We start from the raw sequence: 140224 nt of genomic DNA, 5'->3' as shown, positions 1-140224 counted from the left end.
AAAGGTGTGAAAAATGCGAGGAGCAAAAAAAAAAAATGAAAGACCAGAAGCATGAAAAGGTGTGAAAAATGCGAGGAGCAAAAAAAAAAAAAAAAAAAGAAAGACCAGGAGCATGAAAAGGTGTGAAAAATGCGAGGAGCAAAAAAAAAAAAAAAAAAAAAGACCAGGAACATGACAAGGTGTGAAAAATGCGAGGAGCAAAAAAAAAAAAAGAAAGACCAGGAGCATGAAAAGGTGTGAAAAATGCGACGAGCATGAAAAGTTGTGAAAAATGCGAGGAGCATGAAGAGGTGTGAAAAATGCGAGGATCATGAAAAGGTGTGAAAAATGCGAGGAGCATGAAGAGGTGTGAAAAATGCGAGGAGCAAAAGAAAAAAAAAAGACCAGGAGCATGAAAAGGTGTGAAAAATGCAAGGAGCAAAAAAAAAAAATGAAAGACCAGGAGCATGAAAAGGTGGGAAAAATGCGACGAGCATGAAAAGTTGTGAAAAATGCGAGGAGCATGAAGAGTTATGAAAAATGCGAGGAGGATGAAAAGGTGTGAAAAATTTGAGGAGCAAAAAAAAAAAAAAAAAAAGAAAGACCAGGAGCATGAAAAGGTGTGAAAAATGCGAGGAGCATGAAGAGGTGTGAAAAATGCGAGGAGCAAAAAAAAAAAAAAAAAGAGACCAGGAGCATGAAAAGGTGTGAAAAATGCGAGGAGCAAAAAAAAAAAAAAAGACCAGGAGCATGAAAAGGTGTGAAAAATGCGAGGAGCAAAAAAAAAAAAAAAAGACCAGGAGCATGAAAAGGTGTGAAAAAGGCGAGGAGCAAAAAAAAAAAAAAAAAATCAGGAGCATGAAAAGGAGTGAAAAATGCGAGGAGCATGAAAAGGTTTGATAAATGCAAGGAGCATGAAAATGTGTGAAAAATGCGAGGAGCAAAAAAAAAAAATACAAGGAGCATGAAAAGGTGTAAAAATGCATGGTACATGAAAAGGTCTGAAAAATGCGAGGAGCATGAAAAGGTGTGAAAAATGCGAGGAGCATGAAAAGGTGTGAAAAATGCGAGGAGCATGAAAAGGTGTGAAAAATGTGAGGAGCATGAAAAGGTTTGAAAAATGCGAGGAGCATGAAAAGGTGTGTAAAATGAAAGGAGCATGAAAAGGTGTGAAAAATGCGAGAAGAAAAAAAAAAAGAAAAAGACGAGGAGCATGAAAAGGTGTGAAAAATGCGAGGAGCATGAAAAGGTGTGAAAAATGCGAGGAGCATGAAAAGGTGTGAAAAATGTGAGGATCAAAAAAAAAAAGACGAGGAGCATGAAAAGGTGTGAATAATGCAAGGAGAAAAAAAGACGAGGAGCATGAAAAGGTGTGTAAAATGCAAGGAGCATGAAAAGGTGTGAAAAAAGAGAGGAGAAAAAAAAAAGACGACGAGCATGAAAAGGTGTGAAACAATGCGAGGAGCATGAAAAGGTGTGAAGAATGCTAGGAGCAAAAAAAAAAAAATGAGGAGCATGAAAAGGTGTGAAAAATGCGAGGAGCATGAAAAGGTGTGAAAAATGCGAGGAGCATGAAAAGTTGTGAAAAATGCGAGGAGCATGAAAAGGTGTGAAAAATGCAAGGAGCATGAAAAGTTGTGAAAAATGCGAGGAGCAAAAAAAAAAAAGTAAAAGACGAGGAGCATGAAAATGTCTGAAAAATGCGAGGAGCATGAAAAGGTGTGAAAAATGCGAGGAGCATGAAAAGGTGTGAAAAATGCGAGGAGCAAAAAAAAAAAGACGAGGAGCATGAAAAGGTGTGAAAAATGCGAGCAGCATGAAAAGGTTTGAAAAATGCAAGGAGCATGAAAAGGTTTGAAAAGTGCAAGCAGCAAAAAAAAAATACAAGGAGCATGAAAAGTTGTGAAAAATGCGAGGATCATGAAAAGGTGTGAAAAATGCGAGGAGCATGAAGAGGTGTGAAAAATGCGAGGAGCAAAAGAAAAAAAAAAGACCAGGAGCATGAAAAGGTGTGAAAAAAGCAAGGAGCAAAAAAAAAAAAAGAAAGACCAGGAGCATGAAAAGGTGGGAAAAATGCGACGAGCATGAAAAGTTGTGAAAAATGCGAGGAGCATGAAGAGTTATGAAAAATGCGAGGAGGATGAAAAGGTGTGAAAAATTTGAGGAGCAAAAAAAAAAAAAAAAAAGAAAGACCAGGAGCATGAAAAGGTGTGAAAAATGCGAGGAGCATGAAGAGGTGTGAAAAATGCGAGGAGCAAAAAAAAAAAAAAAAGAGACCAGGAGCATGAAAAGGTGTGAAAAATGCGAGGAGCAAAAAAAAAAAAAAGACCAGGAGCATGAAAAGGTGTGAAAAATGCGAGGAGCAAAAAAAAAAAAAAAAGACCAGGAGCATGAAAAGGTGTGAAAAATGCGAGGAGCAAAAAAAAAAAAAAATCAGGAGCATGAAAAGGAGGGAAAAATGCGAGGAGCATGAAAAGGTTTGATAAATGCAAGGAGCATGAAAATGTGTGAAAAATGCGAGGAGCAAAAAAAAAAATACAAGGAGCATGAAAAGGTGTAAAAATGCATGGTACATGAAAAGGTCTGAAAAATGCGAGGAGCATGAAAAGGTGTGAAAAATGCGAGGTGCATGAAAAGGTGTGAAAAATGCGAGGAGCATGAAAAGGTGTGAAAAATGCGAGGTGCATGAAAAGGTGTGAAAAATACGAGGAGCAAAAAAAAAAAGTCGAGGAGCATGAAAAGGTGTGTAAAATGCAAGGAGCATGAAAATGTGTGAAAAATGCGAGGAGAAAAAAAAAGAAAGAAAAAGACGAGGAGCATGAAAAGGTGTGAAAAATGCGAGGAGCATGAAAAGGTGTGAAAAATGCGAGGAGCATGAAAAGGTGTGAAAAATGCGAGGAGCATGAAAAGGTGTGAAAAATGCGAGGTGCATGAAAAGGTGTGAAAAATGCGAGGAGCATGAAAAGGTGTGAAAATTGCGAGGAGCATGAAAACGTGTGAAAAATGCAAGGATCAGGAAAAGGTGTGAAAAATATGAAGAGCATGAAAATGTGTGAAAATTTCGAGGAGCATGAAAAGTTGTCAAAAATACGAGGAGCATGAAAAGGTGTGAAAAATGCGAGGAGCATGAAAAGGTGTGAAAAATGCGAGGAGCATGAAAAGGTGTGAAAAATGTGAGGAGCATGAAAAGGTTTGAAAAATGCGAGGAGCATGAAAAGGTGTGTAAAATGAAAGGAGCATGAAAAGGTGTGAAAAATGCGAGAAGAAAAAAAAAAGAAAAAGACGAGGAGCATGAAAAGGTGTGAAAAATGCAAGGAGCATGAAAAGGTGTGAAAAATGCAAGGAGCAAAAAAAAAAACAAAGACGAGGACCATGAGAAGGTGTGAAAAATGCGAGGAGGAAGAAAAAAAATAAGACGAGGAGCATATGAAGGTGTGAAAAATGCGAGGAGCATGAAAACGTGTGAAAAATGCGAGGAGCAAAAAAAAAGAAAAGAAAAAGATGTGGAGCATGAAAAGGTGTGAAAAATGCGAGGAGCATGAAAATGTGTGAAAAATACGAGGAACAGGAAAAGGTGTGAACAATATGAGGAGCATGAAAAGGTGTGAAAAATGTGAGGAGCAAAAAAACAAAAAAGTAAAAGACGAGGAGCATGAAAAGGTGTGAAAAATGCGACGAGCATGAAAAGTTGTGAAAAATGCGAGGAGCATGAAGAGGTGTGAAAAATGCGAGGAGCATGAAAATGTGTGAAAAATGCGAGGAGCATGAAGAGGTGTGAAAAATGCGAGGAGCAAGAAAAGGTGTGAAAAATTTGAGGAGCAAAAAAAAAAAAAAAGGCCAGGAGCATGAAAGGTGTGAAAAATGCGAGGAGAAAAAAAAAAAAAAAAAGACCAGGAACATGAAAAGGTGTGAAAAATGCGAGGAGCAAAAAAAAAAAAAAAAGAAAGAAAGACCAGGAGCATGAAAATGTGTGAAAAATGCGAGGAGAAAAAAAAAAAAAGAAAGACCAGGAGCATGAAAAGGTGTGAAAAATGCGAGGAGCAAAAAAAAAAAAAGAAAGACCATTAGCATGAAAAGGTGTGAAAAATGCGAGGAGCAAAAAAAAAAAAAAAAAAAAAAAAGACCAGGAACATGAAAAGGTGTGAAAAATGCGAGGAGCAAAAAAAAAAAAAGAAAGACCAGGAGCATGAAAAGGTGTGAAAAATGCGACGAGCATGAAAAGTTGTGAAAAATGCGAGGAGCATGAAGAGGTGTGAAAAATGCGAGGAGCATGAAAAGGTGTGAAAAATTCGAGGAGCAAAAAAAAAAAAAAAGACCAGGAGCATGAAAAGGTGTGAAAAATGCGAGGAAAAAAAAAAAAAAAAGAAAGACCAGGAGCATGAAAAGGTGTGAAAAATGCGAGGAGAAAAAAAAAAAAAAAAAGACCAGGAGCATGAAAAGGTGTGAAAAATGCGAGGAGCAAAAAAAAAAAAAAAAGAAAGAAAGAAAGACCAGGAGCATGAAAAGGTGTGAAAAATGCGAGGAGAAAAAACAAAAAAAGAAAGAAAGACGAGGAGTTGAAAAGGTGTGAAAAATGCGAGGAGCAAAAAAAAAAAAAGAAAGACCATTAGCATGAAAAGGTGTGAAAAATGCGAGGAGCAAAAAAAAAAAAAAAAAAAAAGACCAGGAAAATGAAAAGGTGTGAAAAATGCGAGGAGCAAAAAAAAAAAAAGAAACACCAGGAGCATGAAAAGGTGTGAAAAATGCGACGAGCATGAAAAGTTGTGAAAAATGCGAGGAGCATGAAAAGGTGTGAAAAATGCGAGGAGCAAAAAAAAAAAAAAAAGAAAGAGCAAGAGCATGAAAAGGTGTGATAAATGCGAGGAGCAAAAAAAAAAAAAAAAAAAAGAAAGACCAGGAGCATGAAAAGGTGTGAAAAATGCGAGGAGCATGAAGAGGTGTGAAAAATGCGAGGAGCAAAAAAAAAAAAAAAAGAGACCAGGAGCATGAAAAGGTGTGAAAAATGCGAGGAGCAAAAAAAAAAAAAAGACCAGGAGCATGAAAAGGGGGGAAAAAAGCGAGGAGCAAAAAAAAAAAAAAAAGACCAGGAGCATGAAAAGGTGTGAAAAATGCGAGGAGCATGAAGAGGTGTGAAAAATGCGAGGAGCATGAAAAGGTGTGAAAAATTCGAGGAGCAAAAAAAAAAAAAAAAAAAAAAAGACCAGGAGCATGAAAGGTGTGAAAAATGCGAGGAGAAAAAAAAAAAAAAAAAGACCAGGAACACGAAAAGGTGTGAAAAATGCGAGGAGCAAAAAAAAAAAAAAAAAAGAAAGAAAGACCAGGAGCATGAAAATGTGTGAAAAGTGCGAGGAGAAAAAAAAAAAAAAAAAAAAGAAAGACCAGGAGCATGAAAAGGTGTGAAAAATGCGAGGAGCAAAAAAAAAAAAAAGACCAGGAGCATGAAAAGGTGTGAAAAATGCGAGGAGCAAAAAAAAAAAAAAAAGACCAGGAGCATGAAAAGGTGTGAAAAATGCGAGGAGCAAAAAAAAAAAAAAATCAGGAGCATGAAAAGGAGTGAAAAATGCGAGGAGCATGAAAAGGTTTGAAAAATGCAAGGAGCATGAAAATGTGTGAAAAATGCGAGGAGCAAAAAAAAAAAATACAAGGAGCATGAAAAGGTGTAAAAATGCGTGGTGCATGAAAAGGTCTGAAAAATGCGAGGAGCATGAAAAGGTGTGAAAAATGCGAGGTGCATGAAAAGGTGTGAAAAATGCGAGGAGCATGAAAAGGTGTGAAAAATGCGAGGTGCATGAAAAGGTGTGAAAAATACGAGGAGCATGAAAAAGTTTGAAAAGTGCGAGGAGCATGAAAAGGTGTGAAAAATGCAAGGAGTATGAAAAGGTGTGAAAAATGCGAGGTGCATGAAAAGGTGTGAAAAATGCGAGGAGCAAAAAAAAAAAGTCGAGGAGCATGAAAAGGTGTGTAAAATGCAAGGAGCATGAAAATGTGTGAAAAATGCGAGGAGAAAAAAAAAGAAAGAAAAAGACGAGGAGCATGAAAAGGTGTGAAAAATGCGAGGAGCATGAAAAGGTGTGAAAAATGCGAGGAGCATGAAAAGGTGTGAAAAGTGCGAGGTGCATGAAAAGGTGTGAAAAATACGAAGAGCATGAAAAGGTGTGAAAATTGCGAGGAGCATGAAAACGTGTGAAAAATGCAAGGATCAGGAAAAGGTGTGAAAAATATGAAGAGCATGAAAATGTGTGAAAATTTCGAGGAGCATGAAAAGTTGTCAAAAATACGAGGAGCATGAAAAGGTGTGAAAAATGCGAGGAGCATGAAAAGGTGTGAAAAATGCGAGGAGCATGAAAAGCTGTGAAAAATGTGAGGAGCATGAAAAGGTTTGAAAAATGCGAGGAGCATGAAAAGGTGTGTAAAATGAAAGGAGCATGAAAAGGTGTGAAAAATGCGAGAAGAAAAAAAAAAGAAAAAGACGAGGAGCATGAAAAGGTGTGAAAAATGCAAGGAGCATGAAAAGGTGTGAAAAATGCAAGGAGCAAAAAAAAAAAACAAAGACGAGGACCATGAGAAGGTGTGAAAAATGCGAGGAGGAAAAAAAAAAAATAAGACGAGGAGCATATGAAGGTGTGAAAAATGCGAGGAGCATGAAAACGTGTGAAAAATGCGAGGAGCAAAAAAAAAGAAAAGAAAAAGATGTGGAGCATGAAAAGGTGTGAAAAATGCGAGGAGCATGAAAATGTGTGAAAAATACGAGGAACAGGAAAAGGTGTGAACAATATGAGGAGCATGAAAAGGTGTGAAAAATGTGAGGAGCCAAAAAAAAAAAAAGTAAAAGACGAGGAGCATGAAAAGGTGTGAAAAATGCGAGGAGCATGAAAAGGTGTGAAAAATGCGAGGAGAATGAAAAGGTGTGAAAAATGCAAGGAGCATGAAAAGTTGTGAAAAATGAGAGGAGCAAAAAAAAACAAAAGACGAGGACCACGAAAAGGTGTGAAAAATGTGAGGAGCATGAAAAGGTGTGAAAAATGCGAGGAGCATGAAAAGGTGTGAAAAATGCTAGGAGCAGAAAAACAAAAAGAGGAGGAGCATGAAAAGGTGTGAAAAATGCGAGGAGCATGAAAAGTTGTGAAAAATGCAAGGAGCATGAAAAGTTGTGAAAAATGAGAGGAGCAAAAAAAAAAAAGACGAGGACCACGAAAAGGTGTGAAAAATGCGAGGAGCATGAAAAGGTGTGAAAAATGCGAGGAGCATGAAAAGGTGTGAAAAATGCGAGGAGCATGAAAAGGTGTGAAAAATGCGAGGAGCATGAAAAGGTGTGAAAAATGCGAGGAGCATGAAAAGCTGTGAAAAATGTGAGGAGCATGAAAAGGTTTGAAAAATGCGAGGAGCATGAAAAGGTGTGTAAAATGCAAGGAGCATGAAAAGGTGTGAAAAATGCGAGAAGAAAAAAAAAAGAAAAAGACGAGGAGCATGAAAAGTTGTGAAAAATGCGAGGAGAATGAAAAGGTGTGAAAAATGCAAGGAGCATGAAAAGTTGTGAAAAATGAGAGGAGGAAAAAAAAACAAAAGACGAGGACCACGAAAAGGTGTGAAAAATGTGAGGAGCATGAAAAGGTGTGAAAAATGCGAGGAGCATGAAAAGGTGTGAAAAATGCGAGGAGCATGAAAAGTTGTGAAAATGCAAGGAGCATGAAAAGTTGTGAAAAATGAGAGGAGCAAAAAAAAAAAAAAAGACGAGGACCACGAAAAGGTGTGAAAAATGCGAGGAGCATGAAAAGGTGTGAAAAATGCCAGGAGCATGAAAAGGTGTGATAAATGCGAGGAGCATGAAAAAGTGTGAAAAATGCGAGGATCATGAAAAGGTGTGAAAAATGCGAGGAGCATGAAAAGGTGTGAAGAATGCTAGGACAAAAAAAAAAGATGAGGAGCATGAAAAGGTGTGAAAAATGCGAGGAGCATGAAAAGGTGTGAAAAATGCGAGGAGCATGAAAAGGTGTGAAAAATGCGAGGAGCATGAAAAGGTGTGAAAAATGTGAGGATCAAAAAAAAAAAGACGAGGAGCATGAAAAGGTGTGAAAAATGCGAGGAGCATGAAAAGGTGTGAAAAATGCGAGGAGCATGAAAAGGTGTGAAAAATGTGAGGATCAAAAAAAAAAAAGACGAGGAGCATGAAAAGGTGTGAATAATTCAAGGAGAAAAAAAGACGAGGAGCATGAAAAGGTGTGTAAAATGCAAGGAGCATGAAAAGGTGTGAAAAAAGAGAGGAGAAAAAAAAAGACGACGAGCATGAAAAGGTGTGAAACAATGCGAGGAGCATGAAAAGGTGTGAAGAATGCTAGGAGCAAAAAAAAAAAAAATGAGGAGCATGAAAAGGTGTGAAAAATGCGAGGAGCATGAAAAGTTGTGAAAAATGCGAGGAGCATGAAAAGGTGTGAAAAATGCGAGGAGCATGAAAAGGTGTGAAAAATGTGAGGATCAAAAAAAAAAAGACGAGGAGCATGAAAAGGTGTGAATAATGCAAGGAGAAAAAAAGACGAGGAGCATGAAAAGGTGTGTAAAATGCAAGGAGCATGAAAAGGTGTGAAAAAAGAGAGGAGAAAAAAAAAAGACGACGAGCATGAAAAGGTGTGAAACAATGCGAGGAGCATGAAAAGGTGTGAAGAATGCTAGGAGCAAAAAAAAAAAAATGAGGAGCATGAAAAGGTGTGAAAAATGCGAGGAGCAAAAAAAAAAAAAGAAAGACCAGGAGCATGAAAAGGTGGGAAAAAGGCGACGAGCATGAAAAGTTGTGAAAAATGCGAGGAGCATGAAGAGTTATGAAAAATGCGAGGAGGATGAAAAGGTGTGAAAAATTTGAGGAGCAAAAAAAAAAAAAACCAGGAGCATGAAAAGGTGTGAAAAATGCGAGGAGCAAAAAAAAAAAAAAGACCAGGAGCATGAAAAGGTGTGAAAAATGCGAGGAGCAAAAAAAAAAAAAAGACCAGGAGCATGAAAAGGTGTGAAAAATGCGAGGAGCAAAAAAAAAAAAAAAGACCAGGAGCATGAAAAGGTGTGAAAAATGCGACGAGCATGAAAAGTTGTGAAAAATGCGAGGAGCATGAAGAGGTGTGAAAAATGCGAGGAGCATGAAAAGGTGTGAAAAATTCGAGAAGCAAAAAAAAAAAAAAAAAAAAAAAGACCAGGAGCATGAAAAGGGGTGAAAAATGCGAGGAGCAAAAAAAAAAAAAAGAAAGACCAGGAGCATGAAAAGGTGTGAAAAATGCGACGAGCATGAAAAGTTGTGAAAAATGCGAGGAGCATGAAGAGGTGTGAAAAATGCGAGGAGGATGAAAAGGTGTGAAAAATTTGAGGAGCAAAAAAAAAAAAAACCAGGAGCATGAAAAGGTGTGAGAAATGCGAGGAGCAAAAAAAAAAAAAAAAAAAGAAAGACCAGGAGCATGAAAAGGTGTGAAAAATGCGAGGAGCAAAAAAAAAAAAAAAAGAAAGAAAGAAAGACCAGGAGCATGAAAAGGTGTGAAAAATGCGAGGAGCAAAAAAAAAAAAAAAGAAAGAAAGAAAGACCAGGAGCAAGAAAAGGAGAGAAAAAAGCGAGGAGCAAAAAAAAAAAAAAAAAAAAGAAAGACCAGGAGCATGAAAAGGTGTGAAAAATGCGAGGAGCAAAAAAAAAAAAAGAAAGACCAGGAGCATGACAAGGTGTGAAAAATGCGAGGAAAAAAAAAAAAAAAAAAAAAAGACCAGGAACATGAAAAGGTGTGAAAAATGCGAGAAGCAAAAAAAAAAAAAGAAAGACCAGGAGCATGAAAAGGTGTGAAAAATGCGAGGAGCAAAAAAAAAAAAAAAAAAGAAAGACCAGGAGCATGAAAAGGTGTGAAAAATGCGAGGAGCATGAAAAGTTGTGAAAAATGCAAGGAGCATGAAAAGGTGTGAAAAATGCGAGGAGCAAAAAAAAAAAAAAAGAAAGAAAGAAAGACCAGGAGCATGAAAAGGTGTGAAAAATGCGAGGAGAAAAAAAAAAAAAAAGACCAGGAGCATGAAAAGGTGTGAAAAATGCGAGGAGCAAAAAAAAAAAAAAAAAAAACAAAGAAAGACAGGAGCATGAAAAGGTGTGAAAAATTTGAGGAGCAAAAAAAAAAAAAAAAAAAAGAAAGACCAGGAGCATGAAGAGGTGTGAAAAATGCGAGGAGCATGAAAAGGTGTGAAAAATGCAAGGAGCATGAAAAGGTGTGAAAAATGCGAGGAGCAAAAAAAAAAAAAAAGAAAGAAAGAAAGACCAGGAGCATGAAAAGGTGTGAAAAATGCGAGGAGCAAAAAAAAAAAAAAAGAAAGACCAGGAGCATGAAAAGGTGTGAAAAATGCGAGGAGCAAAAGAAAAAAAAAAGACCAGGAGCATGAAAAGGTGTGAAAAACGCGAGGAGCAAAAAAAAAAAAAAGAAAGACCAGGAGCATGAAAAGGTGTGAAAAATGCGACGAGCATGAAAAGTTGTGAAAAATGCGAGGAGCATGAAGAGGTGTGAAAAATGCGAGGAGCATGAAAAGATGTGAAAAATTCGAGGAGCAAAAAAAAAAAAAAAAAAAGAAAGACCAGGAGCATGAAAAGGGGTGAAAAATGCGGGGAGCAAAAAAAAAAAAAAGAAAGACCAGGAGCATGAAAAGGTGTGAAAAATGCGACGAGCATGAAAAGTTGTGAAAAATGCGAGGAGCATGAAGAGGTGTGAAAAGTGCGAGGAGCATGAAAAGGTGTGAAAAATTCGAGGAGCAAAAAAAAAAAAAAAAAGACCAGGAGCATGAAAAGGTGTGAAAAATGCGAGGAGCAAAAAAAAAAAAAAAAAAAAAACACCAGGAGCATGAAAAGGTGTGAAAAAGGCGAGGAGCAAAAAAAAAAAAAGAAAGACCAGGAGCATGAAAAGGTGTGAAAAATGCAAGGAGCATGAAAAGGTGTGAAAAATGCGAGGAGAATGAAAAGCTGTGAAAAATGTGAGGAGCATGAAAAGGTTTGAAAAATGCGAGAAGCATGAAAAGGTGTGTAAATTGCAAGGAGCATGAAAAGGTGCGAAAAATGCGAGAAGAAAAAAAAAAAGAAAAAGACGAGGAGCATGAAAAGGTGTGAAAAATGCAAGGAGCCTGAAAAGGTGTGAAAAATGCGAGGAGCAAAAAAACAAGAAAGACGAGGAGCATGAAAAGGTGTGAAAAATGCGAGGAGAAAAAAAAAAAGAAAAAGACGAGGAGCATGAAAAGGTGTGAAAAATGCAAGGAGCATGAAAAGGTGTGAAAAATGCGAGGAGCAAAAAAAAAAAAAAAAGAAAAATACGAGGAGCATGAAAAGTTGTGAAAAATGCGAGGAGCATGAAAAGGTGTAAAAAATGCGAGGAGCATGAAAAGGTGTAAAAAATGCGAGGAGCAAAAAAAAAAAAAGAAAAATGCGAGGAGCATGAAAAGGTGTGAAAAATTCGAGGAACATGAAACGGTGTGAAAAATACGAGGAGCATGAAAACGTGTGAAAATTTCGAGGAGCATGAAAAGGTGTGAAAAATGCGAGGAGCATGAAAAGGTGTGAAAAATGTGAAGGCTCTTGGTCTCGGGTGGTGATTGCATTACTATCCTTTCAGGCAATCCCCAGGTCCGAGCCTCCCTCCCTGGGGTCCACTGTGAGCAGACACCATGACCATCTTCTTGGGGGTGGCGGTGGGGGATTCAAGGCCCAGAGAGGCCACCCCAGCTCCACCTCCACTGCACTCTGACATGTAAACATGGATGGGCTCCTGCAGGAAAAATCAGATGTGACCATGGAATTCTTTGAGTCTAGAGAGTGCTGTGGGCTGTGGAGATCATGGCAGCATGCTGGGCCCCTGGAACTTATTTCTGATTTTGCCAAGTGCTGGTGAGAAATGAAGAGACCAGCTCCTGCCCACTACTGCCGGTGGGCAAGTATATGTGGGGGACATACCCCAGCCTCTGCCCCTGAAACCTGAGTAGGCCAGATGGGTGCAAGGGTCCAGTGAAGCCGGACATTAACATGAATCAGCCATGGATTTACATGTATTCCGCATCCCGATCCCCCCTCCCACCTCCCTCTCTACCTGTCCCACTCCTTGTGTTCCCATGGACTGAAGCTCACCAAGCTCCTCTGCCCGTGGGATTCTCCAGGCAAGAATATTGGAGTGGGTTGAGATTGTTTTTATTTTTTCTTACTGATTTTTTAAGTTGCTAGTTCTCAGTTTGCTGTATGTTGGTTGCTTCTTATTGAAGCAACATCTTTTCTCTGTTGGTTACTTTTCTTATTGAATTGTTTTTGAAGCATAACACCACATAGTGACAGCATAGCTCAAATGTGTAGCTCCATGAATTCTCCAGAGTGCCTACGTCGGTGTCACCCACCCAGGTCAGAGCACTGCTGGGTCCTAAAGTCCCTTTGCACCCCTCCAAACACTGTCCACCATCTGACCAATTAAAGAGTGGACTCTGTTAATACCCTTTCTACCAGTGTATTGCCTTGCTTACCAGAGGGATGGGCCTCCTGGTTGTGGCATATTATTTTATTTGCTAATAATTTAAGGTTTTTTGCATCTGTCTTCATAGAGGAGAGTGGTCTATGGTCTGGTGATCTCCATTGTTTTTTTTGCTGTTTATTGAGTTATGGTATTCATGTTGGGCTGGCTCTGTAACTACCTTTCAAATATGACTTTGTATTGATAATTAATCCCAGAAGCTGTGTTAGGGATAAGAAAAAGCAGCAAAGAAATGCCCGTTTAACTCTGGGCATCGAGTGAAGGATCCATCCCATAAGCAGAAGCCTGCAGCCTAGGGCAGGTCAGGCTAGGAGCTCAGGGACTAGGGATGTCCGAGAACAGAGTGACAGATGCATCCTGCCCATTGGCTCATGCACTGACTCGTCCCCAGGCAGAGGCCCAGAGCTTGGCCCATGGGATGGAGCCTGTGATTCTGACTTCATCACTACGTCTGTGGTCCACTGGTCCAGCTGGGTAGGGCTCTGGAGGGATGGTGACCTGGTTACTGGACCCTTTTTCATCCCACCTCCCAGCAGGGCCTAGGGGAGGGGCAGGTAATGCATAGCCCCTCCCTGGAGCAGAATAGCCTAGAGACTCAGAGAGGCAGGGGACTGGCCCTGTCCCCAGCCCTGCCATCACAGGAGGTGTCACAGAGGAGGCTCACCTGGGGACATAGAAGGGACAGTGCTGATGGTGCCTAGGGCCTGAGTACATGTGAGGCTCAGAGAATGGGGTGCCCCGGAATTGCAATGGGAGGGGCCAGGGTCATGGGTTGGCCAGTGGGTAGGGACTTTGTGTGGCATGATGGGGTGGCCTCCCCAGGGTCTTCATCCTGCCTGTGTGATGACAGTCCTTCTGTGCAGGAGCACTGGGCCTCAGAGGTGGTGGGAAGCACAAGGCCTCTGTCCAATGCTCTGTGGTGCAAGAGGAGGAGGATTCAGAGGCTGGTGCTAGTCTATGGCCCAGGCTTTCCCTCAAGGAGTCCCACCAAGCAGAAGGCATGGCCAGGCAGCCTCAGTTTGGCAGCTGGGTTGTCTCATGCTCTGAGGGGATATGCCCAGGTCATGGGAAACATGGGGTACTAGGTGCAGTGTTCTCCAGCTTCCATCCCCTTAGATGGCATATGCACGTGAAGAGCTAGAACAATCCATGACACAGGAAAAACCCAGCCCAACTCCGGAGGAGGAGAGCACAGAGGTAACCCCGTGCTGGCACCGCGAATCAGAGGGGAAACTGAGTTAGAGGGCAAGGCTCCGGGGCTGCCCACTGGGCACAGATTGCAGTGCTGCAGGCTGAATTTCTGGTTGGCTACACACAAAGGAATAAACTGTTCATCATCTCATTACAGGGAGGCATTCAGCTCAGCCCAGAGCCAGGGGAGTTAGCAGAACTAAGACATGGAGGGTAAAATAACAACCTGTGCTGGCTTGTGTTCATTATTTTTATTACTTCCATCCTTTCACACAGCACTGTCACTTGGACTTCAGGTGGCCCTGGAGCAGGCAGGGCAGACCAGCTCCCATGACATGGCTGAGGCCTGGGAGGTACAGGGGGCTTCCCCCACCCAAAGGTCCCCACCCTGGGTGGCTGGAGAGCGTTTTCTGACACTGCTCTTGTTTTTTGTTTGTTTAATAGAGTGTAATTGATTTACAATGTTTTGTTAGTTTTGGGTATACAGCAAAGTTATATAAACAATCAGTTATATGTATCTTTGTTTTAGACTTTTTTTCCCACGTAGATCATTACAGAGTGTTGAGTGGACTTCCCTGTGTTATATAGGAGTTCCTTATTAGTTATCTATGTTATATATAGTTGATTGGGATTGGTCTTCCCTGGTGGCTCAGATGGTAAAGAAACCGCTTACAATGCAGGAGACCTGGATTCGATCCCTGGGTTGGGAAGGTCCCCTGAAGGAGGGAATGGCAACCCACTCCAATATTCTTGGAGAATTCTATGGACAGAGGAGCCTGGCAAGCTATAGTCCGTGGGGCAGCAAAGAATTGGACATGACTGAATGATTAACACAAAGATGCAGATTGGGATTAACTGCTCTTGTTTTTAATCCTCTCCACATCCCAAATCTGGCTGCTGAAGGAGAGCACCTTGGAGAGCAACATGGACCCTGAACCTCCAGAGGACTTGCCCTGGAGGCCTGAGACAAGAGGTGACAGGAGGTGAATCCTACGAGAAGGAGGGTGTGTGGCCTCAGCTACCCCATCTCTGCCCCAACAGCCCCAGAAAACCCACAAACCTGGCTGGAGGAGTGGGTGCACCCTCCCTGTGTGGTAGAGCACAGGTGCTGAAGCTTCTTGCCCCTTGCCAGCTTCCACGGAACCCCTGGGAATCCCCAAGGGCTGGCACTCTTCATCTTCCCAGGCTGGAAGATCTTAGGAGGCTCCAGAGGAAAAAGCAGAGTCCCCAAATAGGCCCACACCCAGCAGTGGAGGCCTGAACAGAGCTCAGATTTCAGTCATGAGCGTGACGGTCTCTCTAGCTCCTGTCACCCGGGCCGGCTTTCTTGGGCCTATATCCTCTCATGGACCTTCCCAGCTACCTCCTGAGTAGTCAGGAACAAGGTCGCCTTTGAGGTTCCCGGCTTCCCCAAGGTCCTGCCACTAAGTGTGCTGGACCCCAAGGTCTCCCTCCCGCCCCACCCCAGTCCTCTCCATGACACTTCCCAGCACCTACTCGGGGTGGGACGGGCCTTCAGCACTTGTCCTGCATTTTCATCCTCATGGTGAGTCTGAGGGTGAGGTAGAACTGTTGCCCTGTTTTATAGATAAGTATACTGAGACCCTTGAGAGGTTGAAAGGGGTGGAGCATCAGGAAGTGTGGCCTCTGAGATTCCAAAGCCTTTAGACATCCCATGACACTATCTCTTTAAAAAGCAGACCCAACTGTGCTACCTCTCCACCCCAGACCTCTCAGTCCCCGAGGAGCGACTCTACACACTCACATACACATGCATACATGCATGCACACACACACACACACACACACACACACACACATACACACAGGCGCACGTGCCCACACACACGTACCTGCAGGGAAGCCCACCTTCTGCCCACCTGCAGCCGACCACTCCCCAGGCTCTGGGGAGCTAATTACGTCACAGGGAATTGCAGTGTGAGTCTCATATCACCAGGGGTGTCCCCAGTGCAGGGTCTGAGACAGAACACATGTGGCAGAGCTGCAGGCCAGGCCCAGCTGCAGCAGATGTCCGCTGCAGCTGGAGGGCCACCAGGCGTTGGGCCATGTGTGGCTGGTCAGGGTCAGGGCCTCGCCTGAGGGTCAGCACAGGCCTTCCAGCCAGTGCTGGCCCAGCTGCCGCTCTGCTCACTGGGGAGCGCCCCTCCAGGGCACGGGGTATGGGAGGCAGTGTTTCCTCGTCTGTACAGAGGGAAGAAGATCAGCACCATGACCCAGTGAACGGAGCCCATGCAGGTCAGGGCATCACACCGTGTACCCGGCTTGGAGGCAGAAGGAGTACTGCCCTCAGTAAGCTGACAGCCTGCGGGGCAGAGGGGGGCACTCTTGTGCCTGAAGCAGCAACCATTCAGAGCATGGGCCAGAGAGGTGAGTCCCCTACTTCTGTTAGCAGAGAGAAGGCCAACAGGTCAATAAGGAACATGCTTGCCAACTCTGACCAGCAGGTCCGTGAAGGGGGCAGATGGGCCAAGGGGACAGGGTTTGCTGGGAGGTGATTCACGCAGGATGGCTGGGAGTGCTCAGGAAGGACCTCTCCTGAGAAACGACAGTTGAGCTTGAGAGAGACAAAAAGCCAGACAGGTGAGGAGACAGGGAGCCCAACAGAAATATAAATGCAGGGACCTGAGGCTGGAAGGATGGATAGGTGGCAGCGTGGTCCCAGGGAAGTAAGTGGCTGAAGAAGGAGAGGAGTCAAGAGGCCATGAAGGGCCCTGAGGGCCATCAGAAAGGATGTGGAATTTATTCTGCTGGCAACAGGAAGCTGCTGGGAGGTTTGCATGAAGGAGTTTCAGGGTCTGACTGTCATTTGGAAAGCTCACTCTGGCTAATGCTTGTGTGAAGGAGGGTGTTGGGGGACCCGAGGGGAGCAGGGAGGCCAGTGAGAGGCGTCTGCTCTGGTCTAGGACCCAGATGCTGCTGCTATCCCCTCCCCCCTTTCCCCTGCCCTCTTCCCTCTGTGTCCCCTCCCTTTCCCTTTCTTCCCCCTCCCAACCCACCCCTCCCCGCAACTCACCACCCCCTGTGAGGAGGCCCAGGCCTGACCCCTCAGATAGGCTCTCAGCATCCGGGACTCTGCTCACCCCTATATGCTGACAAGACTAATACTTGACCCACAGGGGCTTCCTGGCAGGTGGGATCATCCACACCTCCAGTAAGTAGAATCTGGGCTCCCCCACCCCCACTCCCACCTGCTCAGCCCCACCCACTGGGCCACTCTAGGCCTGGCGGCTCAGTCTCCTCTCAGGAGGAAGGCAGTTGTACTCTCCTAATCCACAGATGTGCAGCCCTTTCATGATGAATTAGGCCAAGGATCCCTAATTGTCGGTAGTTGATTTTGGTTAAAATGGAAACACCTCCTGTGGTTTGCAGGCGGGAGCTGAAGTGGAGGTTGTGGGGTTGTTTGCATAGACATGGAAGGTTGATGCTTGAAATGGGTCCATGGGCGTGATAGCAATTTATAACTATGAGCTGGGCTGAGGGTGATTTAATTAAGGCCAAACCAGCCCCGTGTCACTGGAAGACAGTGCCGAGCCTGTCCTTCTTCTCTTTTCTCCAGGACAGGTAAGAACACAGTGTTGGAGTGCACCAGTGTTCCATCTGCTTGCAAAGCCAGGTTCCAGGACCTCATACCTAGACTGCATTCCAGCCATGGTGAGGGAGACGGGGACCCCCAGGGTGCTGCCCTGGGGAAGGTCCAGCATGCACAGCAAGCACCCAAGGGCCCCCCACGGGGCTGCTCAGCAGGCCCTCATTGGCAGCTGTGCAGGGCTGGGACTCACACCCCAGTCAGTGTGACTGTGACACCTTTGTCTGGTGCTGGGGGAGAGGCAACACCCTAGTGCGGCCACCTCAGAAGTGCTTGGGTGATGGCTGATGGGGAAGGAGATTCCTCTGGCCACAGGTGCCCCTGGCACCTTGAGACAGATCCCACAGAATAACTAGGATTGTTAGCTCAGAATGAAGGCTGCCAGCAGTTAACTCAGCCCTTTGACTGCGGGGGAACCCCTAGCAGATGCTGATAACAAAGACACAAAGGAGAGCAAAGGGCACAGTACACAAGATCCAGAAACAGACTAATACAGGGCACAACTGATGGAGCTGGCCGGGAGTCCCCAGTGGGGTCATTGACCACAGTCCCACCGAGAAGGAAGCCATGGTCTTGCCTGGTCTCTTTCTGTCCTGCCCCTCAGAGCATGGGGCCAAGCAGAGATTGGAAGGATCCCTGCACCTGTGTGTGGCTGCCTACCACCCCTCCTTTCTCAGGGAAGAAGGGTGGGGGAGAGGCTGGCCGCCTTACCCGCTCCTGGGCGCTGGGGACCAGAGGCGGAGGGTATAAGCTGTGTGCAAACATCCCGCCTTCTCCCCAGGATATTTTCTTTAATAAAATACCATGGAAATGTCAGCTAGTCTAAACAAATAGCCAGGCTTTACAGAGGACGAACAGCCTGCATAAAGCACCCCCAGGGCCCGCTTTCCGGGGTGGCTTTGCAAAACTGTGTGCCAGGAAGGAAGCTCAGAAGCCTTCGTGGTGGGGCAAGCCTTTAGGGCCCAGACAGGTGAGGTTTACAGGGTTCCCGGGGAGGAAGGGGCAGCCGGACTGGGGCCTGGTGTGGGGGTGACTGTCCCAGGTGGTCCTGAGGACCTGGGCTCCCATCAGACCAGGGATCCCTCCTGAGGACCCTCAGGCAAGGCTGCACCCTGTGGGCAAGGAGGTGGAGGAAGGGACTGACGGCAGAAGACCCTCAGGTTCAGTTCCTCCTCTCCCCCTACAGGAAGCCCCATCTTCCTGGCCCATTACACAGATCTCTTAGATGTTAGGGGAGGCACCCATGGAGTCTGATCCTGAGGGGCCTCCCAGGATGAGGTGAGCCTCCCTGCATCCACTGGACTAGGGGACCAGGAGGCCCAGAATGGAGGAGAGAACTTACAACAGAGCAGTTAAGTGATGGAGCCACCAGATCCCCACTCCTCATCTGTGGAGCAGGGCAGTGATTTCCACTGCATGTGCCATGAAGAGGAGGCAGACACAGGGCAGGGCACTCAGTCAGTGGAGGTTTGTTCCCCCCTCATGATCCCTCCACAGTGGGCACCAAGATGGGTGCTTCTCAAGGCCGAGGACACCATCCTCAGGCCTCCAGGAAGGGATCCAATGTAGCAGGTGATATTTTCCAAAACTGGCCACAAAAGTGCTCTTGTTCCACATGCTCTCTCAGAAATCTGCCACTCCCCTGCCAACAGGGAGTCCATTTCCTCTCCCTTTGAACTTGAGTTGGGTGCTGAGCATAGGAGGCTGGGCACCCACATTACCTGATCCACCTCTGGTCAGACAAAACCCGGCAGAGCCCTTGCCTGTTGGCGAGGCCTGACTCAGAAGACCAGGCCCCCTGACCGTTCTGTCCCTCCTACCCTTGGCCCCAGGACAAGACTGAACTTGAATTCCTTGGCCTAGAATTCCTTGACAGTCAGGAATACAGCCCCACCTGTCATGAACCCTTAGAGCCATGCCACTCACCATCCAAGTTCTGCTTCATTTAGTCCACGAAAGAATACCATGTTATCAGCCCTGTTGTTTTTCACATGAGAAAATGGAGGCTCCAAGATCGACTGACTCCCTTGTCTAATATGTCCCAGTTTGACCTTGGGAGAGGCACACTGGGGAGTGATTCAAAAGTCCCCACTTAGGATCACTTCCCGGTGCCCCCATGCCAGCCACCGCCCCACACTGCTGGGGAGAAGCAGCCACTTTCGGCCCCTGGTGCCCCCATCAATCAATATTTTTAATTACTTACATGATTGACTAATAAAATTCTCCACCAACTAATTGATTTTGTGGTCAAGCAAGAGCCTCTGTTTTTATTAAAAAGCTACTTAGATGAATTTTTTCCCCCACTGAAATGGGAGGCTGTATTTCTTTTGGTCATTTTGGAAGAAGAAAAATGGGAGGGGACAGCGACAGGAGGAGACCCAGAGGCCAGGAAGACTCCAGGCCCAAACCAAGAGGCCTTGGGATCCATGAATCGGCAACTGGCTCACTTCTGTGTCCTGCCAAACACCCAGAGGCTCCGCAGTGGGTCAGGTGCTGGCCAGAAGACCCCTCAGGCGCCTACTTTACCCAACTCAACTTGGCCAGAGCCATTTCTATTGTTTTTATAAGTAAACTATAAACTTTCCTCTGAATCTTAATGGAAGCATTGGCTTTTCAGTTATAAAGGTAACTCACGCTTGGTGCACAGATCAGAAAAGACAGGCTAATCTAGCAAAACAACAAAGTGATGAGAAGGCTCTCACCCTGGAGACTCAGCTGAAAAGGAAGTTGATGGAGATGCTGTGAGAAGAACTGAAGCACTGATCCCCACATTTCCAGGGGTCCAAAGCCCCAAGGAACCATCACCATAGAAACCACCCAGAGCCCAGGGTCCAGAGAAAGCTGCTTATGGTTACTGCATTAGCAGACTTCTGGTTTTTGATTTTTTGTTTTACTGCATTGATTTTCGACTGGCTTGGAGTTGTCCTGTGATGTGTTTATAAATGACTCCAGTGTGGCCTGTCCTGTAGAGGAGCCACTGCCTGTGACCTGTCCCTGTGGTACAGGCCAAGGTCACCATTCCTGGGCAGCATGCCAGGTGGGGCCAGGGGCTCAGCATGGGCAGCTAGGGTGAGTGAGCATGGAATGTTTTGTGAAGGAGTGGCAGTGAGTGGGCTGAGGCTGGGAGAAGGGCACTCACTCACGACGCTGGGCAGCACTTTCTGCCCCAGTCCTCAGACTCCTCGCCTGGTGTGGGGCTGCTTCTGCAAAGGGCTCCCAGGCCTGGCCACTGTCAGTTCTCCACTAGGAGAGGCACTGCAGACTGGGCTGTAGCAGCAGCTCAGCTCAGGCCCTTGGGCCTGCCTCTGCTCATTGCATCCACAGTCACAGTCATCCTCCTGTTCCTGACCTTTGTTGTTTTTGTTCAGTCACTCAGTCATGTCCCACTCTTTGCAACCCCATAGACTGCAGCATGCCAGGCCTCTCTGTCCTTCACTTTCTCCTGAGTTTGCTCAGACTCATGTCCATTGAGTCAATGATGCCATACAACAAGAGGATGAGATGGTTAGATGGTCCCTGACCTTACTCTGACTGCATCTTCCCTTAACTGCTACATACCTAGCAACCAGAATGGTGGATGGCACAGAGTGGGTGCTCAGTTACCACGTAACAGGTGAATGCTGAATAAATCTATTTTAACCATGGATACTTGTGATGGCAGTCAGATGGCCCTGCTGAGCTGGCCTTGGAGCCAGGAGACAATGACCTCCATGCCTGCCCTCTGAGGAAGGTCATGGCAGACAAACAGCATGGCAGGCAGTGTTGCCCCTCTGCCCCTTGCCAACCCAGTGTGCAGAGGCCACTTTTCCGTCCTCATGGACAGAAGCAGCAGCACCACAGAGGGGACAAGAGACTCTACACAGGCTGTCTGAAATGGGAGTCTGGTTCTCTCCAGGGGAAGCTGCTCGGGATCACCTAGAAGTCCAGCCCCACTGAACCAAAACCCAGGTGAACTGTTCTCCCCTGGGTGTAAAGTCCCGAGACGCACTTGGTAGCCATGAGGTTATCACTAGCCCACCACTGTGCCTAAAGGATCTAGATTATGTCTGGAACCTAACTTACTTTTTTTTGGCTATGGACATTGAATTTGAAAAAATAAAAAGCAGTATTTGTGATACACAGTACAGCAAAGGATGCTGAAAGGAGGTATGTCTGTATTTAGGTCCTTTGCCCATTTTAAATCAAATTTCTTTCATTTTTTCTTTTTTTTTTTTTGCTTTTGAGTTGTAAAAGTTTGTTGTATATTTTGGTTATTAACCCTGTAGCTGATACATAATTTACAAATATCCTAACTTACCTTTAAATTAAATAAGATACACTGGTTTTTCTTACACAAAAAAATAACATCTGCTCAAAGTAGAAAACAGATTTTTAAAAAGTCATAAAGGAGAAAAGCTCAGTTGTCCTCCTCCAGAGTGCTAATGACATATCAGAGATGCAGCAGCTCCAGAGGCAGCTGACCCCTCCTTCCTGAATCTCGGGATGTCTGAGGGATGCGCTCGCATCCAAGCTGTCATGCCCTCCACACTGCTGTCTGCCCTTGACGGGGTGAGTCACTCCCTCCTGGCAGCACTCCTCTCCCTGGCTGGGACCCGCAGAGCAGCAGCAGAATCCCGGCTCACACAGCTGGCTTGGAGTCTCACCTCACCTGCCACCCACCCTCCTTGGTTCCCTGGCTGGCCTCACCCTCTTGTCCTGATGTGTGGATTTTGGAATGTCCCAGGAGCCTCCATTCTTGGTAGCCTCCTCTCTTCCCCACTCCTTCCATGGTGAGCTCATTCAGGCAATGGCTTCATGCATCTGTGCACTGATGTCACCCACAAAGGTCACTCTGACGCTCTGGAAGGCACCTCCAGGGTAACTAGCAGCACTTGCACAGCTCTGCCTGGAACTCTCCCGCATAGCAGCAGGTGGCAACCTCGTCCTTCCAGTGCTCCATTCCAAAGCCTGGGAGCAGAGCCACCATGACTGTGCTGTTGTCCCCCATGGTCTATCAGCAAACCCGCCAGTCCCAGCCACAGTGGCCCTCAACTCAACCGTGGCAGATGCTCCTGACTGGTCTCCCCAAGCTGCATGGACACCCTGGGGCTCAGCAGCCCACCAAGCAGGTTGCCTTGGTCCCCACCAAAGCAGGGCCTGAGATAGGACTTGGGGTGGGAGTTGGTTGGGGAGGTGATGGCAGGAGGCAGGAGTAAGAGAGGAGAAAGTCCAATAGAAGGGTGGTCATCATGGGGACCGGGGGCTGCTGGGCCCCCCGAGAAGCTTTCAGAATCATCCACTAGGAGGATGTAAAGTTGGAACTCTGTCTATCCTCCCCTCCCCTGTAAGGACTACTATAACTTTATCTCCCAGACCCCCACTCTGCCTTGGGAAGGCCCCAAGTTACTACTTTTCCTTTTGTAATCAACAAGTTCATCTGCTGCTGATCCTCGTCTGTATCAGTTATCATTACAATTGTTGCCAAATGATAATTTTTCTAAGTTCTATCTATACTTCTTAGCTGACATTCTACTGTGAAGGCTAGCCTTTCCTTTTTTCTTTACTAGGCTTCTCAGGTGGCTCAGATGGTAAAGAATCTGCATGTCATTGCAGGAGATGCAGGTTCAATCTCTGGATTGGAAAGCTCCCCTGAAAAAGGAAATGGCAATCCACTTCAGTATTTTTGCCTGGAGAATCCCATGGACAGAGGAGCCTAGCAAGCTACATAGGGTTGCAAAGAGTGGAACATGACTGAGCAAGCATGCAATCTCATAGGATGCATGGAGTTTTTTAATTCTAGTGGTTATAATTCATTTTTGTAATTACTTATTTTGATGCTCAAAATATCCCAGTTGGGTCAATGGGAGCCTTCAAGTTGGCTCCTGTGTCCCTTTGACACACCCCATCATAGTTTGATTACTTTCTTACCTTCTGTCACAGCAAGCTATTCTAAGCCCATTTAAAAAATTATGTATTTATCTGGCCATGCTGGGTCTTAGTTGTGGCATATGGGATCTAGTTCCCTGATCAGGGCTCAAACCCTGGCCCCCTGCATTGAGAGCACAGAGTCTTAGCCACTGGACCACCAGGGAAGTCCATCTAAGCCCATTTTTAAGTTCCCTGCCCCAACCCTGGAATCAATCATTTCTCCAAGGAGCCTTGGTTCCTGGTTCCTTTTAGTGGGGGCTGTATTTAGAAACCAAGATCAGGGAACTGCATGTTGTGATGGGGTGTTTGCAACATTTTTAAGTATTGAAAGTATCTACGATTAGCAAGGCATGGATGAGGAGCACTCTTGTCCTCAGTCAGTGGAAGAGGGCCTGGGACAGGGGTGAGAAAGGGCACTTGGCCATGCCTGTCATACCTGTTTGATGGTGATAGGTGTGCACATGCACACAAGTGTGCCATTTATAGGAACCCCTTTAACCCAAACTAGCACACAAGTACACGAAAGCAACACATTGGAAACAATCAGTGTCCATGGACACAAAGTTAACTAAGGAAATTGTAGTACTTCCTTCCTAAAATGAACCAAATTTAAGTCCATGAATTATTTTTGGAGAAGCAGAAATTTACAAAATGCCATGTATAGTCTGATTTTTTTAAAATTTAAGATAAGAGATGTGCATCTTACAAAGGTGACTGTGTTTCTGTAGAGAAAACTAAAAGGACACACTCCAATCTCATAGGCAACATTATCCTTCTGAGTTATGGGGAAAGACCCTGGAGGTTGAAAACATAGGAGCAGAAAATCATACTTTGCATTTCACACACTTCTGAACTATGTTAAGGGTTTATAGCAGCCATGTATTTCCTTCACAATTGAAAAAAAAGCTGTAAGGACTTCCCTTCCCTGGTGGTACAGTGGATAAGGCAGGTAGATACCTGCCAATGCAGGAGTTCAATCCCTAGCCCAGGAAGATTCTGTATGCCTAGGAGCAACTAAGTCCATGCACCACAACTGTTGAACCAGTGTGCCTAGAGCCTGTGCTCAGCAACAAGAGAAGCCACCGAACTGAGAAGCCTTCACACCTCAACAAAGAGTAGCCTTGGTTTACTGAGACTAGAGAAAGCCCACACAGCAACAAAGCACATTAAAATAAGTAAATGAATAAAGAGAAAAATGCTCTAAGTGATAATAGGTGAAGAAGAGACAGCCAGCTCCCCATCCTATAAGACTCACCAGTATTACTGAATACTGCTGCTGCTGCTGCTGCTGCTGCTGCTAAGTCGCTTCAGTCATGTCCGACTCTGTGTGACCCCATAGACATCATCCCACCAGGCTTCTCTGTCCCTGGTATTCTCCAGGCAAGAACACTGGAATGGGTTGCCATTTCCTTCTCCAATGCTTGAAAGTGAAAAGTGAAAGTGAAGTCACTCAGTCCTGTCCAACTCTTAGCGACCCCATGGACTGCAGCCCACCAGGCTCCTCTGTCCATAGGATTTTCCAGGCAAGAGTACTGGACTGGGGTGCCATTGCCTTCACCATTACTGAATACTAAAGTAGCTTTAAAAATAAATGAAAAAGATGTTCATCAGAAGTGGGGTTAATCAACTTGGGAAATGGGAGAAGGAAGAGAAAAAATATTGACAGTGTTCACTCATACATGCCCTGGAGCAGAGGAGGGGTCTTGGCTGTCTGTGAAGTAGCCCCAAAGGCTGCCCCAGCCCGAGGCTGTCAAACATTTCAGATCGCAGTTCCTCCAGCTCTGATCCTGGCTCTCCACCCTCCTTTAGCAGGTAGCTGGCTTCCCCGGAGAAGTGCATGAAAGGAAGGAATGAGGCAGCCATGAAGCTCAGGACAAGAAGCCTCGATCAGGGCTATGCTGGTCTCCCCTGACTCTTAATTGTAGAGAGAGAGAGGGTGAGTATCACATGTGACTGTGAGGATGGATCCTGGAGCCAGACTTTCTGAATTCACATCTTGGCTCACTGCTTACTAACTTGAGCAAGTTCCCTCAACCTCTCTGTGCCTTAGTTTTGACACCTGTAAAACGTTCCCCACGGGATTGTTGGAAGATCAGATGAGCCAATATGCTAACTGCTTAGGATAGTTGTTGGCATGTAATGAATACTCAGAAATGTTATTTGTATTGTTATCATTCTTGGTGGTTACAGCGAACACACCCCTATCTCAAAATGTAGTGGGAATGCAGGTAGGGTTTCACTGTCACCTGTGATGCTGGCTGATACTTTGTCATAGTGGTGTGCATTAGCCAGCAGTGCTTTCAGCTGCAGAAATTCCAAACACAACAGCTTAGACAAATAAAGCTTGGTTTTACCTCAGATTACAAGAGGCCTGTGAGTTGACAGCTGCTGGCCTAGGTTCAACAGCTCAGCCATGTCAAGCCCTGTCTCCATAAGGACTTTGCCTCTTTTTCATGTGTTCTGCCTCAGTGTTACAACATGACTGCCACAACTCCTGGTGTCATATCCACCTGCAAGGCAGGAAAAAGGGAAATGGAGAGAAAATTAGAAATACCAGCCACCTATGGCTCTTTAATCAAGAAAACAAGTCTGCCCAGAACCCCCCAGCTGACTGCCAATTATATCTCATTTACTAGAACTGTATTATTTGACCACACTTAGTTCAAGACAGGCTGGGAATTTAATTAGCTTTCCAGCCGCAATTAGTGCAGATCATAAGGGAAAGGAAGGTAAGAATGACCTTGCCGAGTCTGCCACTATTTTCTTTATCCCATGAAAGGAATATCCGTGACCATGTTCAGTGAATCAGGAGTGGGTAGTGAAGTTCACCAAACGTTTTCTCAGCAGCAGAACCCTCTTCCGCTCTTGGGTTCCATCTAAATAGAGGCCCACCTGTTGTGAAACAAGAGGCAAATATTGAGCCATGGGGACCACCTGGGAGCCCACATTTTCTTGAGACAGCAAAGCTGAGAACCATGCAGACCAGGATCCGAGGCTTCCAAAGAACTCCTTTCCAACTTTCAAACCCAGACATCCTTCTGCCAGAAATGGCCATCACTACCAGCCTCAGGCCGGTGAGGAAGCCAGAAGCAATCGGGTTGCTGAACCAAGCCCTTGGCAGCAAAGGCATCTCTGCTCATTTCCTCCCGGACTTGTTAACCTGTTTTCCATCTTCCGGGCTCTCAGGAGCACTGGGCAGGCCAGCTGGAGAGTAGGCGACTCCCATGTGTGACTGCCCTAGTTTTCCTTCATGTCCTCTGAGCAGGCCAGGCTGATGCTATCTAGTTCCTGAGACCCTGCAGTGAACTCAGCCCTCAGATACCGCCTCTTGATAACAGTTTCACCTTTTCCATCTCTTTTAACAAATACCAACTCCTGGCCAAAGCCCAAACTCCTGGCTGAAGACCAACTGCTGGCTGACAGCTCCTTGCTCCTTCCCAGAAGCAAACCTGGTCTGAGACGGCCTGGAGGGTGGGGCAGGGAGAAGCAGGCCAGGTGCCCAGGACTCCCTGCCTGCCCCAGGCAGCTCAGTGCCTTCTCTGGGCCCTGGTTCCCCACAGCAAAAGGAGTATATTAGATGCTTCCTGGGGTTGCTGCTCTCTGCATGCCTTCTGCAGGCTCCCCTGGCTCACCCATCATGGCACCTGGACTCTGCCGCTGTGCCAGCCACAGATTCTGTGACCAGCCACGGGCCACCTTCAGCAAAAGGGTCCTTGCCATGGTCCCAGGCCTCAGCGGAAAGGCAGCTCGTTATTTCTGAGTCTGTGGAAAGTGCACTTTGAACACATTTGCATCAATGCAGGACACAATATCTCCCCCAGGAGGCCAGAAAAGAAGGAAAATTCAATTTGTCAAGACATCCAGCCCTCGCATCCTGCTCTTCCTACCTGCTTTCTTGGCCCCTGAGAGGCAGCAAATCCTCTTGGGCCCAGACAAAGAGGAAGGGAAGCAGATGCTGTTTCAGACGGCATTTTTCCTCAGTTCAGTGGTAGGTTTATACTTTCACAGATACGATTTTGCACCACCCTCCCACCCATCACACAGAGCAACACTTCGACTTTCCAGGGCACTCTCCCCACCCCCCACCACTGGTGCCACCTGAGTCCCTCTCCCAGAAGGACACAAGGTCCCTCCCTGCCCACCTCCTGCTCCTGCTCTACAGCCTGTGAGGTGGTGTTCCCAGGCACGCCATTTGTCTGATGGAGAAACAGGCTTGGGAAGTCCAGCCCCACAGCGGGTGTCTGACCGGGGCTGGTCTTGCAGCCTGGCACACTCGGCATCCCCTGGCTGCACCCTCAGCTCAGACCCATGCCCCCTGAGTCTCTGTCCTTCCCCTCACTGGCACCTTGGAGCTCACTCAAAACGTCTTGGGTTGGCCTCTCCTCCCCTCTGTGAAGCTTATCAGCCCTTTTCTTTTTTTTCCCCAGCTTCTCACAAACCACATGAGACAAGGCTATAGATACAACATGAGATTAAAGGCTGAACCTCATCCAGGTCAGGAAATTCCGAAGGCAGTTGCCCAGTTTATCTCCAGCCCTGCTGATACCCCCAGGGTAACTAGTCTGCTAGTGAGGTGGGGGGCCGGGGGCAGGCATGAACTGCAGGGGCACCCGGGTCCTTGGAATTTCCCGAGGACCAGATGCCCTGACTCCCCACCAGCTCCCAGGGCTGTTGCCCTCTCCCTGTCTTGGGCCTGGTTCCCACTCCCTCCCTTGATGTTGTGTCCTGAGTGTGTCCCTCTGCAGACACACTGTGTCTGTTCCCACCAGATCCAAATATGCTTACTTCCTCGTCCTTCAGACAGGCCTCTGTTGGACTCACTCTACACTGACCGTCCCAGTTGCTAAGTCAGTGCTCAGCCTCAACTCTCGGTAACCCAGCACTTTGGTCCCATGCTGTCCTTGGCTGGACTACAAACTCCCTGCCTCACTCCCACCCCTTGGTCCTCTCCTCACCTACCCCCACGCTCACTCCTGTCCTGTGGCCTTAAATACTGTACACACTGCCTGACCCAACTGCCTGCTCAGCCCTCCGCCTCAAGGTCGGACAGGCATCTTGGGCCTGTGAACCCCAACCGCCAGGTTTCCCCAAACCTGCCCCCTACACCCCACCTCTTAGATGTAGGAACTCTTCCCTCACACCCTACGTCTATTATTATGTTCACCTTTCATGTAAACTGGGGACCTGACACCTCTGGCCATCTCCCTGCTACCCTCCACCTTCCCTTAAACCTATCACCCACCTGGACCCTGTTGAAATGTGCATTTGCTCAAAGTCTTAAAATCCCCCTTTGCCCAAGTTCAGGGTCAAAAAAAAAATGCTAGCGTGACATCCTTCCATCCATCTTTTTCCTGCCCCTGCCTCTTGCCCCTCTCACTCTATTCCAGCCACCCTTGTAACTGCCATCCAAAATCCAACTCTGCCCCTGGAATCCCAAGGCTCAGTCTCCCCCTTCTTCAAGTCTTCTCAAATAATTCCTTCCCTCCTATCCTATTTTAAACTGCATCACCTCCCTGGCACTCTCTATTCCCCTTTGTGTGAGTTAGCTATTGCTGAGTAACAAGTTAGCCCAAAACGTAGAAGCTTAAAGACAGTATTTGCATGTTTATCTTACAGTTTCTATGGGTCAGGAATATGGGTGTGGTCTTGTTATTCCTCTGGGTCTCTCATAACTTCAGGCAAGCTAGGTTGGGGTCCTTTCAGGGCTGGGTCTGCATAAGGCTGTCTTATGAGGCTGTGGGCAGTAATTGTCTCTTCCCAGGCTGCCCTCAGTCCCTGGCACATGGGCCCTCCTGTGCTGCTCAAAACATCAATGTGAGCAAGGGGAAAGGGAGGGCGTGCCAGTGAGACAGACTCACAGACGTTTGTTTTGTTTTTTAATTAAGTAATTTGGCTGTGCCAAATCTTTAGTTGCAGCATGTGGGATCTAGTTCCAAAATCAGGGATTGAACCTGAGCCCCTTGCATTGGGAGTGCAGAGTCTTGGCCACTGGACTGCCAGGGAAGTCCCCTCACAGGCATTTGTAACCTAGTCTTGGTAGTGCCAGCCCATCACTCTGCCTTTCCTAGTCATTAAAAGAAAGTCCCAGGTCCAGTTCAAACTTGGAGGGAGGGAGCTGCACAAGAGTGTGAGAACTCAGAGGTGTGAAGACCTGAAGCCCTGTCTGAAACTGGCAGTCATATGGTTTCTGCTGGTTTGGCTTTCTCATATCCTTCCTTCCCATCTGACGTACTCTCCTGTTCATTATCTGTCTCCTTGAATGCCCTGCAAGCTCTTTGAAGGCCAAGCTTTTCTGGGTTGTTGAAGGCTGTGTCCACACTGTTGCAGCACATAGCCAGCATTGAATAGATCCTTATTGGGTTGGTGCTTCAGGAAGTTCCTGACAATACAGAATAATAACAGCCCTCCACTCTCAGTGACTGTCCTTAAATTTTCCCAAAGTCAGCCAGTGACAGGCACTGAAGGCTGATTTCTGTAAGGGTGAAAGAGGCTAGGGTGTGGGACCCCAGGGCTGGAGTGTGTTGACTACCATGGCCATGGCCAAGGAATGACAGTCCCTATGCCCTCCCTGAGACTCAGTCTCACCCTTGTGAAATGACACTCAGTCGCAGAGCCTGATCTCAGTTTCAAGAGCTCTTTAAAGGAGTGAGGCTAATTCATTCTTTGACATATGGATTTTCAAATATTTTAAAAATTCAAAAATCATAATTTGGTAAAAAATATTTTTGGGTGACAATTTAGGATTATCTACCAAAGCTTTAAATGCACACACTCCTTGATCCAGCAAGTGCAGAGCCTGTAATTGTTGATTTTTCACTATATTCACACATAAATGCAAAGATGGGTGTACAAAGATGTGCAATGAAACTTTGTTTATTGTAGCAAAAGAATAAGAATGATAAATGTCCTCAAGTGAGGGGCCAGATAATTAAACCTGAGCATGTCCACCTGTGGAATAGCACACAGCTATTGGGAAGGCCCAGGAACCCACATGTCCTGATGTGGATGCAACATCATCTCATTTACTGAGTTAATCAACAGCTATTTGAGCATCTACTATGTTCCAAGTATTATTCTAGGCACTAGGGACACAAAAGAGCAAACTCCCTGTTCTTGGAAGCTTACATTCATGTAAACCCATACATGCACGTGCAAAGCACACCAACAAATATAACCATGCAAACATAACAGGATTCTAAAGAAAGCCCAGTGGAGCAGGGAGAGCATGGGAGACTGCTTCTTAGAGCATGGCCACTGAGGAACATCTGAGCCAACATCTGGGCAAAGTGAAGGAGAGGTCAAGGGCAAGCATCTCCCAGATAGAAGGGACAGCCAGTGCAGAGTCCCCAGTACCAACAGGCTTGCTATATTTAAAGAAGAGCAGTCGTGGGGTGGGCGGGGCACTTCCCAAGTGGCTCAGTGGTAAAGACTCCGTCTGCCAATGCAGGAAACAAGGGATACAAGGGCTCTATCCCTAAGAGGCGACGAGCCCCTGGAGGAGGAAATGGCAACCAACTCAAGAATTCTGGCCTGAAGAATCCCCATGAACAAAGGAGCCTGGTGGGCTGCAGTCCATGGGGTCGCAAAGAGTTGGACACGACTGAGCAATTGAGCACACACCTACAACAGGCTGGAGAAGCCCAAGTGGAGTGAGAAGGAGGAGAAGAGGGAGGGGAGGAGGAGGCAGGGGGAGGCTGAGGTCAGGGAGGTGGGGTGAGCAGAGGTTGGTGGGTGAGCATCAGATGGGTGACAGCCACCCATCTGAGCTGGCTGTGGACTACTTACCCTTCAGGATGCAGGCTCAGGGGCAGGTGATCTGGTGCAGCTGCTGAGATTCCACCCTGGTGGGGTTGGGACCTCAGCTGCCTGCTCCATGCAACGGGCTGAGTTTTTCCCCAGCACCCCTCTGGGACTGTGGGAAGGGGATGAAACAATGGTGGGAGCCTGAGAAGGAGGCCACTGTGACAGCCTGGAGAGGACAGCAGCTTGGACCAACGCAGACGGATGAGATTCTGAGTATGTTCTGGAGACCCAGCAGAACATGCCGTTGGGTCAGATTCAAGGTATGAAAGAGAGAAGGGAATCACTTGTAACTCTTTGGTCTTTGTCCTGAGAAACTGAGTGAATATGAACCCTTTTACTAAGATGGGAATAAGTGAAGGACAAGCAAGATTTGGGGATGGGAAAAGTGGAAATTAAGAGTTTGTTTTTGGGAATTCCCTGGTAGTCTAGTGGTTAAGACACCATACTTTCAATGCTGAGGTCACTGGTTCAATCCCAGTTTGGGGAACTAAGATCCTGCAAACCACATGACACAGCCACAAAAAAAAAAAAAAAAAGTTTACTTTTGATGCATTAAACCTGAGATGCCCTCTGGGGGCCATGCAGAGAGTCCATGGAGGGCAGGCAGCTTAGTGAGTGGACTTTAGTGGGGAGGAGAGGCTGGGAATAGATGGGGGATGGAGGAGAGTGTTGGGGGTGGGGTGGACTGGGTTTCAAGCTGGGTCTGGATGCGGTCACTGAGGAGTCAGTGTGGGCTAAACTGACGGCCCAGGTTGGGGATCTTTTGTGAACACATCCATGTTTAGTAATGGAGACAAGGAAGGCACACAGATGAAGAAGAGGAGGAGGTGTATCCAGGAAGCCAAGTGAGGAGAGGCCTGGGGATGGGGGCGGAGGAGGGGGTGCGGGTGTGCAGGCAGGTGGAGGAGCAGTCCAGTGCTGCCAGGAGCTGAGTGTACGTGGACAGCAGAGGGTCACTTCTGGCCCATTGGGTGGAGGTCCTTCAGCTTTCAGGCTTAGACAAAGCCAGAGTCAGGGCAGGGCGGGGCCCACAGGGGTTGCAGGGGGCTGCAGGGACCACAGGGGCCAGAAAAGGAGGTGGTTACAAAGATAACACCTGTCAAGAGAGCCGAGGGAATTCCCTGGCAGTCCAGTGGTTCAAACTCCATGCTTCTACTGCAGGAGATACAGGTTCGATCTCTGGTTGGAGAACAAAGATCCTGCGAGCAATGAGGCCCCTCCTCCCCCCAGAAAAAGAGCCAAGGAATAAGGGATAGGCACAAGGTCTTGGAGTTTGGGTTTGAAGATGAGGAGCATTCCAGCATGTTCTGACAGGGAGTGATCCAGGAAGCCTGAGAAGTGGGTTCAAGCTGCAGCAAGACGATGCACAAGGCTCAGGAGCTGTGACTGAGTGGGTGGTGCAGACGGACTGGAAAAGGCTGAGTAGGTCCTTCTAAGAGATCTGGAGGCCCAGGGAGGTGGCTGTGAGGGCTGCGGAGGCACAGAAGACAGGGAGCGAGCAACCAGGGTGGCTGAGACCACTGTTGTGGAGAGAGGGTCCTGAACACAGACAGCTTCCCTCACCTCCTCCAGCCAGGCGAGGACTCGGGGGAGGCAGAAAACTGGGCCACCCAAGGTCGAGCTTTGCCGGGTGAATAGGAACATTTGGGGGGCAGTGTTGGGAAGAGGAAGAGAGATGTCCGTGGATTGTCCTTATCACACTCAGTTCCCAGAGCCCTCGCCCATACCCTGCTCTGTTTCACCCCCACCCTGGGGCAGGCACCACTTTGAACCCTTTCTGCACTGATGACAGGGGGTTTGCAGCTGAGGAAGGGCTCAGTAATTGGACAGAATCTCTGGGAGGGGCCATGGGGATTAGTGACAAGGAGAGAAATGCGGGGGTCAGACCAGGAGTGGAAGAGGCTCCAAGGAGCCCAGGACCCTCACTTTCTGAGGACTCAAGTGCTCCCTTTTCTTCCATTGACCTTGGAGATGGCTGCAGTCCCTTCTGAGTCTCAGATCCAATAGTTTGATCCAGAATTTGGAGGGAACTCCAACCAGGGGTAGGAACACACCCACCCCAGCCCTCTGGGGTCCTCATAGCAGCCCTGCCTAGCATCACAGCCACAGCCCACTCTGCCCCGTCTCAGAGACCCTGAGGTCCATGTCTTCCTTGACCTGTTCTGAGAATGAGCAGGAGGCCACAGGACCCTGTGTGTGCCCAGCACTGTGCTAGGCCTCATGGGGAAAGCAAGGGAAGGAGGAGAGGGTGTGCCCCTGGCATCCAGCACTCCTGAAGCTGAGCCCTTTGCTGCCTGTCGCTGCCAGGTGAGTGTCACCTGTGAACAGGTGCACAGGCCTCAGGTGGTGGTGCACACTCACCCATACCAGGCAGTGGAAGACCAGGGCATGGGCCTGGGTGCTGGGTGCAGACAGCTGTCTTTGCAGCCTGGCCAGCTCCTCCCTTGTGTTGGGGTCCAGGGGAGCCCAGCTCAGGGTTGTTTTGTCTCACACAGGTGTCACAAATGTAGAGTGCAAGCTTGAGCCTGCAACCTCCACTCTATGATTTGGCTGGGAGGAGCTGAGCACCCAGGGTCCCCCTCAGGTAGGTGGGAGGAAGCAGCCATGGTACAGGCCACCAGTCCCCCCCATGTGCCCTCGATCCAAGCATCTGCCCTGGCAGCATCATCTCATGCCGGCTGTTTTTCCTAATGGAATCACAGCTTGCCAGACAAAGCAACAACATTCATAAAATGCCCCAGGCATAACAAATCTTCCCTTTGAATGGGTCATTTGCTGAAGGAGATGCCACTGATGACTCATTCCATAGATCAGAGAGTCCTGGCATTACAGACAGCTGAAGCTGAGGAGTCTTGAGAGAGGATTATTGCTGGTCTTTGTGCCGATGGGCCTACGGAGCCAAAGGGGACACAGGTGTGGCCTGTTCAGTGTTAGCTCAGACTCACTTCAGGAGCAGTAGGGAGGCATTTTTGGACTCTGTCCCTAACTCCTGATGGTGGACCACATTGGGAACCTGCCCCCTTGACCCAGACTCCCCAGTGTGACCTCTGGACCAGGATGTCGCAGGCTGCAAATGACCACAGCAATATTTCTGTCCTGCCGGCTCTTCCAGAATCCTGCCACCACCACCCCCATCCAGAGATGGATTCTGTTTCCCCTCTCCTAGAAATTGGGCTGGACTTTGTGACTGCTATGATAAATAGAATGTGACGGAGGGATGCAGGGGGACTTTGGAGACAAGGATACAGAAGGTGATACGACTTTGACCGCCGTATTCTAAGGAAGCCCAGCTCCTACAGGGCTGTATGTCTGTGCCCTGGTGGACAGTTCCAGTGAAGGCAGAGGGTCTGGGCTAGCAACCAGCACCACACACAGTCATGTGAGGAAGTCCATGTGATTCTACATGACACAAGTCATGTGATTCCAGTCCTGCTGTGAGCCACCCTAAGCTAAGCGGAGTGCAGCAGAGACAAGATATGCCTGCTGAGGACTGCCCATGTTATAGACTCGTGAGCAAAAGAAATAACGGTGTTGTTTTAAGACAGTTTGGGGATGGCTTGTTATTGAGTAATAGACAGTGAGAATGCTGCCCTTGATGATCTCTTGGACTTCCCTGAATTTCTCTGACCCAGGGATGCAGCACCTGCTCTGTGGATGACCGACTGAGAATATGGGTGGACACAGAGTTCCTTGTCCTGGGGGAGCTCTAGTACATTTGGGTCAGTGAGAGCTACTCCAGAGGGTCTGCCATATGTGGGAGAGGAAGTGTCTCATTCCTGGAAGTGGTTTCTATTTATATTTTTTTAAGATTTTTTGATGTGGACCATTTAAAAAGTCTTTACTGAATTTGTTACAGCATTGAAAGTGGAAGTGTTAATCACTCAGTTGTGTCTGACTCTTTGCGACCCCATGGTGTAGCCTGCCAGGCTCCTCTGTCCATGGAATTCTCCAGGCAAGAATACTGGGGTGGGTTGCCGTTTCCTTCTACAGGGGATCTTCCCAACCCAGGGATCAAACCCAGGTCTCCTGCACTGCAGGCAAGTCCTTTACTGTCTGGAGCCACCAGGAAAGTTCATATTTACAACATTGCTTCTGTTTTATTTACTTATTTTGCTTCAAGGCATGTGGGAATCTTAACTCCCCGACCAGGGAGCAAACCCACACTCCTTACATTGGAAGGTGAATTTGTAACCACTGGACAACCAGGGAAGTCCCTGGGGGTTTCTGTTTAATGGGAAATGTCTTCTTGGTAGCAAAATGTTTGGTATTAGTTTTGATATTTGGTCATTTTCCCAAAGGTTGTGAGGTCTGTGAATCCCTCCTGTGATCTTAGAGCTGTGGCCTGCAGAGAAATTGCTTTTTTTAAGCCTCCACTGAAACCCAGTAGTGACAGAGCTGCTGTGAGAGCAAAAATGCACTAAGCAGTGTGAGTCAACAGGGTGTCAAACAATACACTGAAATTCCCTGGAATAAGTTTCACCAAATGGGGGTCTGTGATTTTGTTTAGAATTCATATTGTGTGATTACGCCTACAGCAGTAATGCCCACAAAGTCCTTTTCACTAGAACAACACTGACCTGTTTTTATGTGAAGGGACAAGCAAGCACTCAGTAGCCCATTGCTTCCATCTCTTTGGCTGGATGGAGGTGCCCTGTATGGGTCACCATGGGGTTCCTGATCAAGGTCACTGCCATCAGTGTGGACAGAAAACATCACTAAGACAGCGGGAAATGTGGGCTATAGTGTCCTCATCCATTTCACACTTCAGTGGCCCACACACATATCCAGCAATTCTCTGCCCTCTATCCCAGCAACCTGGGAACCCACATCCCAGGAGGGCCTCAGCTCCTGGAATGCACTGAGCAGACTTCCCCATCAGCATCCTCTCCTGAGTCTCTGACCGTTGATAAATACACCCCAGTTTGTGAATTCATAATGAAAACTAAAAGCATACAAATAATTGGAACTGGAGAAGGAAATGGCAACCCACTCCGGTATGATTGCCTGGAAAATCCCATGGACAGAACAGCCTGCAAGCTACTGTCCATGGGGTCACAAAGGGTCAGACACGACTAGTGACTAAACAACAGCAAAATCTGAAACACCAAAAGCACCCCCCCAAAAAAAGTAAAATTAATAGTGCTCTATGTTCATTACCAGGACCTTCTTTCCAGTCTGCATCAGTTTCCGGTGACTGCATGGCTTGTTATTATCTCACGGTTCTGGAGTCGGAAGTCTGAAATCATGGCTGGTTCCTTTGAGGGCTGTGATGGGAGGATCTTTCGACGGGCTCTCTCCTCAGCTTATGTCTCTTCACCTCACCTTCCCTCTGGGCCTGACTCTGTCCAAATTCCTTCTTTTTATAAGGACACCAGTGATATTGGATTGGGGCCCACCCCAGTGACCTCATTTTAACCTGATTACATCTGTAAAGACCCTGTTTCTGAATCAGATCACATTCTAAGCTAACAGAGTCAGGACTCTAATATATGGATCTGGGGGGACACCATTCAACTCCTGATACAATGAAAATCGTATTTGAGTTTATGTTTCTCCCTTTAGTAGGACTGAGGATGACTGCACAGTAGCCTAGACCAGCATCAGGGTGATTTGGCAGGCAGAGGGCAGAGGGCACTGCCCTCAGGCCAGGAGGCCAGCTTTACCCTGTGGCCTTGGCCAGTCTCAGTGGAACCTCAGTCTTTCTGTGATAAGGCTTAGACCGAGTGGTCCCTTTGGGCCTTTCTGTCCCTGAGATTGCTCAGGGTCACTTGTCCCTGGCTTTAGTTCACATGAGGCATGGAGGCCTGTGCTGGGCCCACTCAGTGTGGGTGTGAACAGAAGTGTGGCGGACACCGGGGCACTCAGCCAGGCTGCTCAGGGTGGATGTGCTAAGGAGACACCAGTAGGCCTCCCGGGGAAGGGCCAGGTTCTTGTGGGATCAAGAACAAGGAACCCTAGTTTCTCTTTCCCGCAGACTTTCCTCACTGCCAGCCCTACAGGAATTTCCCTTGAGGGCTGGATGGTCAGAGAAGAAGATGACACTCCTGAAGGGCAATGACTAGGCTTAATGCTAGAGCAGAGGGCTGGGCAGTGCATGATGAGAGGCTGGTGCCCCTTCCCCCAACAGCTGCTGCAACTCCAGAGTAGAGAGTGTGGCTGAGGGACCATGGGAGGCTTGGCAGGGAGGGGCTGAGGAGTAAGTAAACACTTTGTCTTCCTTGCTTTCGCCTCTTCCGGGGCCTCAACATCAAGGGCCAGATGACAGGATATTCCTCTGCCCCCCGCTCCACCCCCCAGGGGCAGCCTGGCTGGCCCTGACACCGGCTGGTCCAACCCACTGCCCAGCCCCCGCCAAGTGTGGCTGGTGCACACTGGGGCAAAACTGAGCAGGCATAGCCCTCACCATGGAGGAGTGGGGATGATGCACATCTCACCTAGCACAGCAGGGAAGCCAGCCCTGTAGCTGCAGTGAGGCCCATCTGTTTCCGGGCACGAGCCCCAGCCTGGAGCTCCCTCAGGGAAGCACCCCAGGAATGCCCAACAAGGGCTTAAATCCAACAGCAGATCCTAAGTCTGGGACAGTGGGAATAAATAGTTGCTTAGGCAAGTTTCACCCTAAACCAAGACTTGGGGACAGTAATTCTTGCAGAGCAAAGATGGCTGTGTGATTGCTTACTGTCAGGAGGTTTGCCCAGGCTTCCAGGGTTGGGGTGCGGGTCCCACTGCTCTGGTCTTGGCAGCACCTGGCTCAGCCTGCCCTGCCCTCCTCTCCCTAGGCCGCCTCCTGTAGGCCTGGAGGAGCTGGGCATAGGGGTGAGGACCAGTGGGACCATGGCCCAGGCTTCCAGAAACACATGGGCCACGGGTCTGGAGCTCACCAGTGAGGCAGAGGAAGGGGAAGAAAGGACAGACAGCTCAAGTGGGTTGTTGCTCCTAGCAGCCTGCAGGGCTGCCCTGTGCCCCCTCAGTTCCCCTCCCCAGCCCTGCAGGCAAGCATGGCCGGGTGGCCCCATTTCTCACCCCTATCGATTATGCTGGCAGAGCCCTGCAGCACAGGATGTAAATCATCATCCTCGGGGTATTTAACCCAGGGAGGGTTAGCTGGAGGTGGCATCCCTTATAAATCCTGCATCTGATATTTTTATATTAATTCCTAGAGTAGCCAGATTACTTTTTATTCCACTGACTATTTATTCCACTGACTTCTTCATTGACTAGGAGACATTTCTGAACAGTGCGTATCTTGTGGAGCATCAGTCATTTAGTGGGGTGCTTCCTCTGGTTGCAAGTTTTTTCATTAATGTAAAAGGAATGAAAATTCCTTTGCTTCAAAGACTCGGTCTTTGGAAATAACAATGCACAGGCCAGCCAGAGTCACTGCTGCCAGCACCACCACTGCCATGTATATGCGCTGTCTGGAGGGGCCTGTGAGCCTCTGACTAAGGGGCAGAGTCCCCTGGCATCCTCTCTTTCCTCTTTTTCCCCAGTCCCCCTTGGCCATGCACAGGACCTGAATTAGCCTCTGTCAAGGGACCATGGCTTGGCAGAGACCAGGTCCCCGAGAGCCAAACACGTGGTCATCAGGATGATGGCAATAACCGTCTTGCTCTGAGGACCCAGTTGAAGACATGGGTGTTAGGGGAAGAAAGCTGTCTGCAAATACAGGTGTGTCCCTGCAGAGGAATGGAGCAGGCATGTTCTGGGTGATGGTGACAGCCCACTTGCTTTGCAGATGAGAGAATCATGTTTGCTGGAGACTCTCTGAAGCTCCACCCCATGCAAGAGTTGGATGGCAGTAGAATCCAGCCAAAACAAAGAGATGACCACCCTTTACCTGCACAGTGAGTGTGCTGGATCACCCAGTGGACTCAGTCGGGTCTGAGTCTCCCATGAGGGACCCAGCTGAAAAAAACGGGTGTTAGGAGGAGACAGCTGTCTGCAAACACAGGTGGGTCCCTGAAGAGGAGCAGAGAAGGTGAGTTCTGGGTGGGCTCCCAGCAAAGCCAGGGCCATGGGCATCAGCCAGGGGCAGATGGAGGCTGCAGAAAGGGAGGAGACACAGAGGAGGGGAGGCTCACTGGGAACAGGGCGTGCGAGCAGCAGAGTGAAGCAGGCACCTTCCATTTTGAGATCCTCACCTGTGTCTCTCCCATTGCACCATGCTCTGGGCAGCTGATCCCCACCCAGTGGGCCGGGTACCAGCGGCATCAGCAGCCCCAGGGATCTAGTCCCGAGGACAATGTGTCACCCTACCCCCACACCCAGAGTTAGAACCTGGGGGGCAGGCTCACAGTGTGTTTGACCAGCCTTGCACTAGAATTTGGAAACCAACAGTGAAGTGAGGGCAAGAAGCCCAGAGAAGGAACAGCTGGGTTTGCACCTCAGCAATCTGCCTGGAAAATGGGGCACTGCTCCCACCCAGGCGGGTGTTGTGACCCTGAATGAGTTAGAAGCTCCAGTCCAGGGCTGCCCCCATGTAGGTTCTCCACAGCCATGAGCCATTCCCACTGTGCTCACTCAAGGCCGGCCTCCTCTTCTAGGAGAGATGATTCAGGCCTCAGAGCTTTGCCTCCCAGGGAAACCTCACTCAGCTTTTCTTCCAGGGGTCAGACATGCATAATTCAACCTTTAGGATTTTGAGATTGCTGATAAATTACAGATACAAATGGGTAACCAGGCAAAGCCCCTCTGCAGCCTGGGTATCCACCTGGGAAATAAAACAGAGGTCACTCCCTCCTGCCCCCCACCATAGGCAAGGTCGCAGGAGCCCCCAAAGACGAAGGCTGCTTGCATTTGTGGGCAGCTGCTTCCAAGACAACCGTGAAGAAAACAAAAAAAGGTTGTGAATGGTGTTAGAGAATCAGCTGTATCCAAGCGTCTGGATCCTGTAAGGAAACAATTATGAGGCAGGAGCGAAGCTTTAGAAGATCATAGGTGCTTCATCCAAACTCTTCTCTTCCATCCCTGAGGTGGACTCCTGATGAGGGTCTGGGCAAGTCCCAGGAGCGAAGGAGGTAAGCTCGGGGCCCCGGGGCGGGGGTAGGGAGGAGAGCAGGCACCCAGGTGCCTGCTCAGTCCCGGCCTCTCTGCATCAGTCTCCCTGTTCATTCATTGCCTGACACAGCCATGAATGAAATGACTAGGACAGGGAGTGATCTGGCCATTTAGATAAATACATCTTGTAGACCAGCCATCAGGTTCCTGTGGGTAGGAGGGGGGGGGGGTTGGGGAGGGGAAGGAGAGTTGCTGTGAGTGAGGAGGATGCTTCTAAGCTTCTGAATCAGCTTTCCACGAGACCCCAGGGATCTGGGGCAAAGAGAGGGTCTGAGACAGGCCTCTGAGGGCCATTGCTAGGGGGTGGGAGATGGAGGGGCGGAGTGGGAGGGCAGAATTATCCACAGACGTGGAAAAGCCGAGGTTCAGTTTCTCAGTTACAGCAGTTTCTCAGTTATAGGAGTGGTTGAAAATGTGGTTCCGGGTGTCCTCAGAAGTCACCTAAGGGAAACGAGGGGCCCTCCCTGAAATCAGTGTGGAGTCTTGGTGTATTGATTGATTAGAACCTTTCTCCTGCCCCCGGGAGATGTCCTGTGTGGAGAACAGCACAGACACAGTGGTCCCTTCTCTCCCATCCCCCACCACCTGAGTGCTCATCTCACAGCTGTACTAGGAGGTGGACTGCTGTGCCCACAAAGTTCACATGGGCTTCCTTTCAGTTCCATCCATGTGGTTTCCGTGAGCCAGGTCCTAGGCCTTCCTGTGTGCCCCCAGCCCACCCACACCCACGTGTGGTGGAAAGACAAGCCCAAGTTCTGCCTGGCTCAGCCAGGGGGCCTCCCTGTGTGGCTGAGTCACAGCACAGACAATCTGTGGTGAGTTCTTCCATGGTAGCCTCATTCAAGGACAGGTTACAATTCGCAGAGGTTGCAACTGCATCCACCCCTCACAATGCAGCCCCTGTCTTGGGGGGCAGGGCAAGGGCTGAGCAGCACACACAGGGTAGTAGAAGCAGCCCCACCAGTGGCTACTTGGTGTCCGGGCTGGAGCTGGGCAGAGAGCAGCCGCAGGGCTCCCTGGAGGTCCTGGGACAGAGCCCGGGATGGGCAGGTAGGGGCCTGTCTCTAAGCCAGAAGGGAGAAGCTTCCAGACATGATTGCATCTGACCTTCTCCTCATGTCTCCTTTCTCTGGCGTAGGGCCTGCAGTGAGCCCAGCTCCTTCGTATTCCTGGGCTTCAGCGTGGGGGAACTTTGTAAAGTTTCCAACCCACAGAAAATTGCCAACCTCTGTAGGCTTGAGGGGGACCCACGATCTCCACACAGAGCCCTTCTCATTCCTGTGGACCTCTGTGGAGAGAGGAATTGGGGGTGGGGAGTGGGAGAGCTGCTCTGAGTGAGGAGGGTGCTTCTATGCTTCTAAATCAGCTTCCTGAGAGACCCTCACCCCCAACCCTGCTGGCCTGGAGCACTGAGGTCTTCAGAACCTTCCAGAACCTTCCTCAGTTGAGCAATCCCAGCCCAGGGCCAATCCCCAGGGAACCTGGAGAAAGAGAAGCTCCCCTTGTTGAGGATCCCTGTATCCTTCTGTTTAAAGGGCCAGAGGGAGGAGAAGGATTCTGAGCTTTTAAGAGAAGGTCTCTCAACAAAACACTTCCTGATGCTCATCTGACACTAAAAACCTATTCAAGTCATAAACTTCTCCTGTGGAACACGTCTCAAGAATGTATTTATCTAAAGGGCATCTGTGTTTGGTCTCAAACTCAAATGCTCCAAATGTCAGGCCCTGAATGATTTATTTGGGGCCTCCTGTTCCCTCCCTGTGAATTGTCTTCCGGCTCCAGCCCTGCTCCTGTCACCCTTTCCACTGATGTTTACAGACTCAACAGGCTTCTGTTCACACCAAGGAGGCAGCCCAGAGGGAGTTGGGGGCAGAGGGGTGTGAGTGTGCACCGGTAAGGACTGATGCTGTCACAGCAGATGGCCCTGCCCTACCTCCTGCCTCCTGAATGCACCTTGTGCCTCTGCCCAGGCTGTCTTCTTAGCTTCCAGGGCCATTCCTCACAGCAGGTCATCCAACTAGCACCCTGAGTCCTCATCATGTCCCCATGGAGAGGGCCGGGAGATAAATCCAGCACAGTTAAACCAGGAAGCAGGACTTCCCTGGCTGTGCAGTGGTTAAGACTCCATGCTCCCGATGTAGGGGATATGGGTTTGATCCCTAGTTGGGGAACTAAGCTCGCACATGCTGCAGGGCATGGCCAAAACAACAACAAAAACAAAAACAAAACAGGAAGCACACTGCGTGTGTGTGTGTGTGTGTGCTCAGTTGCTTCAGTCGGGTACAACTCTTTGCGACCCCATGGACTGTAGCCTGCCAGTCTGCTCTGTCTGTGAGATTCTCCAGGCAAGGTTGCTGGGGTGGGTTGCCATATCCTCCTCCAAAGATCTTCCCAACCCAGGGATCAAACCCACGTCTCCTGCGACTGCTGCAACGCAGGCAGATTCTTTACCACTGAGCCACCAGGGAAACCCAGGAAGCATACTGGGTTCCCTTCAAATTGTTTAGATGGAGCATCTGAGTATTGGCTAGGGAGAGTGGTATCTTGGAGCCCAGACTTCTGAGTGACAATTAAGAGTTGAACAACAGAGGGGGCCAGAGGCAGGCAGGAAGACAGAAGGAACAGCCAGTGGAGGTCAGTGGCCACAGAACACGTAGGGAGTCTGAGACCATTGGAGGCAGGGTGGCTCGGGAGCAGAGGGAGGTAGGCCCTGGAGAGGGGCTAGATGCTGAGCTCCCAGCCCCAGCAAGCAAGCCCTTGGGTCTCAGGCTGCTGCACAGAGTCCCCTGACAGCCCTTCATCACAACATATTAACATGCATGAGCTCATCAGCCCCTTTCCAAAGAGGCCCCTGAGAACAGGGCCCTCCAACGCCCACTCTGCCTACAGGAGGCAGGGGTTTCAGTAGACGTGGTCAGGCTTGGTGCTGGGTCTGCAGGGGAACAGAAGATTCCCCAGGACGAGAGAGAGTGTGCCCAGGGGGAACCCCAGCAAGACTGCTGCTGTTGAGGGTGGGGGTGGGGGCTCTGGCACTTTCAATCCACCAGGAAACAGAGTGGAAGCTGCTGGATCAGACAGCCCACTGGGACTCAGCAGGCTCTGGTTTCTCTGCTCTCCCCACAGCGGGGGAGGTTTGGGCTAGGAGCCTGCCCAGCCCCCCAGGAGCCCCAGGGTAAAGCCGGGAAGGTGTTTCTTAGAGCATCAATGCCCAATAAGTACATAGCCATGTATGACTACTTGATTTTACATTATTGTAAATTCAGTTCCTGAGTCGCACCATCCATATCTCAAGTGCTCCACAGCCACACTTGGCTAGTGGCCCTCACATTGGATGGAACAGAGGAGGAAGTTACCACCATCACAGAACATTCTGTGGACAGCACTGGGGATGAAGGCCAGGCTGGCCAGCTTCTCAGCAAACAGGGGTGCTGAGGGGTGCCCACCTGGGCTGGGTGAGGTGTCTACAGCAGAGCTGGGAGCTACCTCCCAACCATGCACCTAGGTTCAGATAGCCACCTTTAGGGAGGTGTTAGAGAGGAAGCAATGGTGGCACCCTAGATCTACCCGAGACAGCACTCCCCACCTCCCCTGGCCACCTGGGGCTGCTGCCATCACTGAACAAGGTCTTTAGGAGCACTTCCTGGATTGGGGTGGGGAGAACGGGGGTCAGTCAGTGCCCTGCTGCTCGCGGGCTTGTCTGTAAGCACAGGTGGCTGGGGGAGCCACACAGGTTATGCCCTCCCACAGGCAGGTGGCCAGCCCCCCTCCCCCTCCTTTCCAGGGATGGCGGCACCCCCCCACACACACTGCCTCAGCACCCGCAGGCCTGAGATGGATGTAGAAGCAGCACACCGTGCCTGGAGCTGCACCCACCCCATCCTGGGCAAGGAGGCCTCAGAAGCCATTACAGGACATTAAGTCAATGGACTTCCTATTTGTCAGCACACCAAGAACACAGCAGACATTTTCCACTCCTAAAGATTGCCTGGGTCAGAGCATTCACTCTGCCAATCCTGCAGGCTGTAACCCTCTCAGAGACCAGAACTGCACCTTCTAGAGGGGTGAGGTGAGGCTGCCAAGGAGGTGCTTCATGGGGAGACAAAGACCCCTTATCCCTGCTGGGGCAACAGAGGAAACCCCAAGGCCCACCCTGTCACTTCCCCCACTCCCTGTGGGCAGCACCATCCCCAGAGCTCTGTCTTCTTTGCCCAAAGTCAACTCCCCGGGACATCCGCCCTGACAGACACCCTGCCCCATGCCCCTCCCCATCTGGGGTCACTTGTGAATGCTCTGTGTGTCTGTACCTTATGTGTTGGTGATTGTCCTTGAGAAGCACCCCAAAGGAAGGGTCTTGGCTTAGCTCACTGTAGTTTGAAAAGGGTGCTGGGAAAATAGTGCCCAGCAAGTATTTATTAAATAGATGAACTTTTCAAGAAGAGTAAATGGTAAATGTGCAGATCAGGTGAAATACAGACTCGGATGTGAATTTTTGAGCAAAAACAAGGCTCAACTTCATGCTTGTTGATCATTTTAGGTTACATGACCAGGGAGGGACATTCAAGGCCCCTCCTTGTAGACCCTGGCTAAGCAACCCTGCCACAAGGCAGACCTCCCTGGCTTTGTGATTCTGCCCACCTGAACATGACAGGTAGCATATGCTACCTGTCACCAGTTTTGTTTTGTTTTTCCACTGTGGGCCACAGAACAAATCGAGAGGCATCATCCATCTTACCTGAAGGTTTTGTCATTTCAGTCTGGAAACTGGAGAATTCATAAATAGGTTTTGTGATGGTAAAGGTAAGCTTAATTTTTCATTCACCTCTAGCTAATAACTGATGGAGAGGTTCGCCTTTGCTTCTAGAAGCAAAAGGGAAAAGAAAAGGCTTCCCAGTGACAGGATAATTTGTCAGAAAGTTATGAATGAGCACAAGCAGGACTGTATAGGAAGTGTGTATTGAATGACATGACATACTGGCTTCTAATTGCTGCTGCCTTTCTGATCAATAATACATGTTTTCAAAAAACCTTCTGTTTGCATTTACACAATGGGCTGTAACTACTGCAAAGGATCCATTAAGACCTATTTTAAAAAGTGCATTCGTAAAAACTTGTCTAAATCTGCATTACAAGGCAGATTATGAAACTGCCCTGGGAGATGTTTTTTCTAAAGAGCATTCAGGTCATACCTGTTGGACTGGCCAATTCGAGCTCCCTGTTACTGCTATGGCTTGCTTGTAAGCTAGGTCAGTCCTTCTCTTTGGTGTCCTTGAGGCAAGAGGCAGGCACTGCCAGGCCTGAGGCCCCATTAGGTTCCAGTGGTCTCCAGCCAGTGGTACCCTTGGGCTGGGGACTTGATGTGAGCAAAGCCCCCAAAGCCTGGGTGAGGTATGAGCAGAAATCAACCCACCACTCCCGAATGTGTAATTACATGCTCAGATAAGTGCTGCGGTGGCAAAGAGGACTCTGGGGTTCTAGGGCTCTCTCTCCTTCCACTGAGAAAGCTGTAGGTCCTGTGGGGAGGGCTGGAGACAGGCATTGGCTCCTGCAGGCTGGTATCATTGGCTGCCAGCCCCATGCAGGTGTGACTTGTTACCTGTGCAGGTGGGAAGCCAGAGCTGGGGCAGCAGACAGCCCGTTTTAGGGGTCACCTGTGTTCTGTGCTACCTGAGCTAGGTCCACCGACCACTCTTGCCTCAGCTCAGCTTCCACAGCTGACGGGAACCAGTGATAACAAGGACAGCTCCTGCCCATTGCCTCGGATTCACCTGTCCTCAGGCACCTAAAGGGAGAGAGCTCTGCTTTCCTGAGGCCCAGAGATGTTGCAAACATGCTGAGGTCACACAGACCAGAGAGAGATGGCTTCGATACAACTCAGAGCCTACCTGCAACCTTCACACCAGGTCACTGCCCCCAGCCTAACATCCAGACAGCACCTTGGACTTTAGAGGACCCCTGGAAGAAGAGCCAAAAAAAAAAAAAAAAGCTCATTTTCTAGACAACCAGAAACAGTGCTGATTCTGTCAAAGCTTCATTTGGGTTCAGCCTCACAGCACTGCCAGGTAGTTACTGTATTATTACTCCCATGTTCTAGTACATGATGAAGACCCCAAGGCCCCAGTGATGCAGCTAGCCTGGTTCTTGTGCTGTGGGGAGGAATGGAGAAGAGATTCTTCCAGAGAAGAGGGAGGGAAGCAGGCAAGGGAGGAAAAGGAAGAACAGAGGAAGGAAGGGAAAAGAGCAAGGTGGGGCCAGAAATTCAGAGGAGAAAAACAACTCCATTGGGGTGGCCCATGGAAGGGTGACTGGGGCAAAGAGTTGATGTCAGGCCTCCTGGTGGAGATGGGCCTTGTCTGGGACTCATGGGGGTCTCATAGATATGCAGGACCCAAGGCCAGAAAGCCCAACGCTTCACCTCTGCCCTCTCCTAGATGATTATCTGGTCAGGTCTCTGGGCATACACATGGGGGCGAGTGTACATCCGTGTCCTGCACATGACACAGGTATATGCTCATGCATACATGTGTACATACACAGACGGGGATAAAACTACACATAGGAGGCTCCCTGGACTTTTTTCTAAGAAGAAGGCAATACCCCCACCATAGTCTTAGATGTCCTCTCAAGACCCCCAAGGGTGGTGGTGGGGAAGGAGTGGAAGGGCCTGAGGGGATCAGGCAGGAGCACAGTGTCCAGTGGGCCCTTGAGGTGGTCACCCAGAGCACGACTGGACATCCGGCCTGACCAGTGTCAGCCAAGGCTTGGCTGGGGCAGTTCCACAAGGGTGGGGCCAGTTGGAAAGAATGCACCAGGCCACCCCCCTTCATTCTGCATCCTCCTGTCACAGAAGTCTGTGTGTAACAAAGAAGTCTCTCTTGGGATCTCCCTTCCTAACTCAGGTCCCTTCGCTGTGCACAGGCCTGAGCAGCTCAGCCTTGGTGGTTACTATTAGCACCAGAGGTAGCTCGCCCACACCCAGGGGAATCCCCCACAGCCAACTCCAGCCCCAGATGTCCAAGAGCCTGAAGCCCTGGGAGGGTGAGGCAGGCAACATAAGGTCTGGTGGCCGCAGGGTGGCTCTCCTGAGCTGATAGCACTGTGCCCTGGCCTTCTGCCAACAGGCTGGCTTGGACATCTCAGGGGGCAGAGCCCCCAGCCAGCCTGTCTCGGCAGCTCCTCCTCCTCATGGCGAGTGACTTCACTTTGACTTCATATCTGCAGTGATGTGCACAGCTCTTACTCAGCTCTGAGCTCAGCCAGGCAGGAGGGCGCAGCTCTGTGCACAGCAGGAAGAAAAGACCCTGAAATAGGGGCACCTCAGGCCTAGGGACCTGGGATCCTCCCACCCCAAGCTCCCATGTGCATCCCATTCCTCTGTGCCCTGGTGGGGGCCAGACCTCAAAAGGCAGCTGGGAGGTGGGAGGAGAACAGTGGACTTTTCCCACAGGAGCCTAGTACTCACCTCCCCCCTCACCCCAGGACCTCCCATGTTAGGGACCCAGAGTCTTCCCTCTTTAGTATCAGATGTGTTTATAGGCATCATTTCTTGGTGCAAAAATTAAATTCTTTTGGGCTCCAGTTCCTTCTTGTTACTTGCTCTGCTACCCTGTCAGCCCCACATCCTAAGAACTCTAATGTGTGGGGGGGGGGAAAGGGTATTACCCTCCAAGCATTCCGTTAACGCTGGCTCCAGGTCTCTTTGAAAGGTGTGCCCGGTCAGATCCCTGTTTTCATTGGCTGGACCAGTCCTAAAGAGGGGTTCACAAACTAACGCTAGGACACCCCCAGAGGGACTACAGAAGCCACTCACCAGGCGCACCCCTGGAGTGCACAGAAGGCGCCGGCTCAGGGTCCCTCGCGGGGGCTCTTCCCCTCCTCCCACCTTCGGCCGCCAGAGAGGCCGCGCACCCACCGCACCTCCCCCCTCCGCGAAATGGCGGAGGATGCGCCCGTGCCCGGAGCCTGGAGGCGGGGCACCTGCCTGGTCTGCAGGTCCCTTCCGGCTCACTCCCAGCCAGTCCGCCCAGAATCCGCATCCCCGCCTGGTTTCCCTGCCCTCTCTGGGCGGCAGGGAAGGTCGAAGCGCAGAGACAGCGAGAGGGCGCACAGGCTGAGGAAGAGTGACTGTGCGTGCGGAGGTGCACGGCTTGGGGCTGCGGCTGCCAGGCCGGTACCCGGACCCCGCACCTCGCCCCTACTCGTGCCCCGCCCGGCCTGCACCCCGCGTCCGGCTCTGGTCTACTAACCCTCGCCCTGGGGTAAGCGCACCAGGGATCGCCTGGGGAGGTACCCGGCGCCCCGCCTTTACTTCCGCACCCTGGCCCCGCCCCCCCGCCACTCCGCCCCCCCCCCCACCACGCCGCCCTCACTGCCCCGCCCCGCCCCTGCTCTCGCCTCGTGCGCAGCCCGCGCCCTCCCCTCCTCAGTCATGTGCTCCGAGCCCCGAGCACAGCTGCGGAGAGTGCCCTGGAGCCCGCGCCCCGACGCTCGGTGCCCGCAGTGTTCACTGCGTCCTCCGCTCCAGGACGGGCGGTGCTGAGCGCCGCACCCCGCTGCTGAGCCCCCCAGCCCAAGGAAGCGTCCCTCTCGCCGCAGCCGCAGCGTGCATCGGCGATGGCGAAGGCGACGGCCAGCGCCGTGGGGCTGAGGTTGCTGCTTCTGCTGCTGCCCCTGCTCGGGGAAGGTGAGTTCTGTCGAGGACTGGTGCCCGCAGCGGCCGGGGTGAAGTTGGAGCCGTGCGGTGGAGTGGACGCGTTTGAAAATGCCTTTCTGTTCACGGCGGGCAGCGGGCCAGGCAGTTACTGGCCACTTGGGCTCCACTGGGAGTGGGGTGGTGTGGCGGGCAGCGCGCCTCGGGCCCCAGGCTGGGTGGGTCTCGGCCGGAGCCGGACACGGGCCAGGCGCCTGTGCCCAGGGCCCGAGTCGCAGCCACGCTCGCCTGCCTGGTTGCGCCTCGGGCCACAGCAGCGTCTCGGGGCGAACCAAGCGGATCTTGTTGGCGTTTTGGTGCAGGTAGGGGAGGACGGGTAAGGTAGCCCTAAAAAGCCTGCCACTGGGGCAGGAGGAGTTGTGTTTCTGTAAACGATTGCTCCATTTTGGTTTCCTTGTCACACTCCACGTCGGTGCGTTTCTCCTCCAGCTCTGATATCCTCTCTCAGGTGAGAGCGGAGGGGATCTGATCTTTTTAAAACGGTTGCTTTTCCTTGTGAGTTTTTGCCACCCTACTTCTTAAAAATCCCCCAAGCCTGTGGTTTTTAGGGAGGCTGCCCTCGAGGGCCCGCTCAGGCTGGCCCAGCGCCACCGGCCCTGGCTCCAGTCCCACCCACTTCTTTAGAGTCCCCTGTTGCTGCCCCACAGGGGTACCTGAAGGTGCAGCCTTTGGCACCGTTTGACGGTTCGGGGCCAACATGCACCAAGCGCTTTTACCATCCTGGAGTGGAGTAGGGCTGTGTGTTGTCAGCATCAGTGCTGGGAGGATTCGAAGTGGCTTTGCAGAGGCTGGTCACTGCCCCCACCTCCAAAACTCTCAACAGATGAATGAACCCCAAGGCTGTGGAATCTGCTTCTTACCCCCTGCCCCCCGTGGCCACGAATTTTAGTTTCTCTCAAATTGTCCCTGATTTCTTTTTCTTAAATACTTATGTGTATGTACTAAATTTCCCTCTGAGAGTAGCCCCCACCACCCTTCCCCACCTTTCCCTTCAGCCTTTGGGAATACAAGAGGCAGTGAGTGGTTCCCTGCTTCTGGCCCTGGGTCCTGCACAGACGGTGGGTTCACAGGCCTGCCCAAGGTTTCATTTGTATGACTGGATCCTAAACTCAAGAGTCAGATACTTACACTAGGATGGGCCCCCAGCCCATCACAGGAAAGGCAGGGGAGAAATCCTTCCCATGCCCCGGGGAAGAATGGGGGAAGCATTGGGAGTCTGGGGTCAGGGTGCTGTGAGGCGGAAACAGACAGAAGAAGGATGAAGACTCCGCAGAAGTAAACACAGACAAGGCCTTCAGAAGATCTCTTGTAACTCTGTGTTGCAACTTTGTAGTAATGGGCGGGTGATCAGGTGAGAGGCCGAAGCCAGGGTGGACTTGGTGGCCTCAGAACCTAGAAGAGGACTTCCCATGCCTCTCCTGTGCTTAGCCAAGGTGTCCAGCTGAGGCTAGGAGGACTGGACTGGGAGCGGGGCTGCTAGCATGGACCTGTGACACTTGGTAGGAATGCAAGTGGCTTTTTCACAGCCTGGACTTAAGGAGTTGGGTGGTGGGAGAAAGGCCCTCCAATCCAGGGAAAGCAGGTCTCCTGCCCCACCCACTCTTCCAACAGGATGAGTAAGAAACTGATTGACGACACTGAGAGTGGAGAGGTGGCCCCGCGGTACTCAGGAGGAGACAGCTGGGCGTTTGGAGAGGCCTGCGGGCACACTACTCAGAGTGGCAGTTCTGGAGCTCTCTCAGTGTGGCGCTCCAGACTGCCGCAAGTGAGCCAGGGCCACTGCTCCGGGACTCACCCAGGCTGGGAGTAGCCCGGCCTCAGGGCGGCCCCTTGTGGATGCAGCCCTTCAGTGGCCGTGCCTCTTACCTGGGGTATGGGCTGGGTCTCTAGGGGATGAAAGCCCTCCCTGCTGGCCTAGACCTACCTCCCCCAGACCGGAAGCTCTCTTCTGTGCTGGATGACTGATGAGAGGCAGGGTAGGGAGGCAACCAGATGGAGCGGCAGTGGCCTGGACCCCAGTGTTGGGGAAGGAAAGCACTGCCTCAGGGCTGGCAGGGATGGGCTAGAGGGCTCAGGGGTGCTCAGACCAAGGTCATAGGACATCACCAGACCCCTAGTGTGTGCCCCTCTCCATGTGTACACACTCTCATTGTGTAAGAATTCACACGCCTTCAGAAAAAGGCGCCATCCCAGACACAGACTCCCAGAGTAGGGCAGTACTCCTCACCCACACTCTGGTATCTGTGTGAGGGCACACATGGGCACACACACACACTCTTGAATCCATGCTCACACACTCTCATGCTCACTCTTGGTGATCACCGAGACACCACTGCCCTTTCTCAAGGATATGTGATCATGAGGCCTGTGGACACACTCACACCCATGCTCGGCCCCTCACACTACACCCTTATCTGGGAAACCCAGCCCCCCTCCCTGCTACTCCCACACATTGCGACCCCTGCGTGTATACACAGGGACACCTGCTCCTCCCTATTCACACTCAGGGGGCACAGCCTGTCCACCTGGGGCATCCTGGACCCATCTAGAAGTTGTTCTCAGAAGAGTGTGTGGCGTTTTACTGCTCCAGTGCAGGTACAGATGTCCCCGTGGCATGGATGAAGAGACTGATTCCCAGCTTCCAGGGCTCTCCCTGAATGTCTCAGGCTGACTGCTCACCCAGCACCTTCTCCCTGCTCTTCCTCATGAGGCCTCGCACCTCCCATCTTCCTGGCCTGGCTTCTGGGTTCCTGTTTTGCTCAGTACCTCTGCCCACAAGGAGAGACCTGCCCCCTGTGCCTGCACGCCCCTGGGGCCTCTCACTCCCAGTACTGGCCATGACTTCCAGCCTGCTCTCCAGGCTGTGGGCCCTGCCCCTCTGCAGTTGGACCTGGGTGTGCCACTTTTGCTGGGACCAGCAGGTGCCAGCGCAGCCCCTCAGCCAGGAAGACTGCTCTGCCGACCTCTTTGTTTCTCTTTCTGCCCCTTCCCTCTCTGGCCAGGGACGAGTGGTGGTGTGCTTCATCAGGCTCACCTGGGTCCCCCTAAGCCCTTCTGGCCTCTGAGAGCTGCCTGCGCTCCACACTGACTGTCCTGGGCCCTAGCAGAGTCCAGCCTTCTGAGGGAGCAAGGGGCTGGGTCAGCTGGTAGGCTCCTAAGAGTAGGGTCTGCAAGCAGAGAGCAAATGGGGAAGTTTATTGAGACCATTGCAAAATTGCCTTTATTCTGCAGAATTGCATTAAGGATGGCTAAGTAAATCACTGTTTCCTTGGTGGTGTGAAGAAAATGGGATTCTTTTACCTAATGGGGTGCTAATGGCCTTTTAGCCAGGGGAGGAGAAAACAAATGAAAAATTATGGGATCTGTTAACCTGAAGTATGGGGTGCCAAGTGGAAGTGGGGGGGGGGCAGGAAACTGCTGCCTTGCCTGAGGGCTTCTCCCCCTGTGACCCAAAAGAGGTGCCCTCTGCCTATTGGTCTTAACTGGATAAGGTGATGCCAGCAACAGCCACCCCAGGGGGCCCACAGCATGCTGATCCTGTGCTCAGCACCGCCTGTCTGCTACTCACTGTATCCTCCTGAAACCCTGAGGGATGTGGCCTTGTATTCCCATTTCATAGGTAAGAAAACTGAGGCTCCCACAGCCCGTGTACCTGAGCCCGTGAAGAGGACTTCATGACTCTGTGGCCCTGGTCCTCTGGTTTTCAGCAAGCCCCTCCTCTGGGCCAGCGGTGGTGGGGACCTGCAACAGGGCTCAGGAGGAGTCCGGGGATGGGTGTGGGGAAGGTGGCCCTGAGTCTGCTCACCCACTGGTCACCCTCTGGTGGGGTGCTCCAGGGGCCCGAGGGACAGCCTGGCCTGGGTCTGGGACGGAAGTGTGCTGCCATGCTCCCCAACACCTGAGTCAGGAGCCCGCAGGACTCTGGCTGATTCTCAGATGGGACTGCTACTGTAGCTGATGTCTGGGAGTCCTACAGGTCCAGGAACTGCCTCCAGGTGGGATCCTGTCATAACTGGCCCCAGGGGAGGGAGCGTGCTAGTGGTGTAGGCTGAGAGTGTGACCCTTGTACCCGCCTCTGCCTGGGGACCTAGAACCTGACAGAAGCCACTGTGCTGAGGAGTGGGGGAGGGCAGGGGCTGGGCTTCAGGGCACATGGGTATGACTGTGTCTCCTTACCTGGACTCCAGGACATTCTGGGAGAAGAAAGTGCCCACTGGGCTCCCCAGGAAAGAGGCAGAGCTGGAGAAGTGCCCCCCAACAGCGGTATTGCTTCCTTCTATCCTGAAGAAGTGGCTAGTCTCCACTCTGGAGACCCACCCCCTTCCTGTGGATGTGGGGGAGGACACTTCCTCCTGTGGGGGTTGTGTTCAGGCTCCAGTCCCTCATCTTCTCCTCTTCATTTCTTTCTCTTCTTCCTCCTGGTTTCTGCAATTGTTTTTCTGAGAGAGTGACTTAATAGTAACAATAACAGTACTGGTGAGCAGCCCACATACACGCTCCGAGGGACCACCTGCCACCCAGGCAGCTTCTCCAGGACTAGGGGTGCACCCGGGGAGAATGCAGAAGGTGACTTTGACCTCAGAGCTATCTCCATGTAGGAGAAATGGGCAGTAAAGGAAGCGCCAAGCTGTCATTTATCTCAAATGTGTGTGTGTGATATCAAATGGAAGTGCATGGCAGAAGGCAGGCTGTGGGGCCGGGTGGAAGCAGGGATGGTGGGCTGCCAGGCAGGAAAGGGGCCCTTCTGGGCTTGGGCCACAGGGTGTGAAGGCGGTGGAGGACATCCCCCTCCCTCCCTCCCTCCTGCCTTCTCACTTGCTTCCCCTGGGTCTTCAAGGGCAGAGTGCTATGCTTTATGGGTGGGCATGCTTCAGCTCCTGGAAGACTGGGGGGTTGGTGTGACTCAGAGAGATCACCCAGGGCCATGACCTGGGTAGTCTCAGAGGGGCTTGAAGGGGTATGAAGACTCAGGCCTCCAGAGCCCACATGGCTTTCCCTCCCTACCCCAGAGCAGCGGACTGGCAGCGCAGGTCCCCCTCCCTGACCCCCGTGTTCCCATGCTCAAGGGAGGCTGTGGCTCCCAAGACAGAGCTCCGCCATACCTGAGAGGACCTGAGGGTATTGTCCTCTTTGGGCTGAAGCCCTGGGAGCCCCTGTGGACGGGGCCCACTTCCTGCCTGGCTTCACCTCCCAATCCTCCCACCATCCGCCTTCCCAAGCTCTGGACCAGACGAGACCTGGGCTTCCATCAAGCTCTGGCCTCACAGCTGGGTAATTGTGGGAGCCCCTGGCACCTGTCCCTGAGGCTGGAGCCTGAAAGCCAGTGGCCCTATCAGCTGTCCACTGCAAGACCCTGGGCAAGGTAGGGTGGGGCGAGAGAGAGCAGGGAGGTAGAACTGATACCCCCTAGAAAGCGTGGTTGTGGGTGTGATGACGCCAGCAGGAGCTTGGGGAAGGCAGATCAGGCACCACCTGGGCCCTCAAGGAGAGCAGGTGGCCAGCCCTGAGCAAACACCTCTGTTTGCTTTTGCCTGGTGAGCGGCTCCACAGAGTATAGCAGCCAAGGCACCACTGTAGAAAGGTCACCTGTGCACCTGGACAGGTGTGTGCCCACCTGTTGGTCCGGCCGATGCAGGCTCTCCATGACATCAAGGATACCTAGTGGGACTGGGGGCCTCTGTGGCAGGCAGGGATCAGTTCTGGGACCCACTCAGGGAAGACACCCCTGCCCCTGCAGACCCACGTCCTGGGGGCCCCAGCCCACTGCCCCCAGATTCAGGTACTGGGACTTTACTTTATCCCCATCTTAAGCCTTCACTCTTCTGACCTGGGAGCTACTGTCTGGGTTCCACAGGGCCCTGGGCTCCAGAGAAGTATCTAAGGGGCAGGGTGGCCGGGAGAGGGAGGCAGAGCTCCAAGCTGTGCCCTGATTACCAGCTCTGACTGCCCTGTGATTGAAGAAACAATTTGGCTTCTGAAACAGTCAGAACCTCTCTGGTGAGATAATGGACATCAGAACTGGTTCTAGTCCCCCATTCCTGCCTATGGGATTGCCAGAAAACTCCAGTGGTTCTTAGTCTTAGCAAAAGGGGGAAAGAAACCATGTAAGTTCCTAAGCTTTAATTAACAAAAAAAAAAAAAAAGGAAAAGAAAAACTATAAGTTCCTAAGCTTTAACTAACAGCCTGGAAAATGCTTGGGAAGATATATGTTCTGTGTGCCAGAACCTGAGAGTGAGACAGGTGTGGGGGTGGGGGGCGATCTGGGGTGCACAGCGTGGTGGTGGGAGTCCGAGTGGAGGGAAAGAGTTTATGGAGTTTCTTTCTCAAGTTTTTCTACCCCTGAAACAGTCAAAGACACAGATACGGTGAAACAGGGAAAGACCCAGAAGCTGGGGGGCTGGTTCAGAGTGTGCTTTCTCCTTCCCTCCTCCCCTATCCTGCCTTTCCAGCATTGCCCATGGTGCATCTGATGCTCTTTTTTTTTCTTTCTGGGAAGGAGAAAGGATGGAATCAGCACTCCATTCCGCCACCTCTTGGCCATGACATGGGTGCAAGGTGACCGTGTACTCTGTGCTGTGAGCACATGCTTTGCCACTGGGTTGAGCCTCCTCATCAGATTGGCACCTGCAGGGGATCTTTACAGGAGATCACACATGTGACTCCACAGAGCCTTGAGAAGTTTCCGCTGGGACCCTCTTGAATCTTCTTCTGCAGCCACCTATCCCCTGTACCTATGTGAGCAGGAAAGACTATGAACTTGGGGGTGACAGAAACCCCCAGTTTCAACGTCTCAACACTGTTCATTTGTCTCCTGCTCCCCGCCCCCTGCCCTTGGCAGCCACTCCACACCTGACTGTGTGCACAAGAGGGGCCCAGAGCTCTGAGGAGTCGGGTTTCTAGGGCCCTGGGCTCTTTGCCCATTTCCACAGGCTGGAATCCCATCACAGGGTCCTTTTCTCTGCAAGAGAAGCCAGTGTGCAGAGGAGAGCATGGTGGTTTGGTGGGATGCACACTGGGGCACCTGTGCAGGCTCCTGGGGTCCGCTCTGGACTTGTGCCCCTGCCTCTTCCAGGGTGGTCTCTCCTGCGGAGATGGGGGGAAGAACAGGGTGGTAAACAATTAAAATTCACTTCTTTTGAGGTATGAAATTCACATAACAAAATTAGAGTGAACAGTTGAGTGGGATTTAGTACATTCACAGCATTGCATATTCATCACCCCTGTGTAGTTCCAGAACATTATTGTTAACCCCCCAAAGAAAACCCCATACCCATTAGGCAGTGCGCCTAGTCCCCCCACACTAGCCCCTGGTAACTGCCACTCTGCACCTGTCTCTATGGGCTTGTCTATTTTGGATATTTAAAATAAATTGACCTTTCATTTGTATCAGGCTCCTTTTACTTGGTTGGAGGTATATCCGTGTTGTAGCATGTATTGGTATTTCATTCCTTTTTAAGGGTGAGTAATATTACATTGCATGTATTGGGTTGGCCAGGAAGTTTGTTTGGGTTTATGAACTTTAGGGCCAATGCAACATGTATCACATTTATTTATTCATTCATCTCTTGGTGGACATTTGGGTTGTTTACATCTTTTGACTTTTGTGAATAATGCTGCTGTGGATATTTTTGTGTGAGTATCTGTTTGAATCCCTGTTTTCAGTTCTCTTAGGTGTTTATTTTGGAGTAGAATTGCTGGGTCATGTGATAATTTCAACTTTTCTGAGGAACTGCCAAGCTCTTTTCTGAGGAACTGCCAAGCTATTTTCTGATAACAACTGAAACATTTTACAATTTTACCAGCTGTGTGTGAGAGTTCTAGTTTTACCACATCCTCACCAACACATGTTAGTTTCTGTTTATATTTTTAAATTGTATCAATTTTCTTGGATACAAGCAGTGTCCTCACCTATGGTTTTGATTTGCTTTTTCTTAATTATCAGTGATGCTGAGAGTCTTTTTACTTCCTTCTCGGCCATTTGTATCTTTTTTGGGGAAGCAACTATTTTGCCCCTGTTTCAATTGGGTGGACCTTCTTTTGTTGTTGAGTTTACTTTGCTTTATCAAATTTCCACCAGGTGTTCCCACCTGCTCAGGGTGGGAAGATCTTGACTAGGGGGTTATCAGGAAGCCTTTGTGGGCCCAAGGAGGTCTCATTCAGGAGTCAGGGAGGAGGCGGCTCCTTGCCAGGCTGTCCTGTGGATGCTTCTGGGACTTTGTATGCTTCCCTTTTTCTTCCTCTTCCCACACAGTATCTGGAAGATTTTTGCTCTTTATTCGGACTCCTGGTTATTTATTGCGGGTTGGCAAGTGCTTGGTTTGGAAATGAAGGGTAAGGCTGGAAAGGAGGAAGCAGGTTGGAGACATGGTCTTCCTGACCTTCCAGAGTCAGTCAGCATCCTCTCTCCCTGCCTTCTGGGACCTTCTTGGTTTTCCAGAAGGTCCTGGCTGGGGGAGCTCTGAGCTCTGTGGTAGAACTGAGTGTAAGGGAGAACTAGTGTGTAAAGACACCACACCAGTATGAGGCAGAAACACACATCCTCCCAGCAGCCTGGGTCACCCTTGTACCAGAACTCGTCTGCTGGTGGTCAGCCCCTGCGTGATCCCTTCACAGCCCGAGGCTGGGGCCGCAGCCTGTGACCCAGCAGACACTGACCAGGACCCCAGTGCATTCCCTCTCGCCTGTCCCTCTGCCCTCCTCTTTCCTGGGACCATCCTGCATCACTGCATCTGATTTGCCTCAGTGGCAGACCTGGGTCCAGTGTCCTCTCCTTGACTTTGTGATGAAGGTCAAAAGAGCACAGGGACCATACCCAGGTTAGACTGAACTCCTCCAAAGGGAAGAATTACCCTTGGCAATTTCCACGCCCCCACCCCCCGGCAAGACTCTCAAGGGAGGTGCCAAGAGACCCCGAGACTCCAAGGCTTCCTCCTTGGGAAGCTGCCCCTAGGACTCTGGACACTGGGCTGAATGAATTCAGTTAGTCTCACTCTAAGGGTCAGAATGTTAGTCTGCTTTTATTTTTTCATTTGTTTTGTTCGTTGAATAAATGCTGCTGACGACAAGTTGTCTTTAATAAACCACAAGTTCTTTGCAAAAAAAAAAAAAAAAAAGAGAGGGAGAAAAGAGGAGAAGTGGCTCTGGCTCCCACCAGTAGGTGCTTGGTCCCAGCAGCCCTTCCAGGGAGGGTCCCTGTCCCTGTTCACAGCTGGGAACAGACGCAGAGAGGCTGAGCACTGAGTGGGCCATGCAGGAAGACAGAGAAGGAGCGTGGCCTGGGCCTGGCTCTGCACTTGTCTCTCTGCTTTCACGAGTCACACTGAAATCTCTCCTTTGTATCTAGACTCACTTCTGAAGGTGAAATGTGTGTGTGTACGTGCATGCATGTGCACGTGTGCACGCACACATGCTCAGTTGTATCCTACTCTTTGCAACCACATGGACTCTAGCCCTCCAGGCTCCTCTGTCCATGGGATTCTCCAGGCAAGAATACTGGCGTGGGTTGCCATTTCCTCCTCCAGGGGATCTTCCCAACCCAGGTATCGAATAGTAGGATCTAACAGCAGCAAAGAAAAGGACCCCTCAAGGCTCAGTCCTGTGTCCAGGGGGCATGGGCACATCAGGCCCCCAGCATCCCCAGGTACCTGCACACTCAGCAGCCTTGACCATGTCTGTCCCTGTTGGACAGCGCTGGCCGAGCAAACTCCCCCCTGTTCATGCCTTCCTGGGCCTTTGCTCTGTTTCACTGAGATATGAAACAGCAAATTTCCACGAGGAGACTTTTAAGGGCACCTGCATTTTTGAGGAGACTGAAGAAGACTATGGAGGATTATTTAGGTTGCATTTTCCACCTGGTCAGCAAGCAGGTGGATGGGTGGCCTGGAGTCCCAGGTCATGGTGCCCTGGCTTTTCCACATGTGTGTGCACAGCCGTCACCGAGCAGAGGAGCCTGGTGGCCATGTATACCTAAGAGTAGAACCCTTAAGTCCTGGCTCACTCACTCTGTACAGCCTTGGGCAAGGTAGCCTCTCTCTGCCTTGGTTTCCTTGCTCTAAGACAGGAACCAGAAGTTGTCCTTACCTCTGGCAGTTGTCGTGTCCATTAGTAGGGTGATGCACGTGAAGCATTTGGAATAGAGCCTCTCGGGAAGAATGCATTGGCTTGCCAAAAAGTTCGTTTGGGTTTTTCTGTAATATCATGCATTAAAAACTCAAACGACCTTTTTGGCCAACCCAATAAAGAAGTCTCACTCTTGCTGAGTTAAATCCAACTCTTTGCAACGCCATAGACTGTAGCCCATCAGACTCCTCTGTCCATGGGATTCTCCAGGCAAGAATACTGGAGTAGGTTGCCATTTCCTCCTCCAGGGGATCTTCCCGAGCCAAGGATCGAACCTGTGTCTCCTGCATCGCAGGCAGATTCTTTACCTGATGAACCTTCGGGGAAGCCCTTGCTGGTTAATGGTAAACCTGGGCTGGGCGAGACCGGTGCTGGGGGGAGGGGCAGAAAGGGGCAGGACCATGGCTGTTCAAGGAGGTCCAATGAGGTGACACATTTGTTGAGATCTGAGTCATAGTGCCCTGCTGGGTGAGAGGGGGACAGTTGCTGGGCAGCAGCAGCAGAGTCAAAGCCTGGGATGTCCTGGCCAGTCGCCAGGGCTGACCTGACCAGGCCGGGGCTGATACACCTGCCGTTGGCTGGGGTTACAAAGCACAGGAACCCCAGAGCCAAGGGAGCCTGGTGACCTGCAGAACAGTCATCATCAGGCCACTTGGGTGGCCAGTCTTTTTCCAGTCAGGCTTTGCCCTGGGTAAAGAAATTAATTGTAACCTAATTCGCAGTTTCCTTTGCATAGAAGCTGGAAGGAACTGCTAGTGAGGCTGGTGAGTAACTCAGTGGCAGCTGGGAAATCACATTTGGGCATGAGTGTCCATCATCTGAGCGAAGCTGTTGCAGCTGGTCCGGGTGGTTGGGGATGTGGGTGGTGGCCACGGGTGCCTGCTAGGTGCAGCCTGGCCCTCAGGCCTCTGGGAACAGAAGGTTGGGGCCTGGGCACAAGGGAGGAATTTGGGCTGCTGGCTCCATGCAGCTGGGCTGCAGATCTCGTCTGCACACCTCACTACCCCAAACTTCAGCCACACCCTGACCCCTTCCTGCCCATCAGCAGAGGACTACGTAGATGGCATGGCAGAGGAGGGGGTTGTCAGGAGACCTAGGCCTGGTTGCAGTTCCATTCTGAGAGCAAGAAGTGAATTCTCTTCCTCAGAATTGGGAAACAGACGGGGAGACTGAGGTCTACAGTAAGAGCTCGGGTAAGGTGGGCAAGTCAGAGCTTTTCACGTGTGGAGGAATGTACCTGTACGTACAGGTCTGTGGTGCCTCTGAGGCAAGGCCTGGTCCTCGGGTTTCTCCTCCTCTCTCCAGGCCACCAGCCACCCTGTCCAGGCAGGGCCCACGCAGACAGGTGTGTGGGGAGACACAGTACCCCTGCATGTGATCGCCTGCCCTGCCCACCGTGGACCACACGATGAGGCTCAGTCTGAAGGGATGATGGAGGGAAAGCCTGCAGAGCTGGGCTATGTGTGAAGTCCCTGACCAGACAGGCAGGCAGGTGCCTGGGCTCTGCACTAGACAGAATCCTCAGGAGCATGGAGAGCCCCGGGCATCCAGGGTGTGCCAGGGTGGCTGCTCACTCCTCCTTGTGTGCCAGGCCTTTGTGCCAGCTGGCCTTTGTTGTGTGCCCAGTCCGGGCCAGGAAGGCCACTCAGCCTTGTGGCCACAGTGGCACACAGGCTGTCCACTGAGGGCTGCTGGCAGCATTTGGGAAGAGGGAATTTAAGACTGGAATTGAGGCTGCTCTCATGGTGATTAGTGTCCTCACTGGGCACCAAGTAAAGTAGCTAGCCCTGGCTTGTATTCACCACCCATGTATGCACTTAGCTGTTCAGCTTTGGGTACACCTGCACAGGCCAGAGTTTTCTTGATGATTTTGTAGAGAGGCTTCAGTTCCCAGCATGAGGACTGGGGCAAGCTGTCATATTCCCTGCAAGGAGGCACTGGCTTGTGACATCTAAGCTGAGCCCAGGACCCGTGAACAGAGGTGGCTGGCTCTCAAAGGGCCACCCAGGCCTTCCCTTCTCGCCTGCTCTGTGCCAGGCATCAGGCAAGGTTCTGGGAATGCAGCAGTGAACAGGACAGGCCCGGGCTGGCTTTGTGGGTCTTTCCAGTCCAGCTTTCTTCCCACATCTTATGTGGGTCAAACCTGGCAAAGCTGCTTCATTTGGAAGCCTCTGGATGCCTAGCAGAGTGATGATGGTGGCGATGGTTGGAGGGTGGAGTGATGGTGGGTGGTGATGGTGTAGGCATGGTCAGCAGTAGTGGTGAAGCTGGTGGGTGAAGGTGTGAGGTGATGGTTGTGGGGAGGGTGGTGATGGTGTCAGTAGTGGTTAGGGTGTGGGGATGATAATATAGTGGGGGGCTGGAGTTCAGGTGAAGTTAGTGATGGTGGTGGTGATGCTGTGTAGGTGAGGGGGGTGAAGGTGATGGTGCTTGTGGGGAGAGTGGTGATCATGGTAGTGGTAATGGTGTAGCTGGGGGTGGTGATTGTGGTTGGGTAATGGTGGTGATGGTGGTGATGGTTTTATGGCCACACACAGGAGGTACTGAGCATACCATCAGCCCCATTTATGGCCAAAGTGGGGCTGGCCTGCAGGGCCCTCTCTGCGCTCATAGGCACTGGTTCTCCTGACCTGTGCTTTTTTCCTAAAAAGCCAAAATTACATTACAATCCCTTGCAAAACCAGCCTCCATCTGGGACAAAAAATGGAGATCGTGGGGTGTGTGGAGCATCCTACAGGGTGACCCTGCCTGAGAGTGCACATGTGTGTGTGTGCATGTGTGTGTCATTCTGCCTAATGTCTCCCAGTTGGCAGTGTTCCTCAGTTACCAGGCCATCATTTCCTGAGCCGTGGTCAGTGATTTTGTTCTTAGGTGTCCTCAGGGTTTCTTTGCTCAATGCCAACTCTGGCCTCACCCAGGCAGGTCGTGCACTAGAGAGTGCTGTGTGCCCCACGTGAGCCTCATGGGGTGGGGAGGGGCATCCGTGAGGCTCCATTGCACTCATCCTGCCACTGGCCACCCACCTGTGGCTCCCTGTGCCTGTCAGACCAAGCCAGGGGGTCTTGACCAAGGTGATATCACCCATCTCTCTGATACCCTGCCCCCTCTCCTATCCCAAAGTCTCACTGTTTTCCAAATGTGCCCAGCTGTTAACCTCCCGCCCACCTTCCCCCCGCCACTCTGTGCTTAAAACCATTTATGTATTAGTTTGTTCCTTCCTGGATTCCTTTGTTGTTTCACTCACTAGTTTGTTGTTTCAGACAGATTGTGACATGATCTGACTGACCCTGGCTGCTCTGGGGCAAGTGGCCTATGGGGTCAAGAGTGGTCTCAAGGAGGGACTTCCCTGGTGGTCCAGTGACTAAGACTCTGTGCTCCCAAAGCAGGGGGCCTGGCTTCAGTCCTGGTCCAGGAACTTAAATCTTGCATGCCACAACTAAGATCCAGTACAGCCAAAAAAAAAAAAAAGAGTGGGCTCAGGGAGGCTAGGTGGTCCTCTAAGCTGAACTGAGATGAGGGAGAGGATGGAGCGAGTTGGTACGGATGTCTCTGGTACTTGGGTGGAGGTCAGGGCTGGTGAACGTGGCATTCCTTGGCTCAGAGGCAGCCATTCGAGCTGTGGGACTGGCTGCCATTTGCTTAAGGATGCTCTGGAGAGAACACCTAGAAGATAAGCTGAGACGGAGGAAACCCACATGGGGGTGAGCAGGCTGGCTCATCAGAATGAAATAGGAAAGCACCAAACACAGGAGGTCCTGAAGCAACCAGAGAGAAGAGAGAACCAAGAAGGGAATCATCAGAATTGAGTACAGACCTCTCAGAAGCAGGACAGCAGAATCACGCTTTTGAAGGACAGAATAACTGTCCTGTAGAAGTCTCAGGGCTTCCCAAGTGGGCTTCCCAGTTGGCACAGTTGATAAAGGGTCTGCTTGCCAATGCAGGAGATGCAGATTCAATCCCTGGGTCGGGAAAATCCCCTGGAGGAGAAAATGGCAACTCCCTCCAGATATTCTTGCCTGGAAAATTCCATGGACAGAGGAGCCTGGCAGGCTACAGTCCATGGGGTCACAAAAGAGTTGGACATGACTGAACACTCACACACACAGAATTCTCTGCCCAGCAGAAGTGCCTTTCAAGAATAAGGTAAAAGTGTTTTAAAAAGAGGGGCAAGGGAAACAAAGACCCAGATTCATGTTTCTGTGAGTGTATGAGGTGGAAGGGGCGTGTGGGAGGGGCAGCACTGTTGCTAAACGTCCAGTTAAGTTGGCCACAGGTTCATGAGTGTTTGTTGCAGAACACTATTTTGACATAAATGTTCTGCAAAATATACTGCTTGTACATGTCAAATATTCAACTAGAATAAAGAGAAAATGTGAACAGGATATGAGAGGAGGGGCATGGGGTGGACGAGGAGAGGATAATGGTGCCAAAAGTTGCTGTCTGGGCGGTGGGGCTAGGGGGACCCTCCACAGGGACAGCTGGCCCTCAGGGAGAGGGGCAGTCCCTGGGGAGGAGTCCATGAGGTCTGCTTCCTGTTCCTGCAGAAGTGATGGCATTAGGAAACCACCGTCTGTTAAGGAGATTGTGCTGGGCCATAATAAAGCTGTCATCTGCAGGATCTGGTGCTCGTCACAGGCAGGAGCAGGGCTGCCCGGTGAGTGGATTCTGCGGGAAGGTACTGCCTTGCACACACATGTGGGCACTATTGTCACCCCACTCAGTTCTTAGATCAGACCATCTTGCCATGTGTTTTTTTCTTGAGAGCCCCAAATTCTGGCTTTTACATTGCAGTCCTAGGACATTGGTTGTCTGGGGCCTTGTGTGGGATGACCACGGTGACTGCCACTCACTCTAGTCAAGGGTGCCCAGTTAGGAAGCACCTGCCTGGATCTGGGTTGGTATGGTCAGACTGGCAGCACATCCTCAGTCGAGGGTAGCAAGGAGGTCAAAGGAACCTCAGGGGAGTTGTGCATGGCCTCTCATGGCCAGGGCTGACCAGGGGGCACTGGTGAGGTGAGCCTGCAGTTAGGACTGGGTAGGCTCGGTATGTCTCACTAAATGAGCAAGAAGATGGGGGAGGTGGGGGTGGGTCTGCAACAGTGTGAGAGAATGTGCATGTGACATGCTAAGTGTAAGAGAGATGTGTGTATCAGTCTGGGTCCAATCCAGAGACACCCACACAGCGACTGGACCAGAGGAGGTTAACATAAGAGTTGATCGGCAGTGATGAGTGTAAGAGAGCTGTGGGCCACCCTGAGGCAGAGGGCAGGAGCTTGGGGAAGGGGCTCCCTCCCCAGAGTGGGGTCACAGCTCACTGCATATTGAGAAGTTGGCTGGGTTGCAGGGGCCAGGACTGGTCTGCAGCCTCGGGGGCCAGCGGGAGGTGACCCTCCAGTACACGGGGGAGCTGAGGCTGGTGCACAAAGGCTGGTGATGGGTGCATCTGGGGGCTATGGGAGGTGATCGCGGGGCAAGGGCGTGGGCTACATTGGCGCCAAGGGGCTGCGTGCATTTGGCATGGACTGAGGCAGAGCATGCAGGATGTCCCCACAATGTGCTGCAGAAGTGAGGGATGACAACCAGAAACCCTCGTCCACCTGTGTGGTTCTCCACCGCACAGGAGGGCACTCACAGCTTCTGTGTGGGTCTGAGAATGTGTACGAGTATGACCAGTGTTCATGTGTGAGTGTTCACACAGGGCTGAGCTTGTGGACAGTTGAATGAGTGAAAGTGAAGTAGAGACTTGGGCCTGCTTCTCTCTGCATACAAATGTGAGTAAATGACACATCCAGCCAGGTGTGGAGCATTGAAGACTGCCTTTCCAGGATACAAAAAGGCTGGTGACTGCGTGTGCCGAATGAGACCATCCATGCCTGGTGGCTCTGCTTGTAAAGATGCTGGAGGAGGCCCTCCTTGGAACAGGACAGCCCGCTGTCCCCACTGAGTGTTAGTTGCACATCTTCTCCTGCAGGGGTGGGGCAGGGTGGGAGCATATGGGGCCTTGGGCCCACATGCCTGTCTCTGTTTCCATCTGCTGCATACCTGTGCATACACATTCATGCATATACACACACATGCCATGAAGGGGGCCTGGGGTCTCTGCAAATGCGAGCAGCAGCCAGGACCTTTGGCAGGTATGTCATGAGCAGTGTGGGACCCATCCCCACTCCTGTGAGAGCAAAGCCCAGCTCCTCACCCTCTGGTGTGATGCCAGGGCAACTTGAGGGGCCAGAACCCCACGTGGTGCTGGCAACATCTGTCGAGGCAGAAACGTGGGACTAGGTGTTGGGGGAGGACCCTGTCACCCAGCAGCATTCGGGGTGGAAGGTGTGGGTGGGGCAGGTTTTACAAGTCCTGCTGTGTCGACCTGCCCCAAGTTCCAGGGGAGACTCTCATCAGAGGTTGGTCAAAAAGCCCTTCCTGGCAAAACGGTGCCAGCAGGGAGGGGTGGTCAGCTGGCAAGGCCTGGGGCTTCCTGGTGGGGCCAGCATCTGCCTTGCTCCTGAGTCCCATCGCCGCTTTGTTAGTCATCGTCCAAACCCCAAGATGCCCACCCTCCAGCTGTTTGACCATGGGAAGTCTTCTCACCTCCCAGCCTCCGTGTTCTTACCTATTTAATGGGGCAGTGAAGAGGTTTGCCCAGTGATTATAAATCGGAAGTGTGAACTTCATACCGCGTGTACCTGTGCAAAGGTGAGGCCTATACCAGCTCCTCCTCTCCCCAGCCTGCCCTTCTCTTGTTCACAGTCAGAGAAAGTGAGGCCCAGAGGAGGCTAGAACTTTACAGAGGCTGCACAGCCCCAGGAAACTGGACACCTCTGATGGCCCTTTCCGGGCTCTTCTCCTTCACCCTCTGGGGTTGGCCCCATCATCTGTAGGGCCCACCATAGAATGCAGATTGTTCTAGAATTATGAATTATTTTAGGACAATGACAGGAGAGCATTAAACCAAGTATGGGGAACTGTGGTCTCCCCAGGCTACACCCCCCTGAGGCCAGCCCTGCACCCACACCCTCGTTCCCTACCTTGGACCATGTGTTTTTCCATCTAAACGTGTCTGTGACAAGGAGGAGCATTAAGGCGGCCATGCCCTGAGTAGGGACCACCTGGGAAGCATTTTAAGTGCATTTAAGACTGTTTCTGCTCACAATCATCGCCCAACCCACAAATCACTTTTGGCAGCAACAGACCAGGCCCCACATGGATCCTGTAGGACCTGGCTCGGAGATGAGAGCAGGCAGTGCTCTCATCCTGCACGTGAAGTCTGTGTGGTGGTGACTGGACCAGCTCAGAGGTGGGGGCTCCCTGGAGCTCAAGGCACCTCCCAGCCCCTGGACCATTGAATGTACATGTGCTCAAGGGGGCCCCAGGGGAGGAGCCCTATTCTGGATCTGCTCCTCACTACCTGGTAGGTGGAGTGAGCATCTCGCCCCCGCTTAGAAGACCGATCTGCAAGCCCTACCCCCCATGGGTGGCTCCCAGGGCTGCCAGTTCTTGCACAGCTGACCGAGGCCACAGGGATTATATCCTGAGAGAATAAGAAGGCAAAAGTCGCGATATTCTGCTGATGTGGGTGCAGGCGTCCCACACCATCCTTGACAGTACTCCGGAGACCAGAATGCAGACCTCACTTCTCCACGGAGAGCTCTGGCACACCAAGGAGAGCTGGTGGCCAGGCAGGCTGGCAGACACAGGCTGCCCTTGGCTGTGTGCCATCTGGGGGACCCACCCACACCCACCCTGGGCTTTCCCCCTCCCCACCAACTGAGTCTCCTGCAGCTCTGGGGTTGGGGCCCTGAAGGCAGCATCTCAGATCGCTAGTGGTTGGCGCTCACCTTTCTGCCAGGATGAGAAGGAGGCTGGCAGCACAGAGCCCCCTTCCCATCCAGCATGGTGTCACAAGCCTGGACTGCCACCAGGTCACCACCCTGTCAAGCCACTGGGAAATCTCTCATTCTCTTTGTGGCCAGAAAGTCAACCTTCCCGAAAGATGGTGCACCCTCCGGGGCTGCTTTCTACTGCAGGCCAGTGTCCCTGACTTGCGGTCACTGCCCAGGACTTGGGGTGGGGGTGGAGGGTGGGCACAGTAACCGTGGGTTCTGGACCATGTGACATGGGGTTGAGCAGGCCGGTGAGGGCTATGCTGCTGGAAAGACAGCCCTCCAAATCCCAATCCCCTGGCTGGCTGCACATGTGCCCTCGAGCATACAAACAACTTTCTTTCTGTCCTGCCCAGGTGTCTGTTTGCAAAGCAGTGATCCCATCAGCAGCTCCATCTGGGGCTGCGAAGAAAATGCAGGGTCACCATGTGCCACGGGGCCTGGCCTCGTGCTGTGTGAGTCCACCTGGCCGTGCTCACCCCACTCTGCACCTTTGAGAGGCGGGGTGGGTGAATGCGGTGGGCCAGGTCCTCTGGAGAAGGTGGCAGTGGAGGGAAAAGCAAGCCACTCCTCTTGCTGTCCGCAGGGCTGTGAGCATCAGCTTCTGCGCTCCTTCCCCAGCCCCCCACAGCCCACCCCAGAGCTCCCCCTAGACTCTTTGACTTGCAACCTTCATGGAGTGTTGGAGGGAAAGGAAGCTGGGCTGCTGCTTATGAATCAGGCACTTGTTTTGGGGCAGCAGGGCTGTGTCTGGTGTTGACCCCCACTTTGAATCTGCCTTCCCAGACCCGGCCTTACTGGGGCAGGACAGGGGGCCACCGTGGGCTCGGAGCCCTTCTGATTTCTGTGAGGAGTGCAGACCCAGGTTTATTACTCTGCCAGGCAGTGCAGTGGGGCTTCAGTGCACTACAGGTGGGGAGCAGCTGCCCCTTCCCTCTCGTTGGCTGAGGAAACACCACAGGAACCCTCCTGCCTTTGTCACAAGAGCAGTATGAGCAGTGCTGTAGGGTCCTCTTTGGGACCCCGAACTGTGTACTTCTCAGGAAGCGTGAGCCAGTGGAGTGCATCCTAGCTGTGCAGGAGGATCTGTCAGCTGTGGCCTGTCACTCTGCCCAGCTTGCAAAAGGCCTGCTCCGAGCTAGTGCCATTGGCTGCCTTTTCACAGAAGCATCAAGGCCAGTCTTGAGGCCATTTGGGGCTGACACAGTTCTCTGAGCTGCCAGCCATCCCTGCTAGGGTTGGCTACTAAATCCCGAAGAAATGAACACTCTGAGTGTATCTGAGAGGCAGTCCATGTCCTCGTGGCCAGTTGGGAGGCTGTGGGACAGGAGGGTGGCATCCAGCCATGTGTGGGTGGCTCCTGTCGTGGTCTCTACCAGTGAGACCCCCGGCAAGGGAAGTCAGGTCTCAGTGCTCCCTCCCCAGAGTTCCCCAGAGTGACTTCTTCCTAGGGCTCCTGGAGCTGCCACCCCCTTGGATGGCAGGCAGCATGATGCTCTGGGTGGATCCCTTCCCCCAAGAGGTGGCAGGGCAGGAAGGCCACACGCAGAGCCTGACTTGGGCACAGGGCCAGCTCCTTGGAGTTCAGCTGCCCTTCCCAGTACCTCACCTGCAGAGACCCAGTGATTCTGGGTCCCACTCCAGGGACAGCACTCCTAGGGAGCAGTTTTCCGAAGGTCTAATAAGTCAGCTCCGTACCTGCAGCCCCCTCCTTCCATCTCTGTCTTTAGTGCCGGGTGTGCAGTAGCCTTTGACTACTGGCCAGAGCATCTCTCCCCTCCATCCTCTCTGCCTTACTTACCTTTGTCCTTAGCCCCATTTGTCTTTTCCCTCCTTCCCTCTCTCTCCCTCTGTTTCTCTTCCTGTTCCCTCCCTCTCCTGCTGGCTCCGTGGTCCAGCCTGTTTGGCAGGGCAGCACCCACACTGGGTGGGTGGGACCCAATCAATGCACACTTCAAGTTGGCATTCCCAGCCGGGTTGCCTTTGAAGTCATCCTTGGGAAGCCTGGCACAGTGCTGGCAACCTTCCAGTTTTCTTCTGTTTCACCACTTTGGGATCCAAAAGGTCTTCACCAGTTCTCCTCACCTGACTCTAGTTGGCTCTTGATTGTTTCCCACACACAAGTGTGTCTTCAAGGACCCAGGCAGCCCCAGGGTATCTTCCACTGGTGTGGAGTGGACCAACCACTCATCTTGGTGGCTGCAAGAGAAGCAGAATGTAGGTGGAAACAAATTGATTGAAAAGAGAAATCGCTCACACACAAGTACAATGTTTCTCATGTTTGCTTTGTGTGTTAGTATTTTTTATGCTTTGTAGAGAATATTGGCAGGTTTTCAGTTTTTTTTTAAAGCATCACCTGCCCATTTATCCATCTTTTTAAAATTTCTTACTATTTAAAAATAACTGTTTATGATGCAAAATGTTGAACATACACCAAGTCAAGAGAGTAGTAGGATGAGTGCCCCATTGGTTCACCCAGCGTGGCCATGGTCAGCATCCCTCTTCCTCATGGCATTTACAGCTCTACCCACAGCCTCTCAGTGATAAATTTAGGCCACAATTACATACGTTGAAATGCACAAATCTTGGCTGTATGTTGTTGACAAATGGATGTCCCTGTGTGACCCACACCCCATCAAGATATGAAACATGTATGTTTCCCAGAATATGCCCCCTGCTTTTCCAGTCTATTACCTCCCCTACCCCCAGCTGGTACCCAGTTTGATTTCTGTCACCTAAAATCAGTCTGGAATGGTGCCATGTGATTCTTTTGTGCTGCTTCTTCCACTTAGCAGGATGTCTATGAGATGTGTCCAGGCTGTCGTGTGTATCAATAGTTTGTGCCCCATCCTAACTGCATAGGGTTCCATGGTGTGATGGACTGAGGTTTGTTATCTGATAACCTGCTGGAACACATCTGGGTTCTTCCCAGTTCTTGGCTCTGTGAATAACCCCAGCATTTGTGAACAAGTCACTTGACGGACATATGTTTTCATTTTTTTCAGATAAATGGAGTGGAATTTTTCGGTACTATGGTAGGAGCATGTTTGACTTTAGATGAAGATTTTGTTACTTACAGGGGCTTCCCAGGTGGAACTAGTGGTAAAGAACCCACCTGCCAATGCAGGAGGTGTAAGTGATGCAGGTTCAATCCTTGAGTCGGTAAGATCTCTTAGAGGAGGGCATGGCAACCCACTCCAGTATTCTTGTCTGGAGGATTCCAAGGACAGAGGAGACTGGAGGGCTATAGTGCATAGGGTTACAAAGAGTTGGACACGACTGAAGTGACTTAGCATGCACGAATGTTGTTACTTATAAAGTGCTCTAGTTCATCTTTGGGGACCCCTGCCTGCTCTGCTTGTCTGGCAGCGTCTTGTACACTTCAAAACTCTGGCTCCAGGTGATTTGCTCAGAAGCTTGGGTGAAAGCCGAGTGGTTTACGTGCTTATCTATCTCAGGTAATCGAGGATGATATTGCAACTGTTTATGCTTCCTCACTTCCTCCTTTTTCTGTTTTAAAGCAGTGTATTTGCAGCTAGTGTTTAGCTATACAGATAACTGTGTGTTGATGTTCTTAGGAATACAGATGAGAAAGACCTAAGTTTTCTTTTTTGGCCCACAAGGAAGCTATTACTAAAATGTGAAGTTAGGCCGCTGGGAAAGGTGATCTGCCTGGGAGGGCTGCTGGGCTCTGCACCGTGGTCGTCCCTCAGTCCCTCCTTCCCTCACGTGTTTCCCTGCCTCCCACAGCCCCGCTGGGACTCTACTTCTCCAGGGACGCTTACTGGGAGAAGCTATACGTGGACCAGCCGGCCGGCACGCCCCTGCTCTATGTCCATGCCCTGCAGGACGTGCCAGAGGAGATGCCCAGCTTCCGCCTGGGCTAGCACCTCTACAGCGCCTACCACACGCGGCTGCACGAGAATGACTGGGTCCGCATCCAGGAGGACACGGGGCTTCTCTACCTTAACCAGAGCCTGGACCACAGCTCCTGGGAGAAGCTCAACATCCGCAGTAAGGGGGCGGCCCTGACCCCACCCCCACATGCCTCATTACCCACCCCGCCCTGCCCTCACCTGGTCCTTCCTTAGAGCCCATCACACAGCTCCTACGACTCCTGCTGTGTAAGAGTGGAGCAAGTGAGATGGGGCTGGCCTGTCCTCTTTGTCCAGCCCGTGAGGGAGCCAGGATGAGCTTGAGGACCACTGATGACCCTCAGGCCTCCTGAGGCTGTTGGGATTTTGGAGAACTTATGTGGAGGACTTGAGGGGCTCTCTCCATGCTGGCTCCAAATGTCTTCCAGTTGGATTAACAGAGATGTGGGGTTGTGAGAGAAGAGTTAAGAAAGGCTAGAGACATCCCAAGATCTTGATTTAGTGGATGATCTGGAACTTGGTGGAGAAGCAGCTGTTTGCACAGAAAGCCCACCTTACCATCAGCAGCAGGCTGCTCTTGGCACCTGGTGAGGACTGGGGCCTGGTGCCGGGGAGGAAAGTGGAGCAGGAGGAAGGCCTGGACGGCTTCTCAGAGCAGGGGTCCAAGCTGGAGTGAAGGCCATGTGTGACCCTGGTACTGGGAGGAGGTTGTTTGTGGAGCAGAGTTCTGCCTTGTGGCACCAAATGGTGATCACAACCCCACCTCTTGCTCTATAGACATGGCCTCCCTGGGCCCTCACGCCAGCTCTGAGCTCCTGTGAGTGCTGAGAGGCAGACACTCTGCTGTGAACAGTACTGCCAGAGTGAAATTTGCCAAGGGTCTGAGTTTCATAGGAGGCCTGTTCTGTTCGTGATTGGAGAGCAGCCTCATGCACCTGCCAGCTCTAGTCAGGAGAGAAATCACAGTAATTAGAACAGAGAAAGTTTATACGGAGAATTATTAACCACAGCAGGGGACTGGAGCAACAGAGGACAGGCTAGTAAGAAGCAGAGAACTGATGAATATGGGAGGAGTAGATGTAGCGGGGGGACACTTACCTAGAGCTAAGATAGAAGGCCCAGGAAGAGCCCCCGCCCCAGCTGAGATCCAGATGGGTTGGACGGGGGTTGCTATGGTGCCTCCATGATGGAATTTGCCAGAAATCCCCTCTCTAGGTGCTGGGGAAGTCTGTGTCTCTGCAGGGGTGGCATGGAATTCCCTGGGGGTCCCGTGGTTAGGACTCTGAGCTTTCATTGTTGAGGTCTTGGGTTCAGTCCCTGGTCAGGGAACTAAGATCCCACAAGCAGCAACACTGGCAAAAATAGAATAGAATAAGTGTTTTATTTATTTTTAATTGAGGGATAATTACAGTATTGTGTTGGCTTCTGCCATACATCACAATGAATCAGCCATAGGTATACATATGTCCCCTCCCTCTTGAACCTCTCTCCCCCCTCCCACCCAATTCCACCCCTGTAGTGTTTTTAAAAGTGAGAAAAGAAAGAAAGTGGTTGGGGTAGTGGGTGAGGGAGGGAAGGGAGGTCACCTGAGGTGCCAAGAGCCTGCCTTGGGGAAGCACTCCATCTTAGACCCAGGGTTCAGCGCACCTCTCTGAGGAAGGGTATTTGAACTGAGACTTGGAATAATCAGAGAGATGGACCTGTGAGGCACCCCCCAGGACGAGGGAGCAGAGCCATAGGGCCCTGAGGCTGCCAGATCCCAAGTCCAGGGCCGTAGGGGGCAAGCAGGAGGTAGGGGGCAGGGCGGGGTTCCCAGCAGAGCCCTGCTAGCCTTGGTGAGGACTAGGCTTTGCACCAGCCCGGAGCTCCTGCCCTCTCCCCATTCAGATCCCAGCTGGGCAGGTGTGGCTGACACCCTGGCGGGGCCTGACTTGTCTCTGCAGAGGGCGGCTTCCCGCTGCTTACCATCTACCTGCGGGTCTTCCTGTCACCCACATCCCTACGTGAGGGCGAGTGCCAGTGGCCAGGCTGTGCCCGAGTGTACTTCTCCATCATCAATGCCTCCTTCCCAGCTTGCGGCGCCCTCAAGCCCCGGGAGCTCTGCTTCCCTGAGTCAGGCCTGTCCTTCCGCATCCGGGAGAACAGGCCCCCTGGCACCTTCCACCAGTTCTGCCTGCTGCCCGTGCAGTTCCTCTGCCCCAACGTCAGTGTGGCCTACAGGCTCCTGGGAGGTGAGTGCCAGCCGCATGGAGCCTTCCTCGATGCCTGCCGAGTGCCAGGCATGGCCCTGCAGTTCCTCTACATGAGCCATCCAAGTTGACTACACCACCCCATCATCCATTCATTCAGAGGTCCACGTGTATCTCATGTATGCTGGCCACAGGCCAGGCATGGTTCTAGGGACCAGGGATGAAACAGTGAACAAGTTCAGGCCCAAATCCTGCCTGTCTGGACCTTCAATGCCTGGGGCAGGTGGAGACCACACAGGCGCTAAGGACGTTGGGTGGCCTCTGAAGGGACCAGGTGGGAGGTAATGCTGAGAAGGCACGGACTGGTGGAGACCACTGTCCTAAATCAGGTGGCTGGAGCAAGGTAAAGGAGGGTGCCCAGCAAGCAGGGCGAGCTCATTCAAAAGTGCGGAGGGGGAGGTGCGGCTGGAGGGGAGGGCAGAGGCTGCTGAGGGCAGAAAAATGCAAGGGAGGGGGCAGGACTTCCTGATGAGGGGACTAGGGAGCCATAGAAGGTGTTTTCAGGAGTGGGGGGAGGGTGTCATTGACAGGATATAACTTACTTTAAAAGGTTAGTCGGGCTGATGTGTTCGAAATGATTTGGGGCGAGTGGTTTGGAGGAAGCAGGAAAACTATGAAGAGGCAGGAGACATCCTTGAGTGAGAGGATGAGGACTGGGGTTGAGGGTGAAAGCCTTTAGGCCACAAGAAGCAGGCAGATTCTGGGCATGTTTTTGCAGGAAGATCCAGCAAGATTTTCTGGGGAGTTGAATGTGGGGTGTTGAGAGATTCACAAGGGGACCAAGCATGGTTCCAGGATTCCGCCTGAGCCACTGTAAGGACAGTGGACCTTGTCACAAGATAGTCCTACCACACGATGGCCCTGGGGAAGCCACATGGATATGGGGTAGGGGAAGGGCACTGGATCCGAGTGGAGATGAGAGAAGGCAACTGAGCCGCTGTGTGTGAGGTGCCATTGGACAGTTTAAAGGGGACTTAAAGGGGACACTTTTATGCTGGATGGCTGGTAAGTGAAGCCTGGATTCCCCCCAGGTTGATGGCACCCACACATGGTCATAACGTTAAAGGAGCACTCAGTAGTGTAAGGAAAGTAGTCACTCACACTTCCACATCCCTTCATTTATCCTGCCACAGGGATGGATGTCTTTGTACAAAATTGTCCCCAAAGCATATGGTTTAGTGTGCTGCCTTTTTCGCTTAAAAAGAAAAGCCATTTTTGTAACCATAAGCAATACAGGGAAATGTGTAGTTCACATGTAATATGTGGCTCTGATGTGATTTTCCACCAAGTGGAGTTGACAGCCCTCCTGAGGTTGGCTATGGGGTGGTCACTGTTGACCTTCAAGCGTTCAGCTTTTCCCCCTTTCTGGGTCCTTTCTGGAGGATGAATTCGAGGACAGGCTTGGGTTGAAGAGTATATTGTTATTACTGGTCCTCCCCTCACCAGGTTGCAGTTAGTCATTGAACTTACAGCAGTGTCTGGCGATGAACACACACAGCATCTCATCTTCTGGGGCTTCCCTGGTGGCTCAGCTGATAGAAAATCTACCTGCAGTGTGGGAGACCTGGGTTCAATCCCTGGGTTGGGAAGACCCCCTTGGAAAAGGGAACGGCTACCCACTCCAATATTCTGGCCTACAGAATTCCATGAACTGTATAGTCCATGGGGTCGCAGAGTCAGACATGACTGAGCAACTCTCACTTCACTTCATCTTCTGGCGAGGAAGCTGAAGAACAGAGACAGAACCATCAGCCTCAGGCCACGCAGCCTGCAGGTGTATAGGGCAGGGATCCAAACCAGGCAGTCAGAAATATTTGTGTGTTAACATGAAATTACACCAGATGTCCCCAATGTTGGTTTTCAAGTGGTGGAATTGTGGCTTTTTTCTCACATTCTCTAAAATGAGCATGTCTTGCTTCCACAGTTAAGAAAATTCCTGACAGTTTTTCAGATACCAGCAAACGCTAGGAGCTGGATCTCTGGGCCTGCAGCGTGACTGGTGCCAGCCCTCGCCACAGAGGAGGCAGGCAGGGTGTGTGAAGGGGTGTGCCCTCCTAGGTGATTGGGTTGAGGACCTGAGGCAGACCTCCTGGTCCCTGCTCTTCCCTATCAGCACCAGTGCAGGCTGCAGGCACAGTGATGCTCAGAGCATAATCTCCACTGCAAACTGTGCTTGGAGGCTGTGCTCCACTGTGGAAGCTGAAGAGGGGCCACGGCCCAGGCCCAGCATGCACCCCAGCTCTGTCTCCTCTTGCACACTGCTCCCTGTGGGGCCCTGAGGAAGGCAGCTCACCCTCCCCTCAGCTCAGGGTCATCCTGGGGTTGCTGGTCTGTTTGGTGCTCAGGTGAGAGTCTGCCTTTCCGCTGCGATCTGGACAGCCTGGAGGTGAGCACGCGCTGGACCCTGGACCGTGAGCAGCGGGAGAAGTATGAGCTGGTGGCCGCGTGCACGGTTCGCATGGGCATGCGCGAGGAGGAGGTGATGGTGCCCTTCCCTGTGACCGTGTACGACGAGGACGACTCTGCGCCCACCTTCTTCGGGGGCGTCGACAGTGCCAGCGCGGTGGTGGAGTTCAAGCGGAAGGAGGTGCCTATGCGTTTGTCTGGTGCTTCTCTAGTGTCTGTCATCTCTTTGTTGTGCATCTGGGTCTCTCCATTCGTCATTTGTTCCTCGGTCTATTCAGCTGTCCATCTAGCCATCCAGACATGTGGCTGACCATCACTGTGGTTATTCGTCTTTCATTTGTCCATCAGTCTGTCTGTTGGGGTTTTGTTGGTTTCCAGGACAGCTGAGGAGGAGAGAGGACCAGCCCCGCTGGCCCCGAGCTGACCTCTGCCCTGGGAAGCGGGTGAGGGGAGGGGTTGGGGTGCCGGTGGGGTTGAGGGTAAGGGTGCCCAGCCTCTGACTCAACCATCAGGGCTCGCATCAGAGGGGCACAACTGTGGTACTGCAGAGGCGGGGCACACTGCCCCAAGGAGACGGAGAGGACATCTGCCAGGAGGGTGTTCCCTTCTTCGGGCTGTCAGCCCCTCAAGGGAGGGCCAGTGAGTTCAGGGAGGGTACCCCGGAGTGGAGGAAGACAGGCCAGTGGATCCGGCAGGGGTGTCCCTGCGCCGCCCCTCCCATCGGGGCCCCGCCTTCCTCTTGCCTGTGCAGGCGGAGCGTGACTGCCACCTGCTGGGCCCTGGGCTGTCCTGCAGCCGGCAGGCTGGCGGGAGCAAGGGGAGGGTCGGGGTCGGATATGCTGTGGTTGCCTGCTTCTCTGGACACCCAGGGAGCAGGTTTGGTGGATGGATGGGCAAGAGGAAAGCACATGGAGTAGGGAAATGTCCCATGAGCCTGGCGGGGCAGCTCCATGGTAACACTGTGGAGCTTGGCCAGGAGTGAGAGCAGAGATGACATGTGGCTTTACTCAGAACCCCCCTCATGACCCCATCTAGCCTGGGGTACAGAAGAAGCTGTAGGAGAGCATTCTGGTGGACACTGTGCTTAGGTCCCAGCTCTGTCATCTGTCACTGCATGACATTGAGCTAACTTCTCCACTGTGCGGGGCCCAGCTTCCTGGAAGGAGAGTGGGGGTGCCCACTCTGCCCTGTGGGGACCTGAATGAGGTCTTCCACAGAGCACCAGGGCATCTGTTCTAACCCATAATCATGGGAAGTCTGGAGATGCCATTGCACCTGTTGCAGAGGTGAGGTGCAGTGGCCCAGGAAGGGTGACAAGCAGGCTGGCTGGGGGCCCCTTGCAGCTTGAACCCTGGTCAGGCTGTCCCTGGAGCCAGCTCTGACCGCACACACCTGATCCACCTGCAGGGCACATGCCCTCCTATGGGCTCTGGCTTTCGGGGCCCTGACTGGCCCCCATATTCTTTGCAGGGCACAGTGGTAGCCACGTTACGTGTCTTCGATGCAGACGTGGTGCCAGCCTCTGGGGAGCTCCTGAGACGGTACACGAACACGCTGCTCTCTGGGGATGCCAAGGCCCTCCGGACCTTCCGAGTGGAGCACATGCCCAATGAGACCTTGGCCCAGGCCAACGGCAGCTTTGTGCGGGCAACCGTGCATGACTACAGTAAGAGGGGACCAGTGTGGCCTGACAGGGCCCCCTGGGGAACTGGCGACCTGCTTTCCTTGGGCAGGGCAGCACCCTGCACAAGTAGACACCTGTCCTGGCCCTCTCAGCCCCAGGTGGCCACCCCTTCCAACCCTCTTCCCAGCCTTTGTCTCTGCTGGGCTCACCTTGGCCACCTTGGTGGGTGTTTACAGGCTGTCCTTTCTCGCTGAACTGCCCCAAGGCCAAGGCTGACCCTGGCAGGACCCCCACCACACTACCCTGTGCTGACCACGCCAGGGCTCACCGCAACCTCCTAGGTGCCCAAGTGCCCAGGGATCCTTAACCACCCCCCCCCAGCAACTCTCCACTAACAGGAGTTGATGTCCAGTAGCAGCTCTGTGCCCTCAAATTGGAGGGTTCTGGGATGACTGTCCTGTCTGACTTCTGAAATGTGCCCACCCTCAGGGCTAAGCACCACGTGCCCCCAGGGCTCACCTGCAGGATTGGGTGTCCTCATCAGTTGCCAAACCTCCCCACCTCCCTCGCCTGCTCTCCTGCCTATGTTTTGTAGGATCACCTTTCAAATATGCCACTTGTGCTTGGATCCTTGTTTGGAGGCCTGCTTCTGGGGAACCCAGGATCACTGGTGCCTTTACCCCTTTCTGCCTGACCTAATCCTATTTCCTGTCTTCTTCCTCACCAAGCTCTGATGACCTCTATTCTGTGCAAGGGAAAATGTCATCCTTGCCCCTGCACACTCACTCTGTATGCCATGTGCACCCAGAGATCCTCGCCTCCTTTGTACTCCACTAAATGGGGATCTTAGCCTTGGCACACGGTGACTGCTCAGGAGTGTGGAAGCTCCTGGGTGCTTGAGGCCTGTGGAATCTGAGGGTCCATAGGAGGCTGGTACTGTTGCGAGAAGTTCTCAGGGGCCAGGACGGTCTTTCTGGGACCTTGCTGGTGGTGGTGGTGGGTCTTTACCTGTGTGTCCTTGCCCTGACATGCATCTTTCTTATACACATGCACACACACACACACCTCACTGAGGTTACCTCCCAGCTGAGGAGGGTCTTCTGGGCTCAGCTCAGCACAGTGACTCACATTTAAAATATTTCAACCTTAGTGCCTACAGCCAGGTCTGTTGTCTGTGTACCGTGTGGGTAGAAGTACCTGTTGTCACACGTATGCCCATGTGTCCAGGGAATGCTTTGCAGGGGAGATGTGCAGCATCGTGGGGCAGTGGTCTCCACCCTGGGCAGGGCCCCTACCTATCATCACATGCCTCCACCTGCAGGGCTGGTTCTCAACCAGAGCCTCCCCATCTCGGAGAGCTGGGCTGTGCAGCTGGCCGTGCTGGTCAACGACTCAGACTTCCAGGGCCTGGGGGAGGGTGTCGTCCTCCTCCACTTCAATGTGTCCGTGCTGCCCATCAGCCTGAGCCTGCCCAGTGCCTACTCCTTCTCCGTGAGCCGGCGGGCCCACCGCTTTGCCCAGGTGAGCTCCTGGCCTCTTGCCAGCCTGGGGAGGGGAATGGAGGAGCAGGGACTCCCAGGATGGGGTCACATGGGGGACACCACCTCCCTGAGCACACAGAGTGGCCCTGGGGAGCAACAGGCACAAAGCCAAGGAGGCTAAGGCCGTGGGAGAAAGGAGTGGGGCTGGTGGGCTTTGTGGGCCCCTCTTTGCCCTCTCCCTTCTCAGCATGTTTACATTTTTTACTAATGAAAGAGCAGTGCCAGTTAAATCTATGCTGACTTGGAAAGACATTCCTGGTGAATGAAGTGGGAAAAGTAGTTTGCAGAAGTATTGGTCTTAGGTGGCTCCATATGTTCAAAACCAAGTCTTCATTGCCAGAAATTTCCAAGTGTGCAAACATAGGCATTAGTGGAGACCTCTGCAAGGAAAGACAGGAAGTGCTTCTATTTCCTACTTTCCTGCAAGTCTGTTTGCTAGAGCTTATTTTGCATTTGTCATCAGAAAATAGTGATTAGAAGTAGAAAAAAAGGGAAGTGGTAAGAATTCATCAAAAGGATATAAGGGACAGATAAGAGTGATCTCTTTTCCTCATATCAGCCAGTGTTTAACGTTTTGGTGCAATTCTTTCTAGAATGTTTCTCTGAAGCACTTTTTAAAGTTTACTTGCAGTTATGGCAGGCATGACTTAACATACTGCATTCTCCTAATGGCATAGCTGTGGCCATGTGCCCTTTAGAATATCCCATTTAGGGTCATCTCCTAATTAGGACAGTGGCTTTGCCAGTTTCTGTGGTTGGTTCCCATGCCACCTCCGCTCCTGGCAGCCACTTAGGACCCAGCACAAGAAGAGCCACATCCTTGGACGTGGCCAGGCCACCCCACTTGCCACCCCCGCCAGGCCTTTCCTGGAAGCAGAGGGCAAGGCTGGTGAGAGGTGACGAAGCAGGGGGCCCTGAGGGGTGTCCAGGGGGGCTGAGGCAGGCATAGGCATTGCCAGGGGTGTGTCAGCAGAGCCAGGCAGTGGGGAGGGTGATGAGGGCTGAGTGGGAGTGGGGTCTGAGAGGGCGGGCCCTGCCAGCCTCTGCAACACCGCCCACCCCTGACGACTAAGTCTTTCCCTGTGCCTGGACTCACGAGGGTGCAGAGACCCGAGTCTTGGCCCAGCCTTACACACACTGCTGTCTCTCACCAGCCCCCCCTTAGTATTCATGATTATAAATTGAAGGTGGTGATCTCAGGCAATTTTGAGGATCACAGGAGAAAGTGGAAGTGAACCTGCTCTGTACAAGGAAGTGCTCGGAGCCTAGGAGGTGGTTTTGTTGTGGTATGAGGAGTGGGCTTGGTGGAGCCTGGCTCTGCCCTGGGCCTGAGCAAGGCTGAGCAAGGGCCTGGCCTGTGGCTGCAAGCAGGGGGCCCTGTGCCATCACTGCCGCCAGGCCCGCAGCCCTCGACCTTGACTGGTCAGAGCTTCTGATCTCAAGCCCCAGCAGCCCTAACTCCACCTTGGGTGGTGAGGGAGGGAAAAGGAGAGTTCAGGCCCCAGTGACCACTGTGGCCATGAGGCATCCCTGGAGAAGTATCCCTTCTCTCCCAGGGGTTCCGGCCCAAGTCTCGGAGGAGGCTCCAGGACCTGGGTGGGACAGCAACCCTGCTGTGTGAATTATGGCCCGGGTGCTGTGCTCTGGCTGACCAGGCAGGTGACCCAGGCAGGACACTGAGGATGGACCCTAGTGGTGCCCAGAGCACGACGGCCCCTGCCCAGAGGGGAGGGAGGTGTGTGGGAGGCATCCAGGCTGCCTCTGTGCCCAAATGAGGGAGCAAGTGAGGGGTGAGCCGGGCAAGCCAGCAAGCGCCTCCCTGGAGGGCCAGTCCCTAAACCAAAGCCCGGCACCCTGTGTTCTTTTCACCTCCGGCTCCCAGGAGCAGGGATGAAGGGTGGTGTCACGGTCTGCGCAGGGCCAGGCCAGGCCAGGCAGGCAGATGGGTCTGCAGATTCCAGGGGCATGGAGGATGGGGAGATTGGGGGCCACCATCTCTGGGCTGAGTGGGAAACTGTCCTGGGACTCAGCTGGCATGGAGCCCCTCCAGCCACTGTCCCAGGTGGTCTACTCACCTGGCTAAGGGTTCCGTGATCCCATGCCTAGATTGGGAAAGTCTGCGTGGAAAACTGCCAGGAGTTCAGCGGCATCCAAGTGCAGTACAGGCTGCAGCCCTCCAGCGCCAACTGCAGCGCCCTGGGGATGGTCACCTCAGCTGAGGACACCTCGGGGACCCTGTTCGTGAATGACACGGAGGCCTTGCAGCGGCCCGAGTGTTCCCAGCTCCAGTACACAGTGGTGGCCACCGAGAAACCAACCCACCAGCAAGCCCAGGCCCTGCTGCTCGTTACCGTGGAAGGGATGTGTGAGTGCCCGGCTGCGGGAAGGGTCAGGGTGGATGGGGCGTGGCAGAGCCTCGGGCTGTTCCTGCAGAAGGGTGCCGTCCTATACCCCGTCACTGACCAGTGGGCTTTCTTGAGCCTCCTTCTCTGTAAGATGAGAAAACAGCGCACAGCTGCACTGGAAGGATGATGGGGGAGGTATGACACAGTTTAGTCCAGTGTGACAGCATTGTGGGTGGCCGCTGCTGCCCATCGCCTCTGTCAGCAGGACCTACCTGTGCACTTGTTTTAGGGCTGCCAGGTACAATATAGGACCCAGGTTGAGTGTGAATTTCAGGTGAACAACAAGCAATTATTGTGGTGTAAGTACATCTCGTGCAGCCTTTGCAGTGAATTAGAAGACAAACTCCCCTATGTCCCTGTGATATTAGGGCCATATTTACACAAAGCAGGTATTCACTGTTCTCTGAAGTTCAAGTTTAATTGGGTGTCCTGCGTGTCCCTGGATGAGTCTGGCCACCTCCCATCCCCACTCCATACTCAGCCCCTTAGCTGCCCCTGCTGTGTGACTATGATGCCACCCCTCCCCCAGCAGCCCCCTCACTACCCTGCGCCCCCAGAGTTTAGTGACTGCCTCCTCTCTGGGCTCAACTCGGGACAGCTCCAGCCAGTGCTGCCTGCACCCATGGGTGCCCATGGCAGGCTGGCCCCCCATGACTGCTTTCTGCCACCCCTAGACATGCCTGAAGAGCCTGGCTGCCCCCTGTCCTGCGTGGTCAGCAAGAGGCAGCCCGAATGTGAGGAATGCGGTGGCCTGGGCTCTCTGACAGGCAGGTGCGAGTGGAGACAGGGAGATGGCAAAGGTAGGCCCTGGGCAGAGCCAGGCGGTGGGGAGTGTGATGGGGGCTGAGGGGGAGTAGGGTCTGTGCATGCAGGCCCTGCCAGCCTCTGTGACACCCCCCACCCCTGCCCACCTAGTCCTCCCCTGCGCTTGGTCCCTGCCGTGGCTCCTGATGCCAGGAGAGGGTGGTCACGAGCGCAGGGAACAGAGAACCTTCCAACTGTTTATCACCGATGGGATCACAGGTGCCTGAGACTGAGCTCGCTCTGGACTTGAGAAGGTCGGGGCCAAAGTTGAGATGTGTGTGTTTTCTTTTTACTTTATTCTAAAATTCTGAATTTCTGTATTGGTGCCTAAACCAGATGGTAATTAACATGTATATATCCATTTCTCTACCCATATACACATAAATACATGTGCAGTTGTGAATGTGAAATTGAAAGTGTTAGTCGCTCACTCGTGTCTGACTCTTTGGGACTCTGTGGACTGTAGCCCACCAGGCTCCTCTGTCCATGGAATTCTCTGACAAGAATACTGGAGTGGTAGCCATTTCCTTCTCCAGGGACTGTCCCAAGCCAGAGATCAAACTCAGGTCTCCAGCATTACAGGCAGACGCTTTACTCTCTGAGCCACTATATTCACCCAATGCCTTCTCTTTTTTTTTTAACTTTTTATGTTATATTGGAGCATAGTTGATGAACAATGTTGTGTCAGTTTCCAGTGTACAGCATAGTGATTCAGGTATACATATACGTGTATATATTCTTTTTCGAATCCTTTTTCCGTTGAGGTTTTTATAGCATATTGAGCAGAGTTCCATGTGCTATACAGTAGGTTCTGGTTGGTTATTTTAAATATAGTGTGTATACATGTGTATCCCAAACTCCCTGACTATCCCTTCTCCCCACTCTTCCCCCATTCACCCAATGCTTTTAAACACATAGTTCACAGACACTTTTCGAAGATCTCTTGGTAATATTACTGTGCATCCAAGAAGTGGAGGAATTAAGGTAGACTACACTGTTGACATGTCATTTATGGTTGGCTTTACTTCATGAAAACACAAACCTTAAAATAATTCAAAATATCCAAAGTGGTCTTCAGAGAGGCTCTACCCAGGAGTTCCCAGCCCAGGGGACATGGACCCAAATAGGAGGGACCTGAGCAGCCTTGGGTGTGGACAGTAACTGGCTGCCAGCTGGGCCCACCAATCTGAGGGTCCCACCCACAGTGCAGCCTAGAGAGGGTCCCAGCCTCATCTGGTCTCTTCTGGCCTCTCTGATGTGAGCCTGGCACAGCTCTGGGACTGCCTGGCTCCTCTGGCCCCCACCATCCTGGCTGCCCTGTACCTCAGGGATGCCCTGCTGGTAGGGCTCTGTGTGTGGTTCTTCTCTGCTCAGATCTCAGTTTGCTCTTCCTTGCAGGGGATGGGGTGGGGTACAGGGTTGACCTGGAAGGCCCTGGGGTATGACCCTCCTGGCTCTGCAGTCTGAACAGGGCAGCTGCTCCCTTGTGGTCATAACTGCCCACTCTGTGTTGTAGGGATAACCAGGAACTTCTCCACCTGCTCCCCCAGCATCAGGACCTGCCCCGATGGACACTGTGATGCCGTGGAGAGCAGAGACCCCAACATCTGCCCCCAGGACTGCCTCCGTAAGCAGCCCGATGAGCCTGCACCGTGACTCTGAGCGAGCAGGAGCCTGATTGGGTGGGGGGAGTAACAAGCTAAAGGGGCTTGGACTCTCACCTGCATTTCAGCCAGACCAGCCAAGCTTCTGGGTTTTGCGTACTGAGCCCTTTCCTAACATTTTTTTTTAATAAAGGCGCTCCTCCCCCCAAATTAGAGCTTGCTGGCTTGACCCACACCCTTCCAGTGTTGCTCTAGCCAACTCATGGGGCACGACTCCCTGTCCCCCGTTTTGCTGACTGCCAGCTGCCCCCTCTGCCCCTTTTCTGCTTCTGAAAAGTAACCAAGTGTGGACCTTGACCTGGGCCCAGGGCAGCCTGTGGGTTCCTCCTCTCACCTGCTGCAGCCAGGGAGCTGGTTTGGGGGCTCATCATGCTGCAACTGGGGCTTCCCAGATGGCGCTAGTGGTAAAGAAACCCACCTGCCAATGTAGGAGATGCGCAGGTTTGATCTCTGGATTGGGAAGATCCCCTGAAGAAGGGCCTGGTGACCCACTCCAGTATTTTTGCCTGGAGAATCTCATGGACAGAGGAGCTTGGTGGGCTACAGTCCACAGTGTTGCAAAGAGTCGACCTGACTGAAGCGACTTAGCACACATGCATGCATGCTGAGGCTCTTGCCTGGGGTGACCTAGACTTCTGATCTCACTGTGCTCCCTGGGCGTGAGAGTGCTGACATCAGGTGGGGAGGGGCCTCTCATGATCCTGTCTGGTGGTCCTGGCTGGCCAGGTCCCCCTGGAGGCTGAGAGTGGGCTGCTGAGTGGGTGGTGTCTGTCCTCAGGGGGCGGCAGCATCATTGGTGGGCACGAACCTGGGGAGCGCCGGGGGATTAAAGCTGGCTTCGGTATCTGCAACTGCTTCCCTGAGAAGAAGAAGTGCTTCTGCGAGCCGGAGGATAGCCAAGGTGCATTGGGGGTGGGGGGGTGGGGGGCACAGCTGGCCGGGATCCCCACACCTCCCTGAGCCTCCAGGGAGCAAGGGAGAAGATTGCAGGAAGGAAGAGAAACCTAGGAGATCTTCCTCCTTCCCTGGGGTCTTGGTTCCCCCATGTGTGCAGACAAGGAGCTGGCTCAAGGCTACTAAGACTGCCTTGTGGCCCGAAGTTCCTTTTTTTTTTTTTTTTTTTTTTGGCAAGGCTTATGGGATCTTAGGTGCCCAACCAGGGATTGAATCTTGGCCACAGCCGTGAAAGCTCCTTGTCCTAACTGCTGGACCACCAAAGAATTCCCTGGCCTCAAGTTCTATAATAAAGATTGGGCTGGAAAACTAGTTATTCCACCAAATAGCTCAGCATCTCCTCAGACTGTGCCTGTGTAGAGCCTTTCCTGGGCCTGTGGCATTGGCCAGCTGGGTCCCCCCTCCCAGCACCCTCCAGGTGCTTCTTCTAGAACAGGGGGGCCCCACTGAACACATGGGGAGCTTTTCTGGCATTTGGGTGGTCATTGCATGGCCCAGATCCTGGGCCACTTGTCTTTCCTCTCCACTATATATTGAACATGAAGAAAATACAGAAGATATTAGGAATGCAGGAGAAGAACTTCTCCCACCCCCCGGGCCCCTGGGCCTCTGGCTTCAGTGCAACGTTCCAGGGTGGGGGAGGTGCAGTGGTGCACAACCTCTGGTGTGTGACCTCAGGCAGGATGTTTATAAATGCTCATTCCTTCCAGAAAAGGGCAATAATAGTCTCTTGTAGCAAAAACATACAGAACAGTACCTGCCATGGGTCAGGAGTGTTGGCAGGCAGCTCACAGTCGGTCACAGCAGCCACTTCCTGGCTGTCACAGGTGTGGCTCTGTTGGGTATTGGGGGTCCCCCTTGTGGGGTGTCTACTCTCACAGCCCCTACTCGCCCGCAGACACCCTGCGTGATGACCTCTGCTGCACAGTGATCACGGCAGCTGTGGTCTTCTCCATCGTATCTGTGCTGCTGTCTGTGCTGCTGTCCACCTTCTGCATCCACCGCTACCGCAAGAATGCCCACAAGCCGCCCATTGCCTCGGCTGAGATGACCTTCTGTCGACCCGCCCAAGCTTTTCCGGTCAGCTACTCCTCATCTGGTGCCTGCCGGCCCTCTCTGGACTCCATGGAGAACCAGGTCTCAGTGGACACCTTCAAGATCCCGGTGAGGTTCTCCATGTGGCAGCAGGGCCAGGGAGGCAGCCCTTCCAGGTAGCCATGTGGGTAGCCTCTGGTCTAGGGCAGCTGGGGAAGGAGGGGGGAACAGAAGGGGCAGGGCCCTTGGGGTTGTTGCATCCTTGCCTGCCAGGAGGACCTCGTGAGCTTCCAGCTGTCTTCTAACCTCCACCGAGCTGTCTTTCAGGGAGGGCAGAAGGCAGGGGTGGGGCAGAGAGCGTGAATCAGTGTGGAAAAGGATGGGTGTGGATTTAAATGACTGAGATCTGGGCCATTAGGCTCCAAGGAGAGGGCAGGCCATGCTGTACCCACCTAAGATATCTCCTACGGAGGCCCCAAGTGCTGGAGGATGCAGCCTTGGGGGAGGCCCTGAGGAGGAGTGTGTGGGTTTTATTCTCAGAAGGTAGGACCACCCTAGGGCTGGAGGCTGGTGTTCTGCCTTCATTTCCACGGGTCGCTCTGCTGGGGAGTCTGTTGGGTAGGAGCCCCATGATGAAACACTGTCCCCATCCAGGCGAGAGAGACTGGCAGGTGGGGGGCCTGGCTGCAGCCAGGAGGGGATTCTGTCTGTGGCTTGGAGAGTGGGGTTGCTGAGAGGCCTCTCAGGCACCATCAGGGGAGCCTGGCCCCAGGACTCTGTGACTGGCCTGCCAAGAGGGGAGAATCAGCCCAAGCCTCCTCCTCCATGACATGGTCTGGGCCTGCAGTTAGTGTGGGAGGCTCAGACACCACCTCCTGCCCGGCCAGGCTGCTCCTCCGCCTGTCTGCCCTCCAGTGTTTTTGCTGAGGAGACTGAAATACTATGGGGACTGGGGGCTGGAGACCTCCCACCTGCTGAGTGTTTGGAACCAGCAAAGTCAGGAAGGAGGCCTCTGTGGCCACCACATCTGGGAATGGCCCTCGTGGCCCAGGGACGAGCCATTTGATTCCCTTATATGCCCTGACGGTTTGTGCTGAGACACACAATGAGAGAGGTTCTTCTGTGGGGGGGGGGGCCACGGACCACTTTCAGCCTCTAGCCCAGAGTGCAGAGAAGCCAGAGCTGGGCCGGAGGCCGAGGACCACACTGACCAGCTCTGAGGTCTTAGACACATTATTCGACCCTTTGGCCTTAGTTCTGTCTTACATAAAGTGGGGAGGACACTTTGGGGTTTTAGCACTTTTAAAGAGAAACAAATGAGAGATATCCCCTCTTAGCCCAGTCTTTATGTGCAGTCAGCTGTTATCCAGTGCAGTGTGGACACCAGGGTGGTGGTGACTCTGTTGTCACCTTTGAGCCTGACTATGGATTCTTGGTAGAGGAGGAAATGGCAACCCACTCCAGTATTCTTGACTGGAGAATCTCATGGACAGAGGAGCCTGGCTACAGTCCATGGGAGTCAGACACGACTGCCTCTTTTGCAACTTAAAGAACAAACAACATGGGTTATTGGGGAAGCTGAGACACCAGGACACCTGGGGAGCTGGCTGGAAGGCGCCCCTGGCCGTGGTGCTTAGAGGAGCCTGCCTCTGCTCCCAGACGTAAGAACACAGGGTTCTGGTCCCTGGGGGGGGGGCAGTGGGTCACCAGTGTGTGTCTGTGGGTTAGGCGAGCCTGCCAGGCACATCATAAGCAGCCCCTGGAGCCATGCCCACACCCAGCCACAGCAAGACTTGGGGACCTGGGCATCCAGTGCTGACGGGAAGGCAGGTTCCAGACAGGCTTCAGCATCCCCAGAGTTCAGGTCTTCGAGCCAGTCTTGGGGTCTGGGAAGACCCCACCCCAGAGGGGTCTTCAGTGGGCATGGTGTGTTGGGAAGGCCGGTGTGTGCAAGTTCTGGCCAGTGGCTGGGCTGTGGGAGGAGCAGACTCTTCCACACATTGTCAGGGAGGGATGGGGGGGTACCTGAGGGGCACAGTGGTAACTTTCTAGAGGCTGCCACACCAGGAAGGTGTTCTTGACACCCCATCCTGTAGCTGGGAGTGCAGGGCTGGTAGGCAACTGGGGCCACAGCTGCCACTTGAGTTCTCTTGGAAGTCCTGGAGCCTGGGCCACTGTCAGTGCCTGGTGTCCAAAACAGAGGTGGTGCCATGAGGCTTGGGCCTGAGTCCCAGGGAAGAGGCTGTGGTCCCCCTGTGAGCACCTGTGGGTGCTGAGTAAACCCTGACTCTCTCACTGGAGATACCAGGCCCTGGGCCTGAGGTGGCCCAGGGCATCTATAGTAGATGGAGGCCAGTGAGGGTATGAGCATACGGAGTCCAGCCAGTCTGTGGCAACACCTGCCTTCCTGTGGGGGGACGCATCTTGTCATGGCACCTCAGGGCCTGACTGTGGGGTCTTGCCCTTGGACATGGTGACTGTCACCTGTCACTTCAGGTGACAGTCGGCCGTCTGCACATGGAGCTTGTCCGCCGGCTCTTGCCTTCTTCCTTTCTTCTTACCTTCGCCATCTCTCTTCCCTCTCTTTTTCCTTCAAACCCAATGTAGGAGGATCCCAAGTGGGAATTCCCACGGAAGAACTTGGTGCTTGGAAAAACTCTGGGAGAAGGTGAATTTGGAAAAGTGGTCAAGGCCACAGCCTTTCGGCTGAAAGGCAAAGCAGGGTACACGACTGTGGCTGTGAAGATGCTGAAAGGTACGTGCCCAGGCAGTACACAGGGGGCTCTGCCACTCACACCTGCGGGGGCCCCAGTGGGTGGATGAAGCCCTTATGACAGCCAGGACTCTGGCAATCAGCCTGCTGCCTCCTGAAGAACCAATACGCCTCCCCTGCTCTTCTTGAGTGGCTGCAGTCTAGGGACCTCCACCATGGATGATGTGGGCTGGTGTGGTCCCTGGAGAAGCAGGGTAAGACATTCCTCCCTTGAAAGCTTTCAGAGCCATGTTGCTTGTGTATCAATGTTGGGTAAAGATCCGAGTTTAAATTAAAAGCCCTTAAGTTCAAAACCGACAGCTCTCCCCACCTCAGTCTGCCCCATTAATTTCTTTCGCCAAGCGTCCACTGAGGTCCTGGTGAAGAGACCACCTGTAAGGACTGGCCCCTGTCCCCCAGGTCCCTGCCTTTCCCAGTCCCCATCCCCCCCAGCCCTTAGTGGGCCAGCACTGCCCCAGTCTTAGCACATGCTGGGTATCCTCACTGCTGCTTCTCAGCAGGGACTGGGTAGACAGTCCTCTGCCATGGCTGAGTTCTGCCTCAGCTTGACCAACTGAGGGCCCAGTGGCCATGTGATGGGCACATTTTAGGCTGATGCACTCTGATGTTCAGCAGTCGGGGAGCCATGCAGTGCCGGGTACTTTTGTGTACTTACCCAGGCCCTCAGACTGGGGTTGCCCCTTGTCTATGAGACCCCAGGCCCTAAGAGGGCACAGTGAGACTGGCCCTGGGTCACTCATGTGTGGTCCAAAGGGTTCCAATGCCCCATCTTGCAGCTGTCTTCTCATTTCCAGACAAGTCTACAGCCAGAGGCAGTGGCACAACTGGGCAGTGGGATGTGGGGCCATGACCCAGGAGGACAGTTGGCCAGGAGACCTCCACACCCAAGCTCCTGAGCACAACTATCTCTGCCCTTGGAAAACACACACTCAGCATGGCAAGACGACTTCTGTGAAGTCTCATGGCCTTCACCTTTCTCCAGGGCCTCACCCCCCTTTGCCAAGTGCTTGGTTGGCAGGTGTTTGGGGACACCAGGGAGTCCCTTTACCTCCCCAGAAGGGTTAATGAAGGGTTAACGCCACTGTCTTTGAGAGATGGTGATTGCAGGGAAATAATGCCATTTGCATGCATAGCCCAGCCCAGAAGGCTTTCCATGGAAAGACTCTGCTCACATGGAAGTGCGCTCCTCTGGTTCTTACTCCCTGTAGGCAATTGAGGCCGCTGTTGACCCTCCCATGGGCTGAGAGTAGCTCCAAGCAGTGAGGTCCTGGCAGGCCTCAGTCTGAACCTGAGTAGGATGTCTGGGAAGGAGACAAGTCTGTGTAGACCCCTCGTTTGCGCCTGTGACCCAGCATGGTGGTAGCAGGGACTTTGTGACCTGCTTTGTTTCTGTGCATTTCAGAGAATGCCTCCCCAAGCGAGCTGTGGGACCTGCTATCAGAGTTCAACCTCCTGAAGCAGGTCAACCACCCGCAAGTCATCAAGCTGTACGGGGCCTGCAGCCAGGATGGTAAGACCAGCCGGGGACTAGCAGCTGCTGGGCACAAGCCAGGGGCTCTGGGCTGCTCCATTCTGCATTCTCCCTCATCCCCATCCTTTTCTTCTCTGGCACCTGTCCTCTCTCTTCCTGGAAGCATGGTTTCTCTGGCTCTTGCCTGAAACTTGTGTGTCAGTGGACCATGAGGGCTGCCACAGGAGTGTTCCCTGGGGTCTCTGGCGACATCCTGGTTGTCAGCACCCTGCCCCAGGCTGAGCCCTTAAGACAGGGAAGTCCAGAGATGAGCAGTGTCTCCTGGGCACCTACTAGATATGCCATAACCTCCAGGTGATCTCAACCCCACCCCAGCCTGGGGTGGCAAAGGCAATGGCAGATCATTTTTCACATAAGAGCATTTTGCTCTATTAGTCTTCCAAAACTGCTTTGCCACCCTGGGGGCCTCCCACTTTGTGTGTGTGTGTGTGTGTGTGTGTGTGTGTGTGTGTGTGTGTGTGCATGTGCGCGTGGGTGCATGTGTATTTCGGGTGTGAGGGAGATGGGAGGCCGACAGGGAGAGAGCAGCAGGGGCACCAGTAGCACTCAGGGCCGGGCCTCGGGGAGGACTGTGGCCTGAGAGCAGGCAGGGCAGGGAGAGGGTGGCCAGGGGCAGTCCAGAACCTCTGCCTCCATCAGCTGTCCCCAGGCCATACTGTGGCAAGACCAGGGGTACAGAAAGTTCCTGACATCCGAGCAGCAGTGGTTATCTCCCAGGGCAGCTTCAAATGCAGTGACTGCTTGCCCTGGACACCCAGGAAAGAGGTTGTGGTCAACTGTCCAGGCAGCTGGCTTTGGAATCCAAAGCCCCTGCAAGATGGAGGAGCTTCCCAAGTGGCACTAGTGATAAAGAACCTGCCTGCCAATGCAGGAGATGTAAAAGACTTGGGTTCAATCCCTGAGTCAGGAAGATCCCTTGGAGGGGGACATGACAACCTACTCCACTCTTCTTGCCTGGAAAATCCCATGGACAGAGGAGCTTGGCAGGCTACAGTCTATAGGGTCACAAAGAGTCAGACATGACTGAAGTAACATAGTGCTGCAAGGTGGAGAGCAGAGTGATGGGAGAGTGAGCTGAGGCTTGAGTCCTCAGGCTGCTGGAAGCGATTGCCCCGTGCTGGCCCAACTTCTGCCTGCCCAGGGTCACCTAAGCAGCCAGCCCACGTACCTACTGCTCTGCCCCTAGGGCCACTGCTCCTCATCGTGGAGTATGCCAAGTACGGCTCCCTGCGGGGCTTCCTCCGAGAGAGCCGCAAGGCGGGACCTGGCTACGTGGGCAGCGGGGGCAGCCGCAACTCCAGTTACCTGGACAACCTGGAGGAGCAGGCCCTGACCATGGGCGACCTTGTCTCCTTTGCCTGGCAGATCTCACAAGGGATCCAGTACCTGGCTGAGATGAAGGTGCGTGCCGCCCCAGCCCCGCGCCCCCTCCGCCAGCGATTGGCCCGGGGTTCAGGGGTCCCTGCTGTTGTCTTTTCCACAGCTTGTCCATCGGGACTTGGCAGCCAGAAACATCCTGGTAGCCGAGGGCCACAGGATGAAAATCTCAGATTTTGGTCTGTCCCGAGATGTTTATGAAGAGGATTCCTACGTGAAGAGGAGCAAGGTACCAGGCTCTGGGGTGTGATGGCCTGAGGGCAGAGGGCATGGTCAGGGAGCCCACAGGGTGGGGACAGATTTTGATCTGAGGAAGATAAAGCGGGTTTTTAGAGTGCAAACTTCCAGTCCTCATCCCCGAACTCTTTCCTAGTCCTGGGTCCCCAGAGACCCAGAGCAGGACTCAGTCTTGAGCCTGTTCCTTCTCTTCCTCACAGCCACACGTGCTGTTTTGGAGCTCCCTGCTGGGAGTGGGGTTCCTGCAGCTTCTCTCACTTTTCATCACTATCACTTCTAAAGGTCACCCACCACTGCAGAAATAACAATCTTCTTGTCTGCAGTTGCTCCTCTCACTGCTGCAGAGTGAAGGTCACTGTTTTACTTTCTGTGTAACTTTAGTCCTTTGCTTGGGGAAAAGAAATGAATTAAACCCAAGCTTGCTAGTCATTCTTTACAGAAAGGATTGAACCACTTTACAGCAGGGTATGCTCCTGGTCCAAGGGCCTAGGAACGGCTGACTAAGTGAGTTTGGAAGGCAATCAGGAGGATCCTGGAGACAAAGTCCAGAGTTACAGTGTAGAGATTTGGGAAGCTTTTTCCAAGTCACTAAAACAGGTGGTTCGGGGACCTTCTTGGGAAACCTGGTTCCCTGGTATGGTCCCCTTCCCTGTGACATTGGTCTTGACTTTCTTGGTGCTGCTATCCTCCCAACCCCTTTCTAGTAGCCTCCCTGTGACAGACTAGACAGGGAAGATCACAGGCCCCCTCAAGACACACAGCTAAGCTGGCATTCAGAACAGATGCTGCTCAAAAAGAAAAACACAGAAAGCCACGACATACACTTCAGCTTTGCTCTGAGGGGCGAGTGAAGCCCAGGTGCTCCTGGGGCTGTGAGGATGACATTTGATTTCTTGTGGGGTTTCTGTTGTGACAGCACATCTTAGAAGTGCTGAAGGGGAAGTGGAGAGGGGTGCTCCCTACCCCGTGGAGGGGGCTGGATGGAACTTCCTGTTGATGCACTGGTCCTCGGGAAGGCCCTGTGTCACCCAGCAAGGAAGCACAAGGTGCCCAAGCTCGGCCCCTGAGAGCACAGCCTGCAGGTTGCATTGTTAGAAACACACACCCTCGAAGCAGTCACACTTCATGTAGGGTATGAATCCTAAATAGTACTTTAAAAAAAAAAAAAGAAGTACAATAAATGCATTAAAATCCAAAGCAAATGCCTTTTTTTTTAATTGATTGTGCCTTGATGCTGACCTGTTTGTTGTTGTTTAATCGATCAGTCGTGTCTGACTCTTTGCGACCCATGGACTGTAGCCCAGCAGGATCCTCTGTCTATGGAATTCCCCAGGCAAGAATACTGGAGTGGGTTGCCATTTCCTCCTCCAGGGTATCTTCCTGACCCATGGATCAAACCCGCATCTCCTGCACTGCAGGTGGATTCTTTACCACTGAGCCACCAGGAAAGCCCGCTGATCTATTTGTACCAAAAAGCTATTTCTTAAGTTGCATTAGAAAGGATTTGTTAGGTTGAACTCCAGCCTCTCCATGGTGGAGGACAGTCTTTTAGAGGATGCTAAAAGGGCCCTGGGATAAAATAAGGGAAAAATCAGACTCAAGACACTCACATTGATTTCTTCGCTCAGAGCTTCTTAGAAAGGCCTTTAGTGTGTTCATTTGTGTCAGAAATTCCCAAGATGGAAACACTGGATGTTGGCTTCCCAGACCCCTTCACCCTCAGAAATCAGGGGAGATCTTGATGGAAGTGCTTCCAGCCTACCCACTGGGCAGCACCCAGGGTGCAGTGCCCCTGATCTCCCGAGAAGTGACCACAGTGGGGCCTGGCTTGCACTTAGCATCAATTCCTTGGGATGTGGTGCATGACCAGCACACCTTGTATAGCTGTGGGCAGGCCGACTGACTCCCTCGGGGGTCTCAGCCAAGCCTAGGAAGGTGGGGCTAGGACTCCAGCCCCTGTGAGGCTGGGCTGCTGGCCTCTACCCAGGAACACACTGGAGTCATTACTCAGTGTTCCCTAAGAGCTGAAAGAGCCTGAGATGTGTCCCCCACACACACCAGTTCCTAGGATCTCAGAGCAACGTTAATGCCTTTCTTTCACTCCTTCCTTAGGGTCGGATCCCAGTCAAGTGGATGGCCATTGAGTCCCTCTTTGATCATATCTACACCACCCAGAGTGATGTGTGAGTCTGGGTGTTGCCTTCCTGGGGTGGAGGTTACATGTATGCACCTGTCTGGGCAGCTCTGCTGGGGAACAGAGTTGCCCTGAGTCCCTGTCAGCTCATTCCAGCCGTCCAGAGTGACCTCCCCAAACTGGGGGGCTGTGGATGGGGAAGCTTTGTGTACTCACACAGCAAATGGCAAAGGCCCAGGCAGTAGTTCTGAGTGCCACGGTGGAATGCATGAGGATGTGAGCCATAGCTGCAGCCCCCTTGCCTCCCCCACCTCCCCTGCCCTCTCTTTGGACATCTCAGTGACACACAGTCCCAGCTGAACAGTTCCCTCTCTGTGAGCCTGAGTGTGAGCGGGCTTCAAGCAGGTCCCTGGAGACTGGTCCCCACCCAGAGATAGGTTTAGGGTGGAGTGACCTTGAATGGGTTTCCGGTACCCAAACTGCTCCAAGACCAAAACTCAAGTCTTCCAAGTCCAACTGCATTCTCAATTGTTTTGAAAACCACAACAGACTTGTTTCCAAATGTTCTGCTGTAAACAGCCTTGCATGTTTTAAATAAAGTAGGCTGTGAAAAGGCAATTCTTAAACAGTTTTAACAGCTGTGTTCTGATTACCAAGTGGACTGTAAAACAACTGGAAATGCAGGGGAAAGCATAATGAGACTAAAAGTCAATGGGGCCCCACCATCCCAAAATAACTACGGCCAGCACTCACAGGCCTTGCCTAGAGTTGTCCGTGGCATGCAGGCATTCTTTATTACTGTAAACGGGCTTGTGTGATAATGCTGTTTTGTGATGATTTTGTCCCCACTTGACAGTAAATTTTCCCTCACAGTTGATATTTTCCCATTGCAGTGTTTTTTCCTTTTAACATCTTATGAAAATTTCCAGGCACACAGAAAAGGTGAAGGGGTTTTGCAGAGTGCCCTGGTGCCCTGTGGCCTCAGTTTGACCTGCTTTTCACTGTGCTCATTTGCATTCCCTGTGCCGTCTCTGATGCTACAGAGCTTCACCTCAGGGGTCAGCCACCTGCCCTTTTTGGATATGGGGGCTGAGCTTGGGCAGCAGCTTGCCAGGGGGTTGGGGCAGGGCAGGCAGACACCTGGTCCCGCCTCCATTCCACTTCCATCTGTCTGGTCAGCCTAGGCTGAAACTGTGGGCACTTGGACCACTCTCTGTACAGGGAACTCGGGTCCTGTTGCTGCCCAGGGGGAGGATATCTGGGGCGCTGAGGATGCCACAGACTCAGTGCAGTCGCTCATTGGCCCTCTGGTTCTGCAGGTGGTCCTTTGGTGTCCTGCTGTGGGAGATTGTGACCCTGGGCGGCAACCCCTACCCTGGGATTCCTCCAGAGCGGCTCTTCAACCTTCTGAAGACAGACTATCGGATGGAGAGGCCAGACAACTGCAGCGAGGAGATGTGAGCATGCTTTCTCTGGTCCAGCCTCCCCAGCCACTGACACTCCAGGTTTTGGAGGGGTGGGGTCATGCACACTCATCCTTTCCCACTGCTGGGCAGCCCTGGGTGCCAGCCCTAGGCGAGCTGGGCAGCTGGAAGCAACGGGCTAAGACAAAGGCACAGATGACAGAGAACCACCCTTGGGCATGATGGCAGATGCTGGGGACCCAGATTCCACTGGGGGCTGGGTGGGCCTCCTGGGGGGACTTACAAGCTGAGGGGGAGCAGGACCCCAGGAGAGGTGGTGGAAGGATGAGGGAGCAGCTTCAGTCTAAGGCTAGAGACCTGTCCCAGGATGCTTGGGGAGGGGCAGGTAATTCAGAATGGCCCCAGGGGTACATACAGGGGAGCGCCCAAGTGGAGACACCAAGGCAGACAAAGAGCAGGCAGATGGCACCTGGACTTCAGCTCGAGGGCACCAGAATCTTCTCATCAAATGGTGGTTCCATCAGATGATCCTTGGAGAACAGGTTGAGAACACATGAGAAGGGGGTCGTCCATAGTTAGACACACACTGGTCCATTCATTCTACAAAGTCTGTCATGCACCTGCCATGTGCCTGGCTCAGGGCTGTGGGAGTGCAAGGGTGAGTAGGTGCTGCCTCCCTGGGCACCCTAGACTGGCAGGCACAGGCCCAGCACTCACCCACAAGGTGGCCCCTGCAGCCCTGCCAGAGCCCCAGGGGAGGGAGGGAGGGAGGTGCAAGACAGAGTGTGCTTGGCAGGTTTTTGTGTTCATACACAGTTCATCCTTCATAAGAGTTTTAAGGACTGGCATTTCTGCATTAGCTGCCATAACAAGCATGGCTGGACCACAGCGCCAGACACTGTGAGCCCCTGCTGACCCATCATACCCTGGCCCAACTCAGAGAAGGATGTCAGTGACACAGGAACAGCTTTGGGATTTTGGACCAGAGCCTCTGGGGCCCAGGTGCACTGTACTGGGTGTGGTGGTTGTGACTGGGCAATCCTTGCTGGATTGTCACCACCCACCTGTTTGTCTCACCAGGTACAGTCTAATGCTGCAGTGCTGGAAGCGGGAACCAGACAAGAGGCCAGTGTTTGCCGACATCAGCAAAGACCTAGATATCTAAGATGATGGTTAAGAGCAGAGTGAGTACCCGGAGCCAATCCCTGGTGCCACTTCCCTCACCCCAGTTCATGGAATTCCCAATACAAAGGCAGAGTGCGGCTGTGCAGAGTGAGATGGTCATGTCGTCTCCTGGTAGGGGGCAGGGCAGACTGGGGGCAGGGGGCGGGGCGGGCACGAACCTTTATCCTTAATCCAGGCCTCTTGGACTTCTTGAAATTAGGGAGAAACCAGGATTTTTACCTTGACACTTAGGAAGAGCCCTCCACAGACAGGGGTGGGAAGAAGATATGCCAAAGCCAAACAAAATTATTTTCAATAATGGAACTTGAGGAAGTAAAGTTGGAATGAATGTGTCCTAAATTCAGATTCTATGAAGGGTCTGGCTAGGGGTGGGAAGTGAAGGGAGCAGTGGAAACTGTGACAAATAGTAACCTACCAGCTGGCTCTGAAGGACCTGTTACCATAGACAATGTAACCTGTAGGAATAAGAGTGCCAGCATGCCAGGGCTTTTTAAGGGATGTTTATGTTTCCCAGTTTTTATAGCAATTTCCAAAAGCTCAGTGTGGGCCAAACAACATATCTGTGTGCCTCCAGTTTACAACTCTAGGTGATAGAGGAAATCAACACAGTTTTCACTAATATTGATTGGGCAATGGGCTGCCTCCTGTATTCTGCCTTAGATGCTGGGGATGCAAGTAAAGAAAATAGACACAGACCTTGCTTGCCCTCTGGTGGTTTCATCCTTAAATTGACACAGTTACTGAAAGTTGTCATTTCTCCAAACATGGAAGGCAAGATGCATGGACTGGGCCCCTTGGAATAAAACCCAACCTTGGTGTATCGTTTGGGCACATCCTATGATTTGCCCTAAACAGAGGTAATAGCTGATGCCTACAAACAGCTTTCCTAGAACAGTGCTGAGAACCAGCCAGAAACACACTGGAAGCATTCTTGACACCTTTAACCAGGGCAGTGGAAGTAGCCGGTCCTCACAAATCATCCTGCTTGGGAGCTGAAGCCTCTAGCAGCATCTTATGCAAAACCCACACCGATGACTCAGATTTCTTGGTCCTGACTTGATATTGGAGATGGCAGGAGTGCCTGGAGGGAAGCCAGAAAGTGTGGAGCAGATGGGGAATGTGTCTTGGCCTTCCCACATGAGTCACGGGACTGCAATCCCAGAGCCTCAGGTTTTATAAACAGGCCTGTTCTCCAGTGCTGGGCCTGGTGCCCCTAGCGCTGCAGAGAGAGGACCAGAACAATGAGGGAACACATTTCTGCCTCCAAGAGGTGATTTTCTGTGATGAGGACCAGAGGCTGGGGGAACTCATGCTGACAGACCTGGCCAGGGGCTCAGATCTGGCGAGAGATTGATAGGTGCGGGGTGGGACTCGGCTGGGGCTTCTGCTATCAGGCAGGGCGGGGGTGGGGAGGGGTGGGCATGTCCAGCAATGACCTGCTCCAGGAGTGACCAGGTCTCTCTCCCTTCCAGGACTACTTGGACCTGGCCGTGTCCACCCCATCCGACTCACTGTTGTATGATGATGGCCTGTCAGAGGAGGAGACACCCCTGGGGGACTGTAATAATGTTCCCCTCCCTCGCACCCTCCCCTCCACATGGATTGAAAACAAACTCTATGGTAGAATTTCACATGCATTTACTAGATTCTAGCCACGTTGTTCCTGCTCTCTGCACTGTCCTTACTCTCTGTAATGCTTTTTAAGAGTGTTTCTGGTTTGAATGAAACCAAAGTCTGCTCTGAACCTTTTTGTTTGTAAATGTCTGACTTTGCATCCATTTACATTTAGGCATTTTTTTTAAAACTATGTTTTTTTTAAAGGATGTGAAAATATGTGTGATGATCACATTGCCCAGCAGCTTAAGATGATAGAGGAGAGGGCGGGGCAGAACTCTCAGGGGATTTTTTTTTTTTTGGCTCCTCGCATTTTTCACACCTTTTCATGCTCCTCGCATTTTTCACACCTTTTCATGCTCCTCGTCTTTTTTTTTTTTTTTTTGCTCCTCGTATTTTTCTCCCCTTTTCCTGCTCCTGGGATTTTTCACACTTTTCTTGCTCCTCGTATTTTCACACTTTTGATGCTCCTGTTATTTTTCACACTTTTCTGCTCCTCGTATTTTTCTGTTTTTTTTTTTTTTTTTTTTTTTGCTCTTCGTATTTTTCTCCCCTTTTCCTGCTCCTGGGATTTTTCACACTTTTCTTGCTCCTCGTATTTCCACACTTTTGATCCTCCTCTTATTTTCCCCCCTTGTCTGCTCCTCGTATTTTTCTTTTTTTTTGCTCCTCGTATTCTTCTCCCCTTTTTCTTCTCCTCGTGTTTTTCCCGCTTTTCTTGCTCCTCGTATTTCCACACTTTTGATCCTCCTCTTATTTTCCCCCCTTGTCTGCTCCTCGTATTTTTCTTTTTCTTTTTTTTGCTCCTCGTATTCTTCTCCCTTTTTTCTTCGCCTCGGGTTTTTCAAACCTTTCTTGTTCCTCGTATTTCCACACTTTTGATCCTCCTCTTATTTTTCCCCCTTTTCTGCTCCTCGTATTTTTCTTTTTTTTTTTTTTTCGCTCCTCGTATTGTTCTCCCCTTTTTCTTCTCCTCGTGTTTTTCCCACTTTTCCTGCTCCTCGTATTTCCACACTTTTGATCCACCTCTTATTTTCCCCCCTTTTCTGCTCCTCGTATTTTTCTTTTTTTTTTGCTCCTCGTATTGTTCTCCCCTTTTTCTTCTCCTCGTGTTTTTCCCACTTTTCTTGCTCCTCGTATTTCCACACTTTTGATCCTCCTCTTATTTTCCCCCCTTGTCTGCTCCTCGTATTTTTCTTTTTCTTTTTGCTCCTCGTATTGTTCTCCCCTTTTTTTTCTCCTCGTGTTTTTCCCACTTTTCGTGCTCCTCGTATTTCCACACTTTTGATCCTCCTCTTATTTTTCCCCCTTGTCTGCTCCTCGAATTTTTCTTTTCTTTTTTTTTTTTGCTCCTCGTATTGTTCTCCCCTTTTTCTTCTCCTCGTGTTTTTCCCACTTTTCTTCCTCCTCATATTTCCACACTTTTGATCCTCCTCTTATTTTCCCCCCTTTTCTGCTCCTCGTATTTTCTTTTTTTTTTTTTTTTTTGCTCCTCGTATTGTTCTCCCCTTTTGCGTCTCCTCGTGTTTTTCCCACTTTTCTTGCTCCTCGTATTTCCACACTTTTGATCCTCCTCTTATTTTTCCCCCTTGTCTGCTCCTTGACTTTTTCTTTTCTTTTTTTTTTGCTCCCCGTATTGTTCTCCCCTTTTTCTTCTCCTCGTGTTTTTCCCACTTTTCTTGCTCCACGTATCTCCACACTTTTGATCCTCCTCTTATTTTCCCCCATTGTCTGCTCCTCGTATTTTTCTTTTTTTTTTTGCTCCTCGTATTGTTCTCCCCTTTTTCTTCTCCTCGTGTTTTTCCCACTTTTCTTGCTCCTCGTATTTCCACACTTTTGATCCTCCTCTTATTTTCCCCCCTTGTCTGCTCCTCGTATTTTTCTTTTTCTTTTTGCTCCTCGTATTGTTCTCCCCTTTTTCTTCTCCTCGTGTTTTTCCCACTTTTCGTGCTCCTCGTATTTCCACACTTTTGATCCTCCTCTTATTTTTCCCCCTTGTCTGCTCCTCGAATTTTTCTTTTCTTTTTTTTTTTTGCTCCTCGTATTGTTCTCCCCTTTTTCTTCTCCTCGTGTTTTTCCCACTTTTCTTGCTCCTCATATTTCCACACTTTTGATCCTCCTCTTATTTTCCCCCCTTTTCTGCTCCTCGTATTTTCTTTTTTTTTTTTTTTTTGCTCCTCGTATTGTTCTCCCCTTTTGCGTCTCCTCGTGTTTTTCCCACTTTTCTTGCTCCTCGTATTTCCACACTTTTGATCCTCCTCTTATTTTTCCCCCTTGTCTGCTCCTTGACTTTTTCTTTTCTTTTTTTTTTGCTCCTCGTATTGTTCTCCCCTTTTTCTTCTCCTCGTGTTTTTCCCACTTTTCTTGCTCCTCGTATCTCCACACTTTTGATCCTCCTCTTATTTTCCCCCATTGTCTGCTCCTCGTATTTTTCTTTTTTTTTTTGCTCCTCGTATTGTTCTCCCCTTTTTCTTCTCCTCGTGTTTTTCCCACTTTTCTTGATCCTCATATTCCCACACTTTTGATCCTCCTCTTATTTTCCCCCCTTTTCTGCTCCTCGTATTTTCTTTTTTTTTTCTTTTTTGCTCCTCGTATTGTTCTCCACTTTTTCTTCTCCTCGTGTTTTTCACACTTCTCTTACTCCTCGTAGTGGCATACTGTTGATCCTCCTCTGATTTTCGCCCCTTGTGTTCTCCTCGTTTTTGTATTTTGCTTTTTTTTTCTTGCTCCTCGTATTCTTCTCCCCTGTTTCTTCGCCTCGGGTTTTTCACACTTCTCTTACTCCACGTAGTGGCATACTGTTGATCCTCCTCTGATTTTCGCCCCTTGTGTTCTCCTCGTTTTTGTATTTTCCTTTTTTTTTCTTGCTCCTCGTATTCTTCTCCCCTGTTTGTTCGCCTCGAGTTTTTCACACTTCTCTTACTCCACGTAGTGGCATACTGTTGATCCTCCTCTGATTTTCGCCCCTTGTGTTCTCCTCGTTTTTGTATTTTGCTTTTTTTTTCTTGCTCCTCGTATTCTTCTCCCCTGTTTCCTCGCATCAGCATTTTCACACTTCTCTTACTCCACGTAGTGCCACACTTTTGATCCTCCTCTGATTTTCGCCCCTTGTGTTCTCCTCGTTTTTGTATTTTGCTTTTTTTTTCTTGCTCCTCGTATTCTTCTCCCCTGTTTCTTCGCCTCGGGTTTTTCACAGTTCTCTTGCTCCTCGTAGTGGCACACAGTTGATCCTCCTCTGATTTTCGCCCCTTGTGTTCTCCTCGTTTTTGTATTTTGCTTTTTTTTTCTTGCTCCTCGTATTCTTCTCCCCTGTTTCTTCGCCTCGGGTTTTTCACACTTCTCTTACACCACGTAGTGGCATACTGTTGATCCTCCTCTGATTTTCGCCCCTTGTGTTCTCCTCGTTTTTGTATTTTGCTTTTTTTTTCTTGCTCCTCGTATTCTTCTCCCCTGTTTCTTCGCCTCGGGTTTTTCACACTTCTCTTACTCCACGTAGTGCCACACTTTTGATCCTCCTCTGATTTTCGCCCCTTGTGTTCTCCTCGTTTTTGTATTTTGCTTTTTTTTTCTTGCTCCTCGTATTCTTCTCCCCTGTTTCTTCGCCTCGGGTTTTTCACACTTCTCTTACTCCACGTAGTGACACATCGTTGATCCTCCTCTGATTTTCGCCCCTTGTGTTCTCCTCGTTTTTGTATTTTGCTTTTTTTTTCTTGCTCCTCGTATTCTTCTCCCCTGTTTCTTCGCCTCGGGTTTTTCACACTTCTCTTACTCCACGTAGTGGCATACCGATGATCCTCCTCTGATTTTCGCCCCTTGTGTTCTCCTCGTTTTTGTATTTTGCTTTTTTTTTCTTGCTCCTCGTATTCTTCTCCCCTGTTTCTTCGCATCAGCATTTTCACACTTCTCTTACTCCACGTAGTGGCATACTGTTGATCCTCCTCTGATTTTCGCCCCTTGTGTTCTCCTCGTTTTTGTATTTTGCTTTTTTTTTCCTGCTCCTCGTATTCTTCTCCCCTGTTTCTTCGACTCGGGTTTTTCACACTTCTCTTACTCCACGTACTGCCACACTTTTGATCCTCCTATGATTTTCGCCCCTTGTGTTCTCCTCGTTTTTGTATTTTGCTTTTTTTTTCTTGCTCCTCGTATTCTTCTCCCCTGTTTCTTCGCCTCGGGTTTTTCACACTTCTCTTACTCCACGTAGTGACACATCGTTGATCCTCCTCTGATTTTCGCCCCTTGTGTTCTCCTCGTTTTTGTATTTTGCTTTTTTTTTCTTGCTCCTCGTATTCTTCTCCCCTGTTTCTTCGCCTCGGGTTTTTCACACTTCTCTTACTCCACGTAGTGGCATACCGATGATCCTCCTCTGATTTTCGCCCCTTGTGTTCTCCTCGTTTTTGTATTTTGCTTTTTTTTTCTTGCTCCTCGTATTCTTCTCCCCTGTTTCTTCGCATCAGCATTTTCACACTTCTCTTACTCCACGTAGTGGCATACTGTTGATCCTCCTCTGATTTTCGCCCCTTGTGTTCTCCTCGTTTTTGTATTTTGCTTTTTTTTTCTTGCTCCTCGTATTCTTCTCCCCTGTTTCTTCGCCTCGGGTTTTTCACACTTCTCTTACTCCACGTAGTGGCATACTGTTGATCCTCCTCTGATTTTCGCCCCTTGTGTTCTCCTCGTTTTTGTATTTTGCTTTTTTTTTCTTGCTCCTCGTATTCTTCTCCCCTGTTTCTTCACCTCGGGTTTTTCACACTTCTCTTACTCCACGTTGTGGCATACTGTTGATCCTCCTCTGATTTTCGCCCCTTGTGTTCTCCTCGTTTTTGTATTTTGCTTTTTTTTTCTTGCTCCTCGTATTCTTCTCCCCTGTTTCTTCGCCTCGGGTTTTTCACACTTCTCTTACTCCACGTAGTGCCACACTTTTGATCCTCCTCTGATTTTCGCCCCTTGTGTTCTCCTCGTTTTTGTATTTTGCTTTTTTTTTCTTGCTCCTCGTATTCTTCTCCCCTGTTTCTTCGCCTCGGGTTTTTCACACTTCTCTTACTCCACGTAGTGGCATACTGTTGATCCTCCTCTGATTTTCGCCCCTTGTGTTCTCCTCGTTTTTGTATTTTGCTTTTTTTTTCTTGCTCCTCGTATTCTTCTCCCCTGTTTCTTCGCCTCGGGTTTTTCACACTTCTCTTACTCCACGTAGTGGCATACTGTTGATCCTCCTCTGATTTTCGCCCCTTGTGTTCTCCTCGTTTTTGTATTTTGCTTTTTTTTTCTTGCTCCTCGTATTCTTCTCCCCTGTTTCTTCGCCTCAGGTTTTTCACACTTCTCTTACTCCACGTAGTGGCATACTGTTGATCCTCCTCTGATTTTCGCCCCTTGTGTTCTCCTCGTTTTTGTATTTTGCTTTTTTTTTCCTGCTCCTCGTATTCTTCTCCCCTGTTTCTTCGACTCGGGTTTTTCACACTTCTCTTACTCCACGTACTGCCACACTTTTGATCCTCCTATGATTTTCGCCCCTTGTGTTCTCCTCGTTTTTGTATTTTGCTTTTTTTTTCTTGCTCCTCGTATTCTTCTCCCCTGTTTCTTCGCCTCGGGTTTTTCACACTTCTCTTACTCCACGTAGTGGCATACTGTTGATCCTCCTCTGATTTTCGCCCCTTGTGGTCTCCTCGTTTTTGTATTTTGCTTTTTTTTCCTTGCTCCTCGTATTCTTCTCCCCTGTTTCTTCGCATCAGCATTTTCACACTTCTCTTACTCCACGTAGTGGCATACTGTTGATCCTCCTCTGATTTTCGCCCCTTGTGTTCTCCTCGTTTTTGTATTTTGCTTTTTTTTTCTTGCTCCTCGTATTCTTCTCCCCTGTTTCTTCGCCTCGGGTTTTTCACACTTCTCTTACTCCACGTAGTGGCATACTGTTGATCCTCCTCTGATTTTCGCCCCTTGTGTTCTCCTCGTTTTTGTATTTTGCTTTTTTTTTCTTGCTCCTCGTATTCTTCTCCCCTGTTTCTTTGCCTCGGGTTTTTCACACTTCTCTTACTCCACGTAGTGGCATACTGTTGATCCTCCTCTGATTTTCGCCCCTTGTGTTCTCCTCGTTTTTGTATTTTGCTTTTTTTTTCTTGCTCCTCGTATTCTTCTCCCCTGTTTCTTCGCCTCGGGTTTTTCACACTTCTCTTACTCCACGTAGTGGCATACTGTTGATCCTCCTCTGATTTTCGCCCCTTGTGTTCTCCTCGTTTTTGTATTTTGCTTTTTTTTTCTTGCTCCTCGTATTCTTCTCCCCTGTTTCTTCGCCTCGGGTTTTTCACACTTCTCTTACTCCACGTAGTGCCACACTTTGATCCTCCTCTGATTTTCGCCCCTTGTGTTCTCCTCGTTTTTGTATTTTGCTTTTTTTTTCTTGCTCCTCGTATTCTTCTCCCCTGTTTCTTCGCCTCGGGTTTTTCACACTTCTCTTACTCCACGTAGTGGCATACTGTTGATCCTCCTCTGATTTTCGCCCCTTGTGTTCTCCTCGTTTTTGTATTTTGCTTTTTTTTTCTTGCTCCTCGTATTCTTCTCCCCTGTTTCTTCTCCTCGGGTTTTTCACACTTCTCTTACTCCACGTTGTGGCATACTGTTGATCCTCCTCTGATTTTCACCCCTTGTGTTCTCCTCGTTTTTGTATTTTGCTTTTTTTTTCTTGCTCCTCGTATTCTTCTCCCCTGTTTCTTCGCCTCGGGTTTTTCACACTTCTCTTACTCCACGTAGTGCCACACTTTTGATCCTCCTCTGATTTTCGCCCCTTGTGTTCTCCTCGTTTTTGTATTTTGCTTTTTTTTTCTTGCTCCTCGTATTCTTCTCCCCTGTTTCTTCGCCTCGGGTTTTTCACACTTCTCTTACTCCACGTAGTGGCATACTGTTGATCCTCCTCTGATTTTCGCCCCTTGTGTTCTCCTCGTTTTTGTATTTTGCTTTTTTTTTCTTGCTCCTCGTATTCTTCTCCCCTGTTTCTTCGCCTCGGGTTTTTCACACTTCTCTTACTCCACGTAGTGGCATACTGTTGATCCTCCTCTGATTTTCGCCCCTTGTGTTCTCCTCGTTTTTGTATTTTGCTTTTTTTTTCTTGCTCCTCGTATTCTTCTCCCCTGTTTCTTCGCCTCGGGCTTTTCACACTTCTCTTACTCCACGTAGTGGCATACTGTTGATCCTCCTCTGATTTTCGCCCCTTGTGTTCTCCTCGTTTTTGTATTTTGCTTTTTTTTTCTTGCTCCTCGTATTCTTCTCCCCTGTTTCCTCGCATCAGCATTTTCACACTTCTCTTACTCCACGTAGTGCCACACTTTTGATCCTCCTCTGATTTTCGCCCCTTGTGTTCTCCTCGTTTTTGTATTTTGCTTTTTTTTTCTTGCTCCTCGTATTCTTCTCCCCTGTTTCTTCGCCTCGGGTTTTTCACAGTTCTCTTGCTCCTCGTAGTGGCACACAGTTGATCCTCCTCTGATTTTCGCCCCTTGTGTTCTCCTCGTTTTTGTATTTTGCTTTTTTTTTCTTGCTCCTCGTATTCTTCTCCCCTGTTTCTTCGCCTCGGGTTTTTCACACTTCTCTTACACCACGTAGTGGCATACTGTTGATCCTCCTCTGATTTTCGCCCCTTGTGTTCTCCTCGTTTTTGTATTTTGCTTTTTTTTTCTTGCTCCTCGTATTCTTCTCCCCTGTTTCTTCGCCTCGGGTTTTTCACACTTCTCTTACTCCACGTAGTGCCACACTTTTGATCCTCCTCTGATTTTCGCCCCTTGTGTTCTCCTCGTTTTTGTATTTTGCTTTTTTTTTCTTGCTCCTCGTATTCTTCTCCCCTGTTTCTTCGCCTCGGGTTTTTCACACTTCTCTTACTCCACGTAGTGACACATCGTTGATCCTCCTCTGATTTTCGCCCCTTGTGTTCTCCTCGTTTTTGTATTTTGCTTTTTTTTTCTTGCTCCTCGTATTCTTCTCCCCTGTTTCTTCGCCTCGGGTTTTTCACACTTCTCTTACTCCACGTAGTGGCATACCGATGATCCTCCTCTGATTTTCGCCCCTTGTGTTCTCCTCGTTTTTGTATTTTGCTTTTTTTTTCTTGCTCCTCGTATTCTTCTCCCCTGTTTCTTCGCATCAGCATTTTCACACTTCTCTTACTCCACGTAGTGGCATACTGTTGATCCTCCTCTGATTTTCGCCCCTTGTGTTCTCCTCGTTTTTGTATTTTGCTTTTTTTTTCTTGCTCCTCGTATTCTTCTCCCCTGTTTCTTCGCCTCGGGTTTTTCACACTTCTCTTACTCCACGTAGTGGCATACTGTTGATCCTCCTCTGATTTTCGCCCCTTGTGTTCTCCTCGTTTTTGTATTTTGCTTTTTTTTTCTTGCTCCTCGTATTCTTCTCCCCTGTTTCTTCACCTCGGGTTTTTCACACTTCTCTTACTCCACGTTGTGGCATACTGTTGATCCTCCTCTGATTTTCACCCCTTGTGTTCTCCTCGTTTTTGTATTTTGCTTTTTTTTTCTTGCTCCTCGTATTCTTCTCCCCTGTTTCTTCGCCTCGGGTTTTTCACACTTCTCTTACTCCACGTAGTGCCACACTTTTGATCCTCCTCTGATTTTCGCCCCTTGTGTTCTCCTCGTTTTTGTATTTTGCTTTTTTTTTCTTGCTCCTCGTATTCTTCTCCCCTGTTTCTTCGCCTCGGGTTTTTCACACTTCTCTTACTCCACGTAGTGGCATACTGTTGATCCTCCTCTGATTTTCGCCCCTTGTGTTCTCCTCGTTTTTGTATTTTGCTTTTTTTTTCTTGCTCCTCGTATTCTTCTCCCCTGTTTCTTCGCCTCGGGTTTTTCACACTTCTCTTACTCCACGTAGTGGCATACTGTTGATCCTCCTCTGATTTTCGCCCCTTGTGTTCTCCTCGTTTTTGTATTTTGCTTTTTTTTTCTTGCTCCTCGTATTCTTCTCCCCTGTTTCTTCGCCTCAGGTTTTTCACACTTCTCTTACTCCACGTAGTGGCATACTGTTGATCCTCCTCTGATTTTCGCCCCTTGTGTTCTCCTCGTTTTTGTATTTTGCTTTTTTTTTCTTGCTCCTCGTATTCTTCTCCCCTGTTTCTTCGACTCGGGTTTTTCACACTTCTCTTACTCCACGTACTGCCACACTTTTGATCCTCCTATGATTTTCGCCCCTTGTGTTCTCCTCGTTTTTGTATTTTGCTTTTTTTTTCTTGCTCCTCGTATTCTTCTCCCCTGTTTCTTCGCCTCGGGTTTTTCACACTTCTCTTACTCCTCGTAGTGGCATACTGTTGATCCTCCTCTGATTTTCGCCCCTTGTGGTCTCCTCGTTTTTGTATTTTGCTTTTTTTTCCTTGCTCCTCGTATTCTTCTCCCCTGTTTCTTCGCATCAGCATTTTCACACTTCTCTTACTCCACGTAGTGGCATACTGTTGATCCTCCTCTGATTTTCGCCCCTTGTGTTCTCCTCGTTTTTGTATTTTGCTTTTTTTTTCTTGCTCCTCGTATTCTTCTCCCCTGTTTCTTCGCCTCGGGTTTTTCACACTTCTCTTACTCCACGTAGTGGCATACTGTTGATCCTCCTCTGATTTTCGCCCCTTGTGTTCTCCTCGTTTTTGTATTTTGCTTTTTTTTTCTTGCTCCTCGTATTCTTCTCCCCTGTTTCTTTGCCTCGGGTTTTTCACACTTCTCTTACTCCACGTAGTGGCATACTGTTGATCCTCCTCTGATTTTCGCCCCTTGTGTTCTCCTCGTTTTTGTATTTTGCTTTTTTTTTCTTGCTCCTCGTATTCTTCTCCCCTGTTTCTTCGCCTCGGGTTTTTCACACTTCTCTTACTCCACGTAGTGGCATACTGTTGATCCTCCTCTGATTTTCGCCCCTTGTGTTCTCCTCGTTTTTGTATTTTGCTTTTTTTTTCTTGCTCCTCGTATTCTTCTCCCCTGTTTCTTCGCCTCGGGTTTTTCACACTTCTCTTACTCCACGTAGTGCCACACTTTGATCCTCCTCTGATTTTCGCCCCTTGTGTTCTCCTCGTTTTTGTATTTTGCTTTTTTTTTCTTGCTCCTCGTATTCTTCTCCCCTGTTTCTTCGCCTCGGGTTTTTCACACTTCTCTTACTCCACGTAGTGGCATACGGTTGATCCTCCTCTGATTTTCGCCCCTTGTGTTCTCCTCGTTTTTGTATTTTGCTTTTTTTTTCTTGCTCCTCGTATTCTTCTCCCCTGTTTCTTCTCCTCGGGTTTTTCACACTTCTCTTACTCCACGTTGTGGCATACTGTTGATCCTCCTCTGATTTTCACCCCTTGTGTTCTCCTCGTTTTTGTATTTTGCTTTTTTTTTCTTGCTCCTCGTATTCTTCTCCCCTGTTTCTTCGCCTCGGGTTTTTCACACTTCTCTTACTCCACGTAGTGCCACACTTTTGATCCTCCTCTGATTTTCGCCCCTTGTGTTCTCCTCGTTTTTGTATTTTGCTTTTTTTTTCTTGCTCCTCGTATTCTTCTCCCCTGTTTCTTCGCCTCGGGTTTTTCACACTTCTCTTACTCCACGTAGTGGCATACTGTTGATCCTCCTCTGATTTTCGCCCCTTGTGTTCTCCTCGTTTTTGTATTTTGCTTTTTTTTTCTTGCTCCTCGTATTCTTCTCCCCTGTTTCTTCGCCTCGGGTTTTTCACACTTCTCTTACTCCACGTAGTGGCATACTGTTGATCCTCCTCTGATTTTCGCCCCTTGTGTTCTCCTCGTTTTTGTATTTTGCTTTTTTTTTCTTGCTCCTCGTATTCTTCTCCCCTGTTTCTTCGCCTCGGGCTTTTCACACTTCTCTTACTCCACGTAGTGGCATACTGTTGATCCTCCTCTGATTTTCGCCCCTTGTGTTCTCCTCGTTTTTGTATTTTGCTTTTTTTTTCCTGCTCCTCGTATTCTTCTCCCCTGTTTCTTCGACTCGGGTTTTTCACACTTCTCTTACTCCACGTACTGCCACACTTTTGATCCTCCTATGATTTTCGCCCCTTGTGTTCTCCTCGTTTTTGTATTTTGCTTTTTTTTTCTTGCTCCTCGTATTCTTCTCCCCTGTTTCTTCGCCTCGGGTTTTTCACACTTCTCTTACTCCACGTAGTGGCATACTGTTGATCCTCCTCTGATTTTCGCCCCTTGTGGTCTCCTCGTTTTTGTATTTTGCTTTTTTTTCCTTGCTCCTCGTATTCTTCTCCCCTGTTTCTTCGCATCAGCATTTTCACACTTCTCTTACTCCACGTAGTGGCATACTGTTGATCCTCCTCTGATTTTCGCCCCTTGTGTTCTCCTCGTTTTTGTATTTTGCTTTTTTTTTCTTGCTCCTCGTATTCTTCTCCCCTGTTTCTTCGCCTCGGGTTTTTCACACTTCTCTTACTCCACGTAGTGGCATACTGTTGATCCTCCTCTGATTTTCGCCCCTTGTGTTCTCCTCGTTTTTGTATTTTGCTTTTTTTTTCTTGCTCCTCGTATTCTTCTCCCCTGTTTCTTTGCCTCGGGTTTTTCACACTTCTCTTACTCCACGTAGTGGCATACTGTTGATCCTCCTCTGATTTTCGCCCCTTGTGTTCTCCTCGTTTTTGTATTTTGCTTTTTTTTTCTTGCTCCTCGTATTCTTCTCCCCTGTTTCTTCGCCTCGGGTTTTTCACACTTCTCTTACTCCACGTAGTGGCATACTGTTGATCCTCCTCTGATTTTCGCCCCTTGTGTTCTCCTCGTTTTTGTATTTTGCTTTTTTTTTCTTGCTTCTCGTATTCTTCTCCCCTGTTTCTTCGCCTCGGGTTTTTCACACTTCTCTTACTCCACGTAGTGGCATACTGTTGATCCTCCTCTGATTTTCGCCCCTTGTGTTCTCCTCGTTTTTGTATTTTGCTTTTTTTTTCTTGCTCCTCGTATTCTTCTCCCCTGTTTCTTCGCATCAGCATTTTCACACTTCTCTTACTCCACGTAGTGGCATACTGTTGATCCTCCTCTGATTTTCGCCCCTTGTGTTCTCCTCGTTTTTGTATTTTGCTTTTTTTTTCTTGCTCCTCGTATTCTTCTCCCCTGTTTCTTCGGCTCGGGTTTTTCACACTTCTCTTACTCCACGTAGTGCCACACTTTTGATCCTCCTCTGATTTTCGCCCCTTGTGTTCTCCTCGTTTTTGTATTTTGCTTTTTTTTTCTTGCTCCTCGTATTCTTCTCCCCTGTTTCTTCGCCTCGGGTTTTTCACACTTCTCTTACTCCACGTAGTGGCATACTGTTGATCCTCCTCTGATTTTCGCCCCTTGTGTTCTCCTCGTTTTTGTATTTTGCTTTTTTTTTCTTGCTCCTCGTATTCTTCTCCCCTGTTTCTTCGCATCAGCATTTTCACACTTCTCTTACTCCACGTAGTGGCATACTGTTGATCCTCCTCTGATTTTCGCCCCTTGTGTTCTCCTCGTTTTTGTATTTTGCTTTTTTTTTCTTGCTCCTCGTATTCTTCTCCCCTGTTTCTTCGCATCAGCATTTTCACACTTCTCTTACTCCACGTACTGCCACACTTTTGATCCTCCTCTGATTTTCGCCCCTTGTGTTCTCCTCGTTTTTGTATTTTGCTTTTTTTTTCTTGCTCCTCGTATTCTTCTCCCCTGTTTCTTCGCCTCGGGTTTTTCACACTTCTCTTACTCCACGTAGTGGCATACTGTTGATCCTCCTCTGATTTTCGCCCCTTGTGTTCTCCTCGTTTTTGTATTTTGCTTTTTTTTTCTTGCTCCTCGTATTCTTCTCCCCTGTTTCTTCGCCTCGGGTTTTTCACACTTCTCTTACTCCACGTAGTGGCATACTGATGATCCTCCTCTGATTTTCGCCCCTTGTGTTCTCCTCGTTTTTGTATTTTGCTTTTTTTTTCTTGCTCCTCGTATTCTTCTCCCCTGTTTCTTCGCCTCGGTTTTTCACACTTCTCTTACTCCACGTAGTGCCACACTTTTGATCCTCCTCTGATTTTCGCCCCTTGTGTTCTCCTCGTTTTTGTATTTTGCTTTTTTTTTCTTGCTCCTCGTATTCTTCTCCCCTGTTTCTTCGCCTCGGGTTTTTCACACTTCTCTTACTCCACGTAGTGCCACACTTTTGATCCTCCTCTGATTTTCGCCCCTTGTGTTCTCCTCGTTTTTGTATTTTGCTTTTTTTTTCTTGCTCCTCGTATTCTTCTCCCCTGTTTCTTCGCCTCGGGTTTTTCACACTTCTCTTACTCCACGTAGTGGCATACTGTTGATCCTCCTCTGATTTTCGCCCCTTGTGGTCTCCTCGTTTTTGTATTTTGCTTTTTTTTTCTTGCTCCTCGTATTCTTCTCCCCTGTTTCTTCGCATCAGCATTTTCACACTTCTCTTACTCCACGTAGTGGCATACTGTTGATCCTCCTCTGATTTTCGCCCCTTGTGTTCTCCTCGTTTTTGTATTTTGCTTTTTTTTTCTTGCTCCTCGTATTTTTCTCCCCTGTTTCTTCGCCTCGCGTTTTTCACACTTCTCTTACTCCACGTAGTGGCATACTGTTGATCCTCCTCTGATTTTCGCCCCTTGTGTTCTCCTCGTTTTTGTATTTTGCTTTTTTTTTCTTGCTCCTCGTATTCTTCTCCCCTGTTTCTTCGCCTCGGGTTTTTCACACTTCTCTTACTCCACGTAGTGGCATACTGTTGATCCTCCTCTGATTTTCGCCCCTTGTGTTCTCCTCGTTTTTGTATTTTGCTTTTTTTTTCTTGCTCCTCGTATTCTTCTCCCCTGTTTCTTCGCCTCGGGTTTTTCACACTTCTCTTACTCCACGTAGTGCCACACTTTTGATCCTCCTCTGATTTTCGCCCCTTGTGTTCTCCTCGTTTTTGTATTTTGCTTTTTTTTTCTTGCTCCTCGTATTCTTCTCCCCTGTTTCTTCGCCTCGGGTTTTTCACACTTCTCTTACTCCACGTAGTGGCATACTGTTGATCCTCCTCTGATTTTCGCCCCTTGTGTTCTCCTCGTTTTTGTATTTTGCTTTTTTTTTCTTGCTCCTCGTATTCTTCTCCCCTGTTTCTTCGCATCAGCATTTTCACACTTCTCTTACTCCACGTAGTGGCATACTGTTGATCCTCCTCTGATTTTCGCCCCTTGTGTTCTCCTCGTTTTTGTATTTTGCTTTTTTTTTCTTGCTCCTCGTATTCTTCTCCCCTGTTTCTTCGCATCAGCATTTTCACACTTCTCTTACTCCACGTAGTGGCATACTGTTGATCCTCCTCTGATTTTCGCCCCTTGTGTTCTCCTCGTTTTTGTATTTTGCTTTTTTTTTCTTGCTCCTCGTATTCTTCTCCCCTGTTTCTTCGCCTCGGGTTTTTCACACTTCTCTTACTCCACGTACTGCCACACTTTTGATCCTCCTCTGATTTTCGCCCCTTGTGTTCTCCTCGTTTTTGTATTTTGCTTTTTTTTTCTTGCTCCTCGTATTCTTCTCCCCTGTTTCTTCGCCTCGGGTTTTTCACACTTCTCTTACTCCACGTAGTGCCATACTTTTGATCCTCCTCTGATTTTCGCCCCTTGTGTTCTCCTCGTTTTTGTATTTTGCTTTTTTTTTCTTGCTCCTCGTATTCTTCTCCCCTGTTTCTTCGCATCAGCATTTTCACACTTCTCTTACTCCACGTAGTGGCATACTGTTGATCCTCCTCTGATTTTCGCCCCTTGTGTTCTCCTCGTTTTTGTATTTTGCTTTTTTTTTCTTGCTCCTCGTATTCTTCTCCCCTGTTTCTTCGCCTCGGGTTTTTCACACTTCTCTTACTCCACGTAGTGGCATACTGTTGATCCTCCTCTGATTTTCGCCCCTTGTGTTCTCCTCGTTTTTGTATTTTGCTTTTTTTTTCTTGCTCCTCGTATTCTTCTCCCCTGTTTCTTCGCCTCGGGTTTTTCACAATTCTCTTACTCCACGTAGTGGCATACTGTTGATCCTCCTCTGATTTTCGCCCCTTGTGTTCTCCTCGTTTTTGTATTTTGCTTTTTTTTTCTTGCTCCTCGTATTCTTCTCCCCTGTTTCTTCGCATCAGCATTTTCACACTTCTCTGACTCCACGTACTGCCACACTTTTGATCCTCCTCTGATTTTCGCCCCTTGTGTTCTCCTCGTTTTTGTATTTTGCTTTTTTTTTCTTGCTCCTCGTATTCTTCTCCCCTGTTTCTTCGCCTCGGGTTTTTCACACTTCTCTTACTCCACGTAGTGGCATACTGTTGATCCTCCTCTGATTTTCGCCCCTTGTGTTCTCCTCGTTTTTGTATTTTGCTTTTTTTTTCTTGCTCCTCGTATTCTTCTCCCCTGTTTCTTCGCCTCGGGTTTTTCACACTTCTCTTACTCCACGTAGTGGCATACTGTTGATCCTCCTCTGATTTTCGCCCCTTGTGTTCTCCTCGTTTTTGTATTTTGCTTTTTTTTTCTTGCTCCTCGTATTCTTCTCCCCTGTTTCTTCGCCTCGGGTTTTTCACACTTCTCTTACTCCACGTAGTGGCATACTGTTGATCCTCCTCTGATTTTCGCCCCTTGTGTTCTCCTCGTTTTTGTATTTTGCTTTTTTTTTCTTGCTCCTCGTATTCTTCTCCCCTGTTTCTTCGCCTCGGGTTTTTCACACTTCTCTTACTCCACGTAGTGGCATACTGTTGATCCTCCTCTGATTTTCGCCCCTTGTGTTCTCCTCGTTTTTGTATTTTGCTTTTTTTTTCTTGCTCCTCGTATTCTTCTCCCCTGTTTCTTTGCCTCGGGTTTTTCACACTTCTCTTACTCCACGTAGTGGCATACTGTTGATCCTCCTCTGATTTTCGCCCCTTGTTTTCTCCTCGTTTTTGTATTTTGCTTTTTTTTTCTTGCTCCTCGTATTCTTCTCCCCTGTTTCTTCGCCTCGGGTTTTTCACACTTCTCTTACTCCACGTAGTGGCATACTGTTGATCCTCCTCTGATTTTCGCCCCTTGTGTTCTCCTCGTTTTTGTATTTTGCTTTTTTTTTCTTGCTCCTCGTATTCTTCTCCCCTGTTTCTTCGCCTCGGGTTTTTCACACTTCTCTTACTCCACGTAGTGGCATACTGTTGATCCTCCTCTGATTTTCGCCCCTTGTGTTCTCCTCGTTTTTGTATTTTGCTTTTTTTTTCTTGCTCCTCGTATTCTTCTCCCCTGTTTCTTCGCATCAGCATTTTCACACTTCTCTTACTCCACGTAGTGGCATACTGTTGATCCTCCTCTGATTTTCGCCCCTTGTGTTCTCCTCGTTTTTGTATTTTGCTTTTTTTTTCTTGCTCCTCGTATTCTTCTCCCCTGTTTCTTCGCATCAGCATTTTCACACTTCTCTTACTCCACGTAGTGGCATACTGTTGATCCTCCTCTGATTTTCGCCCCTTGTGTTCTCCTCGTTTTTGTATTTTGCTTTTTTTTTCTTGCTCCTCGTATTCTTCTCCCCTGTTTCTTCGCATCAGCATTTTCACACTTCTCTTACTCCACGTAGTGGCATACTGTTGATCCTCCTCTGATTTTCGCCCCTTGTGTTCTCCTCGTTTTTGTATTTTGCTTTTTTTTTCTTGCTCCTCGTATTCTTCTCCCCTGTTTCTTCGCCTCGGGTTTTTCACACTTCTCTTACTCCACGTAGTGGCATACTGTTGATCCTCCTCTGATTTTCGCCCCTTGTGTTCTCCTCGTTTTTGTATTTTGCTTTTTTTTTCTTGCTCCTCGTATTCTTCTCCCCTGTTTCTTAGCCTCGGGTTTTTCACACTTCTCTTACTCCACGTACTGCCACACTTTTGATCCTCCTCTGATTTTCGCCCCTTGTGTTCTCCTCGTTTTTGTATTTTGCTTTTTTTTTCTTGCTCCTCCTATTCTTCTCCCCTGTTTCTTCGCCTCGGGTTTTTCACACTTCTCTTACTCCACGTAGTGGCATACTGTTGATCCTCCTCTGATTTTCGCCCCTTGTGGTCTCCTCGTTTTTGTATTTTGCTTTTTTTTCCTTGCTCCTCGTATTCTTCTCCCCTGTTTCTTCGCATCAGCATTTTCACACTTCTCTTACTCCACGTAGTGGCATACTGTTGATCCTCCTCTGATTTTCGCCCCTTGTGTTCTCCTCGTTTTTGTATTTTGCTTTTTTTTTCTTGCTCCTCGTATTCTTCTCCCCTGTTTCTTCGCCTCGGGTGTTTCACACTTCTCTTACTCCACGTAGTGGCATACTGTTGATCCTCCTCTGATTTTCGCCCCTTGTGTTCTCCTCGTTTTTGTATTTTGCTTTTTTTTTCTTGCTCCTCGTATTCTTCTCCCCTGTTTCTTCGCCTCGGGTTTTTCACACTTCTCTTACTCCACGTAGTGGCATACTGTTGATCCTCCTCTGATTTTCGCCCCTTGTGTTCTCCTCGTTTTTGTATTTTGCTTTTTTTTTCCTGCTCCTCGTATTCTTCTCCCCTGTTTCTTCGACTCGGGTTTTTCACACTTCTCTTACTCCACGTACTGCCACACTTTTGATCCTCCTATGATTTTCGCCCCTTGTGTTCTCCTCGTTTTTGTATTTTGCTTTTTTTTTCTTGCTCCTCGTATTCTTCTCCCCTGTTTCTTCGCCTCGGGTTTTTCACACTTCTCTTACTCCACGTAGTGGCATACTGTTGATCCTCCTCTGATTTTCGCCCCTTGTGGTCTCCTCGTTTTTGTATTTTGCTTTTTTTTCCTTGCTCCTCGTATTCTTCTCCCCTGTTTCTTCGCATCAGCATTTTCACACTTCTCTTACTCCACGTAGTGGCATACTGTTGATCCTCCTCTGATTTTCGCCCCTTGTGTTCTCCTCGTTTTTGTATTTTGCTTTTTTTTTCTTGCTCCTCGTATTCTTCTCCCCTGTTTCTTCGCCTCGGGTTTTTCACACTTCTCTTACTCCACGTAGTGGCATACTGTTGATCCTCCTCTGATTTTCGCCCCTTGTGTTCTCCTCGTTTTTGTATTTTGCTTTTTTTTTCTTGCTCCTCGTATTCTTCTCCCCTGTTTCTTCGCCTCGGGTTTTTCACACTTCTCTTACTCCACGTAGTGGCATACTGTTGATCCTCCTCTGATTTTCGCCCCTTGTGTTCTCCTCGTTTTTGTATTTTGCTTTTTTTTTCTTGCTCCTCGTATTCTTCTCCCCTGTTTCTTCGCCTCGGGTTTTTCACACTTCTCTTACTCCACGTAGTGGCATACTGTTGATCCTCCTCTGATTTTCGCCCCTTGTGTTCTCCTCGTTTTTGTATTTTGCTTTTTTTTTCTTGCTCCTCGTATTCTTCTCCCCTGTTTCTTCGCCTCGGGTTTTTCACACTTCTCTTACTCCACGTAGTGGCATACTGTTGATCCTCCTCTGATTTTCGCCCCTTGTGTTCTCCTCGTTTTTGTATTTTGCTTTTTTTTTCTTGCTCCTCGTATTCTTCTCCCCTGTTTCTTCGCATCAGCATTTTCACACTTCTCTTACTCCACGTAGTGGCATACTGTTGATCCTCCTCTGATTTTCGCCCCTTGTGTTCTCCTCGTTTTTGTATTTTGCTTTTTTTTTCTTGCTCCTCGTATTCTTCTCCCCTGTTTCTTCGGCTCGGGTTTTTCACACTTCTCTTACTCCACGTAGTGCCACACTTTTGATCCTCCTCTGATTTTCGCCCCTTGTGTTCTCCTCGTTTTTGTATTTTGCTTTTTTTTTCTTGCTCCTCGTATTCTTCTCCCCTGTTTCTTCGCATCAGCATTTTCACACTTCTCTTACTCCACGTAGTGGCATACTGTTGATCCTCCTCTGATTTTCGCCCCTTGTGTTCTCCTCGTTTTTGTATTTTGCTTTTTTTTTCTTGCTCCTCGTATTCTTCTCCCCTGTTTCTTCGCATCAGCATTTTCACACTTCTCTTACTCCACGTAGTGCCACACTTTTGATCCTCCTCTGATTTTCGCCCCTTGTGTTCTCCTCGTTTTTGTATTTTGCTTTTTTTTTCTTGCTCCTCGTATTCTTCTCCCCTGTTTCTTCGCCTCGGGTTTTTCACACTTCTCTTACTCCACGTAGTGGCATACTGTTGATCCTCCTCTGATTTTCGCCCCTTGTGTTCTCCTCGTTTTTGTATTTTGCTTTTTTTTTCTTGCTCCTCGTATTCTTCTCCCCTGTTTCTTCGCCTCGGGTTTTTCACACTTCTCTTACTCCACGTAGTGGCATACTGATGATCCTCCTCTGATTTTCGCCCCTTGTGTTCTCCTCGTTTTTGTATTTTGCTTTTTTTTTCTTGCTCCTCGTATTCTTCTCCCCTGTTTCTTCGCCTCGGGTTTTTCACACTTCTCTTACTCCACGTAGTGCCACACTTTTGATCCTCCTCTGATTTTCGCCCCTTGTGTTCTCCTCGTTTTTGTATTTTGCTTTTTTTTTCTTGCTCCTCGTATTCTTCTCCCCTGTTTCTTCGCCTCGGGTTTTTCACACTTCTCTTACTCCACGTAGTGCCACACTTTTGATCCTCCTCTGATTTTCGCCCCTTGTGTTCTCCTCGTTTTTGTATTTTGCTTTTTTTTTCTTGCTCCTCGTATTCTTCTCCCCTGTTTCTTCGCCTCGGGTTTTTCACACTTCTCTTACTCCACGTAGTGGCATACTGTTGATCCTCCTCTGATTTTCGCCCCTTGTGGTCTCCTCGTTTTTGTATTTTGCTTTTTTTTTCTTGCTCCTCGTATTCTTCTCCCCTGTTTCTTCGCATCAGCATTTTCACACTTCTCTTACTCCACGTAGTGGCATACTGTTGATCCTCCTCTGATTTTCGCCCCTTGTGTTCTCCTCGTTTTTGTATTTTGCTTTTTTTTTCTTGCTCCTCGTATTTTTCTCCCCTGTTTCTTCGCCTCGCGTTTTTCACACTTCTCTTTCTCCACGTAGTGGCATACTGTTGATCCTCCTCTGATTTTCGCCCCTTGTGTTCTCCTCGTTTTTGTATTTTGCTTTTTTTTTCTTGCTCCTCGTATTCTTCTCCCCTGTTTCTTCGCCTCGGGTTTTTCACACTTCTCTTACTCCACGTAGTGGCATACTGTTGATCCTCCTCTGATTTTCGCCCCTTGTGTTCTCCTCGTTTTTGTATTTTGCTTTTTTTTTCTTGCTCCTCGTATTCTTCTCCCCTGTTTCTTCGCCTCGGGTTTTTCACACTTCTCTTACTCCACGTAGTGCCACACTTTTGATCCTCCTCTGATTTTCGCCCCTTGTGTTCTCCTCGTTTTTGTATTTTGCTTTTTTTTTCTTGCTCCTCGTATTCTTCTCCCCTGTTTCTTCGCCTCGGGTTTTTCACACTTCTCTTACTCCACGTAGTGGCATACTGTTGATCCTCCTCTGATTTTCGCCCCTTGTGTTCTCCTCGTTTTTGTATTTTGCTTTTTTTTTCTTGCTCCTCGTATTCTTCTCCCCTGTTTCTTCGCATCAGCATTTTCACACTTCTCTTACTCCACGTAGTGGCATACTGTTGATCCTCCTCTGATTTTCGCCCCTTGTGTTCTCCTCGTTTTTGTATTTTGCTTTTTTTTTCTTTCTCCTCGTATTCTTCTCCCCTGTTTCTTCGCATCAGCATTTTCACACTTCTCTTACTCCTCGTAGTGGCATACTGTTGCTCCTCCTCTGCTTTTCGCCCCTTGTGTTCTCCTCGTTTTTGTATTTTGCTTTTTTTTTCTTGCTCCTCGTATTCTTCTCCCCTGTTTCTTCGCCTCGGGTTTTTCACACTTCTCTTACTCCACGTAGTGCCACACTTTTGATCCTCCTCTGATTTTCGCCCCTTGTGTTCTCCTCGTTTTTGTATTTTGCTTTTTTTTTCTTGCTCCTCGTATTCTTCTCCCCTGTTTCTTCGCCTCGGGTTTTTCACACTTCTCTTACTCCACGTAGTGCCATACTTTTGATCCTCCTCTGATTTTCGCCCCTTGTGTTCTCCTCGTTTTTGTATTTTGCTTTTTTTTTCTTGCTCCTCGTATTCTTCTCCCCTGTTTCTTCGCATCAGCATTTTCACACTTCTCTTACTCCACGTAGTGGCATACTGTTGATCCTCCTCTGATTTTCGCCCCTTGTGTTCTCCTCGTTTTTGTATTTTGCTTTTTTTTTCTTGCTCCTCGTATTCTTCTCCCCTGTTTCTTCGCCTCGGGTTTTTCACAATTCTCTTACTCCACGTAGTGGCATACTGTTGATCCTCCTCTGATTTTCGCCCCTTGTGTTCTCCTCGTTTTTGTATTTTGCTTTTTTTTTCTTGCTCCTCGTATTCTTCTCCCCTGTTTCTTCGCATCAGCATTTTCACACTTCTCTGACTCCACGTAGTGGCATACTGTTGATCCTCCTCTGATTTTCGCCCCTTGTGTTCTCCTCGTTTTTGTATTTTGCTTTTTTTTTCTTGCTCCTCGTATTCTTCTCCCCTGTTTCTTCGCCTCGGGTTTTTCACACTTCTCTTACTCCACGTAGTGGCATACTGTTGATCCTCCTCTGATTTTCGCCCCTTGTGTTCTCCTCGTTTTTGTATTTTGCTTTTTTTTTCTTGCTCCTCGTATTCTTCTCCCCTGTTTCTTCGCCTCGGGTTTTTCACACTTCTCTTACTCCACGTAGTGGCATACTGTTGATCCTCCTCTGATTTTCGCCCCTTGTGTTCTCCTCGTTTTTGTATTTTGCTTTTTTTTTCTTGCTCCTCGTATTCTTCTCCCCTGTTTCTTCGCCTCGGGTTTTTCACACTTCTCTTACTCCACGTAGTGGCATACTGTTAATCCTCCTCTGATTTTCGCCCCTTGTGTTCTCCTCGTTTTTGTATTTTGCTTTTTTTTTCTTGCTCCTCGTATTCTTCTCCCCTGTTTCTTCGCCTCGGGTTTTTCACACTTCTCTTACTCCACGTAGTGGCATACTGTTGATCCTCCTCTGATTTTCGCCCCTTGTGTTCTCCTCGTTTTTGTATTTTGCTTTTTTTTTCTTGCTCCTCGTATTCTTCTCCCCTGTTTCTTCGCATCAGCATTTTCACACTTCTCTTACTCCACGTAGTGGCATACTGTTGATCCTCCTCTGATTTTCGCCCCTTGTGTTCTCCTCGTTTTTGTATTTTGCTTTTTTTTTCTTGCTCCTCGTATTCTTCTCCCCTGTTTCTTCGCCTCGGGTTTTTCACACTTCTCTTACTCCACGTAGTGGCATACTGTTGATCCTCCTCTGATTTTCGCCCCTTGTGTTCTCCTCGTTTTTGTATTTTGCTTTTTTTTTCTTGCTCCTCGTATTCTTCTCCCCTGTTTCTTCGCACCAGCATTTTCACACTTCTCTTACTCCACGTAGTGGCATACTGTTGATCCTCCTCTGATTTTCGCCCCTTGTGTTCTCCTCGTTTTTGTATTTTGCTTTTTTTTTCTTGCTCCTCGTATTCTTCTCCCCTGTTTCTTCGCCTCGGGTTTTTCACACTTCTCTTACTCCACGTAGTGGCATACTGTTGATCCTCCTCTGATTTTCGCCCCTTGTGTTCTCCTCGTTTTTGTATTTTGCTTTTTTTTTCCTGCTCCTCGTATTCTTCTCCCCTGTTTCTTCGACTCGGGTTTTTCACACTTCTCTTACTCCACGTACTGCCACACTTTTGATCCTCCTATGATTTTCGCCCCTTGTGTTCTCCTCGTTTTTGTATTTTGCTTTTTTTTTCTTGCTCCTCGTATTCTTCTCCCCTGTTTCTTCGCCTCGGGTTTTTCACACTTCTCTTACTCCACGTAGTGGCATACTGTTGATCCTCCTCTGATTTTCGCCCCTTGTGTTCTCCTCGTTTTTGTATTTTGCTTTTTTTTCCTTGCTCCTCGTATTCTTCTCCCCTGTTTCTTCGCATCAGCATTTTCACACTTCTCTTACTCCACGTAGTGGCATACTGTTGATCCTCCTCTGATTTTCGCCCCTTGTGTTCTCCTCGTTTTTGTATTTTGCTTTTTTTTTCTTGCTCCTCGTATTCTTCTCCCCTGTTTCTTCGCCTCGGGTTTTTCACACTTCTCTTACTCCACGTAGTGGCATACTGTTGATCCTCCTCTGATTTTCGCCCCTTGTGTTCTCCTCGTTTTTGTATTTTGCTTTTTTTTTCTTGCTCCTCGTATTCTTCTCCCCTGTTTCTTTGCCTCGGGTTTTTCCCACTTCTCTTACTCCACGTAGTGGCATACTGTTGATCCTCCTCTGATTTTCGCCCCTTGTGTTCTCCTCGTTTTTGTATTTTGCTTTTTTTTTCTTGCTCCTCGTTTTCTTCTCCCCTGTTTCTTCGCCTCGGGTTTTTCACACTTCTCTTACTCCACGTAGTGGCATACTGTTGATCCTCCTCTGATTTTCGCCCCTTGTGTTCTCCTCGTTTTTGTATTTTGCTTTTTTTTTCTTGCTCCTCGTATTCTTCTCCCCTGTTTCTTCGCCTCGGGTTTTTCACACTTCTCTTACTCCACGTAGTGGCATACTGTTGATCCTCCTCTGATTTTCGCCCCTTGTGTTCTCCTCGTTTTTGTATTTTGCTTTTTTTTTCTTGCTCCTCGTATTCTTCTCCCCTGTTTCTTCGCATCAGCATTTTCACACTTCTCTTACTCCACGTAGTGGCATACTGTTGATCCTCCTCTGATTTTCGCCCCTTGTGTTCTCCTCGTTTTTGTATTTTGCTTTTTTTTTCTTGCTCCTCGTATTCTTCTCCCCTGTTTCTTCGGCTCGGGTTTTTCACACTTCTCTTACTCCACGTAGTGCCACACTTTTGATCCTCCTCTGATTTTCGCCCCTTGTGTTCTCCTCGTTTTTGTATTTTGCTTTTTTTTTCTTGCTCCTCGTATTCTTCTCCCCTGTTTCTTCGCCTCGGGTTTTTCACACTTCTCTTACTCCACGTAGTGGCATACTGTTGATCCTCCTCTGATTTTCGCCCCTTGTGTTCTCCTCGTTTTTGTATTTTGCTTTTTTTTTCTTGCTCCTCGTATTCTTCTCCCCTGTTTCTTCGCATCAGCATTTTCACACTTCTCTTACTCCACGTAGTGGCATACTGTTGATCCTCCTCTGATTTTCGCCCCTTGTGTTCTCCTCGTTTTTGTATTTTGCTTTTTTTTTCTTGCTCCTCGTATTCTTCTCCCCTGTTTCTTCGCATCAGCATTTTCACACTTCTCTTACTCCACGTACTGCCACACTTTTGATCCTCCTCTGATTTTCGCCCCTTGTGTTCTCCTCGTTTTTGTATTTTGCTTTTTTTTTCTTGCTCCTCGTATTCTTCTCCCCTGTTTCTTCGCCTCGCGTTTTTCACACTTCTCTTACTCCACGTAGTGGCATACTGTTGATCCTCCTCTGATTTTCGCCCCTTGTGTTCTCCTCGTTTTTGTATTTTGCTTTTTTTTTCTTGCTCCTCGTATTCTTCTCCCCTGTTTCTTCGCCTCGGGTTTTTCACACTTCTCTTACTCCACGTAGTGGCATACTGTTGATCCTCCTCTGATTTTCGCCCCTTGTGTTCTCCTCGTTTTTGTATTTTGCTTTTTTTTTCTTGCTCCTCGTATTCTTCTCCCCTGTTTCTTCGCCTCGGGTTTTTCACACTTCTCTTACTCCACGTAGTGCCACACTTTTGATCCTCCTCTGATTTTCGCCCCTTGTGTTCTCCTCGTTTTTGTATTTTGCTTTTTTTTTCTTGCTCCTCGTATTCTTCTCCCCTGTTTCTTCGCCTCGGGTTTTTCACACTTCTCTTACTCCACGTAGTGCCACACTTTTGATCCTCCTCTGATTTTCGCCCCTTGTGTTCTCCTCGTTTTTGTATTTTGCTTTTTTTTTCTTGCTCCTCGTATTCTTCTCCCCTGTTTCTTCGCCTCGGGTTTTTCACACTTCTCTTACTCCACGTAGTGGCATACTGTTGATCCTCCTCTGATTTTCGCCCCTTGTGGTCTCCTCGTTTTTGTATTTTGCTTTTTTTTTCTTGCTCCTCGTATTCTTCTCCCCTGTTTCTTCGCATCAGCATTTTCACACTTCTCTTACTCCACGTAGTGGCATACTGTTGATCCTCCTCTGATTTTCGCCCCTTGTGTTCTCCTCGTTTTTGTATTTTGCTTTTTTTTTCTTGCTCCTCGTATTTTTCTCCCCTGTTTCTTCGCCTCGCGTTTTTCACACTTCTCTTACTCCACGTAGTGGCATACTGTTGATCCTCCTCTGATTTTCGCCCCTTGTGTTCTCCTCGTTTTTGTATTTTGCTTTTTTTTTCTTGCTCCTCGTATTCTTCTCCCCTGTTTCTTCGCCTCGGGTTTTTCACACTTCTCTTACTCCACGTAGTGGCATACTGTTGATCCTCCTCTGATTTTCGCCCCTTGTGTTCTCCTCGTTTTTGTATTTTGCTTTTTTTTTCTTGCTCCTCGTATTCTTCTCCCCTGTTTCTTCGCCTCGGGTTTTTCACACTTCTCTTACTCCACGTAGTGGCATACTGTTGATCCTCCTCTGATTTTCGCCCCTTGTGTTCTCCTCGTTTTTGTATTTTGCTTTTTTTTTCTTGCTCCTCGTATTCTTCTCCCCTGTTTCTTCGCATCAGCATTTTCACACTTCTCTTACTCCACGTAGTGGCATACTGTTGATCCTCCTCTGATTTTCGCCCCTTGTGTTCTCCTCGTTTTTGTATTTTGCTTTTTTTTTCTTGCTCCTCGTATTCTTCTCCCCTGTTTCTTCGCCTCGGGTGTTTCACACTTCTCTTACTCCACGTAGTGGCATACTGTTGATCCTCCTCTGATTTTCGCCCCTTGTGTTCTCCTCGTTTTTGTATTTTGCTTTTTTTTTCTTGCTCCTCGTATTCTTCTCCCCTGTTTCTTCGCCTCGGGTTTTTCACACTTCTCTTACTCCACGTAGTGACATACTGTTGATCCTCCTCTGATTTTCGCCCCTTGTGTTCTCCTCGTTTTTGTATTTTGCTTTTTTTTTCTTGCTCCTCGTATTCTTCTCCCCTGTTTCTTCGCCTCGGGTTTTTCACACTTCTCTTACTCCACGTAGTGCCACACTTTTGATCCTCCTCTGATTTTCGCCCCTTGTGTTCTCCTCGTTTTTGTATTTTGCTTTTTTTTTCTTGCTCCTCGTATTCTTCTCCCCTGTTTCTTCGCATCAGCATTTTCACACTTCTCTTACTCCACGTAGTGGCATACTGTTGATCCTCCTCTGATTTTCGCCCCTTGTGTTCTCCTCGTTTTTGTATTTTGCTTTTTTTTTCTTGCTCCTCGTATTCTTCTCCCCTGTTTCTTCGCCTCGGGTTTTTCACACTTCTCTTACTCCACGTAGTGGCATACTGTTGATCCTCCTCTGATTTTCGCCCCTCGTGTTCTCCTCGTTTTTGTATTTTGCTTTTTTTTTCTTGCTCCTCGTATTCTTCTCCCCTGTTTCTTCGCATCAGCATTTTCACACTTCTCTTACTCCACGTAGTGGCATACTGTTGATCCTCCTCTGATTTTCGCCCCTTGTGTTCTCCTCGTTTTTGTATTTTGCTTTTTTTTTCTTGCTCCTCGTATTCTTCTCCCCTGTTTCTTCGCCTCGGCTTTTTCACACTTCTCTTACTCCACGTAGTGGCATACTGTTGATCCTCCTCTGATTTTCGCCCCTTGTGTTCTCCTCGTTTTTGTATTTTGCTTTTTTTTTCTTGCTCCTCGTATTCTTCTCCCCTGTTTCTTCGCATCAGCATTTTCACACTTCTCTGACTCCACGTAGTGGCATACTGTTGATCCTCCTCTGATTTTCGCCCCTTGTGTTCTCCTCGTTTTTGTATTTTGCTTTTTTTTTCTTGCTCCTCGTATTCTTCTCCCCTGTTTCTTCGCCTCGGGTTTTTCACACTTCTCTTACTCCACGTAGTGGCATACTGTTGATCCTCCTCTGATTTTCGCCCCTTGTGTTCTCCTCGTTTTTGTATTTTGCTTTTTTTTTCTTGCTCCTCGTATTCTTCTCCCCTGTTTCTTCGCCTCGGGTTTTTCACACTTCTCTTACTCCACGTAGTGGCATACTGTTGATCCTCCTCTGATTTTCGCCCCATGTGTTCTCCTCGTTTTTGTATTTTGCTTTTTTTTTCTTGCTCCTCGTATTCTTCTCCCCTGTTTCTTCGCCTCGGGTTTTTCACACTTCTCTTACTCCACGTAGTGGCATACTGTTAATCCTCCTCTGATTTTCACCCCTTGTGTTCTCCTCGTTTTTGTATTTTGCTTTTTTTTTCTTGCTCCTCGTATTCTTCTCCCCTGTTTCTTCGCCTCGGGTTTTTCACACTTCTCTTACTCCACGTAGTGGCATACTGTTGATCCTCCTCTGATTTTCGCCCCTTGTGTTCTCCTCGTTTTTGTATTTTGCTTTTTTTTTCTTGCTCCTCGTATTCTTCTCCCCTGTTTCTTCCCATCAGCATTTTCACACTTCTCTTACTCCACGTAGTGGCATACTGTTGATCCTCCTCTGATTTTCGCCCCTTGTGTTCTCCTCGTTTTTGTATTTTGCTTTTTTTTTCTTGCTCCTCGTATTCTTCTCCCCTGTTTCTTCGCCTCGGGTTTTTCACACTTCTCTTACTCCACGTAGTGGCATACTGTTGATCCTCCTCTGATTTTCGCCCCTTGTGTTCTCCTCGTTTTTGTATTTTGCTTTTTTTTTCTTGCTCCTCGTATTCTTCTCCCCTGTTTCTTCGCATCAGCATTTTCACACTTCTCTTACTCCACGTAGTGGCATACTGTTGATCCTCCTCTGATTTTCGCCCCTTGTGTTCTCCTCGTTTTTGTATTTTGCTTTTTTTTTCTTGCTCCTCGTATTCTTCTCCCCTGTTTCTTCGCCTCGGGTTTTTCACACTTCTCTTACTCCACGTAGTGGCATACTGTTGATCCTCCTCTGATTTTCGCCCCTTGTGTTCTCCTCGTTTTTGTATTTTGCTTTTTTTTTCCTGCTCCTCGTATTCTTCTCCCCTGTTTCTTCGACTCGGGTTTTTCACACTTCTCTTACTCCACGTACTGCCACACTTTTGATCCTCCTATGATTTTCGCCCCTTGTGTTCTCCTCGTTTTTGTATTTTGCTTTTTTTTTCTTGCTCCTCGTATTCTTCTCCCCTGTTTCTTCGCCTCGGGTTTTTCACACTTCTCTTCCTCCACGTAGTGGCATACTGTTGATCCTCCTCTGATTTTCGCCCCTTGTGTTCTCCTCGTTTTTGTATTTTGCTTTTTTTTCCTTGCTCCTCGTATTCTTCTCCCCTGTTTCTTCGCATCAGCATTTTCACACTTCTCTTACTCCACGTAGTGGCATACTGTTGATCCTCCTCTGATTTTCGCCCCTTGTGTTCTCCTCGTTTTTGTATTTTGCTTTTTTTTTCTTGCTCCTCGTATTCTTCTCCCCTGTTTCTTCGCCTTGGGTTTTTCACACTTCTCTTACTCCACGTAGTGGCATACTGTTGATCCTCCTCTGATTTTCGCCCCTTGTGTTCTCCTCGTTTTTGTATTTTGCTTTTTTTTTCTTGCTCCTCGTATTCTTCTCCCCTGTTTCTTTGCCTCGGGTTTTTCACACTTCTCTTACTCCACGTAGTGGCATACTGTTGATCCTCCTCTGATTTTCGCCCCTTGTGTTCTCCTCGTTTTTGTATTTTGCTTTTTTTTTCTTGCTCCTCGTATTCTTCTCCCCTGTTTCTTCGCCTCGGGTTTTTCACACTTCTCTTACTCCACGTAGTGGCATACTGTTGATCCTCCTCTGATTTTCGCCCCTTGTGTTCTCCTCGTTTTTGTATTTTGCTTTTTTTTTCTTGCTCCTCGTATTCTTCTCCCCTGTTTCTTCGCCTCGGGTTTTTCACACTTCTCTTACTCCACGTAGTGGCATACTGTTGATCCTCCTCTGATTTTCGCCCCTTGTGTTCTCCTCGTTTTTGTATTTTGCTTTTTTTTTCTTGCTCCTCGTATTCTTCTCCCCTGTTTCTTCGCATCAGCATTTTCACACTTCTCTTATTCCACGTAGTGGCATACTGTTGATCCTCCTCTGATTTTCGCCCCTTGTGTTCTCCTCGTTTTTGTATTTTGCTTTTTTTTTCTTGCTCCTCGTATTCTTCTCCCCTGTTTCTTCGCCTCGGGTTTTTCACACTTCTCTTACTCCACGTAGTGGCATACTGTTGATCCTCCTCTGATTTTCGCCCCTTGTGTTCTCCTCGTTTTTGTATTTTGCTTTTTTTTTCTTGCTCCTCGTATTCTTCTCCCCTGTTTCTTCGCATCAGCATTTTCACACTTCTCTTACTCCACGTAGTGGCATACTGTTGATCCTCCTCTGATTTTCGCCCCTTGTGTTCTCCTCGTTTTTGTATTTTGCTTTTTTTTTCTTGCTCCTCGTATTCTTCTCCCCTGTTTCTTCGCATCAGCATTTTCACACTTCTCTTACTCCACGTACTGCCACACTTTTGATCCTCCTCTGATTTTCGCCCCTTGTGTTCTCCTCGTTTTTGTATTTTGCTTTTTTTTTCTTGCTCCTCGTATTCTTCTCCCCTGTTTCTTCGCCTCGGGTTTTTCACACTTCTCTTACTCCACGTAGTGGCATACTGTTGATCCTCCTCTGATTTTCGCCCCTTGTGTTCTCCTCGTTTTTGTATTTTGCTTTTTTTTTCTTGCTCCTCGTATTCTTCTCCCCTGTTTCTTCGCATCAGCATTTTCACACTTCTCTTATTCCACGTAGTGGCATACTGTTGATCCTCCTCTGATTTTCGCCCCTTGTGTTCTCCTCGTTTTTGTATTTTGCTTTTTTTTTCTTGCTCCTCGTATTCTTCTCCCCTGTTTCTTCGCCTCGGGTTTTTCACACTTCTCTTACTCCACGTAGTGGCATACTGTTGATCCTCCTCTGATTTTCGCCCCTTGTGTTCTCCTCGTTTTTGTATTTTGCTTTTTTTTTCTTGCTCCTCGTATTCTTCTCCCCTGTTTCTTCGCATCAGCATTTTCACACTTCTCTTACTCCACGTAGTGGCATACTGTTGATCCTCCTCTGATTTTCGCCCCTTGTGTTCTCCTCGTTTTTGTATTTTGCTTTTTTTTTCTTGCTCCTCGTATTCTTCTCCCCTGTTTCTTCGCATCAGCATTTTCACACTTCTCTTACTCCACGTACTGCCACACTTTTGATCCTCCTCTGATTTTCGCCCCTTGTGTTCTCCTCGTTTTTGTATTTTGCTTTTTTTTTCTTGCTCCTCGTATTCTTCTCCCCTGTTTCTTCGCCTCGGGTTTTTCACACTTCTCTTACTCCACGTAGTGGCATACTGTTGATCCTCCTCTGATTTTCGCCCCTTGTGTTCTCCTCGTTTTTGTATTTTGCTTTTTTTTTCTTGCTCCTCGTATTCTTCTCCCCTGTTTCTTCGCCTCGGGTTTTTCACACTTCTCTTACTCCACGTAGTGGCATACTGTTGATCCTCCTCTGATTTTCGCCCCTTGTGTTCTCCTCGTTTTTGTATTTTGCTTTTTTTTTCTTGCTCCTCGTATTCTTCTCCCCTGTTTCTTCGCCTCGGGTTTTTCACACTTCTCTTACTCCACGTAGTGCCACACTTTTGATCCTCCTCTGATTTTCGCCCCTTGTGTTCTCCTCGTTTTTGTATTTTGCTTTTTTTTTCTTGCTCCTCGTATTCTTCTCCCCTGTTTCTTCGCCTCGGGTTTTTCACACTTCTCTTACTCCACGTAGTGCCACACTTTTGATCCTCCTCTGATTTTCGCCCCTTGTGTTCTCCTCGTTTTTGTATTTTGCTTTTTTTTTCTTGCTCCTCGTATTCTTCTCCCCTGTTTCTTCGCCTCGGGTTTTTCACACTTCTCTTACTCCACGTAGTGGCATACTGTTGATCCTCCTCTGATTTTCGCCCCTTGTGGTCTCCTCGTTTTTGTATTTTGCTTTTTTTTTCTTGCTCCTCGTATTCTTCTCCCCTGTTTCTTCGCATCAGCATTTTCACACTTCTCTTACTCCACGTAGTGGCATACTGTTGATCCTCCTCTGATTTTCGCCCCTTGTGTTCTCCTCGTTTTTGTATTTTGCTTTTTTTTTCTTGCTCCTCGTATTTTTCTCCCCTGTTTCTTCGCCTCGCGTTTTTCACACTTCTCTTACTCCACGTAGTGGCATACTGTTGATCCTCCTCTGATTTTCGCCCCTTGTGTTCTCCTCGTTTTTGTATTTTGCTTTTTTTTTCTTGCTCCTCGTATTCTTCTCCCCTGTTTCTTCGCCTCGGGTTTTTCACACTTCTCTTACTCCACGTAGTGGCATACTGTTGATCCTCCTCTGATTTTCGCCCCTTGTGTTCTCCTCGTTTTTGTATTTTGCTTTTTTTTTCTTGCTCCTCGTATTCTTCTCCCCTGTTTCTTCGCCTCGGGTTTTTCACACTTCTCTTACTCCACGTAGTGGCATACTGTTGATCCTCCTCTGATTTTCGCCCCTTGTGTTCTCCTCGTTTTTGTATTTTGCTTTTTTTTTCTTGCTCCTCGTATTCTTCTCCCCTGTTTCTTCGCATCAGCATTTTCACACTTCTCTTACTCCACGTAGTGGCATACTGTTGATCCTCCTCTGATTTTCGCCCCTTGTGTTCTCCTCGTTTTTGTATTTTGCTTTTTTTTTCTTGCTCCTCGTATTCTTCTCCCCTGTTTCTTCGCCTCGGGTGTTTCACACTTCTCTTACTCCACGTAGTGGCATACTGTTGATCCTCCTCTGATTTTCGCCCCTTGTGTTCTCCTCGTTTTTGTATTTTGCTTTTTTTTTCTTGCTCCTCGTATTCTTCTCCCCTGTTTCTTCGCCTCGGGTTTTTCACACTTCTCTTACTCCACGTAGTGACATACTGTTGATCCTCCTCTGATTTTCGCCCCTTGTGTTCTCCTCGTTTTTGTATTTTGCTTTTTTTTTCTTGCTCCTCGTATTCTTCTCCCCTGTTTCTTCGCCTCGGGTTTTTCACACTTCTCTTACTCCACGTAGTGCCACACTTTTGATCCTCCTCTGATTTTCGCCCCTTGTGTTCTCCTCGTTTTTGTATTTTGCTTTTTTTTTCATGCTCCTCGTATTCTTCTACCCTGTTTCTTCGCCTCGGGTTTTTCACACTTCTCTTACTCCACGTAGTGGCATACTGTTGATCCTCCTCTGATTTTCGCCCCTTGTGGTCTCCTCGTTTTTGTATTTTGCTTTTTTTTTCTTGCTCCTCGTATTCTTCTCCCCTGTTTCTTCGCATCAGCATTTTCACACTTCTCTTACTCCACGTAGTGGCATACTGTTGATCCTCCTCTGATTTTCGCCCCTTGTGTTCTCCTCGTTTTTGTATTTTGCTTTTTTTTTCTTGCTCCTCGTATTTTTCTCCCCTGTTTCTTCGCCTCGCGTTTTTCACACTTCTCTTACTCCACGTAGTGGCATACTGTTGATCCTCCTCTGATTTTCGCCCCTTGTGTTCTCCTCGTTTTTGTATTTTGCTTTTTTTTTCTTGCTCCTCGTATTCTTCTCCCCTGTTTCTTCGCCTCGGGTTTTTCACACTTCTCTTACTCCACGTAGTGGCATACTGTTGATCCTCCTCTGATTTTCGCCCCTTGTGTTCTCCTCGTTTTTGTATTTTGCTTTTTTTTTCTTGCTCCTCGTATTCTTCTCCCCTGTTTCTTCGCCTCGGGTTTTTCACACTTCTCTTACTCCACGTAGTGGCATACTGTTGATCCTCCTCTGATTTTCGCCCCTTGTGTTCTCCTCGTTTTTGTATTTTGCTTTTTTTTTCTTGCTCCTCGTATTCTTCTCCCCTGTTTCTTCGCCTCGGGTTTTTCACACTTCTCTTACTCCACGTAGTGGCATACTGTTGATCCTCCTCTGATTTTCGCCCCTTGTGTTCTCCTCGTTTTTGTATTTTGCTTTTTTTTTCTTGCTCCTCGTATTCTTCTCCCCTGTTTCTTCGCCTCGGGTGTTTCACACTTCTCTTACTCCACGTAGTGGCATACTGTTGATCCTCCTCTGATTTTCGCCCCTTGTGTTCTCCTCGTTTTTGTATTTTGCTTTTTTTTTCTTGCTCCTCGTATTCTTCTCCCCTGTTTTTTCGCCTCGGGTTTTTCACACTTCTCTTACTCCACGTAGTGACATACTGTTGATCCTCCTCTGATTTTCGCCCCTTGTGTTCTCCTCGTTTTTGTATTTTGCTTTTTTTTTCTTGCTCCTCGTATTCTTCTCCCCTGTTTCTTCGCCTCGGGTTTTTCACACTTCTCTTACTCCACGTAGTGGCATACTGTTGATCATCCTCTGATTTTCGCCCCTTGTGTTCTCCTCGTTTTTGTATTTTGCTTTTTTTTTCTTGCTCCTCGTATTCTTCTCCCCTGTTTCTTCGCCTCGGGTGTTTCACACTTCTCTTACTCCACGTAGTGGCATACTGTTGATCCTCCTCTGATTTTCGCCCCTTGTGTTCTCCTCGTTTTTGTATTTTGCTTTTTTTTTTCTTGCTCCTCATATTCTTCTCCCCTGTTTCTTCGCCTCGGGTTTTTCACACTTCTCTTACTCCACGCAGTGCCACACTTTTGATCCTCCTCTGATTTTCGCCCCTTGTGTTCTCTTCGTTTTTGTATTTTGCTTTTTTTTTCTTGCTCCTCGTATTCTTCTCCCCTGTTTCTTCGCCTCGGGTTTTTCACACTTCTCTTACTCCACGTAGTGGCATACTGTTGATCCTCCTCTGATTTTCGCCCCTTGTGTTCTCCTCGTTTTTGTATTTTGCTTTTTTTTTCTTGCTCCTCGTATTCTTCTCCCCTGTTTCTTCGCATCAGCATTTTCACACTTCTCTTACTCCACGTAGTGGCATACTGTTGATCCTCCTCTGATTTTCGCCCCTTGTGTTCTCCTCGTTTTTGTATTTTGCTTTTTTTTTCTTGCTCCTCGTATTCTTCTCCCCTGTTTCTTCGCATCAGCATTTTCACACTTCTCTTACTCCACGTAGTGGCATACTGTTGATCCTCCTCTGATTTTCGCCCCTTGTGTTCTCCTCGTTTTTGTATTTTGCTTTTTTTTTCTTGCTCCTCGTATTCTTCTCCCCTGTTTCTTCGCCTCGGGTTTTTCACACTTCTCTTACTCCACGTAGTGGCATACTGTTGATCCTCCTCTGATTTTCGCCCCTTGTGTTCTCCTCGTTTTTGTATTTTGCTTTTTTTTTCTTGCTCCTCGTATTCTTCTCCCCTGTTTCTTCGCATCAGCATTTTCACACTTCTCTTACTCCACGTAGTGGCATACTGTTGATCCTCCTCTGATTTTCGCCCCTTGTGTTCTCCTCGTTTTTGTATTTTGCTTTTTTTTTCTTGCTCCTCGTATTCTTCTCCCCTGTTTCTTCGCCTCGGGTTTTTCACACTTCTCTTACTCCACGTAGTGGCATACTGTTGATCCTCCTCTGATTTTCGCCCCTTGTGTTCTCCTCGTTTTTGTATTTTGCTTTTTTTTTCTTGCTCCTCGTATTCTTCTCCCCTGTTTCTTAGCCTCGGGTTTTTCACACTTCTCTTACTCCACGTACTGCCACACTTTTGATCCTCCTCTGATTTTCGCCCCTTGTGTTCTCCTCGTTTTTGTATTTTGCTTTTTTTTTCTTGCTCCTCCTATTCTTCTCCCCTGTTTCTTCGCATCAGCATTTTCACACTTCTCTTACTCCACGTAGTGGCATACTGTTGATCCTCCTCTGATTTTCGCCCCTTGTGGTCTCCTCGTTTTTGTATTTTGCTTTTTTTTCCTTGCTCCTCGTATTCTTCTCCCCTGTTTCTTCACATCAGCATTTTCACACTTCTCTTACTCCACGTAGTGGCATACTGTTGATCCTCCTCTGATTTTCGCCCCTTGTGTTCTCCTCGTTTTTGTATTTTGCTTTTTTTTTCTTGCTCCTCGTATTCTTCTCCCCTGTTTCTTCGCCTCGGGTTTTTCACACTTCTCTTACTCCACGTAGTGGCATACTGTTGATCCTCCTCTGATTTTCGCCCCTTGTGTTCTCCTCGTTTTTGTATTTTGCTTTTTTTTTCTTGCTCCTCGTATTCTTCTCCCCTGTTTCTTCGGCTCGGGTTTTTCACACTTCTCTTACTCCACGTAGTGGCATACTGTTGATCCTCCTCTGATTTTCGCCCCTTGTGTTCTCCTCGTTTTTGTATTTTGCTTTTTTTTTCTTGCTCCTCGTATTCTTCTCCCCTGTTTCTTCGCATCAGCATTTTCACACTTCTCTTACTCCACGTAGTGGCATACTGTTGATCCTCCTCTGATTTTCGCCCCTTGTGTTCTCCTCGTTTTTGTATTTTGCTTTTTTTTTCTTGCTCCTCGTATTCTTCTCCCCTGTTTCTTCGCATCAGCATTTTCACACTTCTCTTACTCCACGTAGTGGCATACTGTTGATCCTCCTCTGATTTTCGCCCCTTGTGTTCTCCTCGTTTTTGTATTTTGCTTTTTTTTTCTTGCTCCTCGTATTCTTCTCCCCTGTTTCTTCGCCTCGGGTTTTTCACACTTCTCTTACTCCACGTAGTGGCATACTGTTGATCCTCCTCTGATTTTCGCCCCTTGTGTTCTCCTCGTTTTTGTATTTTGCTTTTTTTTTCTTGCTCCTCGTATTCTTCTCCCCTGTTTCTTCGCATCAGCATTTTCACACTTCTCTTACTCCACGTAGTGGCATACTGTTGATCCTCCTCTGATTTTCGCCCCTTGTGTTCTCCTCGTTTTTGTATTTTGCTTTTTTTTTCTTGCTCCTCGTATTCTTCTCCCCTGTTTCTTCGCCTCGGGTTTTTCACACTTCTCTTACTCCACGTAGTGGCATACTGTTGATCCTCCTCTGATTTTCGCCCCTTGTGTTCTCCTCGTTTTTGTATTTTGCTTTTTTTTTCTTGCTCCTCGTATTCTTCTCCCCTGTTTCTTCGCCTCGGGTTTTTCACACTTCTCTTACTCCACGTAGTGGCATACTGTTGATCCTCCTCTGATTTTCGCCCCTTGTGTTCTCCTCGTTTTTGTATTTTGCTTTTTTTTTCTTGCTCCTCGTATTCTTCTCCCCTGTTTCTTCGCCTCGCGTTTTTCACACTTCTCTTACTCCACGTAGTGCCACACTTTTGATCCTCCTCTGATTTTCGCCCCTTGTGTTCTCCTCGTTTTTGTATTTTGCTTTTTTTTTCTTGCTCCTCGTATTCTTCTCCCCTGTTTCTTCGCCTCGGGTTTTTCACACTTCTCTTACTCCACGTAGTGGCATACTGTTGATCCTCCTCTGATTTTCGCCCCTTGTGTTCTCCTCGTTTTTGTATTTTGCTTTTTTTTTCTTGCTCCTCGTATTCTTCTCCCCTGTTTCTTAGCCTCGGGTTTTTCACACTTCTCTTACTCCACGTACTGCCACACTTTTGATCCTCCTCTGATTTTCGCCCCTTGTGTTCTCCTCGTTTTTGTATTTTGCTTTTTTTTTCTTGCTCCTCGTATTCTTCTCCCCTGTTTCTTCGCATCAGCATTTTCACACTTCTCTTACTCCACGTAGTGGCATACTGTTGATCCTCCTCTGATTTTCGCCCCTTGTGTTCTCCTCGTTTTTGTATTTTGCTTTTTTTTTCTTGCTCCTCGTATTCTTCTCCCCTGTTTCTTCGCATCAGCATTTTCACACTTCTCTTACTCCACGTAGTGGCATACTGTTGATCCTCCTCTGATTTTCGCCCCTTGTGTTCTCCTCGTTTTTGTATTTTGCTTTTTTTTTCTTGCTCCTCGTATTCTTCTCCCCTGTTTCTTCGCCTCGGGTTTTTCACACTTCTCTTACTCCACGTAGTGGCATACTGTTGATCCTCCTCTGATTTTCGCCCCTTGTGTTCTCCTCGTTTTTGTATTTTGCTTTTTTTTTCTTGCTCCTCGTATTCTTCTCCCCTGTTTCTTCGCATCAGCATTTTCACACTTCTCTTACTCCACGTAGTGGCATACTGTTGATCCTCCTCTGATTTTCGCCCCTTGTGTTCTCCTCGTTTTTGTATTTTGCTTTTTTTTTCTTGCTCCTCGTATTCTTCTCCCCTGTTTCTTCGCCTCGGGTTTTTCACACTTCTCTTACTCCACGTAGTGGCATACTGTTGATCCTCCTCTGATTTTCGCCCCTTGTGTTCTCCTCGTTTTTGTATTTTGCTTTTTTTTTCTTGCTCCTCGTATTCTTCTCCCCTGTTTCTTCGCCTCGGGTTTTTCACACTTCTCTTACTCCACGTAGTGGCATACTGTTGATCCTCCTCTGATTTTCGCCCCTTGTGTTCTCCTCGTTTTTGTATTTTGCTTTTTTTTTCTTGCTCCTCGTATTCTTCTCCCCTGTTTCTTCGCCTCGCGTTTTTCACACTTCTCTTACTCCACGTAGTGCCACACTTTTGATCCTCCTCTGATTTTCGCCCCTTGTGTTCTCCTCGTTTTTGTATTTTGCTTTTTTTTTCTTGCTCCTCGTATTCTTCTCCCCTGTTTCTTCGCCTCGGGTTTTTCACACTTCTCTTACTCCACGTAGTGCCACACTTTTGATCCTCCTCTGATTTTCGCCCCTTGTGTTCTCCTCGTTTTTGTATTTTGCTTTTTTTTTCTTGCTCCTCGTATTCTTCTCCCCTGTTTCTTCGCCTCGGGTTTTTCACACTTCTCTTACTCCACGTAGTGGCATACTGTTGATCCTCCTCTGATTTTCGCCCCTTGTGGTCTCCTCGTTTTTGTATTTTGCTTTTTTTTTCTTGCTCCTCGTATTCTTCTCCCCTGTTTCTTCGCATCAGCATTTTCACACTTCTCTTACTCCACGTAGTGGCATACTGTTGATCCTCCTCTGATTTTCGCCCCTTGTGTTCTCCTCGTTTTTGTATTTTGCTTTTTTTTTCTTGCTCCTCGTATTTTTCTCCCCTGTTTCTTCGCCTCGCGTTTTTCACACTTCTCTTACTCCACGTAGTGGCATACTGTTGATCCTCCTCTGATTTTCGCCCCTTGTGTTCTCCTCGTTTTTGTATTTTGCTTTTTTTTTCTTGCTCCTCGTATTCTTCTCCCCTGTTTCTTCGCCTCGGGTTTTTCACACTTCTCTTACTCCACGTAGTGGCATACTGTTGATCCTCCTCTGATTTTCGCCCCCTGTGTTCTCCTCGTTTTTGTATTTTGCTTTTTTTTTCTTGCTCCTCGTATTCTTCTCCCCTGTTTCTTCGCCTCGGGTTTTTCACACTTCTCTTACTCCACGTAGTGGCATACTGTTGATCCTCCTCTGATTTTCGCCCCTTGTGTTCTCCTCGTTTTTGTATTTTGCTTTTTTTTTCTTGCTCCTCGTATTCTTCTCCCCTGTTTCTTCGCATCAGCATTTTCACACTTCTCTTACTCCACGTAGTGGCATACTGTTGATCCTCCTCTGATTTTCGCCCCTTGTGTTCTCCTCGTTTTTGTATTTTGCTTTTTTTTTCTTGCTCCTCGTATTCTTCTCCCCTGTTTCTTCGCCTCGGGTGTTTCACACTTCTCTTACTCCACGTAGTGGCATACTGTTGATCCTCCTCTGATTTTCGCCCCTTGTGTTCTCCTCGTTTTTGTATTTTGCTTTTTTTTTCTTGCTCCTCGTATTCTTCTCCCCTGTTTCTTCGCCTCGGGTTTTTCACACTTCTCTTACTCCACGTAGTGGCATACTGTTGATCCTCCTCTGATTTTCGCCCCTTGTGTTCTCCTCGTTTTTGTATTTTGCTTTTTTTTTCTTGCTCCTCGTATTCTTCTCCCCTGTTTCTTCGCCTCGGGTTTTTCACACTTCTCTTACTCCACGTAGTGGCATACTGTTGATCCTCCTCTGATTTTCGCCCCTTGTGTTCTCCTCGTTTTTGTATTTTGCTTTTTTTTTCTTGCTCCTCGTATTCTTCTCCCCTGTTTCTTCGCATCAGCATTTTCACACTTCTCTTACTCCACGTAGTGGCATACTGTTGATCCTCCTCTGATTTTCGCCCCTTGTGTTCTCCTCGTTTTTGTATTTTGCTTTTTTTTTCTTGCTCCTCGTATTCTTCTCCCCTGTTTCTTCGCCTCGGGTTTTTCACACTTCTCTTACTCCACGTAGTGGCATACTGTTGATCCTCCTCTGATTTTCGCCCCTTGTGTTCTCCTCGTTTTTGTATTTTGCTTTTTTTTTCTTGCTCCTCGTATTCTTCTCCCCTGTTTCTTCGCATCAGCATTTTCACACTTCTCTTACTCCACGTAGTGGCATACTGTTGATCCTCCTCTGATTTTCGCCCCTTGTGTTCTCCTCGTTTTTGTATTTTGCTTTTTTTTTCTTGCTCCTCGTATTCTTCTCCCCTGTTTCTTCACCTCGCGTTTTTCACACTTCTCTTACTCCACGTAGTGCCACACTTTTGATCCTCCTCTGATTTTCGCCCCTTGTGTTCTCCTCGTTTTTGTATTTTGCTTTTTTTTTCTTGCTCCTCGTATTCTTCTCCCCTGTTTCTTCGCCTCGGGTTTTTCACACTTCTCTTACTCCACGTAGTGCCACACTTTTGATCCTCCTCTGATTTTCGCCCCTTGTGTTCTCCTCGTTTTTGTATTTTGCTTTTTTTTTCTTGCTCCTCGTATTCTTCTCCCCTGTTTCTTTGCCTCGGGTTTTTCACACTTCTCTTACTCCACGTAGTGGCATACTGTTGATCCTCCTCTGATTTTCGCCCCTTGTGGTCTCCTCGTTTTTGTATTTTGCTTTTTTTTTCTTGCTCCTCGTATTCTTCTCCCCTGTTTCTTCGCATCAGCATTTTCACACTTCTCTTACTCCACGTAGTGGCATACTGTTGATCCTCCTCTGATTTTCGCCCCTTGTGTTCTCCTCGTTTTTGTATTTTGCTTTTTTTTTCTTGCTCCTCGTATTTTTCTCCCCTGTTTCTTCGCCTCGCGTTTTTCACACTTCTCTTACTCCACGTAGTGGCATACTGTTGATCCTCCTCTGATTTTCGCCCCTTGTGTTCTCCTCGTTTTTGTATTTTGCTTTTTTTTTCTTGCTCCTCGTATTCTTCTCCCCTGTTTCTTCGCCTCGGGTTTTTCACACTTCTCTTACTCCACGTAGTGGCATACTGTTGATCCTCCTCTGATTTTCGCCCCTTGTGTTCTCCTCGTTTTTGTATTTTGCTTTTTTTTTCTTGCTCCTCGTATTCTTCTCCCCTGTTTCTTCGCCTCGGGTTTTTCACACTTCTCTTACTCCACGTAGTGGCATACTGTTGATCCTCCTCTGATTTTCGCCCCTTGTGTTCTCCTCGTTTTTGTATTTTGCTTTTTTTTTCTTGCTCCTCGTATTCTTCTCCCCTGTTTCTTCGCATCAGCATTTTCACACTTCTCTTACTCCACGTAGTGGCATACTGTTGATCCTCCTCTGATTTTCGCCCCTTGTGTTCTCCTCGTTTTTGTATTTTGCTTTTTTTTTCTTGCTCCTCGTATTCTTCTCCCCTGTTTCTTCGCCTCGGGTGTTTCACACTTCTCTTACTCCACGTAGTGGCATACTGTTGATCCTCCTCTGATTTTCGCCCCTTGTGTTCTCCTCTTTTTTGTATTTTGCTTTTTTTTTCTTGCTCCTCGTATTCTTCTCCCCTGTTTCTTCGCATCAGCATTTTCACACTTCTCTTACTCCACGTAGTGGCATACTGTTGATCCTCCTCTGATTTTCGCCCCTTGTGTTCTCCTCGTTTTTGTATTTTGCTTTTTTTTTCTTGCTCCTCGTATTCTTCTCCCCTGTTTCTTCGCCTCGGGTTTTTCACACTTCTCTTACTCCACGTAGTGGCATACTGTTGATCCTCCTCTGATTTTCGCCCCTTGTGTTCTCCTCGTTTTTGTATTTTGCTTTTTTTTTCTTGCTCCTCGTATTCTTCTCCCCTGTTTCTTCGCATCAGCATTTTCACACTTCTCTTACTCCACGTAGTGGCATACTGTTGATCCTCCTCTGATTTTCGCCCCTTGTGTTCTCCTCGTTTTTGTATTTTGCTTTTTTTTTCTTGCTCCTCGTATTCTTCTCCCCTGTTTCTTCGCCTCGGGTTTTTCACACTTCTCTTACTCCACGTAGTGGCATACTGTTGATCCTCCTCTGATTTTCGCCCCTTGTGTTCTCCTCGTTTTTGTATTTTGCTTTTTTTTTCTTGCTCCTCGTATTCTTCTCCCCTGTTTCTTCGCCTCGGGTTTTTCACACTTCTCTTACTCCACGTAGTGGCATACTGTTGATCCTCCTCTGATTTTCGCCCCTTGTGTTCTCCTCGTTTTTGTATTTTGCTTTTTTTTTCTTGCTCCTCGTATTCTTCTCCCCTGTTTCTTCACCTCGCGTTTTTCACACTTCTCTTACTCCACGTAGTGCCACACTTTTGATCCTCCTCTGATTTTCGCCCCTTGTGTTCTCCTCGTTTTTGTATTTTGCTTTTTTTTTCTTGCTCCTCGTATTCTTCTCCCCTGTTTCTTCGCCTCGGGTTTTTCACACTTCTCTTACTCCACGTAGTGGCATACTGTTGATCCTCCTCTGATTTTCGCCCCTTGTGTTCTCCTCGTTTTTGTATTTTGCTTTTTTTTTCTTGCTCCTCGTATTCTTCTCCCCTGTTTCTTCGCCTCGGGTTTTTCACACTTCTCTTACTCCACGTAGTGGCATACTGTTGATCCTCCTCTGATTTTCGCCCCTTGTGGTCTCCTCGTTTTTGTATTTTGCTTTTTTTTTCTTGCTCCTCGTATTCTTCTCCCCTGTTTCTTCGCATCAGCATTTTCACACTTCTCTTACTCCACGTAGTGGCATACTGTTGATCCTCCTCTGATTTTCGCCCCTTGTGTTCTCCTCGTTTTTGTATTTTGCTTTTTTTTTCTTGCTCCTCGTATTTTTCTCCCCTGTTTCTTCGCCTCGCGTTTTTCACACTTCTCTTACTCCACGTAGTGGCATACTGTTGATCCTCCTCTGATTTTCGCCCCTTGTGTTCTCCTCGTTTTTGTATTTTGCTTTTTTTTTCTTGCTCCTCGTATTCTTCTCCCCTGTTTCTTCGCCTCGGGTTTTTCACACTTCTCTTACTCCACGTAGTGGCATACTGTTGATCCTCCTCTGATTTTCGCCCCTTGTGTTCTCCTCGTTTTTGTATTTTGCTTTTTTTTTCTTGCTCCTCGTATTCTTCTCCCCTGTTTCTTCGCCTCGGGTTTTTCACACTTCTCTTACTCCACGTAGTGGCATACTGTTGATCCTCCTCTGATTTTCGCCCCTTGTGTTCTCCTCGTTTTTGTATTTTGCTTTTTTTTTCTTGCTCCTCGTATTCTTCTCCCCTGTTTCTTCGCATCAGCATTTTCACACTTCTCTTACTCCACGTAGTGGCATACTGTTGATCCTCCTCTGATTTTCGCCCCTTGTGTTCTCCTCGTTTTTGTATTTTGCTTTTTTTTTCTTGCTCCTCGTATTCTTCTCCCCTGTTTCTTCGCCTCGGGTGTTTCACACTTCTCTTACTCCACGTAGTGGCATACTGTTGATCCTCCTCTGATTTTCGCCCCTTGTGTTCTCCTCGTTTTTGTATTTTGCTTTTTTTTTCTTGCTCCTCGTATTCTTCTCCCCTGTTTCTTCGCCTCGGGTTTGTCACACTTCTCTTACTCCACGTAGTGACATACTGTTGATCCTCCTCTGATTTTCGCCCCTTGTGTTCTCCTCGTTTTTGTATTTTGCTTTTTTTTTCTTGCTCCTCGTATTCTTCTCCCCTGTTTCTTCGCCTCGGGTTTTTCACACTTCTCTTACTCCACGTAGTGGCGTACTGTTGATCCTCCTCTGATTTTCGCCCCTTGTGTTCTCCTCGTTTTTGTATTTTGCTTTTTTTTCCTTGCTCCTCGTATTCTT

General features: G+C 49.4%; 1 protein-coding gene, 1 long non-coding RNA gene and 1 other non-coding gene across 3 annotated transcripts; 2 read left to right on the top strand and 1 right to left on the bottom strand.

Moving 5' to 3' along the window:
* Nucleotides 1–24889: 24889 nt before the first annotated feature.
* LOC122680774 lies at nucleotides 24890–48354 on the bottom strand. The gene is made up of 6 exons (XR_006336782.1): nucleotides 48288–48354; nucleotides 47704–47789; nucleotides 45927–45996; nucleotides 25928–26079; nucleotides 25542–25697; nucleotides 24890–25007 (listed from the first exon to the last, which is right to left on the bottom strand). It is a non-coding gene; the product is annotated as an uncharacterized LOC122680774 (long non-coding RNA).
* Nucleotides 31405–31477, top strand: TRNAE-UUC. Its single transcript has one exon. It is a non-coding gene; the product is annotated as a tRNA-Glu (tRNA).
* On the top strand, nucleotides 47966–97713 carry LOC122680773 (proto-oncogene tyrosine-protein kinase receptor Ret-like). Its single transcript, XM_043882451.1, is given in 21 exon segments — nucleotides 47966–48299; nucleotides 48566–48724; nucleotides 70502–70765; nucleotides 72570–72857; nucleotides 75221–75462; nucleotides 76752–76947; nucleotides 78227–78426; nucleotides 80553–80811; nucleotides 81526–81651; nucleotides 83172–83282; nucleotides 84098–84220; nucleotides 85172–85437; nucleotides 87916–88063; nucleotides 89484–89591; nucleotides 90799–91013; nucleotides 91096–91218; nucleotides 93339–93409; nucleotides 94680–94817; nucleotides 95865–95946; nucleotides 95948–95968; nucleotides 97442–97713. Coding segments are annotated over 20 exon segments (3231 nt in total). The 5' UTR covers nucleotides 47966–48299; nucleotides 48566–48654; the 3' UTR covers nucleotides 97622–97713.
* The last annotated feature ends 42511 nt before the right edge of the window (nucleotides 97714–140224 follow it).

Source organism: Cervus elaphus, chromosome 22 (assembly GCF_910594005.1).
Source record: "Cervus elaphus chromosome 22, mCerEla1.1, whole genome shotgun sequence".
In the NCBI taxonomy this organism is placed as follows: domain Eukaryota; kingdom Metazoa; phylum Chordata; class Mammalia; order Artiodactyla; family Cervidae; genus Cervus; species Cervus elaphus.
The sequence above is the reverse complement of the archived record's forward strand: the minus strand, read 5'-3'. Positions and strand labels throughout refer to the sequence as shown.